Source organism: Petromyzon marinus, chromosome 43, assembly GCF_048934315.1.
Source record: "Petromyzon marinus isolate PM22_M1 ecotype Great Lakes invasive population chromosome 43, UKy_Petmar_22M1.pri1.0, whole genome shotgun sequence".
Classification (NCBI taxonomy): Eukaryota; Metazoa; Chordata; class Hyperoartia; order Petromyzontiformes; family Petromyzontidae; genus Petromyzon; species Petromyzon marinus.
In genome coordinates this window covers 2,971,109-3,115,287 of record NC_133709.1, presented here as the reverse complement: position 1 = coordinate 3,115,287, position 144,179 = coordinate 2,971,109, and the positions used below count along the sequence as shown (strand labels likewise).

Sequence of the window (144,179 nt, the reverse complement as noted above, 5' to 3'; positions counted from 1 at the left end):
GGTGGATGGCCAGCACCCCACAATCACAAAGACAAATATCCCCCGTGTAGACTTAATAGACTGTTGGGGCAAGTGCTGTTAGCGAGCCACCTGCGAAGGCCGACACGGTTGGGTGACCAGCGCCACAAAACGCACAACAACAACAACCGCCATTCGCCACTAAGTGGCGGTGACGTCACCACGACGCTTGTGCCAGGCCATGTGCACCTTGAGGCCACGTGAAGTGTCGAACGCCCGCGGGCAGGAGGTCACGGGGCAGACCCAAGTGCCACGGGTCGACTGACCACAAAACGCACGTACACATACACACACACACATGCCGGAAGGGCCAACATTTCACAAACATACATACAGGTGAGTGTCCAGTTTTGACTGGCCTGAACCAGTTGGTATTTACCAGACCTAAGGGGGGATAGTGGGGGGGGTCACTGCTTCACTCTTTGAAGCAGAAGCGTGTGCTTGTGAGAGAAAGGGCAGTTATCATTAAGACTCAAAAAATCCCTGGCAGGACAGATTGAACAACGTATGTATGTGAAACTTCTTTCGCACCGTACACAGCCAACCGTGCTAAGGGGCCATCCATTTAGTAGGTACGCAGAAGTCTGTCAAAACTTGACCCCTCCACCCCCTCCTTGTAGGCACGCCGACTTTTTACACCCCCGCCCCCCCACCCGAATCCGATAGAACGGCCGATATTTAATCGACGCAGAAACGATCAAGGATTAATAATATTCACGTGTTTAAGGTAACAGATAGCCCACCGCCGGACTATCTAACTCATTTGAAGGCCAATGTAGACTAATTATTATCGAGGCTTTACCCCCCCCCCCGTTTCCTATGCGTACATTGACAGTAGACCCCCCCCCCATACGCAAGCTAAGCATTGGGGTTAACCCCCCCACCCCCCCCTCCATGCGTACTACTAAATGGATGTCCCCTAATCGGAGGTGCGCGAGGGAAGGACAGCAAACTAACACACACAAAGGCATTTCTGAACTAAATGAGTTTGTCAATGTAGGTGATTATTTAAAAGTGCATAGCTCCAGTGGCTTCCTAAGGAAGAGCGTTCCAGACGGCCGCAGAAGCGTAACTGAAAACGCGCGATGCTGTCTGTTTCATAGACGCACTTCGCATTTGTTTCGCCATTCCATAGATTTTTTTTTTATCACGTGAGCATACCTTACTTGAATCCAAAACTAAAACATGATTCTCTATCGCACGTACATTGGGTTCTCGCTGTCACGGTATTGCCTTCAACGCGACGGGTCACTGCCGTGTAGCTAATAGTCTCCAGGCGATACTGCGATGTCATCATTCCCTGTCGTTGGATACAAGCTCCACAATCATCATGTACTCGGCTGGTTTTACGAAATATAGCTAAACCACGATTATCGCTGCCCATTGATGGGGGGGAGGGGGGGTCTTCTCTAAAATATTTTATTCCCTCACCAAAAATAGTTTACTAAAAGTCCAAACTCGGCAATTGAAGTGAAAAAATATAGTATGGTTTTATTTTTCGGTGTTAAAGTAGTAAAGTAGTACTTTCCGAGATGCTTGCCAGGGTAATCGTGACGACATGGTGGTAATTTGACGTCAGAGAGTCGAACCGAAACCGAAAACCGAATCTAAGTTACTTCCGTGCGTTCATGAAAACGCACTCCACCGTAACGAATCAAAACAAACCAATTAACATTCCATAACAATTATCAGACTTACTTGAAGCCCTACTTTGACGATGACGCTCTCGGGTGAAGGAAGAACAAGTTAACGAAGCCTTTACTTTACAAATAAATACGTCCCTCCGCCCGTCTCTCCGTAGCGAGCGGATTGCACATCGCTCATATGAGCAGCACGATTTGTGTCAAAGAAATTCAGTCAAACAAAGTCTACCGCGTGTTAGCCCCACATCGTAGGCCGCACGAATGAAGGTGACGGGAACATTCTTCGACTGCCATTCACATCCATGCCATAAGGCTTTTAAACATCACAACGCGACAATCGATAACATTTATGGACACTCTAGGCTACATGCATGGGAGCCGGCAGCGTAGCTTCTCCACGGGAAGTCTTTGAGTTGCTATTTTTTGAGTGAAGATACGTAGTGATTATTATTTTCTTACTAGAAGTTAACCTTTCCAGACCGTTTTGGACCGAGCCGATCAACAAAACCGATTCAAACCTTTTTGGGTTCACCCGAACCGTAACCGATCGTTTCGACTCCGTCTATGACGCCAGAATGTCGGTTGGTTTAGTGTCATTATTTAATTTAGTGCTGAGCAACTGCAATGCAGAATGTGCCCTGTGAAGGTTAGGGGTTGTTGAAAAGGTGTATTGGTCAGAAGACTATGGGACACTATATAGGAGACTATACAGTCTCCCATGGTCTATGGAGAGCTGTAAACTGCAGTTAAAGAGCGTTTAAGTCATCTTCATTTGCACTCAAAGCACAGATGTTGTGAAACTCCCGTTCCCACGGGCGTCGAGGAGGAGGAGGAGGTCGTACCCTGGCTCGCCAGGATCAAACGATACAGCAAAAAATGTGGACTCCACCTGTTCCATCCGTATGGGATCTAGCGTTTCCCCCTCGCACGTGTCGGTTTTTCTCCGCGCTCTTCGGTTGCCCCCTCCCCCCCCCCCCCCCCCCCCCACATGTACAAACATTCATTTGATTGGCCCGTAACACCTTCAATGTACAGAGAACCGCATAACTTTGGTGGCGGGAAGATAGAGCCAGCTCATCGCGTGGCTGCTGCTGCTGCTGCCGCTGCCTTTCCTGCTGATCTGGGGTTCTTTCCTCGTGCCGCCTCTCAGTCGCCATTCTCTTTCTCTCTCTACGAGAACACCGTGTTGCGGTGGACGGTGGACGTGGTGGTGGTGGTGGTGGTGGCGGTGGTGGTGGTGGTGGTGGCAAAGCGTTCTACGTTGAAATCATTATTAATCTTCACCTTAAAAACTCATCGAGATGCACAGTGTGATTATCTCTTCTGTGAAGGAGACCTAGAGTCCATCATCAGAATCTAAATATTTATTTATACTGCTGGAGGAATTCGATGAGCTATAAAGTTATTTTTCACAGAATGATGTCCAGTAGTGGCGAGTAAGAACGTTACAACAACAAACAGTACACAAACATGACAGGAGTGCAAAGTACAAAAAGGGTCAACAAACAACCCAAACATAAACACATACTATCTAAATTTGAAGTTTTCGGTAAAGTCACGTAGGTATAAAATAAATAAATAAAATCGCGACATTTCGGGCGCAACACAAGCGTCCGTCATCAGGTGGGACAACCCTCTCTTACCTATATAGCCTCTTGATACAAGCACCCCTTTTTGCCCACTTCAGTAATTGTTTCATGCTGTGGTTGTCTCACCTGAGCAAATGATAGCCCAACGAAGTGGCCCATCATTTGGACATTTACAGCACCAAAATTATCTAAATAATCTCAATGCATGTTTCTAAATGGGGGGGGGGGGGGGGGAACCCGACCACGGGGAGAACATGCAGACTCCAAATATGCAGCAGGCGTCAGGGTCGGGATCGAACCCCCGACCTCCTGCATACCCGGCGTGCAAGATAAAATCACACCATCGTGGCTTCCCTTTAATCAATAAATAAAGCACATGAGTTCAAATCGCATCATCAATTCCCAAGGCTTCGACAAGGAAGTGAAACAAAAGCAAAAACAGTCTCATAACCACATCAAGACAGCAGGCAGTTCCTCAATAAATAAATAAAGTGTACATTAAAATTGAGCTCTCAATACATTGTTAGGGATTACATTTACAAATCACACTGGCAAAATGTGGCTCTGTCCAGCACTAATCTTCTGCTTCGGGATATTTTTAAAAAAATCGCTGGCCACAACAATGAAAAAGAACTCATTCAATCGAGTCACCTTCATTGCAATACCAGTTGTTATTGTTTTATAACCACCGGCGGTGCCTTGTAAAGGTTATTGTGAAAGAGGTAGGGGACAAACCAGTAGTCGTGATTATGTGGCAGTGTGAAAGGTTTTGTCATTTGTACGCACGTTACATTTTCCATGCCCAGGGGCCACCATGATTTACGGAATTTAGTGGTTGAAATTAACAACAACAAAAATCTCCTCCACCCATGTCCAGGAAGGTAATTAAAACAAAACAACCTTAATACCTTTGTAATTTCAACGCGTGGCCGAATGCATTAAATGCCAAGCCACGTGGGCCACATTAAAGGTGGTTGGAGAGCGGCTCTGAATGCCCTTCCAGCACAAGGGAAAAGAGTGGCCCCAGGAATAAACCCCACTCACAAACTTCTTCAGTGGTTTCTTTTTTGACATGGATTACAATTGAGTGAGCTTTGTAACTCTATAGCTCCCTCACGATGGGGCTTTGCACGGTTGCATGTGCGGGCTACCTCCTGGGCTATTTTTTTTGTTTCCATAGAATATTTTACCTGAAACTTGTGCCGGATAGAGGTGGGCTAAACGGGCGTGGCACGGGGTAAAAAAAAATCATTGGGCTGATGGATTGACAGGGCCGTTTATAGTGGCGTGGTGGGGTGATGCAGTGCCCGGAGCAAACCACACCGTGTGGGTCCCGCTCCCGACCGACCCGACGCGTTCAAACTCAATCGGAAATATTGCACCTCATACCGTGAGGTCGAAGTGGGGGGGGGGGGGCGCCCCCCAAACCGCAGGGTCCGGTGTGGTGGCCCAGATTCGCCGTGGTACCTTAGGGGGAGGACGGCTCTCTGTGTGTGGATTCATCGCGGCTGTGAACGACAATGTTTGATGTGTGTGTACATACGTACGCGCGTGGGTGTGCGTGGCCTATACACCGGCTCGTAATTATGTAACGCGCTCGCTTCACGCCAACTATTCTCAGAGCCAAGGAAAACAAGCCGGGGTCTTCAAGGCCTCGACACAAAACAATAACTGGCCTAGCCAATGGAAAAGCGCCGAATGTTTCGCTGTCCTTGCTGCAAACAAAGTGCTGTCAATCAACGTCACGCGAGAGGCAATAGCGAAATCAGGTATTTTAGAATTTAGAAAGAATCGCTTTTCTCCAAAGAGAAAAAAAAGCCTCTGTCATTTGCCGATGATGCTCGTGTATTATTAACTGTCAGTCACCCGTGTTTTCACATTCTCTCGTCGCAGATTCACAAACAAGTTATGTCTTCCGAAAACAATGTTACGTGCCAAAATATAATGATAATTATGATGAGTACTCGGCAGCATTTAAGTCAATCCACTGATGGATGATTGCCTCCCCACGCCCCGTGCCGGTCATGTCAGGGGTCGGGGTTGTTTGCACATACTTCACCGCAGGCATCAACTCACCCACTGATGCCAGGGCCCGGAATTAAACTCGGGTCGCCAGGCTCGAGCGCACAGTTCTCCAACCACGGCACAAACGCTGCGTTCCCCATCCCAAAATCGATCGTGACTCCATTTACGTATCGATTCAAATTATCCCTCAAACAAAATCAGTGTACGGCTATGGGTCTCGATGTCAGTCTGTGGGTCTCCATGGAAGTATGTGCATCTCTGTGTTAGTTTGTCACACTCAATGGATCTGTATCCAAGTCCACGTACGTCTGTGGGCGACGATGCAAGTCCCGTGGTTCTCTATGTAATGCTGTGTATCTCTGTGTGAGTAGGTCGTGTAACTCTATGGTTATGCGTGTAAGCTTACGGGGTCTCTCTATGCTAGTCTAAGGATGACAATAATAATAATAACTGTTATCACTTTTTTATATTATACATAATAAAGGTTTTGTGGTTAGGTCGCGTAAGTATAAATGTGTCGAAACCCTCCACCACCCGACACAGCTAATCAATAAGGGATTTGTCACGTAAACAAAACGCCAAATAGTTGTTACTCCAGCCCACAGGTGTGTTGGACAGTGAATCCACAACATTTACAATCTGAGTACGACGTTTCGCTGGTAATTGCATCCAGCATCATCGGGCGATTTGCCCGATGATGCTTGATGTCGTACTCAGATTGTAAATGTTGTGGAGGGTTTCGACACATTTATACTTACGCGATTTAACCCAAAAACCTTTATTATGAACGTTTTCGCTTCTCCACGCTGGAGAGTGCGTGTTGTTCACGTGGCTGAGTGGTAACCAGAACTGGTTCAGATGTCACTCTCCATTGGCGTTAACCAGGGCCACGAAACAAACTCGGACGGCTGGATTCCCAGTGCGATGCACTGGGCTGCCGCTGCATCCCAGATAGACACGAACCAGATCAGAATAAAAATCGGAATATTTATTTATACTGGAGGCGCAGCCCTGCAATTGCTTGTATCACGCCACTGCCGGTAGAGTCGCCTCCACTGAAGGCAGCTCTAGATAGCCACCTCTAGAGGGTATTTGGCCTACTCTTCCACACTGGCCAGACAACTTAGAGAAGGTGGTAGTACCCACACTTAAACCCCCACATCTGATTTGAACGTCACTTTGTTAATCGTCAATTAAATGGATTCCCTAACAAAAATAATTTTCAATCGTGGTTCAAACGGGTACAAATCTCTTATTTGCAGAATGAATTCACTAAATGTGCCGACCAAAAAAAACACAGTGAACCAAAGCAGTATGCGTGCATGACCGTGGTGAATGCTTGGACGTTAAAAACAAGAAAGGCACGTGGCTTAGCAATTGTAATGATTAATAAACACACGTTAGACACACGCACGCCCTGTGCTGAGTGGCAGGAAATACAACAACTCGGTGTTCCATTAACAGAACACGTAAAAGCTGTTAACATTCTACAGCATATTGGTGCCATCTGCATTCGCTATGTCAGCTTGGCGCCACACGCACCGTCACAGTCCCATAATCAGCGGGGGGGAGGGGGAAGTGACAATCATAAATTCCCCGAGCACAGTATGTGTAGATTTTTTAATCGAAAGTTTACGATCGGCGTTGGAGACATCGACGCCATGAATCCCGCCATCTGCAATGTTTGACATTTCCCGAGTCGAGCGGCTTGGTTACTCCTGAAATCCGTGGCACACCGCGGGTGCTTCAGTGGCCCTCCTCGTTCCTCGCCACTCCGCTCGGGTCCAAAGCGCCAATGTTATGCCCTGCACTCGTGAGTTGGCAGTGCCAGTGCAGTGTGCAGCGGTAACATTCCACGTAAAAACGTAGCGTTTATAATGCTTTTGGAGTGTTGTCACATGTAAGATCGGCGTTCGGTTAGATTGTTTTTCATGAATGTTGTACGGGAGTGAGAGGCCTGTGAGAGTGACCCCGTACTGTGGCGGAGTTCAATTTCAGTTTTAGTTTTCAGTTTCAGTTTATTTATTTTGGTATGGCCCTGTGAGCCATTCGGCTCTTGAATCGGGTGCAACCACAACAAACAAAAACACAAAAACGCGAACAAGAAAAACATCTTAAAGTAATTATGTGACTGTGCAAACAGAAAATCCATGAAAAAAACAGCAAAATATTACTGAAAAAAGCACCGTACACCAACGCTGTGTGCAAAAAATCCCAGTGGGATGCAAGTCAAACAACAACAACCACAAGAAAACTTAGATTAAGGCCGTCAGTCTAACTCCGTACTACAACAAAACAAACATGTCCAAACCAAAAAACGTTTTCGAAATCACCAAAAAATAAAGACATAATTGCAACGTAACAGTGATCACAGGGACGGTGACCGAATTTTTACAATAAACTACATAAATAACATGTAACACCAAATCCTAGAGCCATAGCTGGCTGCATGAGTTACTCCACAACAACAGAAGCATCAGTCAGAGTATCAAATTTTTCAATGCACCTTTAAGATCAGCACGCTAAATGAAAATACAGATAATACTTTGCAGCGTCATCCGGAGCGAAACATTTTATTTAATTTTGCGCCAATGAATAGCAGTGGCAGCTAGGGGTGTACAACTCCTCTAGAGCAGTTTTGAGAGAAGATCTCATTGGTAGCGATTCAAGTTGCAGTTTATTGGCAATAACATTCCAGACCCTGGGGGCATCAATAGCAAAGGTCCTTCCTCCAGTTTTTGTACGGCAATAGGAAATGTGAAGCTGGTAAATGAGCGAAGACCTGAGGTCAAATTTGTTCTTTGAAACAGAGAGGAGATCCAGCAGGTAGTCTGCGGATTTTTTTGTAAGTACATCGTGAATAAATAAGATCTGGTGCACAAGCCGTCGAACATGAAGAGATGTTAAGTTTGACCAAATGTAGAGATCACAGTGGTGAATCCTATATGGGCAGTTCAATGTAAATCTTAAGGCCGAGTGATGAATGGAATCAAGCTTCTTCAGTACAGTACTTGGGGCTAATTTATACACGATGTCACAGTAGTCAAGTAGAGGCAGTATGGTAGCTTTTATCAATTCCAAACGGAACATTGGGGGGAAGCAGTGCTTGTGTCGATACAGAAAACCAATTTTTATTTTTGTCTTTTCACCAATATAATCAATGTGATCTTCAAAATTCAGTTTTGAATCCAGGATGACCCCAAGATACTTATAGATCTTGACTTGCTCTATTTGATAATAATTTAAGGAATGTAATTGGGAAAAAAATAACTTCCTGCTTTAGTCCTGGTGAGAAGCATAGCATCTTGGTTTTGGAGGTATTCAGGACTAGTTTAAGAGCAACTAGCTGATGTTGTAGTTTGTTGAAATCACCCTGTAGTTTAGCAATCACGTCATCCGGAGAGCGGCCAGCAGTAATCAGTATCGTGTCATCTGCAAAAATATTTACCCTGGAATGATCCAGGTCAGTGCCCAAGTCATTGACATGAAGTGAGAACAAAAGGGGGGCGAGGAAGGAACCCTGTGGAACCCCTTTTGTTATCTTAACACTGTTTGACCTCCAACCATCTGTCAATACAGTTTGGGTGCGAGAAAAGAGGTAATTTTGTAACCATTTTACTGCGTTTTCGGAAAAACCGAGGCAACTTAGTTTACTAAGCAGGGTGTTGTGGTCTACTGTATCAAAAGCTTGGAACAGGTCTAGAAAAAGACAAGCACAGTACTGCTTATTATCAAGGCAACTGTAAATGTGATTCAGAGAGTCTAATGCAGCAGATGTGGTGCTGTATTTTTTTTCAGAACCCAGATTGTTTTAGATGTAGTAGATTGTTGGTGGACAGGAAACTGCTAATTTGGTAGGTCAATAATTTTTCAAATTTTTTCATCAACGGGGACAAAATTGAGATAGGTCGGTAGTTATTTGGATCATCTTTAGGGCCCCCTTTGTGAAATGGACGGACATAGGAATGTTTCCATTCTAGAGGAACTGATGCTTCTTTGATGGACAGGTTGAAAATATGGGCTATAGGTTTGTATATTAGGTGACCAACATTTAGTAGAGCAAAGACGGGAATACTATCTGCTCCTGTAGAGGAGGACCCTTTGAGGTAGGACAGTTGTTTCAGAACATTACTTTCGTAGATTGGCTGGAAACTAAATTCGTTTAATGTTTGGACAGGGGTGTAAGAATTTGCATGAGCAGGGTGACTCCTAATACATTATCAAAAAGATTACCAGCTTCAGAAAAATGAAGGTTAAAATTGTCAACTATTTTTTTCGGATCTGAAAAATATTCCCCATTTCGGTTAAGCTCAGCAGGCAGATTGTCTGTTTTGGATGCCTTTTCGATACATTTGATTGTTTTCCAGAAAATCCTGGCATTTCCATGTGATTCCAGGAGAGTGGAGGAAAAGTAGGCATTTTGCATGCCGTATTTTTTGATGCATCTATTCCTTAAAATCCAGTATTCTAGCCAGTCATTGACCAAATTACTTTTCTGAGCCCATGCCCAAGCCTTGTCCCTAGTTTTCATGAGCTTTGTAATCAAAGGATCAAACCATGGTGGGCGGTTTCCTTTAGTTTTAAATCTAACCAAGGGAGCATGTTTGTTAAAAATTTGGAGAAACGTGTACCTGAAGGTCTCCCAAGCCGTAGTCAGGTTGGGGATATCACAGACCTTGTCAATATCCGAGTGAATCACATAATTAGTAAATGCCTGAATGCTGAAGTGTCTCATAGAGTGCTTTTCAACCAATTTAAGGGGGGCTTTGGGTCTGGCTGATGATCTCACCCCAAAAATGAACGAGTGATCACTAAGGTTATTACCCAGAACACCAGTCAGTGTGAAATTGTGAGGGGCATTTGTAAATAGGACGTCAAGCAGAGATGACTGTCCCGGATTTTTAGGTTGGGTCTTGTGGGGACATTTATTAATTGAAACAGATTAAATTCATCTGCAAAATTTGTGGCCACGGCCGGCGGGTTTAGCCAATTCCAATTTAGATCACCCACTAAAACTACCGCACCTTTAGGGAGGCCCCCAAAAAGCTCTCTCAGTGCAGATGCAGCTTCAACATCCTTTCCACTAGGCGGTCGATTGCAGCACACTACCAATATCTGTTGATTATTTGGGAGAGTTATTTTGAGAGCCAGACCTTCAAAGCAACATTTTTTAAACAAGGAATGAGCTAGTTAACATGCAATAGTATTACGAACATAGATGGAAATTCCACCTCCTTTAGATCCTCGGTCAAGCTGAAAAAGGTTGTAGTTGTCAATCGCAATCTGCAAGTCATTGACGGGAGGAGTGAGAAATGTTTCTGTTAGGCAAAAAATTTCCGAGTCAAGATTTGCCACTTCTAGTTTTAGTTGACTTAATTTACTCACAAGCCCGCTGATGTTGACATGTAGAACACCAACACCTTTCCTGCCAGAAAAATCTACAGAATTATACGAGTTCTTTTCATTTGGGCCAGGATGAAGCTCAATACCACCCAGACATAAGAAAAGTAGAATTAATAGTTTGCACAAGTATTTTCTGTGAAAGGATGAAGAGCGTTGAACCTTGGACGAATAGCAGTAGCTCGCATATGGTGTTATTTTTAAGAGCAGAATGAAATTTGGAAGGAGTGCTGGTGAAGTAATGGGACAAAGATAGGGTTTAAAAGAATACAATGATGGAGTATAGAAGTGTCTATGAGCTGTTTCATTAGCGGGTGTAGTGGCAAATCGAGCAACAAGTATGGACGCAAAGTAACGAGGGTAGCGGTTTGTAGAGTTGAGTGTGGCACTAGATATGGCCGGGAGGGACAGCAGTAGGATACACAGCAGGAGAATTACCATCTCTAAAATATCCCGGGTAAACAGATTAACACACAAGCAGAAAAAAATATATATAAACTTATAGGCCGAGCGCGAGAAAAACGTCTTGCCCCACTCGTCACACATGCACGGCTTCTCGCCCATGTGCTGGGGTTGAACAGCGCCCCTTTCCCCCCAGACAGGGACAGCAGATTTTTGGCTGTTGTGGGCTCTCCCGACCGCAGGATGGTGCTCGAGCTAGTTCTCCTTGAGCTCAGCCCACGACTGGAATGTCATTTCATGGCCTCTCGTGTCTCTGCTGCCCGACCAGACGGCCCAATGAAGCCCACACAGGGGACTCTTCATTCACGACCCTTGGCCGTCTTGACGATCTCCGTGAATTCTAGATTTGAAGCTTTCGTGACTGCAAGGATCCATACTCTTTGGTTCTGTGCTGTCGTCCCAACAGTTATGTTCCTTCACCTGAAGAAGGCCACTTGTGTTGTGGCTGAAACGTCGTGATTTTTGTTGTTTTATTTTTTACCTACGTGACTTTACCGAATAGAACCAAAGAGTATGGATCTCCGTGAAGTTTTCCAGGAACATAGCTTGGGGTCCGTCGCAATGTTGCCTTAGCAGGAACACAGCTTAGGATCCGTGGCAATGTTGCATTAGCAGGAACACAGCTTAGGATCCGTGGCAATGTTGCCTTAGCAGGAACACAGCTTAGGATCCGTGGCAATGTTGCCTTAGCAGGAACACAGCTTGGGGTCCGTAGAAATGTTGCCTTGGCAGGAACACAGCTTGGGGTCCGTGGCAATGTTGCCTTGGCAGGAACACAGCTTGGGGTCCGTATAAATGTTGCCTTGGCAGGAACATAGCTTGTGGTCTGTCGCACTATTAACTAGGCCTCACTTAGGCTGCGCCATGGGCGCGATCAACCAGTCCTCACTCAGGCTGCGCCAGGTGCACTGTCAACCAGGCCTCACTCAGGCTGCGCCAGGTGCACTGTCAACCAGTCCTCACTCAGGCTGCGCCAGGTGCACGATTTACTAGGCCTCACTCAGGCTGCGCCAGGTGCACTGTCAACCAGGCCTCACTCAGGCTGTGCCTTGTTGATGATTAACCAGGCCTCTCTCAGGCTGCACCAGGTGCATGATCTGCCAGGCCTCACCCAGGCAATGTCATGTGAACAACCAGGCCTCACTCAGGCCGCGCCACGTGTATGACCAACTAAGCCTCACTCAGGCTGCGCCTTGTGCATGATTTACTAGGCCCCACTCAGGCTGCGCCAGGTTCACGATCAGCTAGGCCTCACTCAGGCAGTGGCACGTGCACAATTTACTAGGCCTCACTCAGGCTGCGCCAGGTGCGCGATTAACTAGGCATCAGGCTGCACCACGTGTATGATTAACTAGGCCTCACTCAGGCTGCGCCAGGTGCACAATCAGCCAGGCCTCACTCAGGCTGCGCCAGGTGAACGATTTACTCGGCCTCACTCCGGCAGTGTCATGTGCACGACCAACCAGGCCCTACCCAGGCCGTACCAGGTGCACGATCAACCAGGCCTCACTCATGCTGCGCCACGTGCGCGACCAACCAGGCCTCACTCAGGCTGCGCCAGGTACACACACGAGTGCACATCACCACACCATCACACACACACGAGTGCACATCACCACACCATCACACACACACGAGTGTATACCATCACACCATCACACACACACGAGTGCACATCACCACACCATCACACACACACACACGAACGCAGAAGTCCCTCTTGTCACGGCTCACCCTCACACACGGCTCACTCACACAGACGGCTCACTCACACACACTCACACGCAGCTCACACACGGCTCATTCTCACTCACATTTTCACACACTCACGTAAAACAACTCACAAAAACAACTCACACGCTGCTACACACGCAGCCGTCTTGGTGCATCGTGGCGGGTTTAACGACACATTTATATTCACGCAATCTAACCCGAGAAAAGAAAAAAAAACCCTCCTTGATTACGGATAATGTATTTATATTGTTATCTAGAACAAGATTGCGTGGTAAGTTGCAGACGGCGGTCGCCGCGAGTTGAAGGTCTGCACAGCGCCGGGGCAGTTGCTGCGGTCCCCGTGTTGTTCTATGTAAAAATAAAAAAAAATTGGTTTGAGAACTACGACAAATTAATCCAAAAATTCATCCAAAAAAATGTCCCCGTGCATATTTTTTTTTTCAAAAGAAGTCTCACGGCGGAATTTTCAGAAGAGCCGCTCAATGTCATCGAAGAAGTCCGGAGATTTCTATCGCGACATTTTATTTTAGGATTAGCGAAAGTCCCGGCGGCACATCAACAACGCAGACTGCTTTGGTTTGGAGTTTCGCTGAATCGCGGTCGATTCAGTTTGCGCGAGTTTGTTTTTGACTTGCAAGGTGTGGCTCCATCCCCATTTTGGTATTTTGCTCCATGATAGAAGCTTTTTGGGGGAGTTAGTTCCCAACCCCTCTTTGTCAATCCATCTAGGCTTTACTGCATCAAAACTACACCACGTACAATAACCCGATTCTTGATTTCAAATTATTATCGTGCTGTGTACAATTTAATAATTGCTGTAAAGCCCCTTAGTAAAGGCCTTAGGTAAAGTGCTATATAAATTTCATTAAGATAAGATTCTCAATATTAATGTGTCGTTTAACCTGCCACCACTCGACACAGGCAACTAGTAAGGTTTGTCACGTAAACAAAAGGTGCCACTTCGTTACTAGCACAGCACACCGGTGTGTTGGAGAGTAAACCCACAACAACAGTTACAATTCGAGTACGACGTTTCGCCAGTAATTACATCGAGCATCATCAGGCGACAGCCAGAGTTGTGGAGAAATCCTCCACCGGGGGCTATCGCGAAACAGGACCATTTATCCACAAAGCTGGTGTCGGGTGTTGGCGGGTTTAATGACGCATTTATATTAGCACGCGATCTCACCCAAAACAAGCCTCTTATTGTGGATAATGTCGGTCGCGTGAAAGCGGGGGAGGCACAATTTTGGAGGATGCAGCCCACGTCAAGTAGTGCTCCACACCATCGGTGGAGCCTGCCAATTAAACACGGAGAGAGCAATGGGCAAATAACGCGGTGATGACAACAGCAGACCTTTGTTCACAATTCGATGGAGAGCCCCTCGAGACCGAAATCCATTGGGGTTTTTTTTTATTTCTCTTCACGAGAGACAACATTGATGAACGACAGAAGAAATGTCATCGTTCAAAATGAAGTCCTTTTGTCATTCACGCCGATAGAGAAGTCGCGGTGGTGCAGTGGTTGGCGCGCTGTGTTGTAAACCCCACGACCCTCCAGGTTCGAGGGAGGCCGACGTCAGCCGAGAGTGACCTCTGACTTAGTCCTGGGGCTCCCCTCCATCACCATCTAACAACGACCAGCGTGGTGAAGTATAGTCAATCCGGGCAACGATTGACACGGCGTGCGGAGACCTTCATCCAGCAGTGGATTGACAACAGGCACACGTGTGTATTTTTATTGTTATTACTATCACGTTCACGTCGCAGAAAGCACGTACGACGCATGGTACATTTAACAAATGATGCGTTAGGTTTGTTGTCCTTTCCCCGCACCTGCGATTTGCACGGTCGGCTACGTACGGTGCGAAAGAAGTTCAACATGCACACGTGCACTGCGTTAGCAGCGGTGCACGAGTACGCCGTGTCAATCGTGCCAGGATTGACTATACTTCACCACGCTGGTCGTTGTTAGATGGGTCAGATGTCACTCTCGGCTGACGTCAGCCTCCCTCGAACCTCGGTGAACTTTTCGGCTTTTGTTTTTTTTGTGTTTCCCATTCTACTTTGTGCAGAGCGCCCACTCTCTGGTGCGCGTGCGCCAGACAGCAGGTAGCAACCCATTGCCTGCAATCTCTTCTGGGGACACTGTTTTGTTTGCTGTTCGTGATTAAGTTCAGTCTTTTCAAAAGGCACTCTCACCTTGCTTCGCGTCCCCAATTTTATTCCATCGGTTTGATCTCGGTCCACAATAATTAACTGCCCTGGATTAAGTACGTGCGTGTGGTGAACCTCTCTCGCACCGCACGTAGCCAGACGTGCTAATCGGATGTGCGCGCGCACACACACACACACTGCTGTGAATTCACAAAGTGTTCCCACCAACTTCATGTTGTTCGTTTTGTTTAACCACTCATTGAGCGGCTCAAGTACAAAACCAAATATTTGTAGTGGCTTTTATTGAACCATCGCTACCCTACCCTGGCCTCTCTGTTTACCTGCTACGTCCAAGGGCCATTATCTGTTGGTGTCGTTTCTCAATCCGCTCGTTCCGGTGAGGGTCGCGGCGGAAATATGTTGAGCAGTGGGGCGTCCAGACCTCCCTTTCCCTGGCGACAGACTCCAGCACTACATTATTATACACTATAAACTACTATACATTACTCTTTGGTTCTATTGGGTAAAGTCACGTAGGTAAAAAAATAAAAATAACGTGACTTTACCCAATAGAACCAAAGAGTATGGATCCTTGCAGTCACGAAAGCTTTAAATCTAGAATACTATACATTACTATACACTACTACACAACTATACGCAGACTCTAGGTCTATAAAGCCTACGGATTGATTGGGGAATTCCCATGCATTCCCAGGCCAGCGTGTCCTGGGCCAGCCCCAGGGCCTCCACCCCCCCCCCCCCCCCCCCATTATGTATGATTTTCTTTTAAGGCCACGGTGTTATTGACACAGACCGTGTTGAGCTTTTGTTAATTAACACGGCTATCGAACTTGCGGCTCTAGTTTCAATCGGTGCGTGCTCCCTGCTGCGACACGTGGATTCGGAATGACGGACTTTAGTGCAGATAAGAGAAAATGCTTTTGTTATAATGTTCAAATACACGCGGAGACATGCGTGCTTTTATTTACATTGCGAGACAGAAAGGGAAGACGTGGATTCGATTACATAATGAGGGTTAAAGACAATATTGAAACGGCGAAGAAAAGTAAGTTGAATTTTTTTTTCGATTTAAAGCTTTCGTGACTGCAAGGATTCATCTTCTTTGGTTCTTTCGGTAAAGTCACGTAGAATGAGAATAAAATAATAAATTGATAAAATAAAATAACACAATAATATTCTCACGACGTTTCGGCCACAACACAAGCCGCCTTCATCAGGTGAAGGGAACGAGACTGTCTGGAGGACAGCGCTTGAGTGATTATTTTATTCTCATTCTACGTGACTTTAGCGAAAGAACCAAAGAAAAAGTAAGTTGGCTTAGGCAGCACGCGTCTCTGGAAAGGATGGTAACGTCCACGGTGGCGAGATGTTAATTACCTCGCCTGGTATGCAGAAAATCGTGGGATTGATCCTGACGCCTGTATATTTTGGAGTTTGCATGTCTGCTCGTGGTCACGTGCATTTTTATCCGGGTCCTCCGGGCATTCCCTCCACATTTAGAATCAACATCACGCGTTTAGAGTTTTTTGGCAGCTAGAAATTTCCACACGATAAGCCACTTCGTTGAGCTATCATCTACTGAAAAAAGAGCTACATAGCTCAGTGGATAAAATAAAAAAAATAGTTTTAGTTTAGTTGAGGTGGAGAATAGTGACGGATGGGAGCCTAAGTATGCAATGCGTCTCAGCGCACGCCCACCGGAGAGACGGAGCGTTCAAATCAACTCGCGCGCAGGTGCGAGGTGAATTGTTGCAGCGTGAGACTGCGATGGTTGCCGGCAGCTTGAGAAGAATTTCATCCAGCAGTGGAACAATCGTGGCTGATGACGATGACGAAGAGCTTCGTTGAGCTATCATTTGTGGCCGGGTCGCTTCTGGAAAAAAATAACTCAGTGGGCCTTACCTGGTCAAATCAAACATGTTATAGTTAGCCATTGTGGTTAGTTAAGTGGGAGCCAGGGAATTATACCCAGAATTCCAGTGATGCTCCGTCAACTCTCTGATACGGGCAGATCAATTCGCTACGCTGAGTCATTAGTGAATATCTAAGAACACAGACACGCCTGCTGGGATTTCAGAACAATAAAGTGGTGCTGCTTAAAAAAATTACACGCGTGGATGGTTTTATATAATTGCCAATTAATTTATGTAACCTGAATGTAAATACGACGCATTAGTGTCAGCTGAGATGTTCAAGCTCTGACATAAGTCAAAAAGGGAGTTTTTATTTAATCAAACACCCGCACTAATCTTGCCTTCTGGACGCGCCCACTTAATGGCATGTGTTTGATCGTGTGGCTCTTTTAATGGAAAGAAACACACCATTGTTGGCTCGTGGCATCTGAGCCCACGCAGATTATAGAGTAATGGTTACGTGCGAGGGTTCACCCCTAACCTAACCCGAACCAGCTGTCCTGGCGTAATGGTGCGCATGGTCGACTTGCAGTCCAGAGGTCGCCGGCGTCTAACAGTGCGCCAGGGTTTATTTTTAAGTCCCACTGCCTACGTCGCATTCAGAATGTGCGACATGGCGAGCAAAACACACGGGGCCGGTTAATCGGCGGGTCAAGTGCGGTGGGTTACAGTGTGGGTTACGGTACGCCCACGTGGTCATCGTCACAAATAAACAAACAAAACGAATAGACCAAAATACCACTCTAGAGCTATTTTTGTTGTTGTTGTTGTTGTTATTGCCCCCAGCAGAGGCGGCGGCCCACGCAAGCGATTGCTGGGGCCCTGCACCTTTTACCGTTTAACCGATAATAGAAAAACGGGGGGCAGTGGGGGGGGAGTGACCCAAGCGGGTGACTTTGGCGTCCTGCCACAGGTGGATGGGCCCTAGATGGAGACGCCCCAAGCCGGCTGAAACTTGCGGCACTTTATTCCTGGAGCAATACAATTTTAATCAATAAAAACACAAAGTTCCCTAATGCCCCCCTTTTATGACCAAAAACAAAACAACAACAAAAACACCGGTGCGTGAAGTTAAATCACTCGAGGGAGCAATTACGATTACCGTAGCGACGGGGAATTAAACACGCGATTCTTCTTGCTTAATTGGCCTGACCTATGTGGGCGAACGGTGAAACAGGGCGCTTTAACCCGGAAAACAACACGTGGCGAAAACAAAGTTGACAAGCAAAGACGGATGGGATTACAAAAACCTCCCGCCACTGGGTCGTCATCAGACATCGTCAATCCACTCCTAGATTAATTCCCAACCCCCACCCCCAAGCAGCCGCTATCGCTCACGATCCTGCTTTGTGTACGAATCCAACTGGAAGCTGCGCACGAGCTGCATTCAACGCTCCATCACCCCGGTGACCTGTGCAACATATTGTATTTGCGATCCATTCCCTGGCTGCCGCTCCGTGATTATCCTCGCCCATCGGCGGTCGTACCCTTCCAGAGCGGTGTCTTGTCCGAAGCCCCGCTCAGAATCAAAATCGGAAAATGTATTTCTGCCGGAGTAATCCGATGAGCTATGAAGCTCTTTTTCACAGCAAAGGACAACAAACTAAACACTGCATTGGCAGTGATGCATCAAGCACACCAACAACAAACTCAACACATTCATCAATAATACTGCTATTCATCAATAAAATGCAGTCTATATATTATTGTTTGTCCCTTACAAGGCAGTGTTATTGAGAAGCTGCTGGAATTGCATCATTTTCAGTTTTCAATTTTTGTTTTTATTTCGGCCAGGGTGGTCGCCAGACCATACTTCACCACGCGGGTCAGTGCGGGTTGCTGAAGAGGGGGAACCCGGACCGGTTCTGATATCACTCGCCACTGATGTTAGCCGTGCCTGAGAAACGAATGTATGTCGAGAGGTCCTAATCTCCAGAGGGCAATTCAATATGAGCCACTAGGACACCATTACCAAAGCGCTGTTATTAAAATTCGCAAATATTTTTCCGAGACAAATGGCCAAACGAGATTTCCTCGTTGCAATATAATTGCGCACGTGGAGGAATGACGTTCGTCTTCTTTTGTGTGGCCCATGAAGAGCTTCAGTCGTGAGAGTTTCAGCCTGAGGGTTGATTCAATTGCACGTAACGCCCACCCACGCGGCGCGTTCGCGTGCAATTAAGGGACGGCTGTTCGAAACGACACCCTCCGCTGTTTCGGAGTTTGTAGACCCAAGTTGCGCGCGGCAAAAGGTCATTCTGATCTTCAAGTCGCGTAAGTCCGCGGTTCGTGCCGGTCCGGTCGAACGCTGCCCATTGTTTCTATGGGAGATGGAAGCCGGGCAGTGTGGTTAGTGGTGGGATCATAGATCATACGTGTAGAGGACGGTGAAGGTCAAAGTCGGGTAGTATGGTGGTGGTGGGATCACTGATCAGGCGTGTAAAGGAAGGTCAAAGCCGTGCAGTGTGGTGATGGTGGTGGCGTCACTGATCAGGCGTGTAGAGGAAGGTCAAAGTCGGGTATTATGGTGGTGGTGGTGGTGGGATCACTGATCAGGCGTGTAAAGGAAGGTCAAAGCCGTGCAGTGTGGTGGTGGTGGTAGCGTCACTGATCAGGCGTGTAGAGGAAGGTCAAAGTCGGGTATTATGGTAGTATGGTGGTAGTGGGATCACTGATCAGGCGTGTAAAGGAAGGTCACAGCCGGGCAGTGTGGTGGTGGTGGTGGTGCTGGGGTCAGTGATCAGGCGTGTAAAGGAAGGTCACAGCCGGGCAGTGTGGTGGTGGTGGTGGTGGTGCTGGGGTCAGTGATCAGCTGTGGCACGTTGCTTGGGACGTTGCTTGAAAACCACGAGTTGGGTGGATAGCGGTCCCATGATGAAATTCGCAGTAAGCAGAGTTTGTGCCTCGCCTTCCCGAAAAACGGCTTCCTCAGTCTCGGCCGCGGATGAGACTTTCGCTGTTCAGATCGCCGTTGCTTGAACGGGGTTGGGTCAGGTGTGCAGTCACTCCAAAATAACGCGGCCGCAGGAGTTGTTGAGATGACAGACGGCGGCGGCTTGGGGAGACCTCCAGGCCTTCATCTGGCAGTGAAATAACCATGGCTGATAGTGATGAAGAACCAGAGAGGGCGGCGTCTGCGTGGGGTGATCTTGATGCGGATGCGTGATAGCTGATAGCTGATTTCAAACGATGGTTTCTACGCAAAAAGGCAAAATGGGAATCCCAGCACGATTTGCATCTCAAGATAACATCACACTTCTTACACGCGTTTTTTTTTCTCTCAAAGCCCTGTGATAGCCACCAACCAACTCAAAGAAGCCAAGATTTTATGTACAGTAGTTTCTTTTAAATCAGGCAGCATAAGTATAGAAAGTTGACCGTATAATACCGCATTCATCGTTGTTAGGACTCATCAGTATAGTATAACCATCATTGCCCTGGCTTTCCATAATATCCATAATGACACTATGTTATTGCGCCTTATATTGCAATAGTAAAATTAACAGATGCATAACAGTTCAGATGCAAGGACTCACAAATTAAGGCGAGATATCACGTAACTGGGTGCCACATAGATTCTTGGAGCAGCGATCCGGACTGTTTGGTCTAAATTGGAGAACATGCGTGTGATAGCACATGCGTGTGAGAGCACATGCGTTGCGTGTGAGGGCACGTGCATCGTTGCAGTGCAGTAATACCCTCCTTCGCCTGTGCAAACGCACCCAACTATTTTTTTTTATTTTACCAGGTAAGCGCCACTGAGCTATATAGTTCTTTTTCAGAAGCAACTTGGCCACAAATGATAGCTCAACGAAGTGGCTTATCACGTTGACATTTATAGCAGCCAACCACTCTAAACGCGTGATGTTAATTCTAAATGTAGAGGGAAAACCGGAGGACCCCAGAGAAAAATCCACGAGATCACGGGGATAGAGAGAGAGAGAGACACGTAAGCTCTAAATATCCAGCAGGTGCCAAGGTCGGGATTGCACACACAACCTCCTGTATACCGGGCGAGGTGGTTAACATCCTCTAGCCACCGTGATAAAGATGATGAAAGAGAGGCACGCAAACTCTAAATATCCAGCAGGTGCCAGGGTCGGGATCGCACACACGACCTCCTGTATACCAGGCGAGGTGATTAACATTCCCCAGCCACCGTGGCACCCGGCAGCAGGCAGCCGCCGACGGACCCAGGGCACCTACTGAACTCCGTGCGTGCATCACGATTCAATCTGGCGAGTTGACCTGCGAACAAACGCACCGAAACGAAACACCGAGAATGACCTCCGGGTAATTATTTAAATCTCGAGCATCGACGTTCAACTCAGTCCCACCACCCTACCTACCCTTATCACCCCCCCCCCCCTGCCCGTATAATTCCTTGCCCTGGGCTACGAGTGGACGCCACCAAAAACTAAAAACATTCTTCCACCGCGTTTCACTCGCTGCACAATGGGAACAGGCCTCGGCTGGTTTCAACCGCTCGCGTTCTGTTGCAAGCGGCTGACTTTGTCCACACGAGGTGGTGTTCACTCCTTGGGACGGACCCCCCCACCCACCCACCCTCCCCTCGCCGTACTCGTGTGAGCGTTTGGGGGCTTCATTTTTAAATCGGGCAGCAGATGGAAAGCGAGTTGACTGCACAATCATACTCTTTGGTTCTTTGGGTAAAGTCACGTAGGTGTAAAATAAAACAAAATAAATCACGACGTTTCGGGCGCAACACAAGCGTCCGTCATCAGGTGGGTAAGCATGATCATCTTTGTTAGGACTCATTCAGTCTAGCATCTTCATTCAGTACAGCATAGCCATCATTACCCTGGCTATCCATGATATTCATAATAATCCTATGTTATTGAGCCTCATATTCCAATAATCATATTAACACCTTTTTCAGTTCGTATACGTTATGATAATAATCAGCATCTTTATTTCAGAAAACGTCTTCCCAGTCGAAATTCTCGACCTCAAAGTCGCTCTACATTAAACAAATATAAACAAAGCTGCACTCACAAACAGAGATAAAAATCCAATCGAAATACAGTTACAATTATAGCGTTTTAATAATAGGAGGGATAATGACAACCACACTTGCAATATATGCAATTTAAAAAAACTACAGTGAAAGCAATAACCGTAAAAAACAATCATTACACTCAGTAATGAAATTATGATTACACTGGAGGTGAAATTAAATGAAACTACAGAAAAATCCAGTGATTAAAATACCGTATGGGTGATTAATTTCTGCCCGAGTGGTCCTCAAAGCTGTTTCGGGAATGATTTTGGTACCCAGCCGCATCCACGGGCATCACGGTGGCTAGGAGATGTTAACTACCTCGTCTGGTATACAGGAGGTCGTGTGTTTTATCCCGACCCTGTATATTTAGAGTTTGCATGTCTCTTACCCCGTGGTCACGTAAATTTGTCTCCAGGTCCTCCGGCTTCATCCTCCCACATTTAGAATCAACATCACGCGTTTAAAGTGTTTGGCTGCTATACATTTCCACACGATAAGCAACTTTCAGTTTCATTTATTTGGTATAGCCCTGCGAGCCATTTGGCTCTTGAAATCGGGTGCAACCGTAACAAACAAAAAAACAAAACATGAACAGGAAAACATCTTAGAGTGACTATGTAACTGTGCAAACAGAAAATCCAGGAAAAAAACTGCAAAATATTCCTGAAATAGCACCGTACACCAACGCTGTGTGCAAAAATACCAGTGGGATGCACGTCAAACAACAACAACAACCACAAGACAACTAAGATTAAGGCCATCAGTTTAACTCCGTACTACAACAAACAAAGATGGCCAAATTTCGATTTAAAGCTTTCATGACTGCAAGGATTCATCTTCTTTGGTTCTTTCGGTAAAGTCACGTAGAATGAGAATAAAATAATAAAATAACACAATAAAATTATCACGACGTTTCGGCCACAACGCAAGCGGCCGTCTTCAGGTGAAAGGTACAGACCCGTTCAGACGCACGAGTCCATCCATGGTTGGAGCGGAGGAGGAAGGAGGGGAGAAATAGCTGCGAGGCGCTGTTATACTCCATGTTATAAACCATACCATTAACCGTGGTGTGAGAGCTATCAAGAGTCAGTGCCAGCGAAAGCGCCGCGGTCTGAAGGTCCTCGTAAAATACAATTAATTAAGAACCGAAATGGTTTAAAACATCTTTCCAATGGTTACTAAGCCAGAATCCATCTTCTCGGTTGAAATTGTCTCTGTGTTTGTATATGTGGATGGCCTCATGAACGAATCTCTCATGGTAGCCGGTTGGTTTGCAAAGAACCTCTGTCTTGGAGAAGTCAATGTCATGTGAGTCCACTGAATTATAACAGTGATCTGCCACGGCAGAGGAGTTCGTTCTACCGTGTTTCAAGTCTGCTTTATGTTCGCGGATGTGGTCCGAGATATGTCGTTTGGTTTCTCCAATGTAGCTACTACCACAGAGGCACTTTAGTTTATAAACGCCCGGGTACTGTATGTCTGGAACAGCATCTTTTACAGATGGAACCAGATCACGGATTTTATGTACTGTGTTGAATCGGACCTGGATCTTGTGTTTATTCAGGATTTTGGAGATCTTTTTAGTGACCCCTGCAATGTAGGGTAAGGTGATGGTTTTGAGTGGCTCCACAAGAGGATCCTTCTTCCTGACTGGAGTGATGGCTTTGCGGATTGTGTAGTCGGAGTAACCATTAGCTCTGAAAGCCTGGTGTACGTGCTTGAGTTCACTGGTAATGTGTTCCTGGTCGGAAATGCATTTGGCTCTATGGTATAGAGTCTTGATGATGGAGTTCTTCTGGGATGGATTGTTGTGGGAATCCGGTTTCAAGTAAGCATCTGTATGGGTAGCTTTCCTGTAGACAGAGTGGCTCATTGAACCATCAGGTCTCCTTTTAATTAAGACATCCAAAAAGGGTAGTTGGCATCTTTTTACAAAAAATCTGGCCATGTCTCGTAACCCCCGCCCCCCCCCCCCCAGAAAGGGCATCTCGCACCCCCAGGAGGTGCGTGCCACCCCAGGTGAAGAAGAAGAAGGAGAACTGCTGTCCGAGAGGGCACTTGATGGTGGAACCATCGACCGCGTGAGAACATCAAACGGCATGATCGATGTGGGGGGGGGGGGGGGGTCACATCTCTTTCAAGAAAAAGAAAGAAAAATGAATTTAAGAAGACACGGCCGTGCGATTGTCAATTCGACTTCAGGGTTGCTTGACTTGGGACGGTTCTCGTAACCGTCGTTCTGCAAAGATTCCGGCTGAAACGAAAGCGCTGAAAAAGGAACCTCTTGCCAAGGGCGCAGGATTGACTGAGCAACCCGATGCGCGGAGATGAGGTTGCGCCGTCACAGGAACACGACGTTTTCACCTTCTCCACCCCTATCCAAAGCTCTCGTTCTCACACCGACCCCACCTCTCTCTTTCACGCAATGTTGTGGGGGTGCGGCGGGGGGGGGGGGGTGATGCAGGTCGGCAGTGGAACGCGCGTGCACTTTCCTCGATTGTCATTGGCACGAGCGTCATCAACGCGTGTCCACGTCTCCTGGGTGGTTTTCCACTACCCACGGTGCGGGCGACGAGACGACGAGACCCGCGGGGGACAACTACAGGCCACCCTGAGAGCCGCGGTCCGTCTTCACCGCTTGCACCCCTCCACTGGAATCAACTCTCCTTGCACATTGAGCAACACAGACCCAGCATAGACTCAACACTGCCCATAGACTCACACTGCCCATAGACTCAACACTGCACCATACACTCAACACTGCACCATAGACTCAACACTGCACCATAGACTCAACACTGCACATAGACTCACACTGCCCATAGCCTCAACACTGCACCATAGACTCACACTGCACCATAGACTCAACACTGCACCATAGACTCAACACTGCACCATAGACTCAACACTGCACCATAGACTCAACACTGCACATATACTCACACTGCCCATAGCCTCAACACTGCACATAGATTCTAGATTTGACGCTTTCGTGACTGCAAGGATCCATCCTATTTGGTTTTATTCGGTAAAGTCACGTAGGTAAAAAATGCCGCAACCACAAGCTTGAAGGACGCGGTCTGGGTTTGGCTGTGTTCTCTCCAGCACTGTCCTCTGGACAGTCCGGTCCCTTCACCTGATGAAGGCCACTTGTGTTGTGGCCGAAACGTCGTAATTTTTTTGTTATTTTATTTTTTACCTACGTGACTTTACCGACTAAAACCAAAGACTACTGCCCATTGACTCACACTGCCCACAGACTCGACACTGCACTTCGTTGATCTATGATTTGTGATAGCCAGGTCGCTTCTGAAAAAGAGGTACGTAGCTCAGTGAGCCTTACCTGCTAACATTAAACTAATTACAGTCTACTGCCTTGATTGTATCTCGGGATCAGAGCGGTGTCAGCTCAGCGCTTATGACGTCTGAGCGACCCCTTGACCACATGCCAAGCATCGCAGCCGTGGTCCCAGTAGCTGGCCCAGGTTAGGTTGCTCAGGTTATATGGCTCAGGTTAGGTGGCTCAAGTGGCTCAGGTTAGGTGGCTCAGGTGTTACAGGTTAGGTGGCTCAGGTGGCACAGGTTAGGTGGTTCAGGTAGTTCAGGTTAAACAGCTCATGTTATTTGGCTCAGGTTAGGTGGCCCAGGTTAGGTGGCTCAGGTGGCCCAGGTTAAGTGGCTCAAGTTAGGTGGCTCAGGTGGCCCAGGTGAGGTGCTTCAGGTTCGCAGAGGCGTGCACGGTAGGGGCTCAGGTATGAACAACCCTTAGGGAAGGTTAACCCGAGCTCTATTGTTACCGCACTGTTTGTGGGAGATAGGGCCCAGAGAAGGTGGTTGTTAGCACACTGCGCTATGAACCGCGGTAACCTGAGTTCGATTACACAACCAAGGCTAACATCGTTGACGAGGTAATATATGAACCGAACCTCACCTCCCACTTGCTTCGATTTTACAAACTCGCACTGATCAGCGTGATGAGTATGGTCAATCAACGCCCATGCTCGACATGGTATGCAGAAGGGGCCTTTATACAGTAGTCTGTAGCCAAAGGGCTGTAGATTATTAACGATATAAGGTAGACAAGCGTTGAGGACCCTGACCTCAAGCATAACCCAATGCAAATGTTTGCGTACGTCTCAATGAGTTACGTATACACACGCTTACATGGCCCTCGCTGAGTCACGTATTCGTCTCGTGCGGCGAGTGTTGTGATAATGAAGGTCATATCTGTTGCATTGGCTAATAAACAGGGGTTGTCTGGTTTCTCGCAAGCAAAGGAACACCGTGTAGCTGTGGCTCTTCATCTCGCCTCTCGAGTCATTTTCTCTCTCTCTCTCTTTGAGTTTCTATCGAGTGCGGATACAAAGTCGATGATGTGTCATCATGTTATCTGGCCGGGAGGCTCGCAATCAGATGGTTGTGAGTTCAAGTCCTGGTAGGGGTGGCTTTGAGTCAGCCCATCAACACATGTTCTATTTTTACGATTTTTGTTTATTTTACCAGGTAAGGCCCACTGAGCTATGTAGCTCTTTTTCGCAAGCTGCCTGGCCACAAATGATGGCTCAACGAAGTTGAACCACTGCTATTCAGTGGGCTAAAATAAAATAAAATGTTTCGCTCCGGATGACCGCTGCAAAGTATTATCTGTATTTTGATTTAGCGTGCAGATCTTAAAGGTGCATTGAAAAAATTTGATGCTCCGACTGATGTTCCTGTTATTGTGGAGTGACTCATGCAGCCAGCTATGGCTCTAGGGTTTGGTGTTACATGTTGTTTCTAAAGTTTATTGTGAAAATTCGGTCACAGTTCCTATGATCACTGTTACATTGCTTTTATGGCTTTATTTTGGTCATGTCGAAAACGTTTTATGGTTTGGCCATGTTTTCACGACGTTTCGGCCACAACGCAAGCGGCCGTCTTCAGGTGAAAGGTACAGACCTTCCACTTCAGCACCACGGACAGCTACGAGCCCCGTTCAGACGGACGAGTCCATCCATGGTTGGAGTGGAGGAGGAAGGAGAGGAGAAACAGCTGCGAGGCGCTGTTATACTCCATGTTATAAACCATACCATTAACCGTGGTGTGAGAGGTATCAAGAGTCAGTGCCAGCGAAAGCGCCGCGGTCTGAAGGTCCTCGTAAAATACAATTAATTAAGAACCAAAATGGTTTAAAACATCTTTCCAATGGTTACTAAGCCAGAATCCATCTTCTCGGTTGAAATTGTCTCTGTGTTTGTACATGTGGATGGCCTCATGAACGAATCTCTCATGGTAGCCGGTTGCTTTGCAAAGAACTTCTGTCTTGGAGAAGTCAATGTCATGTGAGCCCACTGAATTATAACAGTGATCTGCCACGGCAGAGGAGTTCGTTCTACCGTGTTTCAAGTCTGCTTTATGTTAGCGGATGCGGTCCGAGATATGTCGTTTGGTTTCTCCAATGTAACTACTACCACAGAGGCACTTTAGTTTGTAAACGCCCGGGTACTGTATGTCTGGAACAGCATCTTTTACAGATGGAACCAGATCACGGATTTTATGTACTGTATTGAATCGGACCTGGATCTTGTGTTTATTCAGGATTTTGGAGATCTTTTTAGTGACCCCTGCAATGTAGGGTAAGGTGATGGTTTTGAGTGGCTCCACAAGAGGATCCTTCTTCCTGACTGGAGTGATGGCTTTGCGGATTGTGTAGTCGGAGTAACCATTAGCTCTGAGCGCCAGGTGTCCGTGCTTGAGTTCACTGGTAATGTGTTCCTGGTCGGAACTGCATTGGGCTCTATGGTATAGAGTCTTGATGAGGGAGTTCTTCTGGGATGGATGGTGGTGGGAATCCGGTTTCAAGTAAGCATCTGTATGGGTAGCTTTCCTGTAGACAGAGTGGCTCATTGAACCATCAGGTCTCCTTTTAATTAAGACATCCAAAAAGGGTCGTTTGCCATCTTTTTCGACCTCCATGGTAAATCTGATGACGTTGCACTCAAGGGCTTGAGTCACATCTCTGCAGACGTAGCAAGATCAGACATCGCTGCAACCCTCAAAAACGATAAGATGCCACCTAGCAACATCAGCAAAGATGAACGCTTTGAATTCTCTCAATTAAAAAAGAGAGATCATATTGTCGTCCTCTCAACCGACAAGGGCAATGCCACTGTCATCATGGACAAAACAGAATATAACAACAAAATTCAAGAACTACTCAACGATGGCAGCTATACAAAAATAAAAAAGAGATCCCACCAACAGCCTGGTTACCAAAACGAACAAAATCATCTCTGATTCAACAGCATTAATTGATCAGACCAAACAGTTCTCGTTGAAACCCTCTGCTGCCAGACCACCAAGATTATATGGCCTCCCAAAGATACACAAAGAAGATGCACACCTTCGTCCCATCGTCTCTACTATCAACTCCCCCACCTATAAACTGGCACGTTTTCTTGTTAATATACTACAACCTTTCACTGGAAAAAATACCTCTACGGTACTAAATTCCACTCACCTGGTATCGACAATCAAAGGCATTTCCCTGTCCCCCGACGACCTGCTTGTCAGTTTTGATGTGGTGTCCTTGTTCACCAAAGTTCCGGTACCTGACACCATCGCTATCATTGAAGACCTGGTTCATCAAGGACTGCACACTGATGTACCCCCCCTGGTGAGACATTGCTTAACCAACACATATTTCACCTGGAATGGAACTTTCTACAAACAAACTGAGGGCAGTTAAATTTCGATTTAAAGCTTTCGTGACTGCAATGATTCATCTTCTTTGGTTCTTTCGGTAAAGTCACGTAGAATGAGAATAAAATAATAAATTGATAAAATAAAATAACACAGAATATTATTGTGTTATTTTATTTTATCAATTTATTATTTTATTCTCATTCTACGTGACTTTACCGAAAGAACCAAAGAAGAGAAAAAAAAACTGAGGGCACCCCAATGGGCTCCCCCCTATCTCCGTTTGTAGCCAATGTATTCATGGAAAAATTCGAAACTGACGCCATCCAGACTCCACTCTACGCCCGACCTTATGGAAGAGGTACGTGGATGACACTTTTGTCATCTGGCCACATGGCCAGCCTGCTCTAGACCAATTCCGCGACCACATCAATTCTATACACCCAGCCATCAGATTTACCATGGAGGTCGAAAAAGATGGCAAACTACCCTTTTTGGATGTCTTAATTAAAAGGAGTCCTGATGGTTCAATGAGCCACTCTGTCTACAGGAAAGCTACCCATACAGATGCTTACTTGAAACCGGATTCCCACCACCATCCATCCCAGAAGAACTCCTTCATCAAGACTCTATACCATAGAGCCCAATGCATTTCCGACCAGGAACACATTACCAGTGAACTCAAGCACGTACACCAGGCTCTCAGAGCTAATGGTTACTCCGACTACACAATCCGCAAAGCCATCACTCCAGTCAGGAAGAAGGATCCTCTTGTGGAGCCACTCAAAACCATCACCTTACCCTACATTTCAGGGGTCACTAAAAAGTTCTTCAAAATCCTGAATAAACACAAGATGCAGGTCCAATTCAACACAGTACATAAAATCCGTGATGTGGTTCCATCTGTAAAAGATGCTGTTCCAGACATACAGTACCCGGGCGTTTACAAACTAAAGTGCCTCTGTGGTCGTAGCTACATTTGAGAAACAAAACGACATATCTCGGACCGCATCCGCGAACATAAAGCAGACTTGAAACACGGTAGAACGAACTCCTCTGCCGTGGCAGATCACTGTTATAATTCAGTGAGCTCACATGACATTGACTTCTCCAAGACAGAGGTTCTTTGCAAACCAACCGGCTACCATGAGAGATTCGTTCATGAGGCCATCCACATATACAAAAACAGAGACAATTTCAACCGAGAAGATGGATTCTGGCTTAGTAACCATTGGAAAGATGTTTTAAACCATTTCGGTTCTTAATTAATTGTATTTTACGAGGACCTTCAGACCGCGGCGCTTTCACTGGAACTGACTTTTGATACCTCTCACACCACGGTTAATGGTATGGTTTATAACATGGAGTATAACAGTGCCTCGCAGCTATTTCTCCCCTCCTTCCTCCTCCACTCCAACCATGGATGGACTCGTCCGTCTGAACGGGGCTCGTAGCTGTCCGTGGTGCTGAAGTGGAAGGTCTGTACCTTTCACCTGAAGACGGCCGCTTGCGTTGTGGCCGAAACGTCGTGAAAACATGGCCAACCCAAAAAAGTTTTCGACATCACCAAAATAAAGCCATAAAAGCAATTTAACAGTGATCATAGGAACTGTGACCGAATTTTCACAATAAACTATAGAAACAACATGTAACACCAAACCCTAGAGCCATCGCTGGCTGCATGAGTCACTCCACAACAACAGGAGCATCAGTCGGAGTATCAAATTTTTCAATGCACCTTTAAGATCTGCACGCTAAATCAAAATACAGATAATACTTTGCAGCGGTCATCCGGAGCGAAACATTTTATTTTATTTTAGCCCACTGAATAGCAGTGGTTCAACTTCGTTGAGCCATCATTTATGGCCAGGCAGCTTGCGAAAAAGAGCTACATAGCTCAGTGGGCCTTACCTGGTGAAATTAACGAAAATCGTAAAAATAGAACTTGGGTTGATGGGCTGACTCAAAGCCACCCCTACCAGGACTTGAACTCACAACCATCTGATTGCGAGCCTCCCGGCCAGATAACATGATGACACATCATCGACTTTGTATCCGCACTCGATAGAAACTCAAAGAGAGAGAGAGAGAGAAATGACTCGAGAGGCGAGATGAAGAGCCACAGACACACGGTGTTCCTTTGCTTACGAGAAACCAGACAACCCCTGTTTATTAGCCAATGCAACAGATATGACCTTAATTATCACAACCCTCGCCGCACGAGACGAATGCGTGACTCAGCGAGGGCCATGTAAGCGTGTGTATACGTAACTCATTGAGACGTACAAAAACATTTACATTGGGTTATGCTTGAGGTCAGGGTCCTCAACGCTTGTCTACCTTATATCGTTAATAATCTACAGCCCTTTGGCTACAGACTACTGTATAAAGGCCCCTTCTGCATACCATCTCGAGCATGGGCGTTGATTGACCATACTCATCACGCTGATCAGTGCGAGTTTGTAAAATCGAAGCAAGTGGGAGGTGAGGGTCGGTTCATATATTACCTCGTCAACGATGTTAGCCTTGGTTGTGTAATCGAACTCAGGTTACCGCGGTTCATAGCGCAGTGTGCTAACAACCACCTTCTCCGGGCCCTATCTCCCACAAACAGTGCGGTAACAATAGAGCTCGGGTTAACCTTCCCTAAGGGTTGTTCATACCTGAGCCCCTACCGTGCACGCCTCTGCGAACCTGAACCACCTCACCTGGGCCACCTGAGCCACCTAACCTGAGCCACCTAACCTGTGCCACCTGAGCCACCTAACCTGTAACACCTGAGCCACTTAACCTGAGCCACTTGAGCCACCTAACCTGAGCCATATAACCTGAGCCACCTAACCTGGGCCAGCTACTGAGACCACGGCTGCGATGCTTGGCATGCGGTCAAGGGTCACTCAGAGGTCATAAGCGCTGAGCTGACACCGCTCTGAACCCGATATACAATCGAGGCAGTAGACTGTAATTAGTTTAATGTTAGCAGGTAAGGCTCACTGAGCTACGTAGCTCTTTTTCAGAAGCGACCTGGCTATCACAAATCATAGATCAACGAAGTGCAGTGTCGAGTCTGTGGGCAGTGTGAGTCTATGGGCAGTACTCTTTCGTTTTATTCGGTAAAGTCACGTAGGTAAAAAATAAAATAACAAAAAAATTACGACGTTTTGGCCACAACACAAGTGGCCTTCATCAGGTGAAGGGACCGGACTGTCCAGAGGACAGCGCTGGAGTGAACACAGCCAAGCCCAGACCACGTCCTTCAAGCTTGTGGTCGCGGCATTTTTTACCTACGTGACTTTACCGAATGAAACCAAAGAGTATGGATCCTTGCAGTCACGAAAGCTTCAAATCTAGAATCTATGGGCAGTGTTGAGGCTATGGGCAGTGTGAGCCTACGTGCAGTGTTGAGTCTATGGTGCAGTGTTGAGTCTATGGTGCAGTGTTGAGTCTATGGTGCAGTGTTGAGTCTATGGTGCAGTGTTGAGTCTATGGGCAGTGTGAGTTTATCGACAGTGTTAAATCTATGTGCAGTGTTGAGTCTATGGTGCAGTGTTGAGTCTATGGGCAGCGTTGAGTCTATGGGCAGTGTTGAGTGTATGGTGCAGTGTTGAGTCTATGGGCAGTGTGAGTCTATGGACAGTGTTGAATCTATGGGCATAGACTCAACGTCTATGGGTAGCGTTGAGTCTATGAGCAGCGTTGAGTTTACGGTGCAGGCGTTGAGTCTATAGGCAGTGTTTAATCTATGGGCAGTGTTGAGCATATGGGCAGTGTTGAGTCTATGGTGGGTCTGTGTTGCTCAATGTGCAAGGAGAGTTGATTCCAGTGGAGGGGTGCAAGCGGTGAAGACGGACCGCGGCTCTCAGGGTGGCCTGTAGTTGTCCCCCGCGGGTCTCGTCGTCTCGTCGCCCGCACCGTGGGTAGTGGAAAACCACCCAGGAGACGTGGACACGCGTTGATGACGCTCGTGCCAATGACAATCGAGGAAAGTGCACGCGCGTTCCACTGCCGACCTGCATCACCCCCCCCCCCCCGCCGCACCCCCACAACATTGCGTGAAAGAGAGAGGTGGGGTCGGTGTGAGAACGAGAGGTTTGGATAGGGGTGGAGAAGGTGAAAACGTCGTGTTCCTGTGACGGCGCAACCTCATCTCCGCGCATCGGGTTGCTCAGTCAATCCTGCGCCCTTGGCAAGAGGTTCCCTTTTCAGCGCTTTCGTTTCAGCCAGAATCTTTGCAGAACGACGGTTACGAGAACCGTCCCAAGTCAAGCAACCCTGAAGTCGAATTGACAATCGCACGGCCGTGTCTTCTTAAATTCATTTTCCTTTCTTTTTCTTGAAAGAGATGTGACCCCCCCCCCCCCACATTGATCATGCCGTTTGATGTTCTCACGCGGTCGATGGTTCCACCATCAAGTGCCCTCTCGGACAGCAGTTCTCCTTCTTCTTCTTCTTCACCTGGGGTGGCACGCACCTCCTGGGGGTGCGAGATACCCTTTCTGGGGGGGGGGGGGCGGGCGGTTACGAGACGTGGCCAGATTTTTTGTAGACGGTAAATAATCGAAACACACAAATTCAGCACGTAGACGTAACTAACAACTTACTTTGTTTCATCAAACCAAATGGGTTGCAGGCTGCAAGTCAAAGGTTAAGACCCACTGCTGTAGGGAGGAGCGCTAAAGCCACGAGTAGGCGTTGTGATGATGTGTTGGGTCAATGACGAGCTGTTACATTCCGAACGTACGCGTTGTCCAATTCTGTTTCGCCAGCGGCGTTGTTCCGCATCCGAGTGACAGTGTCGGAGATTGTTATAGCAGAATGGGGTGGTGGGTTGGGGTAGGTGGAGGGGGGAGGAATCGCGACTTGTGAGTCGGTGGCGATGTACGCTGTCGTTTTGTCTTTGGCGAGATCAATGTTGATTTGAAGCTTTCGTGACGGCAGGAATCTATACTCTTAGTTAGAAATAAAATAGAACAAATCACGACGTTTCGATCGCAACGCAAGCGGTCGTCATCAGGCAAAAATAAAATGATGACGACCGCTTGCGTTGCGATCGAAACGTCGTGATTTGTTCTTGTGTTGTGGCCGAAACGTCGTGAGAATATTATTGTGTTATTTTATTTTATTAATTTATTATTTTAGTCTCATTCTACGTGACTTTACCGAAAGAACCAAAGAAGATGAATCCTTGCAGTCACGAAAGCTTTAAATCGAAGTTGTTGAACTCCCTTGCAGCTCGCGAGTTTGTTACGATGTCTCACGCACGCGCGCACGTGCACGCGTGCCTGGTTCGTAACTTGGGTACTAAAGCTATGCGCGCGATGTTGTTTCCACTCCCCCCACCCCCCAACATTCGCAATGCGCAACAGTCGGTAATTGCTTTGCGGTGCGTGTCAGAATGAGCGTTGTTAATTGTTTTAATTGCTTGCGCATGGCTGCCCCTTTTTTTCTGTTGGTGAAATTAAACAAAAAAAAATAACCTCATCCTCCCCCCACACCCCCTTAGCCATAGATCTCGGGAACATGAAGAAAAAAAATCTTGGCCCCGAAAGTTTGAAATCATTATAGATCAAGTAGAACTCTTTCCTTCATTGTTCCCATTTGCCGAGATGTGCCTTAAAAGCTCACGACCCATACGTTTCGAAGCAACACACTCACTAATAACCAATTAGCACTTGTTGCCGAACTGCATTCATAGTGACCTCCTGCGAGGTCACCATCAGAATACATTTGGAAGGCAGTGGGAGTGAGACGCAGATAACTTTAATACCGGGTTTGTCCTTGTCGGGACTCATCAGTGCATTGCTCACGACTGCAATGTCTGCCTCCGGGAACCACGTCGTGTAAAGGTTCCTCAGGAAGTGCTGACTGCTTGTTGCGTGATGCACAAATGTCCGGGTGCTTTGTGTACACGTTCCTGTGTAGTTGTTTAAAAATGAATAGTTTTCCGCTCTACACCATCTTTGTGGTATGATGTCGGGATTTATCGTTAATTACAGATTTTAATTATCTCTGGAATGTTCTCACAGCCAAACAAGCAGCACACGACAGCTATAGCCAACCTCCGCTAACTCCCTGTGAGTTGTTTCGGTTGAGCCGCGTGCATAATGTCCGACGTTTCGCCGCACGTGGCCGGCAGCTTCTTCAGGAACTGAATTCTTTCAAACGACTGAAGAAGCCCTGTCGCGCAACGAGGCGGTACGAACCGCAAACGCATCGAAAGCTGTCGAGCGGCACGGCCCTGCAAACCTAGAGGGTTCAAGCTCATGGTCTGCATATAAACATACATAACTGTGTATATAGCTCATGCCTTTATAAACAAAGACGAAGATCCCCCGTATTGCCTTAACAGACTGTAGGGGCAAGTGCTGTTAGCGAGCGCCTATGAAGGCCGACACGGCACACGAGGGCGGCACCACGCCCGGCCGCCTTTGTCTCCCTCGTGGCGATGTTTACTACACACCGCACTAGGTACTCATTTGAGGCTGAATCGACCTAGGGGGAGGCCCAGGACCGATTGAGATAACCGTCACCGGTGTTGGCCGTGAGCGGGAGTCGAACCCGGGTGGTCGGGTTCGTGGCGCAGCGTGGCGCTATAACGGCGACACCACCGCTCCCCAGCCTTGACATACACAGAGCGTGCATGTTCCACACATGCTGTGGGCCACGCGTGTTGGGCATTGTTTTGGTGAACAACGCGGACGTCCGGGATCAACGCCTCCTCGTTCGAGAGACACAAACATCATGCGACCTCTTCCTCCTGGCTTTTATCATTCCTCCTCGTCCTCCTCGAAGCCACTTGAGGTGGACCCATCCAGCTGTGGACGGAAAAAAAGACGCCAGCGAACTCTTCTCTCTCTCTCTATCATACAGGTTTTTGGGTGAGATCACGTAAATGTAAAAAAAAATGTGTCGTTAAAACCCGCCACCACCCGACACAGCCAGCCAGTAAGGGGTTGCTACGTAAACAGAACGTGGACAATTCGTCACTAGTACAGCAACACCGGTGTGTATTGGAGAGCCAAGCCACAACATTTACAATCTGAGTGTACGACGTTTCGCCAGTAAATTACAACCAGCTTCATCAGGCGACAGCCAGATTCGTGGAGAAGTCTAACTGAACAACTTCTCTTCTCTTTCTCCTCTTCCCGAAGCCCCCTTAGTCGTGGCCAGCAGCAGACCTCGACGTCGGATTTGAGCTCCTAAAAAACATTTTCCACGTGCAAGAATATCACAATGTTGTATTGTGTGTGTGCGTATTTGCCGCAATAATAATAGCACGTGTTTCACTCGCTTTACGCCACGCCGGTTTGTGCGATTTCGCGCTGTATATGGCGGCGAACCTATTATGACCCAAAATTCACTCTACATGCGGCTACGCGGTCCAACGTGGGACACCATTGTGTGTGTACGGTGTGTGTACTGTGTGGACTGTGTGTACGGTGAGTGTGTACTGTGTACGGTGTGTGTCCTGTATGTACTGTGAATGTTTAATGTATGTACTGTGTGTACTGTATGTACTGTGTGTAGGATGTGTGTACTGTATGTACTCTGTGTACTGTGTGTACTGTGAGTGTGCACGGTGTGTTCTGTATTTAGTGTGTACTGTATGTACTGTGAGTGCGTACTGTGTGTACTGTGTGTGCACTGTGTGTGTACTGTGTGTAGTGTGGATGTGTACTGTGTGTAGTGTGTGTGTACTGTGTGTACTGTGTATGTACTGTGTGTGTACTGTATGTACTGTGTATGTACTGTGTGTGTACTGTGTGTGTACTGTGTGCGCTACTTGACAGGCCGGTGTCTCCTCGTGCGGCTTCGCTTTGTGCACCTCTTTTTTTTAGAACGCATCTACCACCACCACCACCACTACTAGCGCGTAGAGCGAGGGGCGGGGGGGTAACCTGCATGTCCATCGTTTTTCTATAGCAGCGGTCGGCATTCCACAGAGCCGCGGTTATCCACGTGCAGCAATGTCGCCTTCACTCGCTGCGCAGAACCTTTTGTTGTTTGTTGTCAAAAGGCCCTGTTCACAATGTCCAGACCTCGTTAGTTACAACAGGTTCAATTAAGCGGTCACATTTGGCCAACCGTGAGACCTTGTTGCCGAATGGGGTTGTTCGGACAATAATAAAATCCATCGCACTTCCGTTCGTTTCGATCTGTATATTGATTCCTGGAATGCAAATTTAAAAAAAAGAAATCAAACGCCAATGGCACATTGCAAACACACTTAGTTAGTCCATCAAATCAATTCAATGTGTATTTGTTTCACGGAAGAAGAATAAGAATAAGAAGAATAAGAACAATAATAATAAGAAGAATAATAATAAGAAGAAGAAGATCCCGTGTAGCCAGTTACCCAGCTAGCTTGGAAAGGAGATCGCTGCATAACAACAACACTGGGATTCACTGGCCATCAAACCCGATCGACCTTCTGGGCGTAAAAAGACTCACTCACTGCCAAAGGCTAAGTAAAGATTGTAAAGCTAAATCAGGAAGGTCTGCGCACCCACTTAGGGTGCGTCCCTGTTCGATCCTGACGCTCAGTTCGGGAGCATCCGAGGACGATGCCAACGTGCAAGTCCACAAGGGGCGCGTCATTATTGACGACACGAAAAAATCTCCCGATTTCCATTCATCCCACAAGCACCTGTCGTCCACGAACGCATGGGGACATTACACGTCAAGTGCGGCGATATCTCCTCCATGTTGCACACTAAGGGGTCGTCCATAAATGACGTCAAGAGATTTTGGACGATTTTTGACCCCCCCCCCCCACTCAAAACCATCACCTTACCCTACATTGCAGGGGTTACTAAAAAGATCTCCAAATTCTGAATAAACACAAGATCCAGGTCAACACAGTACATAAAATCCGTGATCTGGTTCCATCTGTAAAAGATGCTGTTCCAGACATACAGTACCCGGGCGTTTACAAACTAAAGTGCCTCTGTGGTAGTAGCTACATTGGAGAAACCAAACGACACATCTCGGACTGCATCCGCGAACATAAAGCAGACTTGAAACACGGTAGGACGAACTCTTCTGCCGTGGCAGATCACTGTTATAATTCAGTGGGTTCACATGACATTGACTTCTCCAAGACGGAGGTCCTTTGCAAGCCAACCGGCTACCATGAGAGATTCGTTCATGAGGCCATCCACATATACAAACACAGAGACAATTTCAACCGAGAAGATGGATTCTGGCTTAGTAACCATTGGAAAGATGTTTTAAACCATTTCGGTTCTTAATTGTATTTTACGGTGACCGTCAGACCGCACCTCTTTCGCTGGCATTGTAACTGGTTCATCCCTCCCCCATCCTCCCTTCCGAACATGGATTGACTCGTCCGCCTGAATGTCGCTCTCCTTGGTGCTGGTGTTGAGGGGATGGGAAAACCGCCATTTTTCACCATATAACATTGTGATATATAACGACTTATTGTTAGTTGCTCAGCTGATTGGAGAGTATATAGAGTTTATTGATAACATTGAGAAGCTTATATTTGAGTTTTTTTATTGGTTTACTATATGGTATTCATTATATAGTGTAATGTATACCCAGTTTCTGTATGATTAATAGCTCAGCTTATTGAAGAATATATTAAGTACATTTTATATTGATGTGATATAGACTTAGTTTTTTTTCACATCGGTTTACTTTATGATAGTTGGTAATTGGAGGCCTTTAGCGTCCATATACTAAATGCCTCTGTTGATATTTAAACTTTCACTTTAACACAGCTATTTCTGTTACAAGCTAATCCCTCGGCTATTTCAATGCTAAATTCTCCTGCTCTGATATGTAAACTCCTTTGTCAAGGCTCTTCACACTTCTCACCGAGCTTAAAAGACGCAATGGTTCACTTTATAATAGTTGGTAATTGGAGGCCTTTAGCGGTCCATATACTAAATGCCTCTGTGGATATGTAAACTTTGACTTTAACACAGCTATTTCTGTCACAAGCTAATCCCTCAGTTTTTTCAATGCTAAATTTTCCTGCTTTGATATGTGAACTCCTTTTTCAAGGTTCGCCACGCCTCTCACCGAGCTTAAAAGACGCTGCGAATCTTAGCAGCGTTAATTGAAGCTCTGTCGTCCCGACAGTTCTGTTCTTTCACCTAAAGAAGGCTGCTTGTGTTGTGGCCGAAAAGTTGTGAGAATTTTATTGTCTTATATTATTTTATTATTTTATTCTCATTCTACGTGACTTTACCGAAAGAACCAAAGAAGATACTTCAAATCGCTTTAAACTATTGTCATTGTGCGTATTTAATGTGGCGCTGCACTCTGATGTTGTAGGAGTAAAATTTATTCAAAAGTATATTTAATTAAGTAGAACGTAGTAATAGGTGTTTACCCTTTTTGCAATAACCACAACACAAGCAGTCAAAAATGCAAACAAAAAGAGACAACTCTGATAATGATATGCACTGTCCTTGAATTTGATTGGTCCACACCCGAGACGGCTTTTCTTAGAGCCTAGTCTCCACTGGTGTTGTCTATATTTATTTAAAGTTGCGCATTTTGATGTGACGTCACATTTCTCAACCCCCCCCCCCCCCTCGTCACACATCGTCACAAATGTCTGATTCCCCCCCCCCCCCCCAGGTGCGTGACGTCATTTATGGACGGCCCCTAACGGACAATTTAGAAATGCCCCACAGTGGGAAAGCGGGCAACCAATCTCGACCCAATGGAGCAATATCGTGCCACGCCCATTGCCAGTTTTGATCATTTAAATGGATAAGGTCTAAAAAAAGTGTATTTGAACTAAACTAAACTTTTTCCCTCCCAGGTAAAGCACACTGGGCTGTATAGCGGGGGTTTTTTTTTTCAGAAGCGAGCTGGCCACAAATGATAGCTCAAAAACAAAGTGGCGTCTCGTGTGGATATGTACAGCAGCCAAAGACTCTAAACGCGTGGTTGTGATTATAAACGTGGAGGGAAAACCCGGAGGAACCAGGAGAAAAATCCACGCGACCACGGGGAGTGAGAGACACACGAGAGACTCCAAATATACAGCAGGCTTGAGCGGGGCTCGGGATCGAACCCACGACCTCCTTCATACAATGCGAGGTAGTTAACATTTCGCCACCGTGGTACACGTGACGACGCGGCGTGGTGAAGTATGGTCAAACGACTCGCCACGACCGACAGTGACGTCACAGGGAGGATGTGTTGACTGTCATCCAGCAGTGGATTGACACAGATCTACTCCAGATGCCTTGTGCCCCCCCGCCCCGCCACCACAATTAATTAACCCCTAACATTGTCCTCCTTTGCATATTCATTTCTGTTTCATATAAAATTTACTTGAAAAATATTAAGTTTCACAAAACAAAATGGGGTCACAAGACATCTGGATAGTCGTTAACATCCCCCCACAGTGGTGCCCCATCTTTACCGTGACCATGCGGATTTTTAGATCAGCCTGGCTTGCGGTGGTGTGTGGGGTAGGAGTGAGTGGGTGGTGGGTGGGTGGTGGGTGGGGGTGAGGGGTGGGTGGGGGTGGGTGGTGGGTGGTGGGTGGGGGTGGGTGTGGGGTGCCTTATCTTTGTTTAACCCCCTTTATGTCTCTCTGCCTGTGGACGGGCGTGTTGGGTTTTGCCGCCACGTTCCACTGCGAACGCGCGCCGCGTCTCACAACTCCAATCGGTCGCCTCCCCAGCCAGCCCCCCCCACCCACCCACCCCAGACATCCGCGGAAGTTCCACCATCCCGTCTCGCGCACCCACCCCACCCACCGCACCCACTCACCCCCACCCCACTTACCCCCAGCTATGATAAATCCACTCCTGGATGAAGAGTGGCGAGAAGCGGTGGCCGTGCACTCACACGGTTGTTGTTGTTGTTGGCAGTTCAGACTTGTTGACGTCAAGTATGATTGTGGTACACAATTACGAGATGGCGTATATGGAGATTGATACACGTACGCACGTATTATATCCGTATGTACAAACGTATCATCATCGTCATCATCCACGAACTGTCCACTGCTAGGTGAATGATTCCTCAAACCGTCACCACATCTCTCTCTCCCCCACGAGTTCCTGCGATCTTAATAATCCACTTAAGGACCTGCGCACGAGCTGATGGCATCGCTCCATCTCCACGGCTGACGTCCAGTTGGACGCAGGAGAGTAACTGGCGTGGGGGTAGGTGGGGGGCTGACAAGGCCCCCTATACTCGTGGCCAAAGCTACGAGTTGCTCCCCCCACCTACTTGACAAGAGCACTGATTCGAGGTCAAATTATTTGCTAGCTGCTGCTGTTGCTGCATTGGCTGGGGTGAACTCGCGCACGCTTAACACAAACAAAAACAACTCAAAGCATTCGTCAATAACACTGCGGCCTTAAGAGGAACACATATATAATTGGCGACGTTTCGGGCAATGACCCTTATTAATAGCACATTCAAAGAGATAAGCATTTACACGATTGGAACCTCCTTTGCCAGTAGAAAAATACAGTGAGGGAAAAAAGTATTTGATCCCCTGCTGATTTTGTATGTTTGCCCACTGACAAAGAAATGAGCAGTCTATCATTTTAATGGTAGGTTTATTTGAACAGTGAGAGACGGAATAACAAAAACAAAATCCAGAAAAACGCATGTCAAAAATATTATAAATTGATTTGCATTTTAATGAGGGAAATAAGTATTTGACCCCCCTCTCAAACGGAAAGAGTTTTGGCTCCCAGGTGTCTTTTATACAGGTAACGAGCTGAGATTAGGAGCACACTCTTCAAGGGAGTGCTCCTAATCTCAGCTTGTTACCTGTATAAAAGACACCTGTCCACAGAAGCAATCAATCAATCAGATTCCAAACTCTCCACCATGGCCAAGACCAAAGAGCTCTCCAAAGATGTCAGGGACAAGATTGTAGACCTACACAAGGCTGGAATGGGCTACAAGGCCATTGCCAAGCAGCTTGGTGAGAAGGTGACAACAGTTGGTGCGATTATTCGCAAATGTAAGAAACACAAAAGATCTGTCAATCTCCCTCGGCCTGGGGCTCCATGCAAGATCTCACCTCGTGGAGTTGCAATGATCATAAGAACGGTGAGGAATCAGCCCAGAACTACACGGGAGGATCTTGTCAATGACCTCAAGGCAGCTGGGACCATAGTCACCAATAAAACAATTGGTAACACACTACGCCGTGAAGGACTGAAATCCTGCAGCGCCCGCAAGGTCCCCTGCTTAAGAAAGCACCTATACATGCCCGTCTGAAGTTTGTCAATGAACATCTGAATGATTCAGAGGACAACTAGGTGAAAGTGTTGTGGTCAGATGAGACCAAAATGGAGCTCTTTGGCATCAACTCAACTCGCCGTGTTTGGAGGAGGAATGCTGCCTATGACCCCAAGAACACCATCCCCACCGTCAAACATGGAGGTGGAAACATTATGCTATAAAAGTGTTTTTCTGCTAAGGGGACAGGACAACTTCACCGAATCAATGGAACGATGGACTGGGCCATGTACCGTCAAATCTTGGGTGAGAACCTCCTTCCCTCAGCCAGGGCATTGAAAATGCGTCGTGGATGGGTATTCCAGCATGACAATGACCCAAAACATACGGCCAAGGCAACAAAGGAGTGGCTCAAGAAGAAGCACATTAAGGTCCTGGAGTGGCCTAGCCAGTCTCGAGACCTTAATCCCATAGAACATCTGTGGAGGGAGCTGAAGGTTCGAGTTGCCAAACGTCAGCCTCGAAACCGTAATGACTTGGAGAAGATCTGCAAAGAGGAGTGGGACAAAATCCCTCCTGAGATGTGTGCAAACCTGGTGGCCAACTACAAGAAACGTCTGACCTCTGTGATTGCCAACAAGGGTTTTGCCACCAATTTGACCCCTCTGTTTTGCGGGTGTGGACCAATCAATTTCAAGGACAGTGCATACATTATCTGTTTTGCAAAGGGGTCGAAAAACGTATTTCCCTCATTAAAATGCAAATCAATTTATAACATTTTTGACATGCGTTTTTCTGGATTTTTGTTGTTATTCTTTCTCTCAATGTTCAAATAAACCTACCATTAAAATTATAGACTGATCATTTCTTTGTCAGTGGGCAAACGTACAAAATCAGCAGGGGATCAAATACTTTTTTCCCTCACTGTATGATAATTGGTTTTTTACTCTTTACCCTTTTATCTGGCAACAAACTGACGCCTTTTGGCGTCATCTAGTCTAACACCATGTGAGATTAGGCTCTAAGGAAAGCTGTCTCGGGTGTGGACCAATCAATTTCAAGGACAGTGCATACATTATCAGTTATGTCTTTTTGTTTGCATTCCAACCGCATGTATTGTGGTCAATGCAAACATGACTCCTTGTAAAAAAGGTGTCAGTTTGTTGCCAGATAAAAGGGTAAAAAAACAATTATCATTCATAGAGGTGTTTCAGTGTAGTCTCGTATTATCCACTAGGGGCATTGCCCGAAACGTCGCCTGTTATATGTTCCTTTTAAGGCCGTGTTCATAATAATAATAATGCAATGTCACGTGCAAACTTATTTCAAACGTAAACAAGTGGCCATGAGCTCAGTGTCACCGGAAATCCAGGCGAGAGAGAGGGTAACGGGGCCTTGAAGTGTCTCTTCAAATTCGGCGTAGATTCAACGATGCTGATGCTGCTGCTGCTGTGGATTTGCAGCGAGTATTTACGGAGGCCGCATTCCAGACGGAGGTAGGTGCCACGGAAAAACGACACCCGGCACTGAGGATGCCTCCTCTCCTCGGTGTAGAGAGGAGGTTAGGAGTCGTTCTGCTGATGCTGAGAGTTCCACCGTGAGCTGTGGTGCAGATGGACAGGAGCTGTGGTGCAGGGTGACATGAGCAGAGAGAGATACGGTGGACAACCGATTGTGTTGAGTTTTTTTTGTTTTGTAAATATACATCGGGGTCAATTGATGCAACGTCTTCTTGGTCACGTACAGACTTGGGTTGAGGCGCATTTCTTTTCCGCGTACCCCGACGTTCAAAAATAGCGGAGTGGATAATGTTCATAAGACTGCCCCGTCTAAAATAGTGTCGCGGAATGCCTGAGTTTCCAGTGACGGCTTGCAACGCGCGGAATCCGGTCACGTACACTCGCACCGGGCACTTGGCAATGCAGGTGAACACGAGTGACAGGTTATATCCTGGACTGTACCGTGCGGTAGTAACTGTGGACCTGTCGTTTCGTGGTGAGCGCGCGGCGCTACGAACCCAGACAAACAAACACGAGTTCGATTCCCACCCACGGCCAACACCGGTGACGATTATGTGAACCGCTCCTGGGGACTCCCCTTGGTCGATCGGGCCTCGAATGAGTCCCCGGTGCGACGTGTAAACATCGCCACCGGGGAGACAAATGCGGCCCGGGAGGTGATGCTGGCCACCCAGCTACTCCTCGTGCACCGTGCCGGCCTTCTTTAGATGCACCTTAACAGCACTTGCGATCAAGAATTTGTGAAAACTGTATGGGGGGGGAGGGGGGGATCTTTGTCTTGGAAGAAGCTGCGATACCGGCCACCCGAGTTCGATGTCCACTAATTTTAGATGCGGCTGCTTCTGCGGACGTCCGGAACGTTCCTCCTTCCGATATTCGGAAGCCACCGGAAGCTGCGCGCTTTGAAATCGTCTACATTGACAAAACACATTTCTTTAGAACCGATATTTTTTTGTGTGTGTTCAGTTTGTTGCCCTTACCCCCTCGAGACACACGCACGCACGCACACACACACACACACAAAGATCAAAGATCCCCCATATAGCCTGAACAGACTGTAGGGGCAAGTGCTGTTAGCGAGCACCTATAAAGGCCGGAACGGTACACGAAGACCAAGGTCTCCCGTTTAGCCTTAAGAGACTGTTGGGGCAAGTGCTGCTAACGAGGGGTGTGTGGCCAGCACCACGCCCGACCGCCTTTGTCTCCCTAGTGGCAATGTTTACACACCGCACCAGGTACTCATTTGAGGCTGAGTCGACCTAGGGGAGGCCCGGGACCGGTTCAGATAATCGTCACTGGTGTTGGCCGTGAGCGGGAATCGAACCCGGGTCGCCAGGTTCATAGCGCAGCGCGCTAACCGCTACACTATCGCTCCCCACACAGAATCACACACACAGTCACACACAGACACACACACAGCACGTGTCCAGCTATCGGTGTCCGTGGCCTTGAGCGGGAATCGAACTCGGGTCCGCCGGATTCGTCGCGCCGACCGCTCCCCGCCCGCGCGGTTCCCCACGCGCAGACACAAATCGAGGCGGCTAAGAGCGTTCCACGGGTGATTTCAAATCGGTTTAATGTGAAAAGGCGCGGTACACTAACTCGTCTTAAAACGTAACCCCCCCCCCGCCCCCTCGCTTGCTCCGGCACTCAAACTGGCGGCTTCGCGGGTCCGCAAACCAAAAAGCGAAGTCGGCGCACGCGCGCGCTTGGGATCATGGCGGGGGGGGGGGAACGCACGCGCGCGTCCGTAACACCCAGCAGTCGTGACACAACCCTGACACCAGCACCCCCCCCCTCCCCTTTTCAAGTATTGCTGAAGAATGCCCACCCCTCCCCCCTGCCCCCCCCCCCCCCACCGCTTCACCATACCGCCTGCCCCAGGTATTGCATATATTTGCCGCATTTTCACAAACGCGTCGTCTATTACTCCGAGCGGGTTTTACGTTGCACGCGAAAATAAAAAAGCACGTTTTATAACGATGCTTCCCATATTTTTTTTCATTTTGTTTTGCTTAAGCTTTTAAATACAATTGCATCAATTCTGAGCTGGGGAAAAAGAAAAACCAGGGTGGAGGGGGGGGGAGGGATAAACAACCGCGGGTTAACTTCCAAGTTAGACAGCAAGTAAAGTACGTACATGCAAATAAATATGTTCGTGCCTTTTTTTTTGAAAGCCGCTCTTTGGTATCCCACGGTTGTGCGCGGACACTAGAGCTCTTGAAAGACGCAACATTTAATCATTCTCTTTACAACAACGGCAACAACAACAAAAACCCCACTCGATCTGACAGCGACGTCGATGGCACTGATAATAAATAAAAACCATCTGAAACAAAACAATAAAGGGAATAAATATGCTTACAAAGGTAAGACTTGATTCTGGAGGGAGCGACATTACACGTTTGGCGCAAACGATGCTTCCCCCCCCACCCCCCCTCCCGACGTGCGCTTTTTGCTCGGCATTTTGGTTTTCCAACGGCGAGACAGATATCGACGAGGCAAAGAGATGCGTTCTTGTGAAAGCACGAGTCGGAAGGAAGCTGCATCCTTTACAGGCGCTCTCCCCGTTTCACCGAAATTGGTGGTGCCGACTTGCCCGTGAAGTCAAGGTCAGCGCGCTGGACTTGAAATCCCGCTTCGATGCCACGTGCTGGCGAGGCAGTGGAAACCCGCAATGGAGCGACTTTCAGAAAAACGCAACAATCAGCCACCTCTGCCCCGAGCCAGCGGCACAACTGGTCGCACCAGTCGGTAGGATCGCAGGTCGCGTGTGGTGGGGTAAAGTGTGGGTGACTCTGCCACCTCTTCAACAACGTCTGGTCGGCGTGGCCGAGTAGGCCGAATAGCCTCGAGGCCCTTCCATGAGCAGTGGCGTAGAGCAGGCAATTGCAGGGGCTGCACCTTTATCTTTGTACTGCCACTATAGCAGTACGAATGAACCGCAATACCTTTGCTGATCTCGTCAAGGAGCATATATCATCACGTGAACTCCGGTTATCCTCACAGCGGCCTTTGGCTAACCATTGAACAAAGGCGGTCACCGCACCACACGCTTGCACGTGCGCTTCTGCGGCCGTCTGGAACGCTGTTCCCTCCGATGTTAGGGAGACATTGGAGCTATGCACTTTTAAATCGAGACTGAAAACTCATTTCTTCAGAGTTGCTTTTTGTGTTTAGCTTGTTGTCCTTCCCCCGCACCTCCGATCGGCACGGTTGACTACGTACGGTGCGAAAGAAGATAAAAAATACACCCGTACGTTATGCGCCACGAATGAGGCCGACAAGTCTTCAGCACGGAGCTATTTCCTGCTTTCGCGTGCTCAGCGGAGCATGCAGGGGTCACTGGGAGAGTATGCGGCTGAACCCAGAGGGCAGAGGGAAGAAAAGCGAAGCGTTGGCAAGAGAGAAATGACTGGCTGGAGGAGCGCTGGAAGTGAATTCCAACGCCGGACGGCCAAGTGGTGAGTTCGCTCCTCCCTGAGAGCGCCTCTCTGTGCATGGGGGATGACCGTTCAAGTTGAAACAGCCGCCACTGCAGCACAGTGATAGCACGCCGAGGTGATTGTTCCAGATGACAACATGGATGTTAAATACCCTGCAGCATCCAACACCCCCCCCCCCCCGCGGAATGACAGCAGAAAACCGAGCTTCAAGTCCCACGCCCAAATTACAAACGCGAAACATTCTCTGGCAGCGAATTAAGAAAGTTTGTTTTGTTTGTTTTTGTTGTAACTGAAGCAGAGCGGGGAGACGCGAGAGAGAAGCGACGCCGCTCGCCGTCTCTCGGATTGCAAACGTCGAGGCGGTAAAGGAAGGGGGGGGGGAGAGGAGCAAAATTCTGCACACTGCCACTATCGAGGCCGACTTAAAAGGCACTACTTTATCAATTAAATAAAACCAGTCTTCAATCAAGGCGCTCAATTAACAAACTAAAAAACTTTGGATGGCAACCGTAGGTGGAGTACGCGCGTTGAGAATCACGTGAGCCGAGTTGTTGATGCGAAAGGAGAAGGGAAAAAAACAGATTTGACGCCGTGGCTTCCGAGAGTGTAATCACTTGCAAGGGCCACGTCCGAGTTGGTCGTGGAAACAGGTCGGGCCCCTGGCAGAGAGGGGCTCTTGGAGCCGCCCCCTCGATGAAAAACAAACAACAACAAACAACAACAAGTACATCGCATGATTGTCTACCGGGATATGTGGATATGGTGAGCAACAACTAGAACAAAAAAGGCACGTTGCTTCATTAAATAAAATTAAAAAAAACGTCTTCTCGCTTGGCCGCAGCCGAGGCCCAGAGTCTCAGCCGGCACGGCTACGTCCTGACCTGATGAACTCGTTCCGACAAGACGAATGCAAGCCCCCCCCCCACACACACAGTGCACGCAACGTTGTGCCTCAGCCATCCTTAGGCCGGCCCTCTTTATAATAAACCAAAGAGCGTGGCGTGATCTTGAGCGGTATTAAAAGAATTTGAGTGCACCGTGAAGAGATTTTTTTTTCTGTTAATTCAACGGACATGCCGTTTTTATCTCGGCGGCTGCCGCTCTCTTATTTTTTCTCCTCCTCCTCCTTCTTCTTCTTCTTCAGAATTTCGCCACCGTGACCGCGTGTTCACAGAAAGTCCCGCGAGGAGGGAACAGTGCGCCGGGAGCACGCGCAAGCGAAAGGAATTCAGAATTTCACCGCGTCCGTGCACCGTCGCGGGAGCATGAAGCCATCACGCAAAACTCCCGTCATCTTAGCAGCAGCGGCAGCGGCATTCTGGCCGTCAAACAAAGACGGTCACCGCATCGCGCGGCGCTTTCAGGTGCGCCTTGTGCGGCCGTCTGGAACGCCTCTTCCTTCTGATATTAGGAAGCCACTGGAGCTACGCACTGTTAAATCCAAATTGAAAACCCGTTTCTTTAGAAGTGTTTTTTTTTGTGTTCAGTTTGTTGTCCTTCGTCCCGCACCTGCGATTTTGCACGGTTGGCTGTGTGCGGTGCGAAAAAAAATGTCAACATATGTACAGAAGCATCGTCAGTGGCTTTTTAAACCACACAGTACAAAAGGCGGTGGCCTCGTGTATCAGCCCCTGAGCAACCAGAATTTAAATCAGATCGAAAACACGTCAAAGAAGCCTCCGCAGTGACCAATCGGCCCATAATTCCACCAAATGCCAAACCATAAATGTTGTTTTAAGCTCTACCCGCAAACACACTCAAAAGAAGCGTGACATTTACAGGGTCCTTTGTAAAACAAAAGTCAGTATATTGTGCCTCATTTCTATAAATGGTGGGTGGTGAAGGGGCTTACTCACTACGCACTCCGGCAACACGAAGTAAACCAAATCAAATCCACCATCAAACACACAAAAAATACGTACACTATGATAACCATGTAATACTTATTAAAAGTTACTTAAGACACGAAAATAACAATTTGACTAAAACTGTTCATCGATGCACACACCACGCACAGCCACTCACAAATCAACAAACATCATCATCCTCATCACCATCACGGATCATTCTGCTTCATATCGTTTCCCCCCCGGCCCCCTCTCCCACCCCTCCCCCCCCCCGCTACTGCTCGTGGTGTAAATTCTGACGAGTGTGAAGGCCACAGAGACTGCTGCAGGACCCCAGTGGCTCCCGCAGGACCACCAATCTTTGGAGGTTCCAGAGGGCGGGCAGACGGAAACCGTCACCGTCGCTTTGTTACAACCCTCCGCTCGATGCCCCCCCCCCCCCCCGCCCCCCGCCTTTAAAGAAGGGACTCATCTTAACCGCAGTACGCCGCGTCGCGTTTTAGGGCGAGGTCGATACAAAAAAACACAACAACAAACAGCCGAACGCACTTTGTAAGTAATGCAAAACAACGACAACAACAACAACAACGGATTTGACTGCGCCCGTCGTTTTAGACGCGGGCTGCCGACGCGGCAGCGCCGGGAGATTTAACGGTCTGTGAATCACAACCGCCGCTGCTCGTGGCTGCTCGTGGCTGCTCGTGGCTGCTCATCGTCGCACCACTGTGAACCGCGGCTGACCCCCTTGCAGCGGCCCGTGCTCTTGGGGGGGGTGGGCGGACTGTCGCGCGTTCCGGTCACTTTAAGGATTCTCGAAACCAAACAACAGCAGCAGCAGCAGCAGCAGCAGCAACAAAATCGCAAACCGCTCCACGGCGCCGAACCGGTGACGGCAGCGTGCGGTGCGCTGGCCGCCATGCGGGAGGGCCGCGCTTGAGGATTCGAGGATCACGGGGAGGAACTCCGCCGAAAATCCGCTCACGAAAACGCCGTAGGCTTCGAACTCCCGCAAACCAAAAAAATATTTTGCTCACCGACGCTCGCATATAGATTTTTCTTTCTCCGAGCAGCCGTTTGAGAGAGCCGGCTGTTATTTGAACAAGTTACATTTTTACAAACGAATTTTTTAAAATCCTGCACACGTCGCACCCTCCTGCGGGGGTGGGGGCGGTGTGGGGGAGGGGGGGGGGTTGTGTTTCCGTCGCGGTCGAGGTCATGCGGGGCTCTCTCTCCCCTTCACTGCGACGACTCCACCAGAATCTGCTTCACGAACGTGGCCACGTCCGTCTCCTTGCTGTCGTGCATCTTGAAAAACGGGTGCTCCTGAAACACGCAAGGGGGGGCGGGGGGGAGGAGGAGGAGCACCACGGTGGCGAGATGTTAACTACCTCGCCTAGTATACAGGAGCTCGTGGGTTCGTGGGTTCGATCCCGACCCTGATAACGCCTGTATATTTGTCTCTCTCCTCCGTCTTCTCCACGGAGAGAGAGAGAGCATGCAAACTCCAAATATACGGGCGTCGGTCAGGGTCGGGATCGAACCCACGACCTCCTGCATAACAGGCGAGCGAGTTAACATCTCACCGCCACACGTGGCTAAGCATACGAGGACCCTTGGGAACTAACGATTCCCGCGGGCCGACGCCGACCCACACAGTCACTCCAAACTCGTCCTGCAATGACATTCGTGATTCATTCACGCAACTTTGAAATGGCCGTAGTTGAGAAAAGCTGGAACGACAATAGCTGGGCGGCAGGACGTCGAGGACATCATGCCCAACAACACGCGGCAGGCACGAGGCCAGAGATCTCCGCCTTCCAACTCCGATCTGCCGTGCGTGTTGCGACCTCTACCGCACACAAGAGGCGTTGCACGCTCATTCCTGGGAAGTGCAGGGGGGGGGACCCCTGCTGGATGAGGTTGCCCACCAGCGATAAAGCAAAGAGCCAGCAAGGGGTTAGGTCGGTACCCACATGGGGTGGCAAATGTTACCAGTGACCACCACGGGCAGTGTCCACCACTGCAGTGTCCACCATGGGCAGTGTCCACCACGGGCAGTGTCAACTGCAGTGTCCACCACTGCAGTGTACACCACGGGGAGTGTCCACCATGAGCAGTGTCCACCAAGTTTGGTTTACAATACAAACTAAACTATTATTTTCATTTGACCAGGTAAGGCCCACTGAGCTACACTGCTCTTTTTCAGAAGCAACCTGGCCACAAATGATAGCTCAACGAAGTGGCTTGTCACGTGGACATTTCTAGCAGCCAAATACTCGAAATGCACGTTCATTCTAGATGTGGATTAGAAAAACCGGAGGACTCGGGGTAAAATGCACGTCCAGGAAAAACAGCGTTATAGCTCATCGGATTCCTCCAGTATGAATAAATTTCAGATTCATGTATGTGGGCCAGTGAGCCAGAGGATCAGAATGTTCGCATTTACCATCAGCTCGGCGTAAGTTGGCCTGTCCTTGGGGTTCTTCTTCAGGCTGAAATAAAATAAAAAACAGGAAACAAACATTTAACTTTAAGTAAGATATCACAACGCACCGTCACAAAGTGTTAAAGTAAAAAGTGTATGCGTCGTTCGACTGGCCATTCGTTTAAAAAATAATAAAAGCACGCTCTGTGCTGCTAACCTCCAACATGCAGTGTCAGACAAACAAGATTCCGTTAACATGCAATGAGTGTCACACAAACAAGATGCCTGGCCAGGAAGCCACATTTAGGTGTTGAAGAGTCCCTTCAGTGTTTAGTTTGGTCCACTCGAAGGCCTCGTCCGACTGGCCTGGACGACGGCATCAGTCGTGTTTATGTTAACACAAAAACGTGTAGCAGGTGGCGCGTGCGTGCGCGATTTACCAATGCGCCGCAAACTGCACAAACTCCGGGGAGAAACGGTCGGCGGGCAGCTGCGGCGACGGCTCGTCCACCACCTGCTTGAGCTGCTGGAAGGGCGTCCCCCACGACTCGTACGGGAACTTGAGGATGGCCAGCTCGATCTGCCACGGCAAGCACGGTCGCCCGCTTCACCACACCAACCCTCTCCTCCGTTCCTCCCTCCTTCTCCTCCCTCCCCCTCCTCCCCATCCTCCGTTCCGCCCTCCCCCTACTCCCTCCCTCCCCCTCCCTTTCCTGCCTCCCTCTCCTCCCTCTCCTGCCTCCCTCCCCTCTCTCCCTCCCTCCACTCTACAATCGCACTGCCAGGTTCAGGCCGAGCGGCCCAAGACATCACTGGCGCCTCGAGAGGGTGCCCGCGTTGTGGTTTTCTCGGTGCAGGCGGCCCACTGCCGCGACCGCCGCCCGGCCCGCTGCGACCGACGCACGGTGCTGCAGTAAAGCCCCGGTTAAAAAAAAAAAACCGAGTTCCAGTCCACGCACTGCGGCTGTCGCGAAATGCAAGACGCATCCTTCTAATATGTGGGCTCTTATTCTTAGTTTTTTCGGAAAAGTCACGTTGAAGAGAAACAACAAAATAATAAAATATATATAAAACAATAAAAAATTCTCACGACGTTTCGACCATAACTCAAACGGTCATCTTCAGGTGTGAAGATTTATTGTTTTATATATATTTTATTATTTTGTTGTTTCTCTTCAACGTGACTTTACCGAAAAAACTAAGAATATGAATTACTGCAGTCACGAAAGCTTTAAATCAAAAATGTGGGCTCTTGTCTGTGCTGCCTGCTCCGGGGGGGAGGGGGGGAGAGGCCCCGTCTGTCCTGTGAGCTGTCGGTCTGATTTTGGGACTCGCGCAAACTCCCTTTGGGGAAACGTCCGGCGTAGCCACCTCGGCATCACAGTGTGGGGGGGTCTCAGACCCCACCCCCACCCACCCCCGCCCCCCCCTTTGTCGGTCTCCCTGCGTCTCGCTTGGCACCTCCGATTTTAGCTCTGTTAATCCTTCCCGCCGCACCTCCGATTATCCACGGTTGGCTACGTACGGTGCAAAAGAAGCTCAACACACGTACATAGCTTCTTCGTGTCTCTCTCCCTACGTCTCCTGCACCTGAAACCACCTCCTTCTCCTTTGGTACGTAATCAACTTCGTTCGTGAATTCCGCTTACCATGGTGATGCCCAGACTCCAGATGTCGGACTTGACATTGTAACCTTTCTGGCTCAAGTCAGGGTTAATCCTCTCCGGCTGTAGACAAGAGGGAAGACAGCAAAAGGCACACAGCGGGTTCATTTGCGAATAAGATGTTTGCCGTCTCTTACCTGGTTGATTAAAGCACAGTGGATTTTGTAATTACGCCTCCCAAGAAAGTGACAACACACATGAGACATCACCTCCACAAAATAACAACAGGCAGAGCTTTCACGTGCAGAGAAAAACATAGGTCAAAGTCTACAGATCAAATAACCTACATGTATTGTTAAGTGCCGTAACGTACCGTTGCTGCTGGCAATGTAAGAGTAATGATGATACTGCAATAGCAATTATTTACAGATTTAAAAAAATACTCGCTCATAGGATGGCCCTGATATATTGGGTTGTTTGTCCAATACGATTCATGAGTGACGTGCCAGAAATGTTTTTAGTAGCCACAGAAAACCCAAACAGAAAAGGAGATAATGTACAAAGTTTTTTTCGTGGACAGAGCCCCACTGCCTCCGTGTTCGCAATCAGAATATGTATTAATACTGCAGGAATCCGATGAGCTGTGAAGCTCTTTTTTTTCACAGACGTCCAGTGGGGGGGGGGGGACATCCCGCAGCCCCACGACTACGACACGTGATCTGTCCACGTGCTCGCCCACTGAAGCGCTTAACAAAAAAAACCTGCTGAGCTTCGGAGATTGGACGAGGTTGGGCGAAAGCGTCTGCGGGGTGATTGTATCGCGGTGGCGATAATTATGAAACCCATCGAGCGGTGCCGAGCACACCAAAACGTCCTGCAGAGGGCGCCACGCAACCTGCTGCTACCATTAGCTCTGCCTGCTCAGCGCCGGAGCAAAGCCTGCAAGCAGGGTCAAGCGTTCGCTCAAGTGTGCCTGGACAACGCGTGGAGAGGGTGGGGCGATGCTTTCTAATTACACTAAAACCTTGGATTGCGAGTAACTCGGTCTGCGAGTGTTTTGCAAGACGAGCAAAAAAAATAATAAATATTAATTTGATAAACGAGCGAGGGTCTGGCAATACGAGTAGTAGTACGTGTACGCTTTGTACTGCCGAGCGTCACGTGATCACAACTGATATACGAGTGCTTTGATATACGAGTGCTTTGGATTACAAACACGTTTTCCGAAACGAATTATGCTCGCAATCCAAGGTTTTACTGTACTTACCGCCACATCCTCTGGATTACAAGATGCTCCGGGGAGTAAGACGCACCCCAGACTAAACTTGTGCCCCGGGAGCGTCAATAGAGCTTCTGTACATAAATCTGGCGTGTGCACGCGCATTCACCCACACACCTGTGCGAGATAACAATTATAAGACGCACATCCCCAACTTGTTGCTTTAATTACACGCGGAAGGAGCGCGTCTCAATTTGACCCGGAGAGTACAGCAATGCGCAGCGCATTTGTTCGCAAACATTAGCATCGGGGAGACAAAAGTCAGCGAGGCATTCGGTCAAAAAACATACGTACAACATACATCCAACATGCATGCATGCTTACTGCCATGTAGGGCTTGCAACCAGCATCCATCGTCTTCGCCACGGAGTCGACCAGGTAGCCACTGATTCCGAAGTCGCACATCTTCACGTGACCCTGCGTGTTGATGAGCACGTTTGAAGGTTTCACATCTAGTGGGGAAATTAAGCGGGTGGGGATTGGGAGACAGAAACTATTAAGCTAGAAACGACTTTTGATTTTATCAGGTAAGGCCACAGCGAGCTATTTTTCTCAAATTTTTTTCAGAAGCGACCTGGCCACAAATTATAGCTCAACCAAGTCGTTCATCGCGTGTAAATGTATAAGCAGCCCAAAAATAAAATCGGAGGACCCGGAGAAAAATCCACGCGACCACGGGGAGAGAGAGAAACAGAGAGACGCAAACTCCAAATATACAGCAGGCGTCCGCATCGGGACCGAACCCACGACTTCCTGCGTATAAGGCAAGGTAGTTGACATCTCCTAGCCACCGCCAATCAAAAGCACTCGGCTCAACAATTACAGTCGGTGGACGATGGGCGAGTAAGCAGCTGTGTGTGGAGGAGCTCGACAACAACACAATCCCTTACCTCTGTGAATCACGGACAGCTTCCTGTGCAAGTGCTCCAAAGCCTTCACGATCTGTTGAGAGGGCACACGTAAGAGGAACATTGTTTCACTCATTACAGCGCAACATTTAACTTCACGTATGCCCGCTTGCTAAACCGGCTCAGCATTGTGGATTGCATACAGGATGCTGTTTACAAAATCAGTGGCACAAAGTTGAATTATCAACGGGCTAGTAAATTGGGATAATACGGAGCAAATCATTGCTCCCCTTACTGGCAGCGGACACGAATGCCCGTTTGCAGGACAACAAGCTGCCAGAGGTGTCGGAGGTGCCGAGTCACCTTGTGCCCACAGGGGCAGCTGCCAGTGGGGGGTGCCCTTTCAAATGTGTTGAGATGAGAGACACCACAACACATCCTATTCGGTAAAGTCACGTAGAATGATAATAAAATAATAAATTGATAAAATAAAATAACACAATAATATTCTCACGACGTTTCGGCCACAACACAAGCGGCCTTCATATATTATTGTGTTATTTTATTTTATCAATTTATTATTTTATTATCATTCTACGTGACTTTACCGAAAGAACCAAAGAAGATGAATCATTGCAGTCACGAAAGCTTTAAATCGAAATTTTACATCCTATTCGATTTTATTTTTATTTTACCAGGTAAGGCTTCACTGAGCTATGCAGCTCTTTTCCAGAAACAGCCTGGCTATCACAAATGATAGCGCAACGAAGTGGCTTATCGCATGGAAATGTACAGCAGCCAAATACTCTGAAAGCACGTCGACTCTAAATGTGGAGGGAGAAACCGGAGGACCCGGAGAAAAATCCACGCGACCAACGGGGAGAGAGACACCGCAAACTCCAAATATACAGGCGTCAGGGTCGGGATCGAACCTATGGCCTGCTGTATACCAGGCCAAGTATTTAACATCTCGCCCACAGTGGTGCACGTGACGTGGCGTGGCGAAGTATGGTTATTTAACATCTCGCCCACAGTGGTGCACGTGACGTGGCGTGGCGAAGTATGGTTATTTAACGTCTCGCCCACAGTGGTACACGTGGCGTGGCGAAGTATGGTTATTTAACATCTCGCCACTTTGCCACCACATAGGAGGGTGGCTCCATCAAACACGAAATCGTTAACATTCACGTCCATCTAAAGCGAGTGAGCGAGCAAGCAAACGTGGCGATGACGCTCAGAGGCTGCGAACGGGCGAGGTGGGGACGGGAGACGTACGGAGACGGAGATTTTGCCCAGGATGTCCTCGGGGATCGTCTGCTTCTTCTCGATCACCTTCTTGTAGAACTTGTCCAGAGACGTGTCCAGCAGCTCCATGCAGATCCACACGTCACCCTGCAAGCCCCACAATGGCAACGGTTACCCGAATGGCCAAACACTGTCGAGGCAAGAGCCGTTCGTGAGCACCTATTAAGGCAGGCGATAACCCTCAAATGGCCCAGGTGTCGCCAGCACCATACCTGCCCACCTTTGTCTCCCCGCTGCTGATGTTTACACACCGCCGCGGCTGGTACTCATTTAAGGCTGGGCCGACCTAAGGGAGGACCGGTTCACATAGAACTTAGGGAACCGGGTTTGTCACGCGGTGTGCTAACCACCGTGCTGCCGCTCGCGCGGCCACACACGGACGTGCGAGCAGTTCTATTGGCGGCAAGAAAGCGGTGGGAATTCCACATTCCTACAACAAGGGCGAGTCTATCCAGCCCGGCGGGAGCGAGCCCCTCGACTGTACACCCCTGAAGCACCCGGCACGTAAAACACAGCCATATGGAAATTCTTCACCCATAATAGGGGTGGAGCGGCGCATCCATTCACGTAAATTTTTTACGGTCACGATGCATGCAATCGAATCGTGTAAAGACGAAAAAAGACATTGGGATTCGTATAAGTTGCATGCGATGTATGCATGTTGAACTTCTTTCGCACCGTACGTAGCCAACCATGCTAATCGGACGTGCGGGGGGAAGCAGTTCTGAAGAAATTACTTTTAAATCGTGATGATTTAAAGGTGCATTGTCCCATCCTAACATCGGAAGGAAGAGCGTTCCAGCCGGCCGCAGAAGCGCATCTGAAAGCGCGCAAATGCCCGTTTGCGATGGGTTCGACATGACCCCCTGCGGCCAGCCCTGTAGTGTGACCTTGTTTAAAAGTGGGAGGGGTGGGGGGGGTGAGTTTGTGGACAATGCATGACATAGTCAACGTTAAACTTCAGACGGACGCTCGACGCCACCAGAGCGACCGGGTCACGGGGACCGTCTGCTCGACGCCGAATCGAGGGATTCCTCTCGAGCTTTCACCTCGCGAAAAAGCGCTCCGTAGAACGTGACGGTGTAGGGGCAGTCGACGGTGCGCATCGAGATGTCCAGGTCCATGAGCAGGCGCTTCTGCTCCTGCGAGTTCACCGTGGCACGTATGCGCTGCGGCGCCACGCACACAAAGACAAAGACCGCCACCACCCCGCATAACCTTCACAGACTGTTGTTGGGGCTAGTGATGCCGGCAAGCGCCTTATGAAGGCCGGCACGGTACACGAGGGGGTGGGTGGCCAAGCACCACGCCCGGGGTCAGGGAGTGGCGGGGTAAAGTGTCGATACTCCCCTCCTCTTCCAAGACATCTGACCATCAGGGGACGAGTAGGCCAAAACACCCGCTCTCTATAGGGGCCCTCGTGAAGCGCTCCACATAGCGGAGGTCATTCTGCCGGCGCAGCTACTGCAGGGCTGCACCATTGCCCCGAGCTGATCGTCGTCATTCTCACCTTGACGGCCATTATGGTCTCGCTGGGTGCGTGCCGCATCTTCTCCACGACGCCATAGGCGCCGCGGCCCAGCTCGCTCAGGGTCTCCAGGTCATCGGCCTTCACCTCAAAGTTCTGCGGACACGCAGGTGGTCCCCGTCACACGCCACCGACCGGCGCGACCGGCGGCTCTCGACGACAGCACGTTATTTCCGCGGCGATATTTGCTGCTACGCGGGTCGGGAAACCGAACGTGCCGAACAAAGACATCGTCGAGGACCCCCAAGGTGGAAGTGCCGGGATTCTCTCTCCCGCGACGGCCGTGCACATCGCCGAGCCGCGCTCGGATGCGGCACGGGAGATGCGCGTCGTACATGTCCCACAAGTGGAAAATCAAAGAATCGCCAAACTGCGGTGAGGTCGAAACCATCACAGGCGTCACCGACGAGCTGCGCCATCCACGCACACCCAGGCGGTATATTTCTGCAATCCGTAAGAGCGCCTTGGATTGGTTGCAGGACCCTTAATGTCAACTATGACATCGTCTACACAAACTGTGTGTATGAGCATGGCAGATTGTGCCATCGTAGATGCGTGAGGTATCACATTGGTGTGGTGAGGCCGAACATCCAGCTGTGGACTGATGATTGTAGCCCGTAAGCACAGTCATAAATTCGCACTGTGTTCGCCCTGTGATGTAACGCAAATCAATACATGGCATGTACACACAGTGCATCTGAACACACCCTGTGCCCGATTGTGTGCATGTGCACATTGCGTAAGTAATAGAATTGCTTAAATTTCCGTCACTGTGGTATGATGGAGTGCATACGAACCTTGTCTCCAATAGTGATGCATGCCTTTGAATCCAGATCTCTTGGTGGCCTAAGCAGGGTAAAAATAAAAACATATGAGAATTATAAAGCGCACATACCTGCTATAATCACCCAGGAATGTCCTTTAACGCTCGTAACGTCACTCCACGTCGACCAGCCCCCCTCATTAATAATCATGAACAGGTCACGCCCTCCGCATGGACCCGCCCCTCATTAATAATCATGAGCAGATGACGTCACTCCAAACGGACACACCTCCCCTCCATTAATAACAATTAGCGGGTGACGTCACTCCACATGGGGGGGGGGGCGAAGCGCCTCCTCCCCCTCCTCAGCTACAAAGTCAGAACCCTCACGTCACGCAATCTCCGTAACGCTATTGAGACATAGAACTAGATTTTACGTCATGATGAACAAGGGATTATAACCTTTAAATGAAATAAGTCTGTGTCACCGCGGCCTTACAAATTGCACACGAATGGATGCAATGAATACCACGTCGAGATCTGCTTTTCGCTTGCAAGTTTCAGATTTACTGCAATACACCCGTCCTTGGATGGGCAAAATGATAGTTTTTAAAGACATTATAATTGATAGAAGGAAGAATAAAAACCCAACCTCGATCAAACGTCGTACTCAGATTGTAAATGTTGTGGCTTGGCTCTCCAACACACCGGTGTGCTGTACTAGTGACGAAATGGCCACGTTCTGTTTACGTGACAAACCTTACTGGTAGTTTGGCTGTGTCGGGTGGTGGCGGGTTGAACGACACATTTATATATTTACGCGATCTAACGCAAAAAGCATCTATTATGGGCGAGTCTGAATCCTTACTGTGAAAAATGTAACCTGTATGCTGGCATAAAGGTGGGAGCTTGCCCAGCTTAACTGTAAAAACCCAAAAGTTAGAAACATACCACCACCCTCCTCCACTCCATTACAGTGTCATTTTCACACAGCGCCGTACACTTTACAGCAAGCACAGCTGTGGATTGCATTTGGCACAAGAAGGTCTCCTAATGACCTGTGATTGTTTACATTTTTAACATCACTTACGAAGGCGTGACATGGTTTAGGTCATCGTTATTATCACCTTCACCACCATTATCACCACCATTAGCCCGCACCTCCGATTAGCCAGGGTTGGCTATGTACGGTGCTATATACACGTACGTACGCCATCATCCCTCGTCATTATCATCTTATGGTCTCACAGGGCATCTCCCACGTACTGCGTTCATTTCTGCCTCCTCCTGGCCCCCCACTAATATCGTCCAACACTGCCCGCTTCGACCACAGACATCCGCATAATCTTCACCATGTCCGCAGACGTCAAAATGGCTCAGACTCAACATTAACATAAAACCGTTGCTGGCCAACCCGCACCCCGCCATATGGAAAGAAGCGAAACTAAAACTAAACTATGTTTTTCATTTCACCAGGTTCAGGCCAACTGAGCAATATAGTTCTTATTCAGAAGCGACCTGACCACAAATGATAGCTCAACGAAGCGGCTTATCCCGTGTTGATTTTAAATGTTGGTGGGAAAAACCGGAGGACCCGGAGAAAAACCCACGCGACCACGGGGAGAAAAAGACAGGCAAGCTCCAAAATGTCCAGGCGTCCTCAGGGCCGGGATCGAAGACACGACGACCACCTGTACACGAGGCGAGGGAGTTAACATCTCGCCAGCGCAGGACGGCACGCGCGTGGCAGGCCCATGGGGGCAGCACTCACGTCGTGGGTGGCGTGGGCGCGAACACCTCCTTGGTGATGGTGAGCGGAGGCCGCTTCTTCACCTTGTGTCCTGCGGGCAAAGCGAAAGGACACAGCATTTGGGGTTTAGCGGCTGTACACCGGCAACCGAGTGCGGACAAAAAAACCAACCCCGGGCTTGGCTCAGCGCTGGAGCTGCGATCGCGGCCATCAGAGGCACACGTGTTTAAGACAGGAGGCACGTTTTCCGGTTGCCAAACGAATCCATTGTAAGGTCGCACTCATTACGCACAAAGTGCTCGCCACAAATGAACTGCAAAACCTTGCCGATCTCGTCAAGGAGCATGAACGATCGCATGGAATCCGGTGATCCTTGCAGCAGCGGCTTTTGGCTGGCCATCGGACAAAGACGGTCACCGCATCGCGCGCTTTCAGATGCGTTTCTGCAGCCGTCTGGAACGCTCTTCCTTCCGATATGACGAAGCCACCGGAGCTATGCACTTTTCAATAATTTACATTGAAAACTCATTTCTTTAGAAACTGATTTTGGTGTTTAGTGTGTTGTCCCTTCCCCCGCACCTCCGATTAGCGCAGTTGGCTACGTATGGTGCGAAAGAAGTTCAACATACATACGGTTTAACAACTAGGCTTTCGCGACCAATATCAACAGGCGACTGATGAAGCTAGTGGTAATTACTGGCGATTTGCTCTCCAACACACCGGTGTGCTGTAGTAACGAATTGGCACGTTCTGTTTAAGTGACAAACCTTACTAATTGGCTGTGTCGGGTGGTGGTGGGTTTAACGACACATTTATATTGACGCGACATAACCCCCCCCAAAAAACGTACATTATGGCTACGTACATACGAACATCAATGCTGCCTCGCTTACTAGGTAGACCAGGGGTCCCCAACCCCCGGGCCGCAGACCGGTACCGGTCCATGGCCTGTTAAGAACCGGGGCGCACAGCAGCAGGAGGTGAGAGCGGTGAGTCAGCGCGTGGCCCGCCCCCATTGTTTTATTATTTACCACTCCCGTCCGCGCCTCTTTCCCACACTGCGCGCTTGTCTCAATCACAGCGTTGGTAAGCTCACGAGCTCTAACCCCTAGTAGCCAAAATGAGTTAAAAAAAAAACAAACGTCACTGGAAAGCTTCTTTGAAAAGGGGGAAAGACCCCCCTCTCCCTCCCCAGTCCGCGAAAAAATTGTCTTCCACGCAACCGGCCCCTGGTGCCAAAAAGGTTGGGGCGCCGCTGTGGTCCACCTCGTGGCTGTTTTGGAGGCACCCGCGGCCCCCACCTCTGGCCAAGGGTGGCGCGAGTTCGACGGTGGCAGGGCGCGGCTACCACCGCCTCTCTGCGTTGCCGTGGCAACGCAGAGGTGGCCACCTCTGCGTTGCCGTGGCAACGGGCAAAGTGCAATAGGAGGGGCAATAAAGTATACGAGCGGCCATTAAAACCCTCGTGATGTCCACCCAAGTTGCCACGTGGGGGAAGAAGAAGACAATCTCTCCCGCTGCGCAAACACGCGCCGTATGATCGCTCCGTGTACGCGTGTTCTCTCTGGGCACGACGATCCATACGGTTCACCCCGTATTCTTGTGCAGGGAAATTTAGTGGGTTTTTTTACACGCTTTCATTTAACTCACACTGTCCTGTTGTTGTTGTCGTTGTTGTCGTCGTTGTTGTTGTATCCTCAAATCTTGTAACTCAATTTTTACCCACTTCCCAATGTGGTATCGACTGCAAACTTGGTATACTTATGTCACACTGATGACAATACTGTATTCTATCATAAAAGAATATAAAGTATATTTGCAAACATTATTTTGTATGTGTTACGTTTCGGCTTGGGTCTAATTGCCCACGGTCCCCCTTACGTTGTGGCAAGCTTTGGGGCCACTTACTGGAGTCGTGGAGTTCTTCCATTATTATTATTACATTTCATAAAAGATGTGTTTTTTTTTAAAGCTTTTTTTAATATTACTTATTTCTGGTCCATACGGCGTACAGGCGTTTCAATACGGGTACAAACATTTTTTTTTCCGATTTGTTAGTGTTTCTCCCTTGCGATGGGACTTTGTAGGATGAACGTTGAGATTTATCAGGTGACCAATAAGATCTGAATTGGTCTGTAATAAGGGAGGCACTTATCACGGGTTGACAGGTATGCGATTGTGTGCACTGCAAATTTAGTTTTAAGGGTTTATCACGAGCAACGCGTGGTGATGATGATGATGCTGATTATAACTACGTGTAGTATTAATATTACCCCAAGTACACAAAGACCAAGGTCTCCCGTTTAGCCTTAACAGACTGTTGGGGCAAGTGCTGCTAACGAGGGGTGTGTGGCCAGCACCACGCCGGACCACCTTTGTCTCCCCAGTGGCAATGTTTACACACCGCACCAGGTACTTATTTGAGGCCGAGTCGACCTAGGGGAGGCCCTCGTCACTGGTGTTTGCCGTGAGCGGGAGTCGAACTCGGGTCGCCGGGTTTGTGGCGCAGCGTAGCGCTAGCCGCTGCACCACCGCTCCCCACAAGTACACACACACGCACACTCTCCTACATCAGCACTTGTCACAAGAGTCTTCAAAGGCTATACAAGAGACTGTTGTTGTCTTCATGGAGGCATGCCGCGTGCATTTGAAATAAATAAATAAAAATAAGTCAAAACTATTGCAAGCATCTGCCTTTGTCTGCACTCCATAGAATCTTAAAGTAATGGCATAATAAGCGTACGTACTCATCCAGAAATGCTCGCGACCGCCAACATTTTACGTGAAATACCAACACCAAACAAAAACCAGACATTCCACAACCCTTTGTTAATTGCAACACACACATCCATACCTCGGCTGTGCCACGGGCCTCATGTACAGGTGAATATACGCGTCTCGTATAGCAACACTGTTGTAATATGTTCAGAATGTCAATTTAACTCCGTGCGCTCGCTGCATGTAAACAATCACTTTTCTTTTCTGGAGCCATGACCTGACCACTAGTGAGAGGCATTAGCGGGCAATATAAATACTGGGAGCTTCAGGGGGAGGAGGGGAATGAAAACACAATCCTCCTCGTCCCTGTGACCCCAGGCGTGGGTAGGGGTGAGGACAGAAGGTCCATGTGCCATCAACAACGGAGGGCCGGACCTGGCAAGCGAATGATCCGTGTGAGTGAGCGGGTGTGCGAGTGGGTGAGTGTGCGAGTGGGTGAGCGGGTGGGTGAGCGGGTGAGCAAGCGGGTGAGCGGGTGTGCGAGTGGGTGAGCAAGCGGATGAGCGGGTGTGCGAGCGGGTGTGCGAGCGGGTGTATGAATGGGTGTGCGAGCGGGTGAGAGCGGGTGTGTGAGTGGGTGAGCGGGTGTGTGAGTGGGTGTGTGAGTGGGTGAGTGGGTGAGCGGGTGTGTGAGTGGGTGTGTGAGTGGGTGAGTGGGTGAGCGGGTGTGTGAGTGGGTGAGCGGGGTTGCATGAGTGAGTAAGCAAGTGCATGAGTGAGTGAGCGTGTGTTCGAGTGAGGGAGCGAGTGAGGGAGCGAGTGAGCGGGCGGGCGGGCGGGCGAGCGAGCGAGCGGTCGAGCGGGCGAGGGAGTGAGCGGGCAAGGCGAGTGAGCGGGCGCATGATTGGCCCTGTGCACGAGTGTGCCAGGCTGAAAATCAAACGGCCTCTGCTCCACAGCCAACATTGGCTCCAAGCCCTCTGTGATTGAAGAGTCAAACCGACTACAGTATTACCTTGTTGCAATTTGACTGAGATTAATATTACCCCTTCGGCTAATGCCACTACAACTCGCTCAGCGCAGGCGTCCTCCTGCCCTAGGGAGAAAAAAATTTAAGAGAGGGGGAGGGTAAGGAAAAAAACCCGAACAATTTTCTGTAATAGTTTTTAGTGAATTGAGTACTCTCTCTAAATCTCGCCATCACGCTTTGGCACGGTGGCCCGTCCCCCACTTCATCGTCCAGAAATATTTTTCATGCCGCGCGAATATTTTTTTTTAAAGATACCACCACAACTCTTGGCGACGGCCATGAATGGGGCCGTTTTTATTTCACGTCCTATGGTGCCGAACAGGCCGCTAATTAGATAATGGCCACAACGACAATCACAATATCCCTCAGCTGCCAACAGAGAGGAAAAAAAGATCCTTAACTACAGTACCTGCGCTTGTCCTAAAGTTTTTTTTCCTCCTAGCGTCTGCAGACGAGAGCACACAGAACCAGCTGTTGTGGTGTGGCATGCGCGGTGAAAATCTGAGCTGAGCCACGCACGCGTGTGCCCTGGCAACACGTGTTATTCATTCCATGTGCCGTCGCGATTTAAAGGCGCACGGTGGAAATGATCACCAGGGTGGCTTTTAACGGAGATAAGCCGTTTAAAGTTGTCGTGAGCCAGCCATCGAATAAATTTAATGAAAGATGTGAAAATGCGTTAGGCCGAGAGAGAGAGAGAGATTGAGGGAGAGACGAGTTGCGGCACGTGGATTAGAGAAGCATACGCAGGTTAATGACATAATTTTCAAGTGTTTGGAAAATCAAGTGAGTGAGGCTTGGGCAGGGTACGGTCGGTCATGGGATGGGTCAAGAATGATGGGAGTGGCAGCCAACGGACGGAACGAATCCAAGAGGACTTCCACCGAGAATATGGAGCGATAAAATCAGCCGATGCGTGGATGCGAGTTGGATTATTACACCATAGGATCGATCGGAAGAGGTGGCAAGCGCCTAGGATTTCCCATTTTACTTGCATTACATGACAACACCTGCATTACTAAAGCCTGCAAGGAATCGACCACGTCCAAAGTCAAGATTATTTTTTTAAGTAATAGACTGCAACCTTGAGTTTATAATGACAGTATTATGTTAGTCTATGCTCCTTCTATGGAGGAGGAATAAAAAAAAAGTCACGAACTTCCCTTTCCTGAAGCCCTCTCGCAAACAGCAAGACCTCCACGATGGCATTTAGCTCCGGAACATTTTACCGCACATCCAATTATACGCGGCGTGGGCTACGCACAGTGAGAAAGGAGTTCAACAAACGTACAACACACGCAAGAAGATAATTGCTCTGCTCGTTTACCCAATGGAAGCCTCACCGAGTCAGCACGACTCCCTTTCAGGAGGATCCCTGCCAAGTGTTGCACGGTACGGAGGCGATGATTACCATGTGTATATATCTTCTTTGGTTCTTTCGGTAAAGTCTCATTCTACGTGACTTTACCGAAAGAACCAAAGAAGATGAATCCTTGCAGTCACGAAAAGCTTAAACTCGCCATGTATATATATTCTGACAGAGTTATATAATTTACTTCATCAAACAACGGACCTAAGCCCCGTTAAGCACAGGAACAATATTTATCACGTGGAAGCATCAACGCCGAGGGATTTAAAAGTGCAGACATCGGCTCGCGTTAGTGAAGTGCGTGGCGGTGGCGGCTGACTGACTTGGTGTTCTTGTTGACTTAACAACAATAGAAGCCGGGGGGGGGGGTTATAACATTTTTGGCAAACATCTTCACAAGGGGGGGAAAAAACACATTACAGTGTTGTCTTACAGATGACCCGACTAAAGCTGGGCGACTTCAGTCACCAGAAAACCCGAGCTGATATTATCTTTTGGTTATGTAATCCATCGTGAAACTCGCGAACACCACTGAGGAACTCGGTGTTCCAGTAGCGAGCACCGGGTGTGTGTGTGTGTTTTTTTTTAAAAGAGCGTTGGGCCCATTACCGAGGGTTATTGCTTTGACACTCAAGCGCTGCAGTCGACACGCGCACAGCATTGCTCGCACGTGCTGTCCGCACCAGAAGCCGCTGTTCCATTAACGCGTCTGCCTCTCTCCAGCGGTTCAGGGCAACGACAGCAGAAGCCACCCCCCCCCCTACCAGAACTCCGTGGCATTGGGTGCAGTGGCGGTGCCATGGGCAATAAGCAAACTGCGCGAAGGCTTTGGAGCTACCCCCCCGCCCCCCTCCAAGGTCATTCAAGGGGTTGGGGGGGGGTTCATCGGAGTATTGATAAAAACAAATTCGGGGTACACCAAAAACGAACTCATCGCCACACCAAGCCCCGCAGGTGTCCAACTGCACGTTTCGCCATTCGTTTCCACTTTCGTCGCCTCCGCCTTGCGTCATCAACATGCTTGTAAAAAAAAAAGCACATGGTTCTTCAGGGCTCAGGTGGGCGACGCGGGGAGCCATGTGTCCTCCCGCCCCCCCCCCCTCCTCTGCAAAAGGATCAGCCCCCCACCTCCTGCTAAAATTCCTGTCAATGAAGCGATAGATGGGTGGTCACAGCCTTTCCTCGCATACGCGAGCGGGCCAGTGCCGGCAGCAGAATGCACGACAGACAAAAAGCAGATGGTGTACGTTACTGATTCCGTCTGGCGTTTAACGTTTATTTAAAGTGTTGCGGTTAACGGTATGCCCCATTAGGCGTCCCATTAGGCGCCCCATTAGACACCGAGACCTGCTCGACCCTCCACGAATCCGTCTGAAATCGCGGAAATCAAACTGGGATCGCAGCGAGACTATTGGATGGCGCGGGGGTCAACTGAAAGACCGCCGGCGAACACCGCGGAGTTGTGCGGAGGTTCCAAATAAAAGCCTCATCGACGATCCGCACGGCTACAATCTGCCAAGACAACCGCGGTGCTCCGTCAACCGCTTCAGAACAGCACTGGCAGAAGGTCACGGGACAGACGCAGCAGGTGCCATGGGTTGACCGACTGCGATGACTGGCCGAAAACACACACAATAACGTGCACACGTAAATGGTATTCGCCAAAGATCCCAAATTATAAAACAAAAAATGCCTGCAAAAATCCATACAATTTTGGTAAACAACCAGAAAAATAAGAATAATAATAATGCGCTAACCCTATTTTCGGAAGGAACTGTCCAGGCAACTTCATGGGAGCGACTACATTCCATTGCACCGTACGAGCATAGCATTTGTTTATACACAGTCCTGTGGTTCAAATACTATGTAGTGGTAGACACTGCAATGACAAATACGTCATCATCCTCCGTCTCTTATGTTTATTCACGTGAAAACAAATGCACTCTATTAACTTACTGATCTTACTTACAGGCTTAACGTTAACCCGTTAGACTCTAATCAGAACGGACAATCGATAGCAGCGGCCCCGCTTTGTTCTGTCACGAATTCTGTGTGATCTGGATGCGGGGGAAAGACCGGAGTGCCCGTTTCGTTTAAAACTTGACGAAGGCTTTAAGAGGGCAGGGAAGACTTAAGGCTACGGGTCTCTGTGTGTGTGTGCGTGTGTCTCCGACTTTTTGAGCGAGGTATTAGTGGGGAGCGCTAGTGTAGTAGTTAGCGCGCTGCGAACCCGGCGATCCGGGTTCGATTCCCGCTCGTGGCCCAACACCCAGTGACGATCATCTGAACCGGTCCTGGGCCTCCCCTAGGTCGACTCAGCCTCAAATGAGCACCCGGTTCGGTGTGCAGTGAACATCACCACTGGGGAGACAAAGGCGGCCGAGCGTGGTGTTGGCCACCCACCCCCACTCGTGTGCCGTGCCTGCTTTTTTATAGGCGCTCGCTAACAGCACTTGCCCGTTACAGGCTACTTTGGCGTGAACAAGTTTAGGCCGAAGTTGCGATAGACCAAACAGACGGGGCGGAAACAACAACAGCAGCAGCAGCCCTCTCCCCTGGCTTTATTAATAACAGACTGAACAAAATCAACTTGACGGTGGTGGTGGGGGGTGGGGGGGGATTTGCAGAAAACCGTCGCGCCCTCTGCAGGACCTTTTCCTGGAAATGGGCGGCGGTTGTGTATCGCGAGTATTTATACCCACGCACACAGCTCCAGCCAACGAGCACAACACCATCACCGGGCCTCCCTGTGTGTGGTGCAGCAGCAACAACACTGGCTCGGCTATGCCCCGAGCAAACTCCACTTGCGATGATGGAGCTGTGGGATTGGTGCTGGAGGAGGGAGGGAGGGAGGGGGGGGGCGTTATTATAATAAATTATAATTATCACGCCAAAACTAATTACTCCCAAATTATTAAAAAAAATGTCGCTTAAACGCCTGGGAGTTTTACGTTTGGTTGAATGGCTCCAACCGACTATCGGAACAATGCCATCCAGACCACACAGCTGTAAACTATTTTTTTTTTACCAGCTAAGGGCCCCCCACTGAGCTACACAGCTCTTTTTCAGAAGCATCCTGGCCATCGCAAATGATAGCTCAACGAAGTGGCTTATCACGTAGAAATGTTTTGCGGCCAAATACTCTAAACCTCGTGTCGATGCTAAATGTTGGAGGGAAAAACCGAAGGACGCGGAGAAAAAATCCACGTGACCACGTGACGAACACACAAACTCCAAATATACGGGCACATCAGGGTTTGGATCGAACCCACGACCAACTGTATACCTGGCGAGGCATTGAACATCTTGCCACCGTGGTACACGTGACGACGCGGCGTGGTGAAGTATGGTCAAACGACTCGCCACGACCGACAGTCACAACACAGGGAGGATGTGTTGACCGTCATCCAGCAGTGGATTGACACAAATCTGCTCCAGATGCCTTGTGACCCCCCCCCCCCCCCCCCCCCCCACTTAATCGACCCCTAACATTTTCTTCCTTTGCATATTCATTTATGTTTCATGTAAACGTTACTTGAAAAATATAAAGTTTTAGATAACAAAACGGGGGTTCCAAGACATCTGGACCACCCTATACACATGACTTGGATGTTGCAGGCCCCCCGCCCCCCTTACCCTCACAATTCAATGAAATTGTCACGATTTGTGGTGGCAACTTTATTGAAGGATAGAGTCCTTTTTTCAGATTATGCATGCGATCGCGCGATCGTTGAGATTCTATTCCAACCTACGGACTCGTTCCATCGTTACATCCCCAACTAGATGGCCAATGTCCTCCGGGCCAAACTTCTCCATGGTAACACATGGCACGCAACGGAACAACGGCAAACACCGCATGCATTGCACACTGCCCCGTGTGCTGCATTGTGCTCGTCCATGGGCCCAGAGCAAATACATTACTTGTTAATACCACCAGAGAGATGGCGACACTTGACCTGTGCCAACATCTTTAAATGGCCAACCAGCGAATTACACAATAACCGTATTTAACAAGTATGTTTATCACATAGTCCCCATTGTACAACACATGCACACAAATTTGTATAGCTAAATAGCTGCCTCCTGCAGTGGTAATAGATTCTGCAGTTGGCGCATGGACTACGTACCAGAGTCTATTATGTTTTTAAACCAAAGTTTGGGTTCATTATTGATAGATAAGCTATCAAACTGAATCATGCACTTTTTCCGTGATCAATCACTCAGGCCCCTTTTAAAAAGGCATTGTCAGTGCTTGTCTGCAGATGATTACGTCTCTGAGGACACACGGGGGAACAGAGGTGAGATTAATATCCAAGTATTTCGGGGTAATAATAGGGTTTTTCCCCTTTTTTCTGGCAACAAAACTGAAACCTTTTCTACGAGGATTCATGTCTGCATTAACCACAATACCTATAGTCAAAACGCAAACAAAAAAACATACATTGATAATATATGCATTGTCCTTGAAACTGATTGGTCCACACCAAGGGACGGCTTTCTTTTGAGCCTCGAGCACCAGAAGGGGAAAACCCTATTATTACATTTTGGTACTGGCAAAGGAGGTCTAATGGTGTAGATATTTCGGGGTATTCGATTCATGGAGAAATTGACCCTAATTGGTGGGGTAAAAATACTCTATTAATTTGATAGTCGGGCTTCAAGGCTTCATCTATAATCTCCCTTGGGACAAATCATAACCCGGGCCCACCCAACAAAAAAGTTCGAGACAAACGGATACCTCATTAAAACAACGGCACGAAACAGCACGAGTTTTTCGTGGTTTGGAGAGGAAGATATGCCAGCCAGCGACAGTCGCAGACACCCCCATTGGGACCCCACTGCAGCCCGAATGTCTGGGTGGCCGCAGCGTGTATTTGGTTTTTTGCATGGCAGGTTTGTTGCCTGTGTGCCGGAAAGGCCCCCCCCCTCCCAAACCCCTCAAAGGGCTTGCAGAAGAAGAACAGAGTCATCTCGTCTCATGCAAGTGTCCCCCCCCCGTGTCCACACAGTTGTCTGTCGTAATGCAGCAACAACAACACCACCCTCGCGAACATTCCGCTAAAAGGAGACAACGCAGAAGAAAAGATCGGAGCCATCCGATCAATTCTGCAGTGTCGCCCGTGTCACGCAGGTTCTTGCAGCACACCACCCTCGCTAACATTCCGCTAAAAGGGGGAATAAAACATCATTTCCGAGCCACAACAAACAAAATCGTTGTACACATTAACACACACGCGCACAAAATTAAGACACGACCCACTTCGCTATACACATTAACATAACAACGTTACGTGGATGCGCGTGTGTGTACACACCATCTGCACGCCGTTAAAAAAAAAATAAACAGCATCCCAAAAGTCGAGTGCTTTATTTAATTAATAGAAAAGTCAATGGGGCCAAAAGTATTGCAAACTTCAAGGACGTCTACAGACAATCATGTTCCCCCAGTGCGCCGCCGTTCCATCTGACACACCCAGTGACTCATGCGGTGTGAATGATGAGACTTAACGTTCGCTCAACCGTAATGCACCACAGACGCCTCACGCTTTCGTACGACGAGGCACCAACAAACGCAAGGCCCAACGATCCCAGCAACAGCAAAAACGCCGAGCGTCCGGCAACGCAGGCTCAAGAATTTATTGCGCGTGTGTTTGTCAACCTTTAGAGCCCATCTCTCTGTTCATGTCCCCCATATTTAATTTTTCAACCGGTGCCGTATTTGCGACCGCGCATATCGTGAATTTGCATGCTGGCCTGGAAAACCCCCAGAGGGGAGGCGGGGAAGGGTGCAATGCTGTGGGCCCATTACCCAAAGGATCGCCACGTGTTAAACGTGCGTTTAGAGTATTTAACATTATTTTCGCTGCTATACATTTCCAAATGAAGAGCCACTTTGTTGAGCTATCGCACGTGGCCAGGTCACTTCTGACAAATATGCTAATAGCTCAGTGGGCTTTTACCTGGTAAAGTACAAATCGTTTAGCTTTATTTGTATCTTTTCGTGATTTTCTTAGCCTTCCGATACTTTGTACTCAAATCGTGTTTTTGTATTGCTTGTTGTTTTAACGTGCCCCGACTGGACATCTGTGAAAAAGAGCTTTATAGCTCATCGGATTCCTCCAATTTAAAACAAATATTCTGATTCTGACTCTTAAATGCTGATCACCTACCGAGAGAGCTGGACTGCGTTTCTAGACTCCTTTAATACAATTTAATAGTAAGGTCGAGTGCAACTATGCATCAGTTCTGTCCATTTGATGAACCAATATGAATTAAATGTTCTTCGAAAGTTGTATTGTTATTAGGAAGTTTCCCTATTTAAAAAAAGTGGACAAAATATGTCAAATGGTAATTAAAAACTTGGAAATAAACACCATAACAGAAAAAAAGTCCAAATATGCAACTGCGTTTTTGCACTGGCAGTGTCCCGTCAGCTCGCAAATCAACAATTACCTTCAGAGGACACAATGCATACCTGGAAAGCGTTACAGAATCCACGCACGTGCGCGCTTATGAATTTCCTGTACATCCTTTTGTCAGGAGGGCCCCTCGCTTCGGGATGTTTGTCCAATGTTGTACCAATAATTTAACTACTTGGCGATGCTGTTGCTGCGTTAGCATTGATGGACAAGCACAAATAACAACAACAAACTCACTGAGGTCAAGAACACTGTAGTAGCCAACGCCTACACCACCTGGCAAGCCCCTGGATAGTCACCCGCCAAGGAAAAACACAGACTCAAAACTGCACTTTGAATACATTTGGTCCACGCGGTTAACATCGGCCCAGTTGTAATTGACACAACAACAAAACAAATGTTGTTACAAGTCGGTAACGAAAGTCCGGCTTGCGGGGCAGAAATGACTCATCCGCGTTTGATGTATAATCATGCCAGGTGCGGGTGAGCGCGATCAGGTGCGAGTACTTCTCATGAGTCACCACCGACATCGGGCCAAGCCAAGCCTGGCACGGCTCATAAATAAAGCACAAAGTGGCAGGCATTGTCTCCCTCCCGACATGGGCACCCTTCTTCACCTCCGCTGGCACAACTGGATTGCGTGTACACACGTGCGCCGTGAGTGCGGGGAGCGGTGTTGTAGCGGTCGGCGCTACGCTGCTCTACGAACCCGACCACCCGAGTTCGATTCCCGCTCACGGCCATCAACACCAGTGACGATTATCTGAACCCGTACTGGTCCTCACCCTAGGTCGACTCAGCCTCAAATGAGTAGCTGGTGCGGTTTGCAGTAATCATCGCCACCGGGGAAACAAAGGCGGCCGGGCATGCTCGCTGGCCACCCACCCCCTCGTGTGCCGTGCCAACCTGCATAGGTGCCACTCGCTAAACGGCACTTGCCCCAACAGTCCGTTAAGGCTACACAGGGTAGGGGAGGATCTTTGTCTTTTGTCTGTGCGGCACACTCTTAAAACACATGCTGCTGGAGAGCTGCCGGTGATTAATTACTCGGCGTAAACCGAGAGGGGTTCCTATTTATCAACTCAACGCCCTATACTTAAGCAACGCTCCACGTGCAAGAATAACCCCTACCCCACCCCCCATTGATCCCGTGCACCACAAACACCCTGTTGAGGCCAAGCCAGTGGGCCACATTTAGCAACCAACACATTGTAGACAATTTCTACACAGGGCGCTACATCACTCGTTGAATGTTTATTTTTTAGTATTAAATCGCCACGACCACGACGACGCCGTGGTGTAACTTTGCGCGCCCCCCCCCCCATACCTCCTTCGTATCATCGGTCAAGGTGGGAATCTGGCACAGGCCTTCAGAGCCTGGCCCATCAAGCTTCCTCCCTGGTGCTCGTAGGCCCATATAATCCCAGGATTTAGGTTGTCTGCAAGTGAAAACATTAAAGCCCTCCAAATTGCCGAATTGTCCTCAACCAGATTATGGGACGATCTAACTGTGGTACATTTCTTTTTAAATGCGCATTGCATTGCAGCATAGCCCATATTATAAAATAAACGTTTAGAAATGTAAAAAAAGAGAGAGAGAAAAGGCACTCAGGTGCTTTTAAATGCAGCTCAGTTTCTTGGAAAATTGTTTCTTGAGTGCCGGGTGACTTCATACGTGAAACTATTAAGCGCGAATCGTGACTCGTTTGAACAAAAATGCCGAGGAAAACAATGGGGGCTCAGTTTGTGTTCACGTTGCGTTGACGACTCTGGGCGACTTTGACGGGGCGAACGCCTTTCACACGCGCACACACACACACGGAGTCCCCGTGCGCGGCATTATTTCGCCGTTATGTAACCGCACAATAAAATCGCGCTCTGCAAACACTCTCCCCAAAAAAATGTGCGACATCACGTGACCGCCATACCCAAAAGCAGTCCGAAGCAGCTCCAAAAAAGCCACACACGGGCACACGAGTTGACCCCATCATTCATCCTTGGGATTAAAAATCACTGCCACGGAACTTACTTGCGTAACCTGCCCCCCCCCGCCCCCCCCCCCCGTCCACATCTACCCAGTCTCATCGAGTCCTGTGCTCCCTTTGTGTTGCTATTGCACCTCATGTCACCACCCATTTGCTGTCTCCAGACAAATGTATCATCCGTCATTTTTTAAAATATATATAGAATAATAATAATGCATTTTGATTTAAAGCTTTCGTGACTGCAGGAATTCATATTCTTGGTTCTTTCGGTAAAGTCACGTAGAAGGGAAACAAACAATAAAATACTCACGACGTTTCGACTGCAACACAAGCAATCATCATCAGGTGTGAAAACCACAACAAGAAAATTTGTGGTTTTCACACCTGATGATGATTGCTTGTGTTGCAGTCGAAACGTCGTGAGAATTTTATTGTTTTATATTTTTTATTGTTTCCCTTCTACGTGACTTTACCGAAAGAACCACGAATAATAATAATGAAGACAGCAGCTTGGAACTGCATGGTCGATCGATGCGTTGATGCACCGTATTCCTTAGGAACTTAAAAAGGGATAAAGTCCACGTGACTTTACCGAAAGACCCAAAGAATATTTAAAAAGGGATTTTACAAACCCGTGCCTCTCGAGTGATCCTTAACAGTACGTGACAAGAAGCATTCAAGACAATCACAGCCCAAGACGCTGGCGAACATCTGGGAATCTCAAATCGCGATGCCACGCGTGTCTCCTCATGCCATGAGCTTCACAGCGATGAGAGTCGTACGATAACATCTTCATTTTATCGCTTTATCGCCCTAGTTCAAACTTTTGCCCAATTGTAATTATTTAAAAGTAATGCACGACAACTTCACGTACTCCACGGCATGGTTTAAGTAAATACAGCGTTTTCTTTGCCGTTGGCACGCTGCTACGGCTCGCTCGATCGCATTTGCACTGACGTCATTCCGTCATTCCCAGGTCTCCTTCGCAAAAAGGAACGCAGGGCTCGGTCAGCTCGGCAGGCCCTCAACACATCAATAGACAAAGGACTCGTTATTGCATCCATTTACCGTTTTATGGTGAGGCGCCGTGGCGGCGAGATGTTAACTACCTCGCCTGGTGCGCAGGAGGTCGTGGGGGTCGATCCCGACCCAAACGCCTGCATATTTGGTGTTTGCGTGTCTCTCTCTCTCTCTCATCCTCATCACGGTGGCTAGGAGATGTTAACTACCTCGCCTAGTATGCAGGAGGTCGTGGGGGTCGATCCCGTCCCTAACGCCTGCTGCTGTATATTTGGTGTTTGCGTGTCTCTCTCTCTCTCTCTCATCCTCATCACGGTGGCTAGGAGATGTTAACTACCTCGCCTGGTATGCAGGAGGTCGTGGGGTCGATCCCGACCCTAACGCCTGCTGCTGTATATTTGGAGTTTGCGAGTTTCTCTCCCCGTGGTGGCGTGTATTTTTCTCGGGGTCCTCTCGTTTTTCCCTCCACATTTGCCTTTGGGAGTATTTGGCTGCTGTAAATTTCCAGGCGATAAGCCACTTTCGTTGAGCTATCATTTGTGGCCAGGTCGCTTCTGAAAAAAAAAACAAAGAGCCGTATAAGCTCAGTGGGCCTTACTTGGTAAATACAAAGTTTACGTTAAGTACCGTAATCACGACGAAAATGTTACATTTTGCTGTTTGCGAGTGCAACGCGGCGCCCCCCGGCAAAAGCCCCCAGTGGTTGACAAAGCAAGACGCCTCATCTCACTTCCAAGTGGATTTGCGAATTTCCCCAAGCGATGCTCACGAGTGCGCTCGATGGAAGTTCGTGGTTTCCACAAGCAGAATTTGCCAACGTCCTCGAAGCTCTTGTGCAGGGGTTTTCGGCGAAATTTGGCGGAATTAATTTCGACACTCCGAAACTTCCCACGGCACGGGCTGAGACTGACAACCGTCTCGTCCGTTTCGCAAAAGCTTCGCTCGATCGTTGCACGTTTTACTTTCCTGACAACGTGTTCATTGAAATAGCAATTGCTTCATTACATTAGCATAAAATATTTTGAGGTAAAGTATTACCTATTAAGTCAGTGCTTGAGAGATTATGATTTTCATAGCTATTGCAATTCATTTTTCCTCATGTAACTCACATGCAGCATGTGCGTTGTAAGGGGCCGTCCATAAATGACGTCACGCGATTTTGGACGATTTTTGACCCCCCCCCCTTCGTCACACCACGTCCCAAAAAGTCAGACCCCCTCTCAAATATGACGTCACAAAGCTCTGCCCCCCCCCCCAAAAAAAATGCTTCAAATTGCTTTTTAATGCGGCGCTGCACTCTGATGTTGTAGGAGAAAACATTTATTAAAATTATATTTAATTAAGTAGAACGTGTTGTCTATATTTATTTAAAGTTGCGCATTGTGATGTGACGTCACATTTCTCAACCCCCCCCCCCTCGTCACACATCGTCACAAATGTCTGACCCCCCCCCCTCAGGCGCGTGACGTCATTCATGGACGGCCCCTAAGCGTGACAGATGGTAAAGTTTACATTGAGTGAACTTCCGTTAAGGAAATCTTTATTCGTACTAGAAGTTACAGCAAAGCACGAGAACAATACAATCCAGCCAGAAATTCAATTACAAAGCTACGGTCAACTGATATCGCATCATTCCGTATCGTGGAAAAAAATGTTACATCGCGGCAGCCCTCACTGCAAGTGGCCTGGGGATTCCGACTGCAAGTTGCCCCATCCCAAAATAACCACCGTGTCTCCCGTGTCAGGGTGGTGGCGGTAACTAAAAAACACTCCCACACCCCTCTTCAAAAACCGTCCTCATCCACGCGCCGATGGACCAGCGAAACCAACACAACAAAGGCAACTGCAGGCAAAAGTAAGAGGGGCAAAGCACAAGGGGAAGGGACAAAGCGGAGGCAAGAGCAACACGAATCTCGATCGGGGGTGTGGCCAAGGGGTCAGAGGATTGAACTCGGCCACTGCTCACACCTGGGGGTGCGCGTTCCGGCCGTGCGCGTTCCAGCCGTCCGCGATTGGATCCAAAGTGCGAGCGATTGACAAAGTGCTCGGAGCGCAGCACTGAGAACGGTGAAACGGTTGGAGAGATTGGTTTTGGTCGTGTCTTACAACGGATACACCTTTTTTTTCATGCTCGACATTTGTTACTTGATGGCCATTTCGAGGAGCTGGTTTCCCTGCTTGCAGAGAAAAGTAAAAAAAAAACCCGCCAGCATTGAGGGTGGTTTTCTGTTTAAATATTTCAGGTCTTATCGGGCCCTGTTGGACTTTAACGAACAGGATACAAAAAAAGGGGAAAAGCTCCGCATCAGTCATTCGGCGAACGCACGCAGTAGCTCGCCCCTTGTGCAATACTGCAACGTAATTTAATTGTGATGGCTTTCGCTGGAACGTGACAGCGCCCACGCGCCAGACCCCGTGTGTGGAAACACCACCCAGCAGCAATAAGTCGACCGTGCAGACTCCCGTTACCCGCCAAGGCCATCAAAGTCTCACGCTTTAGAAGAAGCACACGCCTCATTATCGGAATTGGCTGGGCCCCTTGGACCCAACGGCGGCAAGTTAGTGGACATTTCACAGAATTCAAAAAGGAGCATTTCAACCTGTCAGCAGCAAAGCAAAATTCACACGTGGGCCCCACGACCTCCCCTGCACCCGATTGGCCGAGACGTCGCCATGACGATGCTCCAAAGCGTAACGACTCCTTCCCTGCCATTGGCTGCTACCGGAATGAGGGCAACAGTTGTGCAGGACTGACAGCTCCGCTGGGTTTACGTTAACAATGGGATGCTCGGCGCTGTGAATTGAGAGATTAAACGCACGGGCGACGAGCACAATAAGCGCTTGCGAATAAAATTACTCCTGCAGACGCATCGATTGCCGTTTCAACTCGCCGGTAGATGCGAACGTCTTACACCGTAGAACGTACTTTTTTTTTAAATCATAGAAGTCAAGTCAATTCAGTGTATTTACACTCGCGAATGACGCCCAACCGACCCTAGTTGTGTTGGCAAGGCAACACCGCAATTTATTTAGAATTGCAGGTACAGTAATTGCCTAATTTGAGGTCTGCACCGGTACAACGGAGGTCGCAGTTTTGCACATGAGGCCACAGCGGTGAGTAACACTGCGCTTGTCACTGGAAAAATCCCCAAATGATGTGATGCACAGTCACGGAACTGTGGTCACGATACTATTCAAGAGAATCAATTCCTCTTTCCCCTCCACGTTTTTACTGTGTTCTCATTGGTGGGAGGTGTTATCGTGGGTCCGATCCCGACCCTGACGCCTGCTGTATATTTGGAGTTTCCACGTTCCCTCTAACCTGTGGTGGCATGGATTTTTCTCCTGTTCCTCCGGTTTTTTTTCCCATCACATGCGCTAAGAGTATTTGGCTGCTATAAATGCCCACGTGACGATAAGCCACTTCGTTGAGCTATCATTTGTGGCCAGGTCACATCCGAATTAGAGGTAGATAGCTCAGTGGGCCTTACCTGGTAAAATAAAAATGCTTAGTTTTCAGTAACAATTAGCAACATCATTCGCACGCATCATTTACATACAGAGCACATCGTCGATTCTCACGCGCGTGCTTCGACTGCCCTCGTCACGAGCGTGAACGACGGATCGATGAGTCGCCACGACCGCGTGGGCGTCTCGCCCACGTCATTTTCCCACGGAATATTTAATGACAGCAGCAACAACACAATTAATTGCGGACTCCCTAAAAATAACTCGAGCAAGTCACATGCGGTAAGATTGAGCAAATCTCGGGCATGGTTTTCCTACCGACAGGATCACACTTAATACAGTGATCGTGAACTGTCATGATAAATCAAGATTGTCATAATAATCAGTCCGTTTGTCAATGCACTGCTGGGAGGACGATCCATTTGTCACGACGATTGTTCAGCGCAGGTTGATGAAGAGAGAGAGGCAGGGGCAACCGTCGGTTCAGATTGTATACTTTAAAGAGTTACCCCATGCACTAAGTCACACGAACTGCAGCAACATTTGTGCTGGGAGTGGAATACTGCAAGTTACCGCAAAGAAGGTAATCAGGTTTTTTATTTGTATCACCATACTTCACCAAGGCTGGGCATGACCAAAGCCGATATCACTCGCCAACTGATAGCCGTGGCCTCGAATTGAACTCGGAACGACGAGATTAATAGCACAGCGCTCCACCCACCATCGCTCGATTCCCATTATCAGGTCAGCGGGCTGCGCTATCAAGTGTACAGGCGCTGCAATTGCGCCAGGGTTCAAGGGTCAGAAGGGCCTGTACGCCAGGCTACCGAGACGAGGCGTCCCATTCCCATCGTTGCACCAAGGGCCCATGCACAACCACGTGGCTACAACCACCGACTACACAACCACAGACTACACAACCGCATTTTAAACTGTCATCAGCCAGTGTCTATCCACTCTTAGATGAAGGCCTCCCCACACTCTGTGACGCGGCGTTCTTCCTCCTCCTTGCGCGCGTTGCATTTAAAACCAGCGTCTTAAAAAAAACAACGAATATTTAAGTTTGCAAAAATTACAAATCCTGTATATATAGCAAAGAACACTAAATCAATTTGCTCCACTAGTTTACAGTGCCAGTCGAGTTTCTCGAGGCACGCGACGACAAAAGTGTTCGTTCGTGTGAGCCAAGTGTGAGTGCAGGTCTTTTGTTGTTGTTGATGTTGTTGTTTATAAATGCCACACAGCCCAGCGTGACACAGCCGCAAAGTTGTGCCAACTGCACGCGCTACTGCCTGGGCGCAGTCGCCCACAGCTTTCTCGGGGCATCGCGCGCGTGCCACTGAGCGAGAGCGCGCGCGGCCGCCCGCCGTACCGCGGGTAGGAATGTTTATAACCTGACAGCCATCGCGCATCATCCTCCATCCCCCACAACCACCTCCCCCCTAAAGCGCCCAATTGCTGCCAAACGCAGACTAGGGGAGGCCTGTGTAGTGGTTATTGTTGTTGTTGCTGCTGCTGCTGTTGCTAACGCACGGCAGGTCGCGTGGCCGCGGTTTCAGGCCGTAAATAATGCTGCAGCAAGAACAACAACAACTACAACAACAACTACAACAACAACAACACGCGGCGGTTCAAACCAATGGGCAAAGCGATATTGAATTTTCACCAGCTCCCGTCCACCAAAGCAACACGAGTTGGTTACACCCACAAACCACAGTGTAGACGACAGGAAAAGGTCGCGTGTGATATGGTGGGGGGGGGGTAAAGGTGTTTAACATTAGTGGACAACAAGTAGGCCCACATATCCTCAAGAGCAGTGGTGGCGACCCAGCATCTCCCAACCCACACGCTGCTCTGTAATCCACCACGTGCGGCTCTATCGAAGGGGGGCACCATAACGTAGAACGTGCTATCACAGCAGTAGCAAAGTATAAAGAACGTCTCCCGTGCTGTGCCGAAAACTGTCAACATATACACAGTGCACTTATATATATGTGTAACAATTGGCTCTTTGCAGAACTCACGGCTACTTTTTGGATCTTGGTCCGTTCAAGGTTCGGCCACCCCTGCTCCATAGAGAGGCGTTTCGAGTGGGGGCAACGGCGTGAAAACCCAACAATTGTAGAGCTGCACCTTTATCAACCCCCCCCCCCCCGACGCTTTTTTTCTGACTTGTCTTTATGCACCCAATCCTTGCAAAACGAGACCACGTTGCAGCGCGTTCTGCGATTAAAGTGACGCCCCTTCAACAAGAAGAACAACAACCGCCGCCGCCGCCGCCACGAATATTCAAACAAAAAGAGGACATCCCAGTGAAATGGGCGGGAGCACGTTTCACCGTCCAGACAAAAGGACCCACACATTACACTGCTTAAGCTTAGCCGAGCTGCTGGGCCTGTGAGCAAACAGGATGTGCGTATACAATTCAGTCAGCCAGCACCTAACAAGTTCTGATATTGTAATAATAATTTAGAGCCTTTTTGTCGGTTCACTACCGGGCAAAGAAAGGCCTCCTCTCCAAGCCTGTGGCGGGTCATCGGTTGCCGTTTGACTATACTTCACCAAGCTGGGTAGTAAGTGTGGGTTCGTGTTAAGGGCAATCGGTGAAAGGAGTTGGGGTGGGTGGGGGCATTTACCAGATCACCAATACCGCATGCTACTCACCGATGTTAGCCGTGGTAAGGAATCTAACTCAGGTTGCCGGCGTTTCGTTCGCGCATTGCGTGAACCACTTGCAAACCACCATTTCCCTCCTCCTTACCCATCCACTTACCTAACTGGCAAATTCGCAATTGCAAGACCACACAAAAAATACATATAGTAACAACGAGCAACTGAACGTGTGGCTCTCTGCTTCGGTTGAATCTGTTATGTAAGCGCATGTGTGAATGACAACTACGATCATCCCCGCAGCAGCAGCAGCAGCGGCGGCTTCTGGCAAACCATCGAACCGAGGACTGTCGCGGGCAATCGCGCGCTTTCAGATGCGCTTCTGCGGCCGTCTGGAACGCTCTTCCCTTCCGATATTAGTAAGCCACTGGAGCTATGCACTTTCAAATCAAGACTGAAAACTCTTCTCTTTAGAACTGCTTTGTGCGTTTAGTTTGTTGCCCTTCAAACAGCCGCAACCTTCGATTAGCACGGTTGGCTACGTACGGTGCGAAAGACGTTGAAACATACATACAGACATATACAAATATACACGTAACCCACCTTTACTCTTGTCCATTGCTGGGAAGCTTCATACACAACAGCTCGGATGATGAAACTCACTGCCGAGTTTCTGCGGTGGCGAGACTCTGCCGACTTTGTTTTGCTGTTGTTCCGATCCAGATCGCGTTTAGACAATTAAAATAACAAAATCCCTTTCTGGTTGAGGTGCAAGAGCGACCTTTTTTTGCTACCGTCCGTTTGATAACACACACACGGAAAAAAAAAGAAACCGCGTGAATGAATGAACCTCGGCTCGGTTTTTTTTGTCGTTTTGCTGCATCAAAACGTGCGAACCGCCGCCGCTGCTGTGAACGCCTACGAATGACGAGCGCGCGACTCAACTCACGCTTATAAGTGTCCCTCAATACGCCCCGAGCCACCGTTTATTGTGCAATCCGCAGCTCGGTCGCGCTGTGGCACCACCCACCGACCCCCCCCACCCAAACATCACGTTACTTGACATATATTGGATGGACGCGGCAGGCGCTACAAAAAAAAACTAGGAGGCTATCAGCTGAAATTCACAATACACCAACAACAGCAGCGGGCAGCACCAGCAGCAAATAAAATGTGAACACAGGAAACTCGAAGTCACGCAAAAAAAACCCGTGTGTGGTCCGGCCTCAGCAACAACGTCCTTTGTTGCACGAAGCTCGGACGCGACCTCCTCCTAAAGTGAGGTTTCCTGCTTTGGGAGAGAGAGGGAGAGAGGCTGCAAAAGCCACCGCGCGTGTATGATTTACACGTGTCTCTGCCAGGAGGGGCCCACAGAGGGAGGGTCTTGACGGACAACCACCACAAACCACCGCCACCCACCTCAGAAAGTTAGGGACATCTTTCTCCCCCCCCCCCTTAAGGCCACCAGTTCTCCAAACCAGTTTCGGTTTTTATATTACATTTTTTTTTATCTCTCACTCACACTTAGTTCCCCTTTAAAAAACTAAAAAACCCGTGCACAAAATGTGCGTGCTATTTGCACGTCTACGCGCGTACAAAGCATGTCGATGCGTGATCCAAGGTACGGCTGCAAATGGGGACTCAGGAACACTGCGTCGTATTGCACTGTGTTTGTGTTGTACAGGGTGGTCCAGATGTCTTGTGCTCTCCTCCCCACCCACCCAATCAGAAACAGAATATTTATTTAGACTGCAGGAGAAATCCGATGAGCTATAAAGCTTTTTTTCACAAATGTCCAGGAGGGGCACAGGGTAAGAACGTTACAACAACAAACAGTACAAAAACACGGCACATACAAATACAACGCGAAATCATCCCCATGCTACCAGGCAAAGCCCACTGGTGTATTAACTTACTTTTCGGAAGCGCATCCAGGCCACAAATGATAGCTCGACCAAGTGACCCGTCATTTGTACATTTATTAGCACCAAAAATCATCTAAATAATGTATTATTTTTAATCATAAATACATTCATTTATATATATTAGTTTCCCTTTTAAATAAACCTTACTTGAACAAATATTAAGTTTTAGAGAATTAATCGGAGGTCACAAGACATCTGGACCACCCTGTCGTTGGATTGGGGGAGTTCAATGCAAGCTTGGACATCTGCCTGCATATGTGAATAACCCTATCTACCTTCTTAATTAACATCAAACACCAGACATGAGAATTATGGTTGACAACTCTGACTGACGCCATTCCGGGAAACGTTTAATTTTAACTAGCTTATTTTCCCAAAATAATCCATTATTACAATCTTCTGGATTGCTTTCAATAATTTACTGGGGCATCTGTGAAAAAGAGCTTTATAGCTCATCGAATTCCTCCAGTCTAAATAAAGATTCTGATTCTGAATAATCACCCGGGAGATCGATGTCAATTCCGGGATGGTTGGCAACCCTAGAGAAAGTCAGTATCTTTGTTAATCCTGGAAAAAATCCGATAAGCTATGAAGCTGTTGTGGGTTTTATACAAATGTCCAACGCACTGCTGGATGAAGGCCTCCCTTCACCAGCCCTTAGCCATCCCTCACTATCGTGTGATGTAACGACCCAAACCAGCAGATGTAATAACCTACTTCAACTGAAGTAACGACCAAAACCAGCAGATGTAACGACCCACTTCCACTGATGTAGCGACCCAAATAGCAGATGTAGCGACCCACTTCCACTGATGTAGCGACCCAAACCAGCAGATGTAACGACCCACTTCAACTGATGTAACGACCCAAACCAGCAGATGTAAACGACCCACTTCAACTGATGTAACGACCCAAACCAGGAGATGTAGCGACCCACTTCAACTGTTGTAGCGACCCAAAGCCGCTGCTAGGTACACGCGAGCTCAATTGCCTTGCCCGTAGCTCAACTCAATTGTCTCTCCGTTCACCTTCGCACGTGCGCGTATGTCAATAACGACACTGTTTAAAAACCCCTCGAAGGAAAGAGCCTAAATACCAACTGGCTTTCCTCGTCCCTATCCACCTTGCCAATGCAGATATTTATCTCCGCAGTCAAAACAAAGTATGCTCATGTACATTGTTGTCAAGTTACCTTCTGTCTGTTCTTAAGCAAACTACGAGAGGAGGGAGGGGGGGGGGGGGGGTTAGGGCACTTTATAATTGGTTTTTAATTCGCGAAATTACGTGGGTGCAACGACGCTTAAAGTACTGTAACATCAATTCATGGACTTGCGTGGAGTGGCAAGAGTAGGTCTGGAACTTTATTCCGCTGTCAACGACCATTGAACCGCGATGTTCGTTACCGAAATCAAACGTTATCAATTTCAATTTACAAACCCCCGAATCGTGGAAATTCCCGAATTCGCCATGGGGGAGTGAGTAAGTGTACAGTTCGGTAACATTGATTCACTGAATGAATCTTCACACAAAACCGGTTTGGTCTTTTTCTTTTGCATAAACAGTACCCAGAGGTCAGACCCGTGATTCTTCTCATTTACTGCAGCCTTGCCATCCCCCTTTTGGTCCTCAGTCGTAAACAAATAAAATGTATAATGTTAATAAAAACGCAGGGTTTGATGAACCTAAAGTAAGTTTTAGTTACGTGCCCCGTGCTTAATTTGTGTATTCGATTATTTACCTTCGAACAAAAAAATATATGGCCGTGTCCCGCTAACCCCCCACCCCCCGCAGAAAGGGCATCTCGCACCCCCACGTGGTACGTGAACCCCAGGTGAAGAAGGAGAACCACTTGCTTGAGAACGAGTGCGCTCTTACCAAAGTAGGCAGCAGGGGGCGGGAAGGGTTGGGATTCCACCCCTGCTTGGAGGAGGATACGGCTGCGTGCAAAAAACAAAGTGGCCAATTTGCATTGCATTTCAATCGGTCGGGGTGGAGGGGGATGATCCTCATTGTCGATTTCCGTGGTGTCCCATTCATCACAATCAACCGCATGCACATATTGCAGTCCTATTGTCGACCGACCACCACTGGATAAGGGGGCCATGCCATGCAGGTCGTGGTGGAGCTGGAGGGAGGTTTTATTAGATTCGACCATACTTCACCACGCTGGTCAGTGAAGGCAGGGCACTTATCCAGGCTCAAACACGCTTAGCTTTACGAGACCTAATCACGATTACGGAATTAATCAGCCGCATGGAAATCCTTAACAGTGACATCTTAAATTTTGATTTAAAGCTTTTGTGACTGCAGTGATTCACATTCTTGGCTCTTTCGGTAAAGTCACGTTAATCAAGCTGTAAGAAGGGAGGATTGGAGGTGAGGTTGGGGCGCGAGCCATCCCTACCCGCCAGCCCCGAACCCGATCCTGAAGACAAAAACGCCACCGGTGCTAGATTCTCATCGATCAGCAAGACAATTTGTACAACCAAGCGATGAAGTGACGCTCGCAATTTCTCCATATGCACAGGGCGCGAGAGATAAAGAGAGAGAGAGACACAGAGCTAGAGAAGAAGGCGCGATATGCAAAGGCAGGTCGTATTCGTCGGGCATTCCGTTGAGCGTTTAACATTTGTTTGCACCCTTCACGTTGGCGATGTTGTTTTAGAATCAGAATAATCACAATACTTATTTAGACTGCAGGAGAAATCCTATGAGCTATAAAGCTATTTTTTTCCCACAGATGTCCAGTAAGGACACGGGGTAGGAACGTTCACAACCAAAAAGAGGACAAGAAACACGATCGTATGCAATGTTCAGGAAATGTAAACAAATCACCCAACACACAAACCAATCAAACAAAACCATCCCAATCCTACCAGGCAAATCCCACTGGGGTATTAAATTTATTTTTTCAGAAAGCGACCTGGCCACAAATGATAGCTCACCAAAGTGACCCATCGTTTGGACATTTATACCCAACCCCCCCCCCCCCTAAAGATCTGTGAAAGAGCTTTATAGCTCATCGGATTTATTCAGTGTAAATACATATTCCGATTCTAAACAAGATCAAAGCGACAGGGTTGCATTCAGTTGCTCACTCCTTTCTTTTGTGGCCCAAGTTTATCCCGAGGACCCAGCACAAAAAGTGTGCCGACTCATCATCATCACACTCTAAGTTGGGGGTGACTAAACTTCCTGTAACCTCCGATGAATAAGGGCAAGTTGCCTATGGGTGTGGAGGTCGAGGAGATCCAATCACCGAGTCGGCGCTGTAGGTTCGCATAGGGCGGGTTTCGTAAGGTACAGTTCGGAAGCATCGAAGACAAAGATCAGCCCCCGTAGCCTGTAACAGACTGCTGGGGCAAGTTAGTGCTGTTAGCGAGCAACTATGAAGGCCGGCACGGCACACGAGGTGGTGGGTGGCTAGCACCACGCCAGGCCGCCTTTGTCTCCCCAGTGGCGATGTTTACACACCGCACTAGGTACTCATTTGAGGCCGAGTCGACCTAGGGGAGGCCCAGGACCCGGTTCAGATAATCGTCGCTGGTATTTGCCGTGAGCGGGAATCGAACCTCGGGTTCATGGCGCAGCGTATCACGAACCGCTGCACCAGGATCCACAGACATCGTAATCCATTTGAAATGTTGTGTATGAGTGTGTGTGTGATTTTTTTCACGTGTCTCACACACACAAACACCCTGAAATCTGTTATTAATGTTCACGAGCAATCAACAGACTATTTACCCAGCACTGCAATTAACCCATATCGGTCTGTGTTATTGTTGAAAGTATGCTGCTACGGAATTGCGCGTTAACACCATTGCGTGATAATTATCATTCTCTAGCCACTTCTTGGCGAATGCAGTCCACGCTGCCAATGCAGATCGTTTTTGCCGTGTGTATGTGTGTGTGTAAATATATACCATTACAATACCATAATATTTACGTTTTTATTATGCCGTTGCATTTGCTTTGCCGATGACCAAATCGCCCCGGAATGCGCCTCCCCTGTTTCGTCAGTGTGTGTTATGGGCAGCAGCGGGTTAGGGCATAACAACAACAAAAATCCCATCGTTGATTTAAATTCTGCCCCCCCCCCCCCTCCTTCATCAAGCCGCAATCACCGCCATGGTGAAGTATGGCCAATCACGATTCGCATTAGCGTGGAGGGTACCGCGGTGGCTCGGAGATATTAACTACCTCGCCTGGTATGCAGGAGGTCGTGGGTTCGATCCGGACCTGACACCTGCTGTATATTTGGAGTTTGCGTGTCTCGCTCTCTCCCCATGGTCGCGTGGATTGTTCTCCGGGTCCTCCGGTTTTTCCCTCCACATTTGAAATCAACATCACGCGTTTAGGGTATTTGGCTGCATTAAAAGTGTCCACGTCATGATAAGCCACTTCGTTGAGCTATCATTTGTGGCCAGGTCGCTTCTGATAATTAGCTATATAGCTCAGTGGGCCTTACCTGGTAAAATAAATAATATCATTTTTTAAAAAGTTACACTCAACAATGGCAATACCTCTTCCTGGAGTTCCAGGACCCTCAACACTGACTTGATCTTAATAATAATTAAAACAAAATCTGCGTAAATCCTCCGCATATTTCAAGCCGAGACACCAGCACCCAAATGACCTCTTGTTTATTATTTATGCTTGGAGAACAATAGGCAATGCATATTAAGGGAGGAAACATGAAGCATCTCAGATTTGCCGATGGCATCCGTCATTTTTAAATGTCCACCGGGAGCAAACATCAGGAAATGATTGACTAAGCTGCATGAAGCAGGCTGCCGGGAGGTTGGGTCTCAGGATAAACATGAGCCGAACAAAGGTTGGCGTCAAAACAAGATCACTCGACTATCGGAGACGTGTACCACGTGTCCCCGTTGGAGGGACAGCAACTGGAAAACACAGCAGACGAACCTTTACCTAGGACATCTACTGAATGCTGACCGGAATCAAAATAACGAAACAAACAGGGTTTGCCTGTTACCCAAGTGTGTACTTGTGTGTATTTCTTTTATATATATAAGACACGCCAATATAAAAAGCAGATGGGAGGTGGAAGTGCTCTTGGAAAGCTGAAGTCGACTAATGCTGTGGTTTTCACACCTGATGATGATTGCTTGTGTTGCAGTCGAAACGTCGTGAGAATTTTATTGTTTTATATTTTGTATTATTTTATTGTTTCCCTTCTACGTGACTTTACCGAAAGAACCAAGAATATGATTCAAAGGAGTGAACCAATGTGCCTACAGAAGAACGTTCGTAAATTTTGGCATCCTACCTGCTGTGAGACGCGGTTCAGAAACACACAGTCATCATAAACACAAAATGGAGAAACTAAAACTGAAAACTGTCCGCGTATTTACAGAGACAGAGAGAAGAACACAAATGGATTAGAGAACGTACGCTGGCTAAAGAAAATGCAAACCGTTAAGAAAATCAAGCGGGCATGGGCAGGACGCGTTGTTCTAAGGGATGATGATGATGATTGTGGCCGATGGTCAAGAATAAGGACGGGAGTGGCAGCCGAGTACGAGAGGGAGGGCCAAGGCCGCTTCTGAGATGGAGCAAGGAAATCAGCTTGTGTGCCGTCGGGTGCCGAGTGGATTACATTTTTAAGAATCGTGCGAGATTGCAAAGGCCGGCTTGACGACCACGAAAGGTCACGGGAGCTGTGTGCGTGTTTTTACGGGGCAGACAAAAAGAAGAGGATACAAAGATTATCAGCACGAACAGTTAGTCGCGGAAAAATACAGCCGAGTCTAGACTGGGCAAACCCACACTGGCAGGGTACGGAAGAAGTCTCGGCCAGTGTGGCGACCGCTCTCCCACAACTGGCAGCGAACAGGCAACGGGGCTCGCCGCCACGTGGGAGCCTAGTGGGCCAGTGAAGCAGAGGCCACGTGTGAATTTTTTTTGTTGTTCAGGAAATTCTACGAAAGAAATGGATCTTGGGAGTGACTGCACGCCCGTAGAAGGAGACTCCCACCACCCTGTGTTGATGTGCACCTTTCACAAATGTTGTTGTGCCCGATCGTTCGTTCGCTCATTCATTACGCAGCGCAGCTCGCAATCGCGCTAACGATCTTGTTTGTCCCCTTCATATTACATTTTTACGCATTTGGAGGGTCGATTACTGTTTTGTTTACTACTCGAACTAAGTGCTGCATTGCAAATCATCTGGCGCCTTGTTGTTTTTCCTCCGTGGCTCGGAAATTCGGCCAATTATTCTAAACATTGTAAATTTGCTTGGTTTTTATTTTTTGCAAATTACACCTGACTGCAGATGAGGGCCAAATAATAACACTGACACAGCACGGTTGTTATTTTTTTTAAACACTGACACGGCTTCACATCGCTTCTATTCTTGCGTGTGATGGCAGCGATACGTTCAAGAGCTAAATGCTAAAGTCGAGGTCTGCTGGTCACGACGAGAGGGCTTCAGGAGAGAATTCCGTGTTGTGTTTGCTGTTTGTCCTCCATTGAATGAGCTCAGACTACAGTTGGTTTACTGCGTGGTCCATGGTGTGAGTTGCATGGGGCCACAATCAGTCTTCCTATGATGCGCGTACAAGTAAAATACAGCATGACCAGAACTATATTTTGCGTTTCAATATATATTGAAAATATAACAATCGTGTTTAGTCTATAAACCGAATGACTTTCCAGAATGTGTTGAAGCAAGCTCTTGGACCGGTTTTCAACCTTAATGGGTCTCATCAGCAGAGGCGGCAGCAGCAGGCTTGTGCTTTGTGTTGAACAAATCACAATATGTGGGTGTGTTCAAATCTGACATTAGTACAGAAAACGTGGTTATAAGAAGACTGAGACTCACATTTATATTTCCCAATTTTTTTTTAGTATCAACCACTTCAGAAAATAATTGGTGACTAAACCCCCATCCCCCACCCCCTTTATATATGTAAAGGGACAGCATTTGCATGTTGCTCTTTGTGGACCTTGGCTCTCGCTCCGAGCAATTGGGGAGTCAATTCCATTGGTCTACGACACCGCACGCCCTGCCTGCCGAGACCAAACGCACACCGTGGCCACGACGTTTAAACAATTTGATTAATTTCGCATGTTTCAGCTAGGATCTCAAAAGCGCTGTGCGGTACACAGCAGCAGCAGATACTCTGCATGAAAATAATTATATTATAAATACATTGCACGAAATACATTTACGAAATGAACTCAAAGTTTAACAAGCGGAGCCGTATAAATAGGTTTTAAAGAAACATTTTTTTTTAATGTCCCGAGCGTCCCATAGCCTGGGGGCTACACGGGAACAAAATCTCAGTCGCCTGTAGACTGGAGCCTCGACCTGGGAATGCAGAGGACATCTGCATCCCCCAGATCTTGGAGACCTTGAGGGGATATGTGGGTGCAGCATGTCAGTGATGTAGGCTGAGGCAACATGGTAAATGGGAAAGCACCGACTGACCTAACAAACATTTAGCGTGTAATAACGTTAACATTTATTGCGTTGGCTGTGGTGAGGTCGGGGGGCGGGGGGAGCCACTGACGTTAGCCCGAACCAGGAATCGCCTTCTCAGGTGGGCGCTTTCGTAGCCCACTGCTGCTGCTGCGTGGGACGACTCAGCCACCGATCCGCCTCCCCACGCCCACTGAAGGCTCACTGCTCCCAAGAAATCATTTAACGAACAGCCACGCAGCTGCGCCGCCACATTTGCCGTGGCGCTGACTTCATAAACACCGCGTTGGCGCCCATTAACGCGTTGCCCCAAATCTTTCCGCCATGTGCCGCCTTCAACGCGACGCCCTCGGAACAACTCGCGAGGCCTCCCTCCTACTCCTCCTGCGCCGGCAGTTCGTCTGCAGGACGCGCCGCTCTCCGTGTTCGGCTGATGGGATGTGTAAAAAAAAAATGTTTTCATGCGGTGAGATGGATATGGAAAGGAGGCGTATCATCTGCCTACTTATTGTCATTTATATTTTTCCAAAACGGCGCTAATTATTTTGCATTCCGTATTGCATCATTTTGTGTCAAAGTAGAACCCGCGTCTGACAGTGAGGGCACTTGCCTATAAACGGCTGGAAGTTCACCAGCATGGGATCAAGCAAGGCTGTCTCCGCCGATGAGACACTGAATGTCGAAACCAGTCCAGTTTGCTTGTGTTGAACCAAAAAACGAAATATCTCCCAGACGTTCATGTGGTCGATGGTATGTGTAAAATTCGACTTTTTTAATTTTTACGTGGAAAGACAGACACGGGAAGGAGGCGAGTAGTCTGCCGATCCATTTCGTCACTTACATTCTCTACAACGACGCGCTATTGGTTGTTTTCGCCATCGATGCACGGCATATCGGGAACCAAAATTACAAGGAAGCATTTTTTTCGAATTCGGTATAACAAAAAAAAACTCGTTATTTCAACATCCGCAATGCACGCCGATATACGAGAGACGGTGGTGGTGATGGTCTTTAATGAATGACGTCACGAAGCGGCAGCCCTTAAAGAGCCGCGTGACGCTAAGGAGCCGCAGGATTGCCGAGCCCTCCCGACCCAAATCCACAAACCCTGCCACCGCGGAGTGGCAACGCAAACACGTTAGCGTGCGAGCGGAGCAGTCTGGGACGGGACAGACTGGAGTCGCAGCAGATAGCTGAGCAAATAATGGAAACAGGCAAAGCATGGTGGGGGGGGTGGGGTAGGGTTGCATGCTGGCAGATCAGTGGCAGACAGTTCAATTGCAGGCACGCACTGAAGAAGATGCTGGATTACTATAATAGTGCGCAGCCAATAAAAGCCAAAACGCTGGAAAGATTGTCAAAATATATAACGACAATTGGTGGGGCTGGCAGGTTGGCATGCGGTGGTGGTGTAGTAACGTGTGGAAAATCCCACCACTTCCAAGTCGTCTCGCCAGCGTGGAAGAGTAGGCCAAGCACCATATAGTACCAGTATTATAACATCGACCTCTTTCTGGCGAAGGGAGGCCCTTCCGCCAACAGTGCCGTGAGCAAGCACTTGCAGGGCTGAGCCTTTACCGCGCATCGATATTTTTTTCTTCCTGTCGACTGGGGGCTCTGTTCATCATCCAAAAGACGAGTTTCAGCGCGGAGCGTGGTGGATTCCCATGGAGATGTAGCTGCGAGGAGGGGGGGGTGCAGGGTATGGTGGTGGGCTAAGCAACATTCGGGCAGCAGCAGCGACTTAATAACAGACGCGCACTGGAAATGCCCCCCGTGTGCGTACCATCATCATTATCACCATCACCGCCACCCCACCACCAACACCCCCCCCCCCCCCCCGAGTCACGAGGCTCGCGGACTCCGAACGCGTGGCCCCAACTCGGCGTTTTCACAGCACGACGGAACGGGATTCCTCCCCATCGACCGATGGGATTGCTATTGCAGGCTCCTTCGTGGCATATCTTGGGTCTCTTGAGTTTGCATCCTCATTGAACAAAATAAAACTTCTTGCAATTTGCAATTTGAAGACAGACGCACCGCACGAGACGAACGGCTTACTAACACCGCGTTGAAACTAAAACTATAAAACTAGTTTTTATTTTACCAGGTAAGGCCCAATGAGCTATAGAATTCTTTTTTTTCAAAAGCGACCTGGCCACAAATGGATAGCTAAAGGAAGTGGGCTTATCATCACGTGGAAATGTATTGCAGCCAAATACTCTAAACGCATGTTGATTCTAAATGTGTAGGGAAAAACCGGAGGACCCGGAGAAAAATCCACGCGACCATGCGGAGAGAGACATGTAAAAACTGCAAATATACAGCAGGCGTCACACGGTTGGCATCGAACCTATGACATCCTGCAATACCAGGCGAGGTAGTTAACATCTTGCTACCGTGAATAGAGGCCTAGTGGACACCACGTGTTCTCTACCTCTCTGCACACTGCGGCCTGAGTGGTTAGCGCACTCCTGCACCGCGAACCCAACGACGCGAGTTCTGATTTTGCTCACAGCCAATATCGTTAAGGAATATCTGAACCCGGTCCTGGGCCTCCCAAACTCGGTCGACTCAGTCTCAAATGAGTCCCTGGTGCGGGGTGTAAACACCAGCATTGGGGAGACAAAGGCTGCCGGGCATGGTGTCGTCCACCCACCCCTCTCTGCGTGTGCCACGTTGCTAACAGCATTTGCCCCAAGTCTGTTAAGGCTACAGGCGAGATCATTGTCTTTGAGCAATGGAAGATCTTTTTGGCAGGTGTCCAATGTGGGTAGGTCAAGAGTTTTCACATAAAAGGTCTCATCCACACTCCGAAACTGGTGGAAGCCTACGCACACATTTCTATAATGGATGTGTTACGGACATTATACATATCACCGCGGCACGAGTTTTTTCTCGTTTCCACATTGCCACTTCCTTATGTACAGATGCAAATATTGAAAACCGACACAAAACAATCACGCCAGTCCACCACGCGAATAACCTGCGAAGGTTTTTCTCGTGAAAGTCACAATGAGGAAAAGCGTGCGTGCGTTACGCATGCGTGCGTTCGTTACGCATGCATTCTGGAATGCTTTTCCGTAACGTGCAGTTGTCCACGGAAGTACTGCTGCTGCATTCAGTTACCGGTACAAAAGCCTAAGTGTATATAGCCACAGACGTCAGGACAAAATCATGCTCTTGGCATATATGCAAAACAATAGGCCTCTTCAGCGCTGGTTTATCTCTCCAAGTTATGGCCAATCGTCTGAACCAATTTAGCCGGCTTTAAAATAGCGGCTTGAATTTACGCGCACATTTTTTTTGCTCGCGTTGCATCATCATCTTCTTATTCTTCACGGGAATTGTCGTCCGCAGGCTGCTGCAATGACATCCCGCGACGAGCTGCTCTGTCTGGGAGGGCCCACATCGGTTGCTTAGGGCCACCCAGGCCCGGCTTGGGTTTTCGAGTTTTTGGAAAATCCTTGTATCGATTTGTCCGGTTTTCAAGAGGGAAAGCCCCGAACAGAAACACAACTCCACAGCAACGTTTGGTTGATATTTTTTTGGGCGACGGACGCAATCGATGTAAACACACTTTTTCGACGTCCGTTTGAAATTCCTAACGCATGACGGAGCGCGATTTCATCTGTTTCCAATAAAACAAATATTTGTTTTAGTTCTTCCATCTTTCCCAAGGCTGAACGATGATATGCCGTACAATGGATACACACGGGATTACTGCCAGCCACTGGAGGCGCTACCATCACCGCCAACAAAGGTTAAACAAAAACCTAAGAGTCAAAACCTCTCAATGAATCGAATGGTTACAATCAATCGAATCGCCTGGGGAAATCCAGTGACCCAATTTCCAAGAAAGCGTGACTCTTGTCCGCAATTTCCACAAGCACCGCAGATCGCTGTTGACAAGGAAGCGGTGATTCCTGTGCGAACGTCGGAGGCGGCAGGGGGATTACGGATCAAGCCAGCGTGGGAATGGCACGCGGTTCGCTGAAAGTTGAACAACTGTTCATCGTATGGCGCAAGTGCGCATTAACACTTACTGTTGATGTTGGAATCAAAATGAAACGCACACCTGGGGTGACACACTGGCAAAGATGATACCCCCCCTCAGTCCCCAAGCCCCCCCCCCCCCCCCCCACTAGCCCCCACAGCGCATTGCCCCACACATGCTTCCCCACTTGAGCTCAGCCAGTACACCCTACAGAGCAGAAAGCACGGTCACCCCAGCCCTGGATGCTTGTTTACGGCCCGAGTAAAGCAAAGCATGCGCAACTTCTTTCCAAGCCCCCTTTTTTCCTGGAAAGTGTAACGAGAACAGCCGCGTGCCACGCTGCTGAGCTGGAATTTAATACGGGCAAGGGGCCGGTTCAGACTGCTTGTAAATAAGTATTACGATGCTGCTCTCCGTATTGAACAGGGTGCCATAGTCTACACGGAACGCGCTTTTCAATAACAACCTATTAACTCAGCAGGAGTTGCCTGATAGGCCCAACGCTTCTGTTGGGTGGAGTTGGTCTCGAAAAGCTAATAAGGCCGATATAATTTTTATTTGATTTTAAATAAATATACTTTTATATATTTTAATATTCATTTGTATTTATATTTGGAGACACAGAGGGGAGTTGTGCTTATGGAAATCTGTAACAGCTAGAGCCCTTTGATATACATGCACTGGCTTGCAATACAGTAGCTTGAAATGTCCTGTAGTAACAGAGAAATCAAGTCGACGATGACGACTTTGATGATGATGGGCGAGTCAAACGTAATTACACACAACGCTTGAAATTGCACTGCAAAGAATCGTCTCCATCAGGGCTGAATTGCAGACGGATTCTGTCTGGGTCAGCAATCCGAAAAAACACATTATATTTCCACTCCTGGCACACCGCATCCAGTAACAATCTTGGGCTGTGGTTACTAGTTACGTGCACGTTCGCGAGCTGTTTGACGTTGTCACAATTCAACGCAAGTCAACGGTCACAGCCCGAACAATTTCTTTAACATCCCACTTCTCTCCGCCGCCATCACCAGGTCACGATTTCGAAGGTGGATTTTAAAATGTACCGCGTGTTTCCAAACCCAGGCGGCTATAAATAAATACATGCTCAGCCAGGCACGCGGTTGTTGTGGGCGCACGTTGCGTGATAAATAAATCAATTGAGCCGTGCGATCATTCATTGCGAAGGAAGCATGCAATTTTATATTCACGTTGTCGACAGCCTGTACGCAATACCGATAGTCAAATACAAAGTACCGGAAGATATTCCGAATTTGTATTTCTTACACCCGCGCCATATTCATATTTTGTTCATAAAGAAAATCTGGAGAAAAAAAATACACCAAAAATATATACTTTCAATCAATTTCAAAACCATGCCCATTTTTTTTCTTTAAATAACATTTGCCAATGTCATATTAACGCTCAAACTTAACTTTAGAGTCGCAACAGCTGCACTCACATGCCAGTCAAAACCGGCGATTCAATGCATTTCACTTAAAACTAAAAGATAAATCTTCTCAAATTAACCTCGGCTTTTTTTTTCTCTTTCTGGTCAAAAGGAATCTTCAACCAGGATGTGAAACTGCACCTCAATCTGATCAAAGGTCTCACTCGCTCCATGGCAGCCGTGTGACAAACACCCGTGATCGAACACTTTGGCGACGAAGGGTTTTAGTGGATCACGGCATAAAGACGTGAAATTCCCAAACTGCTGGCCTGCAAGGTGACCAGATTGACGGTGGGCACAGCGTGCGCTTGCAAGTTATCAGCACGCGTGGTGTTTCGTGAGAGCCACTCGTATGCGTGGGTTTCCTCTGGGTACTTTGAATTACACAATGCAAAAAGCTCATTAATGAAATTGACCAATGCATGAACCCTTCTGAGTCTTGAGAGCCACGTGCTGGGAACCCCTGCAGACGTTGCATGGTATCTTGAACTTTCCTTTGCACCGCACGTAGCCGACCGTGCTCATCGGAGAATTAAAAAAAAACAACCAAAAGGCCCACGGAAAAGTACTCGTTTAGTCACTTGGCATGTCGTGGGAGGCTTGCGAGTCTTGAGCACCCGTAAGATGCGGGGGAGGGGGGGGGGATTTGAGGTTACCATCATCATCATAAAAGAAGACAGGAAATGGACAGAGTTGGAGGTGGTGTGAGTCAGATGGAGGCGGTGTGAGAGAGAGGTGGGGGGGGCGGTCCATTCGAGATTTTTTGTTGTAGGCACCGTACAAACAACACCTGCCGGCGAATGCGCAACGCAAATCACGCACGCACGCGCACACCCACAGCGGCGCAGCAGCAGAGGAGAGGCTGCAAGAAGCCAACAACCACCGCGTTGTTGCTGCTGCTTCTGCTGCCAGTTGTCATCGTCGCTACTTCCAGCTCCGGGATTTTAACCCCCCCCCCACCCCGTCGGTGCCAGAGGAAGGGGCGGCGCGTGCGGACGCCGCCGCGCCACGAAAACGCCACCGCTCGTTACCTTTGCAGCTTTCGTTTTCGAGCAGACAAAACGAGGCGTCCCATGCAAGGAGAGGAGGTGGGGGGGGAGGGGCAAAGGTCAGCGAAACGATCCGAGCCCTTCCTTTCTCGCAATACACACGCCCGCGTGAAACCTTAACCCAAGCCGCTGCTGCTCCTCCTTCCTCCTCCCTCCTAAAAAAAACACAGCATGCGTGATTTTAATCGAGTCTTTAGTCTGTGATCTCCGTGTTGTCATTCTCTTAGTCTGGTCACGATAAAGTAGTCAAAATGTCTAGAGCGGTCTCACTCATCACACGTTGTGGAGTGAGGTGGGCGTTAAGTCCAGGACCCCGTTGCAAACGAGATGTTGCACCACGTTTAGTGACCTTTTGCGGATGCTATTTTTTTATTATTATTTAATATTACCAGGCCAGCCCATCAACCAACTCACTCCACACGCCGTAAATAAAAATGAAGGCGAGAGATGGGAGCAAGTCTGGACTGCGGACGACGTCAAAAATGAACATCTCGTACAGCGACCCGACCGTCAAACCTCTCCCGGTTTCAACCTTTCCACGCCGCCAACGGCTGACCATCAACCGAATCGGTTGACCATCAACCGAATCGGTTGACCATCAACCGAATCGGCTGACCATCAACCGAATCGGTTGACCATCAACCGAATCGGTTGACCATCAACCTGCTGCTCAACCGATTCGGGACCGGGCCATGTGGCCGATACGGCCACGCAGATGCACAAAATGGTGCGTCAAAGATTCGGCGGCCTGCGAGTGGCACGGCCACGAACCCCAAACCATCGACCGCATCTCAAACACTCCGCCGCCGCCGCTGTCCGCACTCCGTTAAAATGAGGCAGGAAGGAGATCCACGGACAATTGAGTGGATAACAAATCTAAAATTACATATTCATATGCTGCTATAAATCCATAAGAAAGTAGAGAGACTCAACTAACTGGGTATAAAGCGTAAAATACACAAAAGCGACCTCCATCCTACAAAGTGGCACGGTTTGTCGGTTTGTTTCCACTACCACCCCCAACCGCCACCAAAAAGGCCGACGGACCCTCTTGTAAGCACGAGTACAGAAGAATGCCGCTGTGAAGAAGGCACACAAACACACAAACACGCACGCGCGCGCGCAAGAAACAACCCTCTGGAATGTCAGAGGGTCTAAAAGTTCACTCAACTAGGCGAAACGTTTTGCGTGTAACTGCGGAAGCGAATGCAATGCGCTTGCGTCGGAGCGCATTGCCTCGAAAGCGGAAAAAGCAGCGCTGCGTTTTTGCTTTTTTTTCGGGCAGATAAACGCGCCACAAATTCGTGTGTGGTGGCAGGGGGCGGGAGCCCTCCTCGTCTATTCAAGGAAGCACGGTTGGGGGGGGGGGGTAGAAGCGAGCAGCACACCCAGACGGACCACCGCTCACTCAACACTTGAAACTCACGACGCATTGTTCCACCGAATTATAATTAAAAACACCGTGCAGTAAGTCACATTGTGGTTACTGTAGAAACATTTTAAAAGGGAGCCATCCGTTTACAGGCATACCCCCCCCCCCACGGCTGATTAATAATGACGCCCACTTACTTCAGTTTTCGATGTAATAGTGAAAAAATTAATGACTGAATAATTGTTAAAGCGATTGGTCTGCGTGTCTGAACACGCAGACAACCCATCCGAATTATACGACGCAGCGCCAACTTTTGCTTTAAAATAAAGTGGTGGGAGGGAGGGAGATGGGGGGCGGGGGAGTTCGTTCCATAATCCGGACAATGCAGCGCTCTTACTCTAAAAACCATCTAGATTTATTTTTAAACAAAAAGTATGTACGGCAAGTCAATTACTAGTGGCGGTGTTTGTGTTGCCCGTCGCGGTACCCCCCGCAAGGGACCCCACCCCCCCCCCCTCCCGACTCCACCCAGCCGCGGCGATTAGTGCAGGGAACAGAATGTGCCGGGCCTCGAGTGCGCGGCGTTCTTCTTCTTCCACTGCTGCCGCTGCCGCTTGGTGCACCGCAAGTTGCCTTTGCAGGACCGCAGCTGCGGGCTGAGAGCAGCGGCAGCAGTAGCGGGCAGCGACGATCTCCGCGGTGCTTTTTCGTGCATTTGTCATGGGGCAATGCGATGCGATGCAATGCACGCACCTTGAAACCGCGCAAATCCAGTCGGGGTACAATAAACGAGCGCGTGTGGGTTTTTTTTTGCGTGTACTCTGCATTTGCGTGTCACGAAGCACGTGGAGTGGGGGAGGGGGTTGTTGCAGCCGCGCGTGTCGAAAAACGCACGTGGGTTTTATTTTCCGCCGGGTGACACGAAAGACCGTCATGTACCAAGGCGAGGCTCACACGATGGCTGGGTGTCAATGTCGTATCACATACCGTGTCAACCCGGAGCGCTTTACCCCGTATTCTGGTGCAGCGGAAATTGAGTTTTCAGGTCCATACGGCATAGATTGGACACGTTTTTTGTGTGTCTATTTGTTTGTTTCTCCCTCGTGATGGGACTTTGTAGGATGGATGTTGAGATGTATAAGGGCACGGGGTGACCAATAGGGCCTAAATTGGTCTGCAATAAAGATAGGTATTGATCAGGGGTTGACAGGTATGCAAGTGTATGTCGCTCAGGTGCGTTGAATAGAACGTGTTTGGGGGGTGAGGGAAAGTGTGGGGGGGAGGAGGGTATTGTCCACTTGAAAAATGCATTCGACGTGCAAGGAAATCTCAAGTTGCAACAACAACAAAAATCATAATTCCTACAACTGAAAAGTTGTTAAAGTTACGTGAGAACACAAAACGGTGGTTACGATTGGATGCGAGCACTAATCCAGGCCTCGACCGCGCTTAGCTTCCTGAGGATTGAGAGGTCGGGGCGACAACTCCACAATGACCCGATTCGGTCGTAAGACTGACACCCGAGAAAGATCCGTGTTAAACTTTGTGTTGCAACTAAACATAATGCACCTCCTGCGGTGAGCTCCGTTTTAAAGAGCATACAAAAACCAAGGGGAGCTCGGGGGAGGGTGGATACAATTGCAATTAATGTTAAACACACTTTAAACAAAACGTTTAAAGTATCATCTATCGTGCATTCCGCTCTATCTTATCTCTCCAACCCCCCCCCCCCCCCCCTTATGTATACGAGTCAAGGCTGTGACGCCCATTGCTTAATTGCATCATTGTTTAACATTTAGTTCCACTGCTCCCTCCAACTTACTGGAGCCAGTCTGTATACACATGCAAAAAGACACATGCAGATGCATGCACATACAAAGAGAAAGACCCCCCCCCCCCAATCCCGTATAGCCCTATCACACATTTGGGGCAAGTGCTGTTTGCGAGCACAGACACATACATAGGGCTCTCATGACGCTGGTGTTAAGCCAGCAAGGCCCCAGCCGAGTCTCGTGACTCTGTTTGCAAGGAGAGAGTCCGGCCAAGTTTTAACAATTGGGGGAGCGACAGCTGCTGCTGTGCATCGAGTCATCTCGAGTAACCCACGGTGTGCGTTTGCTCAAAGTTCGGCCAATGTAGGGCCATTTAACGCCATGCACCAACATCAAAAAGGCAAGTTCCCCGTGCTAATGATATTGGTCCGCTCTGCTAAGAATTTTGGAACGACTGGTTTGGGGAAAGCCGTCCCGTTGACCTTTTCACTGACGACGCGGTGGAGTTTTTGGGTTTTGCTCATTCTTTCCTTTGTTACAATTTACACTGTTAGACCGACCTAGATGCCAACAAACACCTCCTTTTTGCACAATTGTGCAACGCGATACGGCGGCACTCTTGGAAGAGAACACCCCCCCCCCCCGCCGTGCGTCATGGAATGGGGGCCGACGTCAGCTCCCCCCCCCCCCGTACCACCTCCTCTTCCCCCCAGAGGGTAGCGGATTGCCCCTTGCTCTCATTGCATGCGGCCATAGCCCGCTGCTTATTTTTGGCCTCTCTATATGAAAGGGGTGGGGGTTGTGGGGGGAAGAGGGGGGCACCAGGCAGGCAAGGCGACACACAAAGTCATACTTTGGTGCAAAAGAAGACGAAATCACCCCACCGCCCCCCCCCCCGGAATGAACGCATCGTATAACTTGCGGAGATTTGCAGTATAAAAAAAAACGTTACGGATTAATATTGGAATTGTTTTAATTACCCACCCTCCAGAGAGAAAGAGAAATAGAGAGAGAGCGATTCATTATTTGTAATGCTTTATTTATTTGGCCAGGAATGTCTCTCTCGCTCTCTAAAACCTCGTGGGTGTGATTTATTTTTATTCTGCTTCAAGGGGGTCCCCCCATGTTATGCATTGAAATGATGAATCGATATTGCTTTGCGTGAGAGTAAACCGGAGCATCCAGAGACAATCCACCACAGGGAGTTAGGGGAGGGGTGGGGAAGTGGGTGGAGGTTAACACTCAAAAGCTGCGCACAGATTGATTCAACAATCCATTTGCTGTACTGCCCTGGCAATTCCGCAGGAGACGTTATGCGTGTGCGTACATTGCCACTAAGAGAGACAAAGGCGGCCGGGAGTGGTGCTAGTCACCCACCCCCTCCATGTGCCGATGCGGCCTTCACAGGTTCTATTCGCTAGCAGCACTTGCACCAACAGCCTGTTAAGGCTACACGGGGGATCTTTGTCTTGTGTTTACATGCACAATGTATTATATACTGTACATTAGACACCCGATCACAATGCGACTTCCCAAAGGGGCAACATGGACAAAGTGGACGCGATAATACAAGATTAAAAACAAGTTATCACTCTGGCTCCACAGCACGGGATGCTGCGGTGTAATCCACAAGTCGCCGGTTCGATCTCCTGGCGCGGCAGTTGAAACAATGAGCCACGTTTTTTTAAATACCCTTCGCCTCTGTCCACCCACCAGTAATAAATGGGTGCCACCATAGCCCGAACAAAGTAATTGTTGAACATCTGTGGGGGGGGGGGAGAGCTTCATAGCTCATCGGATTTCTCCAGTATAAATTAAAAAAAAAATATTCGGGCAGCCCCACGTGTGGTGGGGTTAGAGTGTCGGTACCACTCACGTCTGACCATGGTGGAAGAGTAGGCCATAACACCCTCCCAGAGATACTGCATTCCCTAGGACTCGAACCTTGTGGAGGTTATTCGACCAGCAGAGGCGTGAGCAAGCAGCTGCAGGGCGGCGCCTGTATCTTTTCTTTTTTACAAAAGGCACGCACGTGTTATGCGAGCTACCAGCCGGCGATTGGTATCGGGGGGGGGGGGCGAGGGAATTTCTCTAAGTGCCTAATGATTGAAAATGCCCTTCATTGTTTACTTGATAACTAACATCATAATCCCGGAGCTGAACACCCCGATCTCGAACATTCTTCCGTTGACCTTTTGTTGTGCCACGCTATTGCAATGTGCTTATGTAAGTGCATACACGCACCGTGCACGTATAAAGTATCGCTTTCTTTGAGCAAACACATTTGGAAATCAATCCAAATCGGCTCCGCGCGCAGCAGCAGCTGTAATCGTGGATTGTTGCAGCGCGAGAAATGTTAAGGCCGGATTCATCCAGCAGTTGAGTGACCATGGCCGCGATTACGCTGCCGACAATTGCCCTCAATGCGCTGCAGCGGGTTCAGTGCGTTGCAATACGGTGAAATGGCGATGATTTGTGCATCGTGCGGTATGGCGTGCGAACGAGGGCACACGTGCAATTCGTGTGTGTGTTTGTGTTGCAGATTTAAAAAAAAAACGCTCGCTATCCTGGGAATCGTTGTCTATTTGTCTTTGCGAGTTATTGGGCTGGAATAACACAGGACTTTCCGTGCGTTCGAGCAGGCCAACAAAGCGTCACTCACAGAGTCGGCTGGGGTTTTTTTTTTAAAAGTCGGGATGTTTGGCCAGTGCGATTGCAATACATTACATAACTCTGCAGCGATGACAATCAATGGTTAACGTCCATTCTACGTCCGCCACGTGGTTGGGAATTTCCACGCATTCCTGAGCGAGGGGTGCCTGCAGTGCTCTTACACGCCTCTTTTTTTATGTGACAAGCAGGAGTTAAACTATGAGAAACAAGACGAGGGTTTTGCCCTTTCTCGCAATACAACAGGTGTTACGACGTTCAAACACCAAATACTGTCGGATACATTTTTTTTTTGCAAAGGAATCAAGTAGTGCATTAACCCACACGCACTTTGGTGGTGATCATGTAAACAAGCATGCTCCGATATACACGTGCATTGTCTTTGAAAATGATTGAAATTAAAAAAAACCGTGGGATGATCCATTCTACCTGTGCAATATCGAGACACGGTCCTTCCCAATTGTTTGCATCGCGATGTGTGTTGCGCTAGAGTGTTCACCGCCAGCGGGCAAGGATCTCTACTACCAAGGATGGCGAAACGACTACCACAGAGAAATTCCCAATCACACCTCCAGGGGGCCCCGCGCCAGAGTTACCACTGCCGATGGAGAGTGGATTCAGGCCCACGGACGTTAGCTAAGTGGTGGTGGTGGGGTGTGATGTTTTAATCAGCAACATCTCCCGCACGCGTCGCTCTCAATTGACGAACGGCACTGCAAAGTCGCTTTGCAGAACACACGCAAACCTCTCTCTCTCTGTGTGTGTGCCGCGAAAAGAAGAGCTCGTTTGCACGAAACGTCGCCTTGCTCGTGCATACACTTACTTGGTTTGTTCAAATACACATTCATCGTGCGTGTTTTTTTGTAGGGCAGAGTTTTGTGACGAAACGTGTTCCGAGTTCATGTCAAGTTTTGCTTAAGCATCACTTGCCAACGCGGTTACTGTACCACCGATAAGATAAAACTCACAAGCGTATCATCTAATTATTAAAAGTAGCACGTCAGAGGTAAGATATATTGCAATTCCCAGGAGCACAGCAAGGGGACACACACACACGCGAGTACGTCTTGACACCAGCACGCTATTGTCCATCCCGAGCGCGCGCATGCATCCAAAGGCAAAGATCCCCCGTATAGCCTCAAACAGAACTGTTGGGGCAAGTGCTGTTAGCGAGCACCTATAAAGGCCGTAAACGGCACACGATGGAGTTGGGTGGCCCAGCGCCACGCCCGGCCGCCTTTGTCTCCCCGGTGGCGGTGTTTACTGCACACCGCAACCCAGGTACTCATTTGAGGCCGAGTCGACCTGGCGGGGGGGGGGGGGGGGCAGGACCGGTTCAAATGATCGTCGCTGGGTGTCGGCGGGAATAGAACTCGGGTCTCCGGGTTCGCAGCGTGGCGCTCACCGCTGCACCACCGCTCCCCACGCACATATTGCACACACACACTGCACACACGGCGTCAACGCCGGCTATATCTAGATATGTATATACAGTATAAAATACACCGCTTGGCTACTTCGTAACACGCGGGGCATTTCGCCCGGCTGCGACACAGGGCGGCAACTTCCACGAGCCGCGCAATTTGTATTGCTCTCGACGAATTAAAAGCGGCGGAGATATCTCATTCACTCGTGCCATCATCTCATTCACTCGTGCCATCATCTCATTCACCCGTGCCATCATCTCATTCACCCGTGCCATCATCTCATTCACCCGTGCCATCATCTCATTCACTCGTGCCATCATCTCATTCACCCGTGCCATCATCTCATTTACCCGTGCCATCATCTCATTCACTCGTGCCATCATCTCATTCACTCGTGCCATCATCTCATTCACCCGTGCCATCATCTCATTCACCCGTGCCATCATCTCATTCACTCGTGCCATCATCTCATTCACTCGTGCCATCTCATTCACTCGTGCCATCTCATTCACCCGTGCCATCATCTCATTCACCCGTGCCATCATCTCATTCACTCGTGCCATCATCTCATTCACCCGTGCCATCATCTCATTCACTCGTGCCATTATCTCATTCACTCGTGGCATCATCTCATTCACCCGTGCCATCATCTCATTCACTCGTGCCACCATCTCATTCACTCGTGCCACCATCTCATTCACTCGTGCCATCATCTCATTCACTCGTGGCATCATCTCATTCACTCGTGCCATCATCTCATTCACCCGCGCCATCATCTCATTCACCCGTGTTATCTCATTCACCCGTGCCATCATCTCATTCACCCGTGCCATCATCTCATTCACTCGTGCCATCTCCACATCTCCTTCCCCACACACCACCACCACCACACCCAATGTCCTCCACCAGCACGGAAATGAAAACGCGGCCCCGATGCAAAAGTGAAAGCAAGAAACGAATCCGCTGCTGGGCGCGCTCCCGACACGCGCACGCGCACGCAGGCAAAAAAAGACAAAGATCCCCCGTGTAGCCTTGACAAAGAACGTCGGGGGGCAAGTGCTGTAGAGCGAGCGCGCAACCTCGACGACACGCCTTGTACACCGGGGCACGCACAGGGGCACGCACGTACACACACACACTTACGTGTACACACACACGTGTACACACACACACGTACACACACACGTACACACACACGCGTGTACACACACACACGGACACACACACACGCGTGTACACACACACACGTACACACACACACGCGTGTACACACACACACGGACACACACACACGCGTGTACACACACGGACACACACACACGCGTGTACACACACACACGTACACACACACACGCGTGTACACACACACACGGACACACACACACGCGTGTACACACACACACACGCGTGTACACACACACACACGCGTGTACACACACACACAAGTACACACACACGCGCGTGTACACACACGGACACACACACACGCGTGTGTACACACACGTACACATACACACGCGTGTACACACACACACGTACACACACCAACAACGTTTACCTTTGGGAAGCGACATGCCCGTCTGCTCGCGTGAAACGAGCGCCTGGAAGACGCCACTCAGCTTCGTCGCTTGCCTCTCAGCCTACTGCCGGAACTCGACAACACAAAACTAGGCGGGTGCAGCTAAACGTGAGCTCCTGCACTCAGCTTCACCACCACCACCACCAACTACTACTACTACTACACCCACCCACCCACCACCACTATCAGCCACGCAGCACGCGCGACACGGCACCTCCACTCAGCTCCTCCGTGGGGATGGGATGATTACGGGGGGGGGGAGCTGTGGGTGGGGTGAAGGGTGGGGGCTAGGCGAGAGGGGGGGGTGGAGGGGAGGGTTTGTGGTGGTGGTGGATGGGGGGGGGGTGCTCAGGAGGTGAACATCGCAGGATTGTGAGAGGTGTGGCGCGCCGGACTGGAGGGAGGGACGCGGGGCCGTTCATCTAGCAGTGCACTGAACATGGCTGCATGTAATTAATGGCACTCAAGAGGTGGGTGGGCTCGGGAGAGTGGTGGTGGTGGTGGGGTGGGGATCCTTTTGGCTGTAATCTTCCGGAAGACTGAATCAGCCCTCCGCTCACAGTGCGCGCATCGCTCGAACCCATTGGGAGCGGACGGGGAGGGGGGTCACAGCAGGCCTCCTAAGTGGCCCGGATGTTGCTGCTGCTGCCGGGGTGGTGGTGGTGGTCCTGCGCGTGGTTGGTCAGCAGGGGGCAGCATTTTGTTGAATTGGTCGTTGCAGCCGTGGTGGAACTTGCAGTAGACAGCCTCTCAAATGGGAGGTCACCTTGGTGCGGTGTGTGCAAACAATCGCTGCTGGGGGAGACAAAGGCGGCCGGGCGTGGCGCTGGGCACCCCCCCCCCCACACACACACACCGTTGCCGGCCTCCATAGATGTTACTCGCACTTGCAATGGTGAACACTGCACTTGCAATCCATCGATCCTTCTCCCGACGGAAGTTCAAACAATGGGTCACGATTCCTAAATACCCCCTCCTCCCAGCCAGTATGCAGTGATACACCAGAGTAGATGAGCGAGCCGCGTGTGGTAGGGTAAAATGTGGGTACTAACACCTCTTCCAACACTGACCACGTTGAGTGGACTAAACAGATTATTTGGTACATCATAGTCGATCGGGTAGGTCGCGTGTGGTGGGGTAAAGTGTGGGTACCCCCCCCCCCTTCTCCCAAGACGTCTGGCCAGTCTAAAAGAGGAGGTCAAATCCCCTTCGTAGAACTCCCTTCGGTGTCACGAGGGATCTTACTCCAGCCGTGGCGTGACCACGCAAATGCAGGGCTCCATGTTATCTTAGAAACAAGCAAAAGAGGCTTCAGGGGTGTTTTGCTGCAGGTATAGAAGGTGGGTTAAGCAATTCATGAACAAACAAAAATCAGGTTTAAAAAAAAAACACTTTTTGAATGCACACACTTTTTTTATTTGCACTCAAAAATAGGAAATACGTAATTTTGACCTCAGTGTTAATAAAATATGACGTGCTGAATAAAAGTAGGTGGCTTGCATAATAAGGAAAATTAAACATCGAAAGGAAACCACCCACTTTTATTCAGCACATCAAATTTGATTAATTCTGGGGTCAAAATAATACATTTGTATACTTTTGAGTGCAAATAAACGTGTGTGCATTGAATAACTTTTTTGTTACCTACATTTTGTCTGGATGATGATTATAATGTATTTTAAATGCTGCAATACATTTTAAAGTAAAAAAAAGACACGAAGAGGCCCAGGATCGGCGGGACCTTGACCGATTGTTTTAAAAATTAAATCTTGAATTGTCACGCGAGACGACGAACGCGTCTGTGTTGAAAATATTACCTCGTGAGGCTTCGTAGATCCGAAGATATTTTAAGCGTCAAAGATTTGAACGAATATAATCAGACAACTGTGCAAGTTCGATAAAAGTGCGTAATAAAAAAAAACGAACATCCATGCTCTTCTCTCTCATCGATGTGAGTTCCTGCTCTGTCAAACGTTGCCGGCCTGGCTGAATGGAGGACAAGGTAGGTGCCCTTTGGTCAGGCTCAGGTTTGAGACGCAGCAAGCCAGCACCCGTGTGGTATGGATCCTCTCACTGTACGACTTCGTGAAGGGCACTCCGCCCTCTCAGTTATCAGGAACGCTTCACGAATTTGCGTGTCATCTTTGCGCAGAGGCCATGCCAATCTTCTCTGTATCGTTCCAATTTTAGTATATGTACTGCCGGAGCAAGTACAGGAAAGGAGGGGGGGGGGGTGCATTTGTAATTAGATCTCAAATAGGGAGCAGATTCTCCACGCTGGGTTGATACACTGGGGATGGTTTTCTTGGCAATGGTCACTAGGAATAAGTGCCACGTAATTTTTTGCGGTTTTACAATTGCCCGTCAATTCTAGATTTGAAGCTTTCGTGACTGCAAGGATCCATCCTCTTTGGTTCTATTCGGTAAAGTCACATAGGTAAAAAATAAAGCAACAAAAAATCACGTTTCGGCCACAACACAAGTGGCCCACTTGTGAATAGAACCAAAGAGAATGGCCCGTCACTTTGCACCAATATTATTGCCGCTCACTACTGGAATGGATTGCTTCGTGAGGATCACGGGACATTGTTGCGTCGCGGGATCACGAAAGAAGGCGACGGCTTGTGGAGGCCTTCATCCAGCAGTGGATTGACCATGGCTCATGATCATGATGATGGCAATGACTAAAAGATTTCTGAAGTGCGATACAGGATATTTTTTTTTCTCTCTCTCTCTCTGGGGCTTAGCGCCACAGCGCGTGGATTTATAGCGTTTGTTTATCTGTTTGCTGGTGACTTTGTGTATTTCGTATCGGAATCGCCTCCAGTGATGTTGCTGCTGGCGGCAATAAAAGTTGTTTAAAAGTCAAAAAGTCTCTCTGGGGCTTCGTAACGTATCACATGCAAACACAAACAGCGCCCTCTCTGAACAAAAACAAATCTAAATTGTGGCCATATTTTAGTTGTATTTATTTTAAACAGCAGCAGGAGGACAATGAAACCCACCGAATACCGGTTTCACTCTTGGTTAGGAATCATCAGTACAGTAAAGCCATAATTGTCTTGTGCTTCTGGGGGCTTCACGTGGCCAAGCTCTGGGTCCCTGATTGCTGTGGATACAGTCTGGGCCTGCTGCCTTAAGGGTGACAGTAAACCAAATCGCAGGCTCTCCGTATATATGATAAAAACTCGCAGGAAATTGCCAAAATTACGGCTCTTTTCACGAGTCGCTGGTCTAACGTTCTAAACCAAGGCTGGTGAGCATTGCACGGGTAGTATGGCAATGCCACGTGACGTGCAAGGCATGATGGGAGCACCGATTGTGTGGTCACAATCCCGCTGTAGTTGGCTGTGCAGAAATCACCTTTTTGCGTCTATTTATCTATTATTGCTCTTACTTGCTTCCACCCTGCACTCGTTCTTCTGCCCCACGAGTTTCTCATCATTTACAGAAGGTGTTAGATTGGGTTTAAGTGATTTAATGCAGTATTGTACTGTGTCAGTCTATGGAGCCTATGGATGAACCGTATCTGGCATTATTTGTTTACATGAACACCTGTGAACCATTCACCGATGTGGACTTTGCTCGAACCGACCACACAAATAACAAAGCCAGAGTAAAACTGAACACTACCATTGCTCGTAATGGAGTCTGTAATATTTATGAACAACACGAAATAAGCATTTGACCAGAGTTCACCAATTATATGGTTGCCACAATATACAATTTCAAGATACAATATTAATTTTCACGATATGACGATAATCGCGATATCAGGTTTCCCTAAATCTGTCGTATTTCACAATTTTATTGCATCGATATTTTGTTTTGCTGTGCTCCATCCCTAATGAAGATGAATTAAAAGCTCCGCAATTGCAATTCACTCAGCAGAAGCCTGCCACGTGTATTCCAATCTTTGCTACTTTAAAAGGGATAACGTGCATAACGAACAGGCAGGCAGTAACACAATATGTGATTAAATAGTTGAACGAAGTACCATCATGTTATCGATTATTCTGCAAAACACTTTTCAAAAGGTTCAATTCGTGGGTAATCGTAAATATTTCGTCAGGAAATGCGATATGAAAAAAAACAATTATTGGCCAATTATAATCACGATATAACGATATTTAGCAAAAAACGGAAGATAAAATCATTGTGCGCCTTGTGTCGTACGATATAGCATTGCCATTTTGCGGGAATCCGAGCACCTTCATATTATCCGCGAGGTGATTTCAAAAGGCTACACCTTAAACAAAATACTCCAACAAGTTCCAGTAGCAATCTTGATGGCATTGGGCTGCTCTGAGTGAGGTGGTGTGGGATGTCGAAGTTCGGGTGAGGGCAGCTTCCGGGTTATGAAATGTCAGACGATTCATAGGTCTAAATGTTTAGAAAGATGCGTTTAGATTATTTTGATGCTATTCATTTCATCCACACGATAAGCCACTTCGTTGAGCTATCAATTGTGGGCAGGTCGCTTCTGAAAAATAAGGTAATAGCTCAGTGGGCTTTACCCGGTATAGGATACAAATAATTCAGTTTATATGTATATTTTTTTTAAGTAATTTATTTACTTTTCTTATACTTTGCACTCCTATCGTGTTTTTGTATTGTGTTGTAACATTCTGACCCGCCCCTACTGGACATCTGTTGGATTCCGCCAGTACAAATAAATATTTTGATTCTGAGATACGAAAATATATACGCACAACTCTCCGAACGTGAACACATTTCGTCTTTCAATATTCCTGATGTATTAAACATCCGAGCTTAGACTTTACGTTAAAAAAAATGTTTGCAGTTAAATAATTACGCGTGTATATATTTTTTGGGCAAGTCAACTCGATTGTGCCCCCACCCCCAAACTTTCTCGGTCGCGTCCACCAATCAGAACCTCAACGGCAGTGTCGGCTTTGGGAATCTTGGCAGCATTGCAAAGTTGTTCGAGGAGGAAGCACACGTGACTCAGCCTCGAGGTTAACCTGACCCAGAGGGCAACCGTGGAGGAGGAAAGGGGGGGTGGGGGGTGTACTTGGGGTGCGTGCGAAGCATCGGTGCGTATGCGTGTACACTCTCAGTTTAAGTGAGGGCAACCGCGTCGGGTAACGCGTTCTTGGGGTGGTTGGCGCGCCCCATGCATCGGTGTGCGGTGTGGGTGTGTAACGTCTCGCGTCTACGGGTCGGTGCGCGTGCGTGCGTGCGCGTGCGTGCGTGCGCGTGCGTGCGTGCGCGTGCGTGCGTGCGCGTGCGTGCGTGCGCGTGCGTGCGTGCGCGTGCGTGCGTGCGCGTGCGTGCGTGCGCGTGCGTGCGTGCGCGTGCGTGCGTGCGCGTGCCCTGTGCACGTTGCGAGCGTTGGGTGCTGCTGCTGTTGCTGCTGCTGCTGCTATTGACAATCGGTGGTGGCGATGTGTTGCGTGTCTTTCACACGATGCCGTACTGCGCCAGTTCGTGTAGTTCCAAGTGGCTGAAGGCCTCCCATGGGCAGATGACGGTGATGTCTGCAGGGGTTAGGGTTTGGGAACACGGTGGTTAATACGTAAAAAAATATAATAAAAAATAAACACGGTGTCATAATGATGGAGGCAATGTCACGATGCATTCGCTCCAATGCTTCGTATTTCTGGGTATTGCAAGTCGCATCCAGTCTCGGCCTCTTATATTTACCAAGCAATGGTTTTGTTTTGTGTAAAAATAAGGAAGTTACTTCTTTCTCTAAGGAAACAAATATATTCCATGTGTATTAAGTAACACACCTGTTCCCAAGCCTTCCATTCCTGGAATCTCATCCCCAAACCTAAAAAAAACGGAACATGCATTCACGGCAAAGTTTAACATTTGTTTTGTTTGACCGCGTGTGAGAACTCACTGCGTGCATTAAACATCCGCACGATTGCATCTAACGCGTAAGACACCCGCTCGGACGTTCGTTAAACAAACGTTGAGAACGTTTGGACATGTGCGGACTTTGGTGCAGGCATGCATGTATCTCTCATCCGGACGAAGAGCCGACCGCGCCGTCAACTATACAGGTGGCCACTCGGCAGGGCCAGCCTCCTAACCAGTTCGTCAATTGAGAGGCCGCCTGCAGTCACCAGCGCCTGAGTCGAAAGCAACGGAGACGCAGGCTCGCAATGGTTTAGTTGAAATGTACTCGATTTATGAAACCCATGCTGTGACAAGAGCCTTACTCCATGCCGATGGAACGTCTGTAAGTGGACCGCTTGTCTTGTTGTGGAAATGTTACTGACCGCTCAGCGTCAGTGTTACCAGAAGTGAAACTATCAGTGTCGTGCCAAGACGCGAATGCATTTCCCTTCAGAACTTTCTGATTGAGCAGTCAGGGAATGGCCTCTCACAAGATGCTACAGAACCTGCTTGTTGAAGGCCTTTCTGTATTTTCCCATTGTATTCGAAATAGGAACCCACTTTTTTTAGACCCTGGAATGAGTTGCAATTTCATTAAATGAAGATGTTTAATTCTTGATATAAGCCGAGTTAATTTTAAAACTAAATTTCATATGGTGGGTTATATGTGGATGTCTTGTGTATCGTGACCCCCATTTAATTTTATAATACGTAATTTTTTTTTCTAAAGTGAGGTTTATTTAAAAACCAAAGTGAATATGCAATGGAAAACAACTTTAGGGGTAAATTATTTGAGTGGTCTCAAGACACCTGGACCAGCCTTTACAATCTACTCGCTGAACTTTGGAATCCGGTTTGTATTGCCGGTTGCTGCAGTTGGATTCTATCATGGAATCTCTTCGATCCCAGCTGAGAGCTCCAACAAGGCACGATATCCCTCCCCCCTCGAGCCACCCATCCACCTTACCAGTGACCTATTACCATGGCCACTACTGTTAGCTGTCACCACTCCAACCTCATGCTCGAGATGAGTTTTGTATTTTTAAAAAATCTCGGATTTAACATTTTCTAAATGTTAAGGTCATTTTTCGAATCGTTTATTTATTTAAGATCATTTAAATCGGAGCCTTTCGAGCTTTTTCACACTTTTCGAGCTTGCTTGGTCATCTGCGGCACAGCTGTTCGCCCCAAACTCGGCGTGCGTGGCCGAGGGAGTTGAGAGGGCCGGGGATGGGGGCTGACGGCTGTCTGCTGCTGCTGCAGAGCGGGAGGTGGGGTGGGTGGTGGTGGCGGCTGGATCGGACACTCAACGGCACGGATGAGAGTCCGAGCTTGCGAGCACTGACGTTCTTTACTATGGAATTCCGAAAATACCGCGTCACGCCTGGGTCTTTGCCTAGCAAATGTGACGTCACCTGACGCCACGTGACACCACCTTAAAAGTGGCGTAATTTCCCGTGGCGTCATACTTTCGGATCCATCTGAAACAGAACGTGCATTGTCTGAAATGTCCTATATCTCGGCCAAAATTGAGAAGTACTTTTATTGTTTGTTTTCTTCTCCCAGGTTAACCTCGAGATTGCAACCTCCCTCCCTGCCTCCCAACGTACCCTTTGACGCCAGGTTTTGGCGGCTTGCTCTTAAACTGTCGCGTCGCTCGCTGCTTGAACTTGGGCGGGCCTTTCTTGGGGGTGGTGGGGCCCGTGTGGGTGACCGGAGGGGCGAGCGTGTTCGAGGTCTTCTCGCTCATCCTTGCCTTCGTCCGACTCTCGCCTCAGCAAAGCGATGCTGCAGCGAACAAACAAAGCAAAAGGAGGCAGAAAAAAAACCGTGCACGTACGCGTGATGTCGATCGAGTTTTCCAACACGCGGTTTTTTTTTGTTGTTGTCCTCGGAACTCTTTAATTGGCGATAATAAAACGTTACGTTTCGAGCCGCGTGATGACACGTGCGTGCCCATTTAGTAAACCCACTGCCACACCGTGAAACTTACGTGACCATACATCACCATGCAGGTGTACGGTGCTTTTTTTTTTCAGGAATATTTTTTGCTGTTTTTTCATTGATTTTCTGTTTGCACACAGTCACATAGTCACTTTAAGATGTTTTCTTGTTCGTGTTTTTGTTTGTTGTGGTTGCACCCGATTCAAGAGCCGAATGGCTCACAGGGCTATACCAAAATAAAGAAACTGAAACTGAAAACTGAAGGTCGGCGTAGGTTAGTTAGGCCGTTAGGGGAGCGCAGAAGTTTAAAACTGTGGATTTTTTTTTTGCTGCACTCCCTCTGCTGACCACCACCGTAGTAGCAGAAGCGGCCGCCTCTGACAACGTGCCATGAATTTTGGTCACCCATTGAAGCACCAGCCAGGCTCAAGCCGGAGCTTCCGAGGTATGAAAATGAGGCACGTTCTTGATGATTTGTTCAGAGGCGGTGTAATTATACACGTGCGGTGTATAATTAAGGTGACTGTGTGTGTGTTGGAGAGAGTGTGTATGGATATTTTTGGGTAAACATGTTATTGATGTGGGTGTTCCCCATTCGTTACCGTGAACGCCCACGTAACTCACATTTGAAAGTGGCAAAAGGTCGCCACGGCCAATGTCGTTGATGCCACCAAGTGTTGCTGCCATTGTATCCTTCCTAATAGAGCACAGAATACTTCCTCCCACCACTTAAGAGTCCCCTCAATTGCTGTGTTCTATGTGCATACGACAAATGTTACCCCCCCCCCCCCCCACCACCTGTATTTTAAAATTTTAAAAATTGAGGTTGCGTCTTATAATCCGGAGAATAGGTCGTTTTCCAGAAGGCATGATTTAATCGAGTTGGCAATACTCCGCTTCGGGAAGATGGTTCCTCCGTAGCAGTACTCAAACTAAACTATTAACTTTTTTATTTTACCAGGTGAGGCCCACTGAGCAATCTAGCTCCTTTTCATAAGTGACCTGGTCACACAAACTATGGCTCAACGGAATGGATTATCGCGTGGAAATTTACCGCAGCCGAATTCTTGAAACGCGTGGATGTTGATTCTAAATGTGGAGGGGAAAAAACTGGAGGACCTGAAGAAAAATCCACGCGGCCACGGGGAGAACACGCAAACTCCAAATATGCAGGTGTCAGGGTCGGGATCGAACCCATGACCTCCTGAACACCAGGTGAGGTAGTTAACATATCCTAGCCTCCGTGGCGAGATGTTAACTACGTGACCACACAGAGGACAGGAGACACCATCAACCGTTCAGAATCTTCTAGACTAAGACACCTTTCTCCATTATAAAGCAGCCCGTTCATAAATCAAAATATTCTGGAAGACGTGCTCTGCATATTACCACTATTCTCCACCATTATAAAACGCACTCTTTTTTGGTTTAATGACCCTAAAAGTTTGGGGAGCAGGAGAATACGGTATCAAGCCACAATCACTTGATCAGAGATTAGAGATCATGGAATTATGGGTTGTCGGCTGAGCATGAACTTGCGTAACCGTTTAGTTCTTGGATGGTTGAGTATCTCACGGTTCTAGAAGATAGTGTGCTCTAGTGCGTCTTTATTTACAATTTAACTTCAAGTCCTCTGAAAGCTATGGCGAGCGTTTAAAAAGTAACTGGCATCATTAACATCGGTATATCTGTGTTGATTCCCATGCACTACCAATGACAAAAATAATACCAAATTCTCTGGATTCTAAGACGCTCCAGAAAGGTAAAAACGAACCCCAGAAATATGCCCGGTGTCATGATACAAATATGGTCACACACAACACCCCCAAACTCTTACTTTAAATTATAGGGGCAAAAGTGCGTCCAATGATCCAGAGAATACGGTAATACAATACATTGTGGGCCACAAACTCTTTCCTCGTGTTCTCAAATTTAGCTTCATGTTTAAAAGTTGCGCCAAGGAAGCTTGCCACTAATATGATATATTCCTGGTGTAAATCTAAATTTTAAAAATAAATCAATAACGTACAAACGGGGAATATGTTCGCTGGAAGCAATCGTGCTTTCTAACGTGGCAATTGACCGAAAATCAAGCGCTTGCTCTTCTCGATGTCGTTCCGGTACTTTGCTTATTTGAAATGCTTCACCACCGCGGGGCTTAAACGTGCAGCGCAATCGTCGACTCTGTTGTGTTGGCTAAAAGACGCAATTACTTCACCCGGCTTTGCGATGCATCTCGCTAATTTGATTTAAAGCCATCGAAAGAGCAGAGATTACAGAAGCGCCTGGCACAACACGCGCGCCACTTAATCTTTTCACGTAAATGGCATTTTAAGGTCAGCCGGATTTTTGCCCTAAATTTGGCAAGGAAATCAGCCAAACAAATCCATTAATGTAATGAGTTGCTCAGCGCCGCGCAAGGGGAGACAGCTCTTAAGCTCCCACCTCGCGCGATTAATCAAACGTCCCTTTTAATCAAAGCACACAATGGCTTTTTTGCATCTACTGTTGTAACAACAATATTTTTTTTTACTCTTGTAAACAACAACAAATCCCAGATTTTAAAATCATCTGTGCACATGACATGGCCGTGGCAGTAAACTCTTCCGTAACACCTCCGAGAGATATTTCACTCGACCGGGTTGTTTTGTTATGCGCGTTTATCAGCTCCGCCGGTCACAACGCCTTGTCCATCTATTTTTTCTTCCCTTGAACAAACCGGAGAGGGGAGGTGGGAGGAGTCGTTGGTGTCACGTTACGTGTCCTGCTGCTCCTGCTGCTGCTGCAACCGGGTAAGACAGCCAGCCAGATGGCCGCTGCGATCAGAAACTGCATGATACTTGTTTTCAACTTTTTCATCTGGCCTTTCGATGTAAATAAGTACTTGATGAGTTTCTCCACCAGCCCAACAACAAATTGCTTTCGAGATGCGCCAACCAGCGCACACCACACGTGGCCGTGTAACAAGACTGAAGCTCGTTCCATCGTGGGAAATCCGCCTCTACATTCCCCCCCACCCCCACCACCCCCTCAACAATATGAATCGGGGGGGGAAAACATCACCGCACAGGTTCGAACGAGCAGGATGCCCCGGTAAACCCTTCTGCCTGCCCTGCACCTCGGCAGGCACTTATTATATCGAATTAATTATCTGTCGAGAAGCATCTGAGCGTGCTCGATTGTCTCCCGTTAAAGTCACATCACGTAAGATAACATACCGTGCACGTAGATTAAAGGAATCACGAACGATGACGGCTTTATATGGGGCGGGGTAAATACTTTTTTGGACCTTTTCAATCTCCACCCCCCCCCCATCGTGTAGCCTTAGACGACGATGTTAGTCTTGTCCTGGCTGATATCGCTCGCGCAACTCATTGGGTTTGGTTGTTATTTCTTCCCCTCCCGTGTGACTTGTGTCCCCCTAATCCCGACCACTCTTCTCCCCTCTGTATGTTTATCGTGCTGAAAGACACATTTGTGAAACAAAACCCCAGGACATTTCCGTCGGCTAAAGATGGCTCTGGCCAAACCGAGTACAAGATCGAAAAGTCATTATCAATATTGAAAACTCGCTTGTTTAAAAGTGTGTTTTAGTGTGTTAGTAGATGTCCCCCCCCCCCGCACTTTTGATTAGCGCGGTTGGCTACGTGCGGTGCGAAAGAAGTTCAACGTGCATGCACTGGGGACACTGGGGTGAACGCATGCTGTCAGTTGATGAGATCCTTAGTCCTAAACCCACTCGAGTCATCTCTCTGATTTTGTTAATGCCCGTAGAGATTAAGGAGGGAGCGGTTGAGGGGGGGGGATGTTTGTCTCACGGATGCCCTTGGTCTTGCTACGGCTTGCCAGGTGTGACGGCTTGCCAGAGCGTAGCCCTCGGTCTAACGGAGAAAGCTGGGGGGTGGGGGGGGGTGAATGGGGGCTTGGGCTCTGCCTCATTAGCCCTCCCCACCCCTCGACCTGCAACTTAACCAGGCAGATATATTATTTTTTTAACGCACGAGGAATGAGTTTCAGATTTTAAATATGTTGCACACGTCCTGTTCTCCTATAACGTGAATTGGATATAACGCGATGAATGTATTTAGGGTACGCATCTTTTTGTAACGCGGATGCGAATTGGATGTAACGCGATTGAGCGGATATAACTACGTCGTACGAGTAGGAATAAGCGGTTTGTGTACGGCTGCCTCGGCGTAGCATCATCAATACCTGTCAACCCAGACGGTTTACCCCGTATTCTTGTACAGGGAAATTTAGTTTTCAGGTCCATACTGCGTACAGCCGTTTCAATGCGGGCAAATAAATTGTCTATTTGTTTGTGTTTCTCCCTTGTGATGGGATCTTTGTAAGATGAACGTTGAGATTTATAAGGGGCATGGGGTGACCAATAAGGTCTGAATTGCTCTGTAATAAGGTAGGGCACTGATAAGGGGTTGACAGGTATGCATCATCACAAAAGGCGTTGGGATGCTGCTGGATGCTTCTAGAGGCTACCCACCACGCGTCTGAGGTCTTTGTTCAGCCTCCGTACGCATCTCACGCGTTATCGCGGACTGTGCTTTAACCTATAATATTTGTTATAACGCAATTTTTCCAGAACGCGGTGTCCTTGAGGAACGTAAATTACCGCATTACAGGGAGAACAGACTGCACCTCGACATCTTTTGTGGATCATTTCGGAGTTTTCTTTCAACATTTACGCTTCGTAATAAATTTAAAGAGTCTTCGAGCCTGCAGAAGTGATGTCGCCCGATGCCACTTGATACCACTTCAATACAGGCATTTTTGTATTACTTTAGTATAAATACATGTTAATTTAGATTCATATGTTGCTTTTTTCTGACTTTATATGAACGAAAATACACAAATTCGCCCATTTTCTCATTGAAAATAGGTACATTTCAAAATATCATTGCCCTGGTCACAAAAGCAAAGTTTGTGGGGAATACTAGCCATTTTCTGTACTTTAGAGGCATAAGCAATGAGGAAATAACACTTACTACCCAGGAACAAAAAAATTAATGTGTTACACAGTGTTATCAGATCGTGCGTGTTTTCATGTTTTGCCACAAGTATGTGCGGTGAATGGAGACTCGATGCCTTGCAAAAGGTTTATATTTGGTCGTTTGAACATCTTAACACCTGTTTTATTGCCAGAAAGGCTAAAACCTATTATTATTTCTCAATAATTTATTTGATACTGGTAAAACAAAAAGGGCCCCAAAAATGCATACATACAATGTAGCCGAGACGGCTCATACGCTCCGGGTGTGTGTGTGTGCAGCCTGGGTCGATGACTGAAAGTGCGCCCCCTGCTCGGTTAATTATACAAAAAACAAGAGCTGTCGTTTTATATGCAAAGTATAAACACGAGTCGAGAACACGTTTCTATGCAATGGAAAGCAATATACAAGCCATAATTTCCACACTCTTCTAACAATACTTCCACGCTCGCAGCGCTGAAAGTACAGCATGTTCCATTATAACACGGTAGTTGCTTACAGTGAGGGAAAAAAGTATTTGATCCCCCCGCTGATTTTGTACGTTTGTCCACTGACAAAGAAATGATGAGTCTATAAATGTAATGGTAGGTTTATTTGAACAGTGAGAGAGAATGACAAAAAAATCGAGAAAAACGCATGTCAAAAATGTTATAAATTGATTTGTATTTTAATGAGGGAAATAAGTATTTGACCCCCTCTCAATCAGAAAGATTTCTGGCTCCCAGGTGTCTTTTATACAGGTAACAAGCTGAGATTACGAGCACACTCTTAAAGGGAGTGCTCCTAATCTCAGCTTGTTATCTGTATAAAAGACACCTATCCACAGAAGCAATCAATCAATCAGATTCCAAACTCTCCACCATGGCCAAGACCAAAGAGCTCTCCAAGGATGTCAGGGACAAGATTGTAGTCCTACACAAGGCTGGAATGGGCTACAAGACCGTTGCCCAGCAGCTTGGTGAGAAAGTGACAACAGTTGGTGCGATTATTCGCAAATGGAAGAAACACAAAAGAACTGTCAATCTCCCTCGGCCTGGGGCTCTATGCAAGACCTCACCTCGTGGAGATGCAATGATCATAAAAACGGTGAGGAATCAGCCCAGAACTACACGGGAGGATCTTGTCAATGATCTCAAGGCAGCTGGGACCATAGTCACCAAGAAAACAATTGGTAACACACTACGCCGTGAAGGACTGAAATCCTGCAGCGCCCGCAAGGTCCCCCTGCTCAGGAAAGCACATATACATGCCCGTCTGAAGTTTGCCAATGAACATCTGAATGATTCAGAGGACAACTGGGTGAAGGTGCTGTGGTCAGATGAGACCAAAATGGAGCTCTTTGGCATCAACTCAACTCGCCATGTTTGGAGGAGGAGGAGGAATGCTGCCTATGACCCCAAGAACACCATCCCAACCGTCAAACATGGAGGTGGAAACATTATGCTTTGGGGGTGTTTTTCTGCTACGGGGACAGGACAACTTCACCGCATCAAAGGGACGATGGACGGGGCCATGTACCGTCAAATCTTGGGTGAGAACCTCCCTCCCTCAGCCAGGGCATTGAAAATGGGTCGTGGATGGGTATTCCAGCATGACAATGACCCAAAACACACGGCCAAGGCAACAAAGGAGTGGCTCAAGAAGAAGCACATTAAGGTCCTGAAGTGGCCTAGCCAGTCTCCAGACCTTAATGCCATAGACAATCTGTGGAGGGAACTGAAGGTTCGAGTTGCCAAACGTCAGCCTCGAAACCTTAATGACTTGGAGAAGATCTGCAAAGAGGAGTGGGACAAAATCCCTCCTGAGATGTGTGCAAACCTGGTGGCCAACTACAAGAAACGTCTGACCTCTGTGATTGCCAACAAGGGTTTTGCCACCAAGTACTAAGTCATGTTTTGCAGAGGGATCAAATACTTATTTCCCTCATTAAAATGCAAATCAATTTATAACATTTTTGACATGCGCTTTTCTGGATTTTGTTGTTGTTATTCTGTCTCTCACTGTTCAAATAAACCTACCATTAAAATTATAGACTGATCATTTCTTTATCAGTGGGCAGACGTACAAAATCAGCAGGGGATCAAATACTTTTTTCCCTCACTGTACCTGAAGAACACCGCGTGATGTACAAACCGCGTTATAATATAATAGATAATATCGGGTAGAGCACCCGTCCGCGATAACACGTGAGATGCTGAACAAAGACTGAGGCGCCGTGAGTAGCATCTAGAAGTATCCAGCAGCATCCCGCCTCCTGTGATGCCACGCCGCGTACAAACCGCTGAGTTCCTACTGGCGCGGTGACGTAGTTCTGGTCGCTGAATCGCGTTCTATCCAATTGGCATCAGCGTTATATAAACAATGTGTTCCCTAATACATTCAACGTTGCGTTATATCCAATTCGCGTCATTAAAAAAACACGCGGCGTTATAGGGGAACAGCATGCACTCTGCTTTTTATGTAATTAAATGTCAGGATAAAATGTATTGGGGTATTTTTTATATATATAGCCTGTCCTCTATAGATTGGATATAAACTGTACTCTGGTGAAATAATTACATTGCACGCAGCGCAAGTTGAAAAGTTGGAGAGATTTTAAATTAACCGGGTCAGTCACCTAGTTCCGTTACTCCAGCCTCTTTGGTGTCGCTAAGTCTGAAACGTCCTCCAAACTTCTTCCGCCGTTTCAATTCAACGCGATGTGCATTTGCTGCACGGAAAGGCGTGTTTTGGCAAGTTACCCAGCTAGTTTCGGAGGTGTGACGCCTCCTGCGGATTGATCTTTGGCCAAAATGCAGAACTACAGATTTCCGAATCCAACTGGATTCTTCAACTCGTGCGCTGATGCTGATACCACAATTAGAAATCGGCGGCAGGGAGGGGCGAGATAAAAACTTAAATAAATTATGCTCACCATAGATCGTGCACGCGAGAATCAATTTCCCACGCGTGCAATAATGATGCGCAAATGTTACTTTTAAACCATTGGGGACAAACAACATTGTAACAAATGAGAGAGCGTGCACGAGAGCGAGGGAGAGAATAGGAATTAGGTAGTAGATATGGAACGGAACCATATCTATTCTTGGCAATCTAATCGCGACGCCAAATTCATGGTAATTCGCCAGATTGCCGGAGAGGCGGTAAATCCTTAGGCGCCTTCTTCATCCGCACTCTATTAAGGCTGTTGTGCGTGGGACATTTAAGAACTCGAATTGGCCAGATATACCAAGGCTGGAAACAGACTAAATAAGTTCAGGAAGAAACAAACAAAAACATGTTTCTTATCTTAGTTATAGCCCCAGAAACAAAAAAAACATTCACTCTCAATTTATATTTGCTTTGATGATGCTTCAGTTAAAGAAGTGCTGTTGCCCGGCTCAACGTCAGCGGCGAATTATATCTTGAACGTCAGGCCCCATCCTCCTCACCAAACAGCGCTGCCCAGCGCGGTGAAGAATGGTCAAAGAGTCTCCAATAACCGACAGCGTGGGGAAGGAAACCTTCCTGCAATAGCGGAATTACAAAGTGCTGTACATTCTTGATTTGAAGCTTTCGTGACTGCAGGCATCCATACTCTTTGGTTCTTTCGGTAAAGTCACGTGGGTAAAAACAATCACGACGCTTCGATCGCAACACAAGCAATCCTCATCAAGAGTATGCTGTGCATTATTAACATAATCATTGTACATTCTTGTCTATATATCCCTACACATGAACTTTGCTCTACGCTATTTTAGTCTCTGGAATGTGTGCAACGCCATCTCTTTGGCTGTATCGTCTTGGCAAAAATTCTATTCAAGTACACGCACAAAACCCACACATTTAGGCACCGGAGCCAGATGCTACTCCAAATACTCATACTAGATCGCATAGTTCAAGTTAAAACAAACAATCCGTATATATATTTGTTTTATATATAATAACAACGTTACTCTTTGGCTCTTTCGGTAAAGTCACGTAGGTAGAACATTTTTATAAAACAAAAAAAAAAAATATCACGATGTTTCGATCGCAACACAAGCGGTCGTCCTCAGGCGGGAAAAAAAATAATTCAGCAGTGCAGCTGCTGAACCAGCGAGACGACAACGCTCCTAACCAAACTCACCTCGCCGATAAATGTTTTGTTGGAACGGGGAGATGAAACGAGGAGGAACGAGCGGCCGATCACCGTGCCCACGGGGGCGCCTGCAGTTTGGTCAAATGAACTCCACGGTTTTAATCTCTGCCTTAAAATACCCTGCGGCTCGGATAAAGGGGGCCGGCCAACAACGTGAAATCTCAACATAAATCCTATTGCTTCCAGGAGCCCCCTACCGCACACGCCCCCCCCCCCCCCGTCACCCCCCACCTCACCATCCTCTCATCACCCCATCCCAACCCCTCACCACCATTAGGAAAGGGCTGGAGCAATGCACTTTATTTTCACAAAAGTATTCTACGAACAAAACGATTCCAGTTGACACAAAGCACAAACACATTACGGATTACAGTGCAATGGAAGCCTGTCTAAACCGCGCGTTTCAATAAACTGTTTCAATGAACTCGACATCCCCTGCTCTCTTCCTATGCTCCGATACCCCTGGGGGCTATGCACTTTTAAAATCCAGTTTGGTAAATTAGTTTCTTTAAGAACTGCTTTATTGTGCTTAGTTTCTTGTCCTTTCCTCCGCACCTCCGATTAGCACGGTTGGCTATGTACGGTGTGAAAGAAATTCAACATACGGTACATACATGCCACCTCACGCCTCCCACACTTGTACTATATAACCATAAAGAAGTTTGGACGAATCACACGGATTATGTGATTGTTTCCAGCCATGCGTTTATTTTTTGAAGTATTTAATTATGCATTTGCAAAGAATCACGTTTGCTGTGGTTTTGGTTTTCCAACTTATTGGGCGAAGTCTTGGATCAGTTTGGACTGTTTTCAATCGGGTCATGTGGCTATTAGGTCCTCTTTACTATGAGAGTGATCGTGCCACCTGGCCCCCATTACGGATGGACAGAGATAATTCATAATTGCCTTCAAACTCACTCGTTAGTTGGATATTGGTAAAACAACATATTCTTAAATATCTCACGAAACAATAATACTCTGTGGTGGCATTGTGGTTCGCAACTACTCCACGAATTCAAATCCTAACAAAGGCCACGAGCTTCTTGACATTAAAGGCGATTCAATCTATATCATCCTTTTCGTGTTTGTATCTTCTCCCATCTAGCACACTTTCCACTTGTCTACATCATTCGCTACATCTCTCATCCGTGTCTCTCTTCTCACTCCACCTCTCCGACTCCACTCAGATACTCTGGTGCCACATTACAAAATAAACGAAAACAATCGTAGCCCTAAAATTTTGATTTAAAGCTTTCGTGACTGCAGTAATTCATATTCTTAGTTCTTTCGATAAAGTCACGTTGAAGGGAAACAGCAAAATAATAAAATATATAACAATAAAAATTATCACGACGTTTCGACCATAACACAAACGGTCGTCTTCAGGTGTGTTGGTTTGCATAAATTTATTTTTAAACGGTGTATGTGTTTATTTATTTATTTTAAAAACGTTAGCGCTCCTCTTTTCAGAATATAGATGGACTAGTCCTAAATAAACTGGCAAATCGCTGTGCATGGCGCTAACGTTTTTTAAATAAATAAATAGATACATACACCGTTTAAAAATAAATTTATGCAAACCAACACACCTGAAGACGACCGTTTGTGTTATGGTCGAAACGTCGTGAAAAATTTTATTGTTTTATATATTTTTTATTATTTTGTTGTTTCCCTTCAACGTGACTTTATCGAAAGAACTACGATTATAATCGTAGCCCTGTGACTTTTTTTTCAAACGCCATATGTAAGAAGGAGACGACATCCCTATCTGCTGTCTGAATTGTTCTCATATCACTATCTCTCTCTCGCATTTCACTATTTCTCTTCTATGAATTCGCTAGGAGTTTATACATTGAAAAAGCTGGGCCCCAAATTTGTTTTATTTATATTCATGACCTCCAATGTTCCAGCAATATCACCACCACCACCACTGTATGTGATGTGTGTGATCTGCGCCACTTTCTCCGCAGAGGCTTGTGGCTTGACATTAGGCGATGAGATTTCACAGATTACAGGATCCAGCCTTCTTGACCCGTAGCTCTTTGCTGCCCCACAACCAGCACACGTGCACCACCTCTAATCACTTATTGACGTATGTGGCCGGGGATTGAAGAGCGCATTTATCGAGAAATAGACGGCTTGAGCTAAAGCCAAGAGGTCTAAACTTCTCGCGATTATAGTGACGACTATAAATAAGCAGTGAAGGGGGGTTTCAAACAACAAAATGTAATCGTTCTGCCAAATGTCGGTTCTCAGAATTGTTCCTCGATTTAGCGGTGAGCTATCTTGAAGCGATAATTGGCGCGTTAAGCGTTTGCGATTGTGACAGTGGTACTGTATATATGTTTTGGCTGTGTCGCGTAGCGGAACGCCTCAGTGTTGTTGCCTTCAGGCAAGTGAAGATTGTGCGTGTTACAAATTAGCATTATTATTAAGCACACAAATTTAGTCAGATCTTTACTCTTTGGTTCTATTCGGTAAAGTCACGTAGGTAAAAAATAAAACAAGAAAAATCACGACGTTTCGGCCACAACACAAGTAGCCTTCTTCAGGTGAAGGAACAGAACTGTCGGGACGACAGAGCTTCAATGAACGCTGCTAAGATTCGTAGCGTCTTTTAAGCTGGGTGATAGAAGTGAGACACCTTGACAAAGGAGTTTACATTTCAAACAGGAGCATTTAACATTGAAATAGCTGAGGGATTAGCTTGTGACTGGTCACAGAAATAGCTATGTTAAAGTCAAAGTTTACACATCCACAGAGGCACCTAGTACATGGACGCCAAAGGGGCTGCACTACCCAACTATCATAAAGTAAACCGATGTGAAAAAAACTAAGTCTTATTTACATCAATATAATAAATGTACTCAATATATTCTTCAATAAGCTGAGCTATTAACAGCAACTGGTCAGATCTTCACGTAGCCTAGCCCAAAAGAAATCTATCGTGAATCGCAATAATATTGCCCGCGAAAAATCTGCGCGTTCACAAAAAACAATAGTCACGAAACCAAGTGTGCAGTTGAGGAAACTTAGAAGAATTGTTTTAAAGTAATCGTAAATCTTTACGACTGTATATGTCAAGGAGCAGTGGTTATCGCACTGCTCTATGAACCCTGCTTACCGGAGTTCCATTCACTGCCACAGCTGGCATGAGTGGTGAGCGGTACCTGAACCTGTCCGAGAGCCACCCTGACGCGCACTGGTGAAGTATGGTCAAACAAGCCCCATGGCTGACATGGTGTTTGGACGACCTCATCCAGAAGTAGAGAACCAACTGGCTGAATATGTAATTATTATAAAGCTCTTTACTAACCCCCCCCCCCCCCCCCCCTTGGAATTATCCAAGACAATTGACCCAATGTTTCGATTTAAATGTTTGTCGGATAAACAAATGTTTAAAAAAACACATTTGACAGATTCCATTCCGCCGAAATCCACGCGAACGTTTTTTTTAGCAACATTTTTGCTGGGAGGAATTAATGGGTGGCATTGCCATACCTCTGTTTACAGGTTTGAGGCGTGCGGCATTGTGGGGGGGGGGGGGACCCACCAATTGAAGCCTTCAATCCATCTGGCACACACACACACACAGTGTCTCCCTCCCAGCCTTTACAAAGTTCACACTGGGTCCGCGATGGGTTTTGTCCTCCAGATATTTTTTTCCCCAAAAGTATTTTACGAACAGACGAGCTGCTGGCATCGTGGGCGTTTTAATTGCCTTTAGACAGTCAGCCAATTTGAAAAGTGCTGACCAGCCTCTCTTCCACTCTCAACGGTGATCCGTCTCGGCGGCTTGCGAAAGACGTTCAAAGACCCACACGAGTGGCGTGCCGTCTGTGCTCATCACGTGTATTCACACACACACGTACGCACGCGCCTGTTGCACGTTCTAAATGAGCACGTAAGGCGCTGGTAACACATTTAGAAATACCTGTAACACGCAGCAAGTTATGTATTTTACACTGAGCAGGTTTGCGTGCCCGTTTGGCTGGTGTGTCATGCAAAGCTCAAGGGCCTCCGTGGCCACCTAGTGGCCAGAATCGATATTGACCGTCCGTGCAAGCAGACTTCGGTTCCGTGCTGACGGCCAAGGGTCCGTCCATAAATGACGTCACGCACATGGGGGGAGGGGGGTCAGACATTTGTGACGATGTGTGACGAGGGGGGGGGGGGTTTGAGAAATGTGACGTCACATCAAAATGCGCAACTTTAAATAAATGTAGACAACACGTTCTACTTGATTAAATAGACTTTTAAAATGTTTTCTCCTACAACATCAGAGTGCAGCGCCACATTAAATACGCACTGCAATGACAATAGTTTAAAGCGATTTGAAGCGTGTTTTATTTTTGTGGGGTGGGGGGGGCAGAGCTTTGTGACGAACATCTGAACCAGTCCTAGACCTCCCTTCCCACCGAAGAGAACTCAGCATCAAATGCTTACTGTTCCTTGTGCGATGTGTAAAGATTGCACAAGGAAGACAAAGGTGGCCGGGCGTGGTGCTGGCCACCCACTTCCCTCGTGTACCGTGCCGATCTTCAAATAGGTGCTCGCTAACTGCACCTTGCCCCGAAAGTCCATGCCTATACAGGGCATCTTTGTCTTTATTACATGTACTGTTGAAACTGATATTAAATAATGCCCTAAGGATGTTTAACCGATGCTTTATTGAGCTATGTTCGTCAAGGGTTGGGTCTTATTCTGTAACTGAAGCTCTGTTAGGCCTTGTGTTGTGGTTTACTCCTTTCTGTGTCAATGTGCTCTCGTTAGAAGAATGGGCAGAACAAAGTTCAAGTTTCACAGCCGTGGGTTCTATTGTTGTCTTTCATTCTCCTTTAAATGGTTTCCACAGTCTCTAAAGCATTCCAAAAGTGTAATTTGCCTTCCGTTGTGTGCTGTAAGGCAGCGGTCCCCAACATTTTTGGCACCAGGGACCGGTTTCGTAGAAGACAATTTTTTTCACGGACCGGTGGGGGGGGGGGTTCATCATTGGGTCTTGTCCCTTTTCAAAGAAGCTCTCCAAGGACGTTTGTTTTTTTTTTACTCATTGTGGCTACTAGGGGGTTATAGAGCTCGTGGGCTTACCAACACTGTGACTGAGACACGTGCGCAGTGCGGGAAAGAGGCGCGGACGGAAGTGGTCAACAATAAAATAATGGGGCGGGTCACGCGCGGACTCACCGCTCTCACCTCCTGCTGCTGTGCGCCCCGGGGGTTGGGGACCCCTGCTGTCAGGGGAAATCGCTGCGAATGAATGCGTCAATGGCCGCAATTGCTATGTTGTCACTTGATCCTGCGATAACGAAGACCCCTGTTTTTTCAGGAATCAAGACCGTCGAAATGTCTTCAGGAGAAACAATTCCAGATACATCGGAAATCTACATCAACAGTTCCCCGATTGTTGCTAACAGAGCCCCTTAAGGGCCTTTCATAATTGATGATCACGATGCCGGGAGGAAAGGCATGACCCAAGTTACACAAAGCAGAGTTTGCACCTGCACTGCGTTCGGACGGATGCCCACCAAAGCACCAACAGGTCGACGTTGTCATAGGCAGCGTCAGCCACGTTGCTGCATTGTACCGCAGCCAGAAGCCACGGTGGTGTTGTGCTGTACTTCTACGCTCCCTGCCCGCAGCAACGCGACCCGATCTCACGTGATGCGCGCGTCAACGAGGCGGGTGGAATTTCGTTTCCGACAGCTTTCGTCAACGCGTGGCGCACGTGGCGTGACGCACGCGGCGCACAGCGCGCGTTGCCACGTGACGTGCGGCAGCCGAGGCAATCGTTGTTGCGCGCAGAGCCGCACTCGATTTGCGATGCAAGAGGGTCGCCGGTTTCGACGCGATCTCCAGGCGCGGCAGTTGGAACGGTGAGCGAATTTCATAACCCACCACCCCCCCTGCCCAGCAGTGTATGGATACACCAGTTTAGTTTAACAGGTAGGCAGGCTTTCGCTACCAACATCTTCCACAATATATTTTAAATTAGATCGCGTAAATCTGTCCTTTACCCCACCACCACCACCCGACAGGTGGTGGCCGGTTTAACGACATATTTTACGCGATCTAACCCCCCAAAAAAACTATACACAAGTTTAGTCAATCGGCAGGTCACGTGTGATGCAAATTGTATGTCAAATACAGTACCCTCTTAAGGTGCTCTCTAAAGCTTCCTTGAGTAGTCTCGTGGAGGTCCTTCCACCAGCTGTGGCCTAAACTAGAATTTTGCGGCGCTGCATTTAACTGCACTATTTCTTGGTAGTCCGAGGTGACGTCAGGCGCTTAGTTTTGCCTAGTAGATTATAAAGTGATCTTCGGCCAGATGGTATATTGAGCGGCTCGTGATCAAAAGGTTGCGAGTTCAAATCCTGTTTGTCTTGACCTTTAAAGTCAATGGTTAGCATTTGGAGACTTCCCTTCTTCCATAGGCACGAGTTAGCCACCACGTGGATGAGCACTGTATAGAGGTTTTTTTGAGCATGAAAACCCTCCAACACTGCGTTAACTATGGCTAATGGTGAAAAGTCGGTTTACCACAGAACGTGTCATTGAATCACATTCACATCTACCCCCGTTTATACTTATCTGAATGTAAAGCACTTTCACGAGCTTTTTTGGTACAGGGATGCCTTAACTGCCGCAATTAAAGGTGAAATGGAACCGGTTGACCTGGATTTCATATCCAGTGTACTGTAAATTACTTATCAGTTACTCAAGGCCTTACCGACTTCATTTCCAAGTCCCAATGCGAACATTGTTCCTGCACCAGCAATGTACTGCCACCCGTCACCAATCCGGACAGCTTGCACTTAAAAACCATGATAGAATCTGTGTAAGCATTTATTCCCTTAATGAAATATTATTCAGAATGCGAAGTCTAAAAGCATCATATTAAGTATAGCTTAGGGTGCAGTGAGGGCGCTTACGTAAACTCAATTCTGGTTAAAGAATAAAAAAGTGTGCTTGCAAATCTGAAGTGATATTTAACTTAAACATTAAACACAATGTAAACAAGCATTAGGTCAGGGCCAATTTTATTGACAGGATAGATCAATGACACCACACTTTTTATCGAAGAGGAATAAAAATGCATAAATACACAAAGCTAGCCAAGATAACGCAACATCAAGAGCCCCCTAGTTTAGAAACTAAGTAAACTAAGTGCCGAAATACACCAAGCGCAATCACTACTCTAAAGCTAAACATAAAATGGTTATAAAGCCATTGCCAGTGTTGGAAAACCCGATTATAAGGTTGTATTAAATAGTTGCAACTACATTTAAAAAAAAACAGACCGAAAAAAACTAATCATTTTTTGAGGCTACGGGCCATCTGAATTTCAGCCATTAGATCTTTCAGGTATTTAATTTCTCGACTCAACGAGTCGGCTTTTTCATTGAGCGAACGGTTACGATCTTCAAGCTTATCTCGCTCGACCTGCAGAATTTCAAGCTCTTGTTTCTTTTTCTGCCGGTAGCGTGTTGCGGCCGTCTTGTTCTGATCCTTCTTTTTCTGAAACCTGCCCTCGCCTGCAGGCGAATCGCTCGCCTCGGGGGATGACGGGCAGGAGTTGGCGACCAACTTAACTTTGGGGCAAGCGTGACCGCCGCGCTTAGGCATGCCGCTGTATGGCGTGCGCCTGCACTTTTTGGGTGTCGTCACCGCACGTGGCACGACAACTTCCACTTTGACTTCATCTTTTGAGTCAAAGCTTTCGCCTTCTTCAGCGGAGGTGTGTTCAGGGCTTGCCTCGCTCTCTGTCAAGTAGGCCATCTCAAAATCAAAATCTGGCGCTGCGGGCTCTTCAATTACAAGTAGAATCTCTTGGGGTACGCTTTCACATGGGCTGTCCCCATCAGTGCAGTACTCTGAAGATGGGGACAAAATGGGAGAAATCGGAGGCGTGCAAGGCGCTACCTGATCCGAGCCGAGAGAGCTTGAAGAGCAAGGAGAGCATGGTGACTGCACACAGGCTGAAGACTCGGATGAACCCAGATTAGCCTCAATATCGAATAGTTCTATCGTGGGCAAATTATCATTTTGAAGAAGGTATGTGTCAAATTGCATTTTAAATAAGCTGTGCCGAGGATCCCCAATGTCAAGAATGGACTCGTGGTGCATATTGTCTAGACCAAACCCAGGCTGGTTCAGGGGCTCTGCTTTTGGATCGGTCAGGCCCAGGTTCTGGTCCAAACAGAGGCCGCCAGAATGGAAGAGACCCGTCTCCTTTGCGAACGACAGATGATCAGTCTCTGCCTCAAGCAAGAAGTCCAAGTCCATTGTCCATTCAGGCTGTCCAAAGTCAACCACTGTGGAAGAGCACAAAAAAAAAGCTTAAAATCTCATACAAGCGAAAAATGTCAATAACTGATGGAAATACAATCCTACCTGTAGTTGTATGCTCTGTAAAAGTGCTTATTTCATAGGTTTGTGGCTCAGGTGTATTATTTAGAACGCAGGAAAGTGTAAATCTGCCACATGAATGTAAATATGTAAAACATATCCAAGGCCTCCAATGCATTTAATGACAATCTCATTTTAACCTGCGTGAAAAACAATTACAGTACTGTAAACCTGTATTACTAGTAAACGAATACGATTTAACACTGCATGGGGCTTCAGTGGACGTTTGTAAACACCAATGACGTAATACAAATGTTTTTGGCCTGACTCACCCCACCCTGGACAAAAAAAATAAAGGAATGTGGTTGAACCGGGATGGAATGGGGGTGACCGATAAAAACGCACCGAGTCCAGACGAGAGGTCGTCAGCCATCTCCGAGGGCGACCCACGGTGGCCCTGGAATATCTCCACGGGCAAAGCTGTTGTGTTCTCCGCCATCATTTCTGTATCTTTTCTCGTGATGAATTTCAGGAGATTTTAGTGACGAAGCATGGAAGATTTTTATGCTGTCTAAAGCAGCAAGCCTGTCGGCGTATGCATCGAGAGACCTGCAATGACAACGACACACGCATTTCGTTACGACTCGTTGTAAAGGTGTGGACTAAAACGTTACCTGGAGGGGGAAAAAAAATAATCAAAACCAAACATTACACGCATTAAAAAACACAGTCCCAGAGGGCAACAAATTAAACGACTTTTTAAAAAAAAAAATTCGCCAACGTCTCCAACGTCGTATTAGACAAGCCCGCGCACAGACGCGTATTCTCAGTTTACAAACACGGCAAAAGCCACTTGGATCCACCAAACACGTGGCCACGGGGGAAAACCCACCACGAGGCGGCGGACAGCCAATGCCCCCCCCCACATGCGAGCTACAGGGCGGCGCGTCAAAGGAGAGAGGTGGTGGGGAAATGGCGACGGTCCAAATGGCTGCTTTAAAAAGAGCCACGTGTTTCAAAACAGCGCAACTCTTTTAAGACTCGCTGGGTTTTTTTGTGATAGGAAAACTGAAGTATCACATTATCGGGAACCCGCTCACCCCCCCCCCCCCCGCCGACGTATCGACTCACATTTTCATCAACTTGTGTACGAAACGTCAAATGTTTTAATTTGCTTGCAAAGTAAGCAAATGGATGGGTCGATGCTTTATCCCACGGCGCACTGGAATAATGCGCTGTTAAATGTTGAACTTCTTTCGCGCCGTACGGAATGTGGAGTTGCGCGACACGACCCGTCGTTTAGCGTCGACGCTTTGGTATTGTTTCAGCATTGGATTGTCACCATGCTGACTGTTAAAACAATTGTTGAATGTGTAAATGGGTGACGGGAATTGATGGAATTTCGAATTTGGCATTAGAAGTTCCGAGGTCGTATCCAACTTATCAGTGTTGTTTTGATCCCACATTGGGTGACAACTTGAGCTTTTGTTACGCGGCCTTTCTAACCAACCCGATTTAAACATTGTAAAGAATAATATCGTTACCGTGGGGAACTACACCAGTCACCCTCTACGTAAAAAAAAAGAATCGGTGAAACCCGGGTTCTCCATTTCAAAGTGTCACACAACCTAACGAAGTAAAATGAGTCTCGCTTTAGAACCGTTTAGATTCCTTCTCCGTCACGAATAAGTGGTCGACGGTAACCACGACGACGTTAGGGGGGGGGGAGCAGTAGTACTGTACATCCAATTATTATCTTACTTAACCCATTATTCTCACGTCCGTTTTAGCCGAAGCGACTACAAATGGTTCACCCCACCACCCAATCCCCTTCGCGTGAAATGGCTCTCCCGATAGAATTCAACAAGGTGGTGGTGGCGGAAGGTGGTGGTGGTGGCGGCAAGTGGTTATTTGACATTCGATATCAGCGCTAAAGAACGCTAAAGACAGCGGGGGAAGCGGAATCCTCTCTGTGGTCGCCGCCTTCACAACAACAACCACCACCACGACCAGCAGCAGCAACGAGCAGGAAGCTCCCGCCATCTTGACGCACGCTTCGTTGACGTTGCCACTCCGGCCCCCTCTCTCATCATCCTCCTCCACCCTCCACCCACCACGTTGTGTCTAGACAACGACGTCGCATCGAGTCGCTACATAAAACAAGGCTTATTAAGCCTCGGTATAAATAACGACGCCGCTCGCAACACGCCTATAAACATTACGTATTTGACGCCGAATATTAACGCCGCCGCCACCCCTCGCCCCCCCAGCCCACCCTCGCAGTCAATGCGGTCGTCTCGACGGACCCGTACCGGCGTGACCCACTTTAAACGTTTCACAACTTAACACAGCGACAATTTACTCTACAACACAATCTTAGCCCGTCGTCACCACCACCACCGAATAAATAGCGAAAACTATTTTGGTCGGGATACCGCTTTTGCGAGACTTTGCCCAAACGGGAGGTTTTTTTTCCTCTTTCTTATATACATATGAAAAAAAATCGCATAAACACCCCGCGAACGAACGCAATCTGCGTGGCAAAAAAAAATTTGCGCGGAACTCACGTCATGTTTGCAACTGGTGTGCAGAGGTGCACTGCTCCGGCGGCACGGCGCAGCCTAGAGGTTGGCCATCGCGGCGAAAAAGGACGGCGAAAGGGGAAAAGGGCGGGAAAGTGACGCGCGCGAGCGCGGGCGTTGCCTTATATAGAAGCCCCCCCCCCGCCCCCCCAACCACCCCCCCGAACCGCAGCACGCACGCACAACACATGCGTGTACATCCGCAGCCACGCCGCAACGATACAGTATTGTTTTATATATTTTTTTATTATTATGTTATTGTTTCCCTTCAACGTGACTTTACCGAAAGAACCAAGGATATGAATCACTGCAGTCACGAAAGCTTTAAATCAAAATTTGATAAAAGTATATATTTTTTTTAAAGTAGTCCCGCGACAAAAATCAACGATTGTATTCGATTCGTCTTGTGACAACAATAGTCAATTCACGCGTGTTAATTATACACGTGCTTTGTGCTATTGAATTGTCTTTGTTTACCCGAGGTGCACGCTGGCTGTTAAAATGTAGGTTAATGCAGCGGCCAACGAGACACGTGACGAGATTATATATTTTAAAATAATTTACGCGAGATTAGTCGCGATTTCGACGCTACAAATAAGAATAATTTTCTCGGGACACGTACAGACTTGCTTCACATTAATCACGTTTTACTTGATTAGTAGAATTCTCATTTTGCGCAAAATGCCCAATGTTATCATTTTAAGACACTACAGTATTGTTCCTTAAATAGGTTACTTTCCCACCTATACTGTTAATATACCAAAAAGCTACTAACGAATATAATTGTTTACGTCCCTTTGTCAATCCATTCGCTGCTGGATGAATGCCAAGAGTGGTGAAGTATGGTCAAATGACCCGTTGATGGGTCACGTGGGGGGGGGGGTCATTTGTCCATACTTCACCACGCTGGTCAGTGCGGGTTTGTGAAGATATCACTCATACTCTTTGGTTCTATTGGGTAAAGTCACGTAGGTGAAAATAAAATAAAATTCTCACGACGTTTCGGCCACAACACAAGCGGCCTTCATCAGGTGAAGGGACGAGACTGTCTGGAGGACAGTCTCGTCCCTTCGTCCCTTCACCTGATGAAGGCCGCTTGTGTTGTGGCCGAAACGTCGTGATTTTTTGTTATTTTATTTTCACCTACGTGACTTTACCCAATAGAACCAAAGAGTATGGATCCTAGCAGTCACGAAAGCTTTAAATCTAGAAGATGTCACTCGTCCACTGACGGTCGCCGTGGACACAGTCATATACGTGTAACAATTAAACAACATTCACAATTCCCGTTCACTCAAACCAGCCAGAGTATATTTTGTTTTTTTTTGTTTTAACGAGCGGTCGTATTTAACGAACAATTAATTGCTGGCAGTGATACAAACATGAACGTTACACATAATAAAGGTTTTTGGGTTAGATCGCGTTATTTATAAATGTGTCGTAACCCTCCACACCCGACACGGCCAATCAGCAAAACAAGTGTCACGTTGACAAAAGACAAATAGTTCACTACTTTAGCCCACCCCGGTGTGTTGAAGAGTGAATCCACAACATTTACAGTTTCAGTACTCAAAACTATTTGTCTTTTCTAGATTTAAAGCTTTCGTGACTGCTAGGATCCATACTCTTTGGTTCTATTGGGTAAAGTAATGTAGGTGTTATTTTATTTTTTACCTACGTGACTTTACCCAATAGAACCAAAGAGTATTTGTCTTTTGTCAACGTGACACTTTTTTTGCTGATTGGCCGTGTCGGGTGGTGGAGGGTTACGACACATTTATAAATAACGCGATCTAACCCAAAAACCTTTATTATGAATATTGGTCGCGAAAGCCTACGTGATAAATTGAACGTTACATATAATACTGAATAGGGTTTTTTTGTTGTTGTTCGAACGCGTTAAATTAGAAAACACAAGTTCTCACGACACGACGAACTTTCTCTCTTAAACCAGCGAAAGTTTGTTTTGTCTTTGCATCTTTATTGCCAAAACAAACCCCCGCGCGAGCTTTAACGAGATTGTAACATTCCAGAGGGTTGTTCTGAGGGAAGAAGTGACGATTCGCAATCAAAATTTAACGTTCCTTAACTCTTCTATACCCTTCATGGAACACCGCACTGCATATTTCCGTCGCACATCCGAACAGTTAGTGCAACCAAATATCGTTGATAATCTGACGTAACCGGATGAAGATACAAAAAAAAATCTCGGTCATGTTGTATTAAACGGCTGCTCTTTGTATTAAAAGTGCCGTCTATTTGCGGTGTATTTCACGCCCCCACTACCACCACCACCACAAACAAGACAGCGGCCGTCCGCACACGGTCTGTTGTTATTGTCACCTGTAACCGATCCCATTATTGTTATAATAGTATTTGACAGACTGTATTTTATCGTCACAAAGCCGCCCTCCCTCCACCCAAAGGGGTTAAAGAGACGCGCGCACGGATACACGCGACACCGGAGCACCCTCAAGTTTCGATTTAAAGCTTTCGTGACTGCAATGATTCATCTTCTTTGGTTCTTTCGGTAAAGTCACGTAGAATGAGAATAAAATAATAAATTGATAAAATAAAATAACACAATAATATTCTCACGACGTTTCGGCCACAACACAAGCGGCCTTCATCAGGTGAAGGGGGGCGAGACTGTCTGGTAGGACAGCGCTGGAGTGAGAGAGCCACGTTCAGATCACGGCTTTTAAGCTGTGTGAGAGGAACAAAGAGCCTTGACACAGGAATTAGCATAAAATTTAGCATTGAAATGGCTGAATGATTAGCTTGTGACTGGTCACAGAAATAGCTATGTTAAAAGTTAAAGCATACACATCCGCAGAGGCACCCATTGTTAAAAGGAATTAGCATAGAATTTAGCATTGAAATAGCTAAGTTAAGGCATACACATCCGCAGAGGCACCCCTTGACAATGGGATTAGCATAGAATTTAGCATTGAAATGGCTGAGTGATTCGCTTGTAACTGCTACAGAAATAGCTACGTTGAAGTCAGAGCATACACATTCACCGAGGCACTTAGTACAAATCAAACAGGAGAATTTAGCATTGAAATAACTAGGCGAATTTAGCATTGAAATAACTGGGTGATTTGCTAGTGACTGGTCACAGAAATGACTACACATCTGAGCTATTCACAGTACTATATAGTGAACCAATAAAAACTAAAATATAAATTACCTTCAAGTTATCAATAAACTCTATATTCTCCAATCAGCTAAGCCACCAACCATAAGTCGTTATGGTTGGTGGCTTAGCTGATTGGAGAATATAGAGTTTATTGATAACATGAAGGTAATTTATATTTTAGTTTTTATTGGTTCACTATATAGTACTGTGAATAGCTCAGATGTGTAGTCATTTCTGTGACCAGTCACTAGCAAATCACCCAGTTATTTCAATGCTAAATTCGCCTAGTTATTTCAATGCTAAATTCTCCTGTTTGATTTGTACTAAGTGCCTCGGTGAATGTGTATGCTCTGACTTCAACGTAGCTATTTCTGTAGCAGTTACAAGCGAATCACTCAGCCATTTCAATGCTAAATTCTATGCTAATCCCATTGTCAAGGGGTGCCTCTGCGGATGTGTATGCCTTAACTTAGCTATTTCAATGCTAAATTCTATGCTAATTCCTTTTAACAATGGGTGCCTCTGCGGATGTGTATGCTTTAACTTTTAACATAGCTATTTCTGTGACCAGTCACAAGCTAATCATTCAGCCATTTCAATGCTAAATTTTATGCTAATTCCTGTGTCAAGGCTCTTTGTTCCTCTCACACAGCTTAAAAGCCGTGATCTGAACGTGGCTCTCTCACTCCAGCGCTGTCCTACCAGACAGTCTCGCCCCCCTTCACCTGATGAAGGCCGCTTGTGTTGTGGCCGAAACGTCGTGAGAATATTATTGTGTTATTTTATTTTATCAATTTATTATTTTATTCTCATTCTACGTGACTTTACCGAAAGAACCAAAGAACACCCTCAAGTTGACGGTCACGCGCGTTGACGTCACCGCGCTCCTCCCTGATTGGTCGGTCCGGGGTGTGTGCACGTGAACACCGCCGCGTGATTGGTCGGCCCGAGGGGAATGGTGGTGGAGGGATGGTCGGGTGGGCGAGTGGTATGGGTGGGGTGGTCGGGTAGTGGGGGGGTTGGTAGGGTGGTGGGGGGGTTGGTAGGGTAGTGGGGGGGTTGGTAGGGTAGTGGGGGGGTTGGTAGGGTAGTGGGGGGGTTGGTAGGGTGGTGGGGGGGTTGGTAGGGTAGTGGGGGGGTTGGTAGGGTGGTGGGGGGGTTGGTAGGGTGGTGGGGGGGTTGGTAGGGTGGTGGGGGGGTGGTAGGGTGGTGGGGGGGTTGGTAGGGTGGTGGGGGGGTTGGTAGGGGGGGGCTATTGTTGGGGTAAATGGGGGGGCTGGTGTGGGGGGGTCGGGTGGTAGGGTGGAGGAGGGGGTAGGTGTGGAGGGTGGTAGGGTGGTGGGGGGGGCTATTGGTGGGGTGGTGGGGGGGTTGGTGTGGGGGGGTCTGGTGGTAGGGTGGTGGGGGGGTGTGGAGGGTGGTAGGGTGGTGGGGGGGTTGGTGTGGGGGGGTCTGGTGGTAGGGTGGTGGGGGGGGGGGCTATTGGTGGGGTGGATGGGGAAGTTGGTGTGGGGGGCTATTGGTGTGGGTGGGGTGAATGGAGGGGGGTGGGGGTGGTGGGTGGGGGTGGAATTTTGCGGTCTGGAGCGGTGCGCGCGCCGAACCCGGCCACCCGAGTTCAATTCCCAACATACGCGATCCTCCCACAACACACCGGTGGCGAATATTTCAACCGGTCCTGGGCCTCTCCTGGGTCCACTCGGCCTCAATTGAGTGCCTGGTGGTGGTGTGTAGTATAAACATCGCCACCGGGGAGACAAAGGCGGCCGGGCGTGGTGCTGGCCACCCATCTCCTTCCGGTGCCGCGCCGGCCTTATTCGGTGCTCGCAAACAGCACGCGATTTGGCCACGCTGAGACAAAAGATTAGCTCGCTTTTGAAAAATGTCGCTCCAAATCGAAACGTTAACGTAGGCGTGTGTGTCTTGAAATCCTCGTACAACCGGCGGATGTCATTTACACACGTATATTCTTGCGTTTTCATGAGCTAAATGGCAATTTCGAGGTCTGCTAGCCACGACGAGAGAGGGCTTCAGAAGAGAGAGTTTGTGTAGTTCTGCTATTTATTCCTCCCAGCGAAGGAGGACAGACTACAGTGGGTTTACTATACGGCCCATAGTGCGGGGTTGCTTGGGCCACAATCGCATAACTGTGGCTCGCGTGTTGAATATTTATATTTTTTTATACGTGGCACGAATCAAGTGTATGAGTCATTCCACAATAATGTTGTCCTTCCCCTTCGCACATTCAAAGCCTCCCAACTCAACATAGTTACAGCAATGTCAATGTACTTGCATGCGCGTGTAAACTATTAATAAGGCGTGAAAACAAAAATCTCACGTTTTAATAACTGTGTAACAAAAAACTATATTTTTTTTGTTCCTGGGTAGTGTTATTTCCTAATTGCTTATGCATCAAAAGTGCAGAAAATGGCTATTATTCCCCACAAACTTTGCTTTTGTGATCAGGGCAGTGATATTTTAATGTACCTATTTTAAATTAGAAAATGTGTCATTCCTTCACATAAAGTCCTGGCCACAAAATAAAAGTTTGTGGGTATTAATAGCCATTTTCTATACTTTTGAGGCATAAGCAATTAGAAAATAACACTTACTACCCAGGAACAATAAATCGTGTTACATAGAGATATAACGTATCCCACTTATCCCGCTTGAGTTAAGAAATAACCACCCGAGGCCATGGCGGCTGTCTAAACAGAAGAGGTTTGTTCAGCAAGACGTGGCTGTTCGTCAAAAAAATATATATACGATGCTCATAACTCCGTGCAAACACAACTCCCACGACGCGTGTAAGGCTTGGGGCAAAGCGTCTGCGGGTCCGTGTTGTGTTTCCCCTTAAAAATTAGCGTCGTGAAACTTTGCAGTGGCGGCTTCAGTCACCATCAACGAGCCCAGTCGAGGTTGTGAATGAACTCATTCGTCCCCATCTTCACTTCACACCTCTCAAACCCTGATCGGTGCCTAGCTTATTTAAATTCAGACTTTATTGGTCACCCCGTGCGGCTTACAAATCTCAACGTCCATCCTACAAAGTTTCGTCACAAGGGAGAAACACAGACAAAGAGACAAATAAAATGGTTTTACCCGTATTGTGAAACGGATGTACGCCGTATGGGCCTGAAAACTCAATTTCCCTGTACAAGAATACGGGGTATAAACCGTATGGGTTGACACGGTATGTGACCTGCACCAAAGCGTAATAACTCTACTGTTACAAGCTCGACGACACCACCACGATGGAAGATGATGGATGTTCTTCAGCGTGTACACGGTGCAAATACCCAATGTGTGTGTTGTGTGTGTGTATAGCCGCAGTTGGCATAGTGGAGGGGGGGGGGGAGGTTCAACTTGTGCATCTACCGGTCATCTCAGTCAACCAACCCATGGCACCTGGGTCTGTCCCGAGACCTCCACGTGGCCTCAAGGTGCACCTGGCCTGGCACAGGCACCGTGGGGACGTCACCGTCACTTCATGGGTGTTGGTATAGCCGCATTCAAACGCGTAAGCACGCAGTGTACATTTTACAATTACGTAGCGCCGTTTATTTAGCCCTTCGTCAGCAGCTATGGTCAATCCACTGCTGGATGAAGGCCTCCCTCCCCCCAAACCGCGATCTCACGCGATCCAACTTTCCAACCCCTTACACACGAGCTGATTTAGTAACTCCATCTCATCATCATATTCATCGGCGGTCTGTACTCTGTGAATCATTCCATTCCTTTGGTGCCACTCCATCACGTAACTCGTCCATCCGGGTCATCATACCTTTACACCCGAGCCCACTTAATTTGCTTAAGCATTTAAATTACAATTACTTGTTTTTAACCCTTGTGATCTCTTAATCCACGTGTTATTTTCTCTCTCAATGTCATTCTGCTGGACATCTGTGAAAAACTATTGGGCGTCTATGAAAAATAACTTTATTGCTTATCGAATTCCTCAAGAATATTCTGATTCTGAATTCCAAGCACGCATTTTCCGTCCATACTTCTTTGGAAAATTTTTGAGTTCCATATTTTAGTTTCTGAACAAGTTGGGCACACAAATTATTAGCACAAATATTTTGGCAAATTGGTATATTTCAAGTTCAAATTTCGAAAAGCACTCCATCCAATGTGCTCTCGCGCACCTCTATTTCATAAGTTTGAGTCTGTTTCACCTTTAGCAGCTGTTTGAAGACACTGGAGTAACCATCAACCCCATCAAGAACATAAACATCCTTCATAAATGTATAGGGGTGTTATGGGAAAGAAACACACGGTGTGGGAAGGTGAGGCACAGCCACACCTGGGTGGCTACAACCACGTCCACTATAGCCCCGCCCTCAGTGGGGTATGGGTATAAAGGGCGGGGAGCCAGAGAGCTCGGGGCAGTGTGTTGGGGCCAAGAGTGAAGAACCAGTGAAGAAGGAAGGCCGGCTAAGTAGACCCTGGGACTTCCCTGACTGCTGTCCTTTTCAGGGCCGGCAGGGCAAGCCAGTGGTACGGCCTCAGAGCCGAAGTCCTTTTAAGGGCCGGTCTGGTTGGTGGGGTGCCGAGATCTGTGCTTGACCAGGGCCAGATCAGATAGCCTCCTCTAGCGCCTGTAGCTGGAGGAATTGGGAGCATAGGGCTTATGCTAGACAGCCTAGGGGTAATCCCTGAGTGTATACGGGTGAAGGGGCCGTAACCCCTTGTTCAATAAATAGTGCTGCCTGTACTCTAGCGTCTCCGTGTCCTGGGAACCCACTACAAATGGAAAATTAAACAAGTCATAGAAGTGCGACCGTGGCCATGCAACCCAAACTATGGACCACATACCGTATAGTAAACCACTAAAGTCTGTGCTCCTTCAACAGAGGAACGGCAAAGCTACACCAACTCTCTTCCCTGAAGCTCTCTCGTGGCTAGCAAAACTCACTCAACATTAATATTTAGCTCCTGAACATATTGCTGTCACATGTAAGAATAGAATTGCTAGGTGCACACATTCTTCCGTTTTCCAGTAATCTCTCTCTTGACAGATATCCCCGAAACGTTTAGAAAACCTACGAGTCAGCCCTTATTGGTCAGGTTCATAACATTTTTTATCTAAGTATTATGAACCCTCATTGGTACAGTATTCTAACGACATAAACACATTAACACGTAATTTTATTAAATGTTAACCGAGATACAGGAGAACTTAGATTTAGGTATAAACCAGTCATTATTACAATTCATTTACATAACTGGTTTAAATAAAAAAAACACATGCAGTACTGTGGTGTTGCTTACAGCGAAGGGATATGTAAACTACACTTCTCCGTATTAACAAAAAAACACATAAAACCACAAGCTCTTATCTTCACAACAGGAAACCGCATTGGTCCCTTTCCGAATCGGCCTTGTACGCGAATACGCCCCACCGATCCCCTCCCTCTAACAAGTCCACTCACTAATTTTGGCACAGCTCTTAACGCGCATTCGTAAACTCAGCAGCTGCCTGCAACTCCTCCCAAGACAACTCTCGCCGCTGTGACGTTGCCGTCCTATTAATATTTGCTGTGAACTGGACGATGTGGCGGAGCTGCCTTTTGTTTTGGCTCGAGTTCAAACACGAAGGGGCCGTCCATAAATGACGTCACGCACCTGGGGGGGGGGGAGGGGTCAGACATTTGTGACGATGTGTGACGAGAAGGGGGGTGGGGTTCGAGAAATGTGACGTCACATCAAAATGCGCAAATTTAAATAAATAGACAACACGTTCTACTTAATGAAATTGACTTTTTAATAAATGTGCTCTCGTACAACATCAAAGTGCAGCGCTACATTAAATACGCACTACAATGACAATAGTTTAAAGCGATTTGAAGCATGTTTTATTTTTGAAGGGGGGGGGGGCAGAGCTTTGTGACGTCATATTGGACGGGGGGGTCTGACTTTTTGTGACGCCGCGTGACGAGAGGGGGGGGGGGTCAACAATCGTCCAAAAACGCGTGACGTCATTTATGGACGGCCCCAAAGCGGCGGAGGGATGGCATACTCGTCAGCGTGTTCCGCTCCGAGTCCGGAGATCTGACATCGATCGATCGATTCCCAGCCACGGCTAACATAAGTGGCGAGTGATTTTTTTTTAGCGGTGTTGGATGGCCCTTCACCCCACCTGCACTTGTCAGCATGGTCAGGTGTAGACACAGTGCCCATGACCGACACAAAATGGGGAGGCCTTCATCCGTTTGTTTTCCAACACTATATGTCAACGCAATTTCAGGGATGTCGCCACGGTTTTGGTTGTCTTCACAAAGCGTCGTCACCTCGTGCACAATGTTTTTCTACAGCCAAGGTATGCGGAATGACATTGAATCGCCTGAGACTACATAACTAAAATACCTTAATCTTTTATTTTTGGTTCATTCACCCACTGGTGGTATGACGTGTTTTGAATGTAAATAGTAGGGCACACACGTCCAACAAAACAGGACTTTTCAGGCGACCAAGCGAGCGCTCTGCCTTATCAACAAAAATAGCTCTGGAACAGATAGAAACGGCATAAAAACACTGTAGCCAAACAGAGATAAAGGTAGGTTTAAAAATAAATAATCGTTTACGTACATATTGCAGCCTAGTAACAGATAGGTGATCTATACACCGTGCAGGGTCAAATCGCAGAGCGAGGAACAACGTTCAGTGTTTGTGGAAAGGCCTTGGCGGGGGGAAAAAAAAACCTTAACTGACTTTTTACATTTACAAGGCTTCCATCACCAAAACAAACAGGTTATATGTCTATATATTTAGATTTTAAAAAAAATTCTCAAGATATTCACACCGAAGGGTTATTTTAGTGTCGGTTGTTTCACAATGTTTTTTTTTGTTGTTCTGGTTCAGAACACGTGGACAGCGATTTCACCAATGGCCCAATTTAACACGTTTAATATGTACGCAGTGTACACTTTTCATGAATATAGAGTTCACAAGCATCGATTGCTACCAACTTGGTAATGCAATCCATACACAGGGGTTACCCTGGAGCACTGTACACACAGAAGGCACTCCTTAGTTCAAGTGGCCTCATGACATGCGGCAAAAAGGATCACGTGAACACTTATAAATGCCTTCACAGGTATATTTATAAATAATTTAAGATGCGCAAAGGAAACAACATTTCTCAATGCCACAGTAAATCTGTACTGAATGGGATGTGGCCTGATCTAAGGCGAACGGTAATTCTTGGGCAAAAACACGAAGCTTAATGGGGTAGTGGTATGCACACAACTCCACATTATAGATCAGGATGGCAGTCAGTGCAAGTTTTCACTAAGCTAATGTATGTTGAATTTCTTTCGCACCGTACGTATCCAACTGTGCTAACCGGAGGTGCGGCGGAAGGACAACCAAACACAAAAACCAGTTCTAAAGAAATGAGTTTTCAATCTAGATGTGAAAGTGCATGGCTCCCGTGACTTCCTAATATCAGAAGAGATTTCCAGACAGCCGCAGAAGCACATCCGAAAGCACGCGATGCAGCGACCAGCCAAAAGCTGCTGCGAGGATGACCGGCGGTTCGCGTGATGATGGTTTATGCTTCGTGACGAGATCAGCAAGGTATTGTGGTTCATTTGTCGCAATCGTTTCATGTGTAATGAGCGCGACCTTACAATGTATTCGTTCGTCAACCGGAAGTCAATGCAGCTCGACGAGCACTGGACG

The 144,179-nt window shown here is 47.9% G+C and overlaps 3 protein-coding genes, 1 long non-coding RNA gene and 1 other non-coding gene across 6 annotated transcripts; 1 reads left to right on the top strand and 4 right to left on the bottom strand.

Annotated features, from left to right (window-relative positions):
- Positions 1-44,939: 44,939 nt before the first annotated feature.
- On the bottom strand, positions 44,940-105,674 carry LOC116951466 (dual specificity mitogen-activated protein kinase kinase 6-like). 2 transcript variants are annotated; one of them, XM_032970090.2, is made up of 12 exons: positions 105,465-105,674; positions 60,197-60,266; positions 58,460-58,508; positions 57,645-57,758; positions 57,184-57,303; positions 56,105-56,221; positions 54,872-54,923; positions 54,306-54,433; positions 52,748-52,825; positions 51,539-51,678; positions 51,120-51,165; positions 44,940-49,996 (listed from the first exon to the last, which is right to left on the bottom strand). In XM_032970090.2, the coding sequence occupies exons 1-12, from the start codon at positions 105,478-105,480 to the stop codon at positions 49,910-49,912; spliced, it is 1,017 nt and encodes a 338-aa protein (XP_032825981.1). In that variant the 5' UTR covers positions 105,481-105,674; the 3' UTR covers positions 44,940-49,909. The 2 variants fall into 2 exon arrangements, with proteins under 2 accessions (XP_032825981.1, XP_032825980.1); XM_032970089.2 differs by lacking the exon at positions 105,465-105,674 and adding an exon at positions 81,398-82,105.
- A 1,918-nt stretch (positions 105,675-107,592) lies between these two features.
- LOC116951727 (U6 spliceosomal RNA) lies at positions 107,593-107,699 on the bottom strand. The gene has a single exon (XR_004404296.1). It is a non-coding gene; the product is annotated as a U6 spliceosomal RNA (small nuclear RNA).
- A 3,057-nt stretch (positions 107,700-110,756) lies between these two features.
- Positions 110,757-122,524, bottom strand: LOC103091854 (retinal cone rhodopsin-sensitive cGMP 3',5'-cyclic phosphodiesterase subunit gamma). Its single transcript, XM_032970091.2, has 4 exons — positions 122,412-122,524; positions 112,964-113,141; positions 111,242-111,282; positions 110,757-110,986 (listed from the first exon to the last, which is right to left on the bottom strand). The coding sequence occupies exons 2-4, from the start codon at positions 113,101-113,103 to the stop codon at positions 110,910-110,912; spliced, it is 258 nt and encodes an 85-aa protein (XP_032825982.1). The 5' UTR covers positions 113,104-113,141; positions 122,412-122,524; the 3' UTR covers positions 110,757-110,909.
- LOC142930785 (uncharacterized) lies at positions 114,086-129,999 on the top strand. The gene is made up of 2 exons (XR_012946733.1): positions 114,086-116,089; positions 127,750-129,999. It is a non-coding gene; the product is annotated as an uncharacterized LOC142930785 (long non-coding RNA).
- LOC116951465 (uncharacterized) lies at positions 129,444-133,471 on the bottom strand. The gene is made up of 3 exons (XM_032970088.2): positions 133,337-133,471; positions 131,175-131,378; positions 129,444-130,735 (listed from the first exon to the last, which is right to left on the bottom strand). Exons 2-3 carry the CDS (start codon positions 131,269-131,271, stop codon positions 129,735-129,737), a joined length of 1,098 nt encoding a protein of 365 aa, XP_032825979.2. The 5' UTR covers positions 131,272-131,378; positions 133,337-133,471; the 3' UTR covers positions 129,444-129,734.
- Positions 133,472-144,179: the final 10,708 nt, after the last annotated feature.

Excerpts from the sequence above, each read along its gene's own strand:
- LOC116951466 (XM_032970090.2), bottom strand. Across the intron at positions 54,434-54,871 it reads GCTGTCCGTGATTCACAGAG|ATGTGAAACCTTCAAACGTG; the intron begins GTAAGGGATTGT and ends TTTCCCCACTAG. Across the intron at positions 51,166-51,538 it reads GTGCAGTTTGCGGCGCATTG|CCTGAAGAAGAACCCCAAGG; the intron begins GTAAATCGCGCA and ends ATTTTATTTCAG.
- LOC103091854 (XM_032970091.2), bottom strand. The coding sequence starts at position 113,103 with ATGAGCGAGAAGACCTCGAACACGCTCGCCCCTCCGGTCACCCACACG. Across the intron at positions 111,283-112,963 it reads CCAAAACCTGGCGTCAAAGG|GTTTGGGGATGAGATTCCAG; the intron begins GTACGTTGGGAG and ends CGTTTTTTTTAG. Across the intron at positions 110,987-111,241 it reads AATGGAAGGCTTGGGAACAG|ACATCACCGTCATCTGCCCA; the intron begins GTGTGTTACTTA and ends TAACCCCTGCAG.
- LOC116951465 (XM_032970088.2), bottom strand. The coding sequence starts at position 131,271 with ATGATGGCGGAGAACACAACAGCTTTGCCCGTGGAGATATTCCAGGGC. Across the intron at positions 130,736-131,174 it reads CGACCTCTCGTCTGGACTCG|TGGTTGACTTTGGACAGCCT; the intron begins GTGCGTTTTTAT and ends GCTCTTCCACAG.